The 144,179-nt window shown below is 36.8% G+C and overlaps 8 protein-coding genes across 18 annotated transcripts; 2 read left to right on the top strand and 6 right to left on the bottom strand.

The window, feature by feature from the left end:
* Positions 1-28,152: 28,152 nt before the first annotated feature.
* Positions 28,153-32,852, bottom strand: LOC142629473 (transcription factor bHLH49). Of its 9 annotated transcripts, XM_075803476.1 has the most exons (10): positions 32,386-32,650; positions 31,951-32,051; positions 30,717-31,841; positions 30,381-30,611; positions 30,226-30,291; positions 30,052-30,120; positions 29,598-29,669; positions 29,311-29,508; positions 28,990-29,077; positions 28,153-28,897 (listed from the first exon to the last, which is right to left on the bottom strand). In XM_075803476.1, the coding sequence occupies exons 3-10, from the start codon at positions 31,641-31,643 to the stop codon at positions 28,860-28,862; spliced, it is 1,689 nt and encodes a 562-aa protein (XP_075659591.1). In that variant the 5' UTR covers positions 31,644-31,841; positions 31,951-32,051; positions 32,386-32,650; the 3' UTR covers positions 28,153-28,859. The 9 variants fall into 9 exon arrangements, with proteins under 9 accessions (XP_075659591.1, XP_075659583.1, XP_075659587.1 ...); XM_075803468.1 differs by adding an exon at positions 32,695-32,852 and having other exon boundaries at positions 30,717-32,525; XM_075803472.1 differs by having other exon boundaries at positions 30,717-31,872; positions 31,951-32,650.
* Positions 32,853-57,009: 24,157 nt separating this feature from the next.
* LOC142630022 (WPP domain-interacting tail-anchored protein 2) lies at positions 57,010-62,851 on the top strand. Of its 3 annotated transcripts, none has more exons than XM_075804076.1 (5): positions 57,010-57,303; positions 58,440-59,001; positions 59,120-60,255; positions 60,724-60,906; positions 62,418-62,851. In XM_075804076.1, the coding sequence occupies exons 2-5, from the start codon at positions 58,467-58,469 to the stop codon at positions 62,658-62,660; spliced, it is 2,097 nt and encodes a 698-aa protein (XP_075660191.1). In that variant the 5' UTR covers positions 57,010-57,303; positions 58,440-58,466; the 3' UTR covers positions 62,661-62,851. The 3 variants fall into 3 exon arrangements, with proteins under 3 accessions (XP_075660191.1, XP_075660192.1, XP_075660193.1); XM_075804077.1 differs by having other exon boundaries at positions 60,724-60,910; XM_075804078.1 differs by lacking the exon at positions 57,010-57,303 and having other exon boundaries at positions 58,568-58,778; positions 58,856-59,001.
* Positions 62,852-77,545: 14,694 nt separating this feature from the next.
* Positions 77,546-79,947, bottom strand: LOC142629717 (uncharacterized). Its single transcript, XM_075803757.1, has 5 exons — positions 79,780-79,947; positions 78,965-79,543; positions 78,391-78,499; positions 77,902-78,242; positions 77,546-77,813 (listed from the first exon to the last, which is right to left on the bottom strand). Exons 2-4 carry the CDS (start codon positions 79,204-79,206, stop codon positions 77,973-77,975), a joined length of 621 nt encoding a protein of 206 aa, XP_075659872.1. The 5' UTR covers positions 79,207-79,543; positions 79,780-79,947; the 3' UTR covers positions 77,546-77,813; positions 77,902-77,972.
* A 9,477-nt stretch (positions 79,948-89,424) lies between these two features.
* Positions 89,425-94,583, bottom strand: LOC142629853 (putative U-box domain-containing protein 42). The gene is made up of 4 exons (XM_075803898.1): positions 94,425-94,583; positions 92,268-93,434; positions 91,427-91,736; positions 89,425-91,130 (listed from the first exon to the last, which is right to left on the bottom strand). The coding sequence occupies exons 1-4, from the start codon at positions 94,428-94,430 to the stop codon at positions 89,536-89,538; spliced, it is 3,078 nt and encodes a 1,025-aa protein (XP_075660013.1). The 5' UTR covers positions 94,431-94,583; the 3' UTR covers positions 89,425-89,535.
* A 1,524-nt stretch (positions 94,584-96,107) lies between these two features.
* Positions 96,108-100,321, top strand: LOC142629854 (amino acid transporter AVT6A-like). Its single transcript, XM_075803899.1, has 5 exons — positions 96,108-96,575; positions 97,018-97,170; positions 97,801-98,004; positions 98,860-99,325; positions 99,909-100,321. The coding sequence occupies exons 1-5, from the start codon at positions 96,134-96,136 to the stop codon at positions 100,042-100,044; spliced, it is 1,401 nt and encodes a 466-aa protein (XP_075660014.1). The 5' UTR covers positions 96,108-96,133; the 3' UTR covers positions 100,045-100,321.
* Positions 100,322-101,400: 1,079 nt separating this feature from the next.
* Positions 101,401-113,240, bottom strand: LOC142629852 (DNA-directed RNA polymerase 1B, mitochondrial-like). Its single transcript, XM_075803897.1, has 19 exons — positions 112,084-113,240; positions 111,439-111,708; positions 111,216-111,355; positions 111,058-111,124; positions 110,822-110,880; positions 110,448-110,565; positions 110,133-110,246; positions 109,816-109,947; positions 109,311-109,727; positions 108,556-108,606; positions 108,048-108,118; positions 107,340-107,424; positions 105,717-105,869; positions 105,522-105,596; positions 104,191-104,280; positions 104,015-104,062; positions 102,583-102,697; positions 102,382-102,485; positions 101,401-102,237 (listed from the first exon to the last, which is right to left on the bottom strand). Exons 1-19 carry the CDS (start codon positions 112,921-112,923, stop codon positions 102,127-102,129), a joined length of 3,060 nt encoding a protein of 1,019 aa, XP_075660012.1. The 5' UTR covers positions 112,924-113,240; the 3' UTR covers positions 101,401-102,126.
* Positions 113,241-115,970: 2,730 nt separating this feature from the next.
* Positions 115,971-123,528, bottom strand: LOC142629716 (heat shock protein 90-5, chloroplastic). The gene is made up of 19 exons (XM_075803756.1): positions 123,058-123,528; positions 122,530-122,603; positions 122,188-122,313; positions 122,012-122,105; positions 121,815-121,898; positions 121,543-121,686; positions 121,138-121,254; positions 120,711-120,758; positions 120,549-120,629; positions 120,283-120,387; positions 120,054-120,194; positions 119,143-119,235; positions 118,030-118,107; positions 117,687-117,941; positions 117,296-117,398; positions 117,003-117,177; positions 116,748-116,853; positions 116,558-116,647; positions 115,971-116,461 (listed from the first exon to the last, which is right to left on the bottom strand). Exons 1-19 carry the CDS (start codon positions 123,343-123,345, stop codon positions 116,255-116,257), a joined length of 2,409 nt encoding a protein of 802 aa, XP_075659871.1. The 5' UTR covers positions 123,346-123,528; the 3' UTR covers positions 115,971-116,254.
* A 720-nt stretch (positions 123,529-124,248) lies between these two features.
* LOC142629405 (uncharacterized) lies at positions 124,249-127,968 on the bottom strand. Its single transcript, XM_075803383.1, has 6 exons — positions 127,475-127,968; positions 127,283-127,319; positions 126,255-126,491; positions 126,108-126,155; positions 124,873-125,315; positions 124,249-124,597 (listed from the first exon to the last, which is right to left on the bottom strand). The coding sequence occupies exons 1-6, from the start codon at positions 127,786-127,788 to the stop codon at positions 124,525-124,527; spliced, it is 1,152 nt and encodes a 383-aa protein (XP_075659498.1). The 5' UTR covers positions 127,789-127,968; the 3' UTR covers positions 124,249-124,524.
* Between the last annotated feature and the right edge of the window lie 16,211 nt (positions 127,969-144,179).

Genomic DNA, 144,179 nt, shown 5'->3' with positions numbered 1-144,179 from the left:
TTTTTGAGATACTACATGTTCCTAGGTTTGATCATCTGGACTACTCTTGTTACTTTCGTCTCCATTCTGTCTCTTGAGATGAGATGGCCTCTTTATTTTGTGAGAAAGTCGTGGTATGGGGAGAAACTCTAAATTTCTCCACAACCGAGTTTGCTAAGGGTTCAAGAATCCTAAATATGGTGATGACCTTTGTTCTCACACCACAGTCACACTATAATATTATCATTGAGCCATATGCTTGTTTTCTTCTCTCTCTCCTAGAAGATCTTTCTATAGATTTTCCTTCACATATGATAGATATCTATCGAGACACTGCTACACGTGATAAGCTCATCTTTCCTTCAGCTATCACACACATCCTCTCACACGTGCACGTCACCATTCCTTTCAGTACTCCTTTCTATGCTGTGGATGCCATCAATAAGGAATCTATTCAGAGGAGTGATGCACAACTAGCTACCAAGCGCCTCATGTGGAGTCTACTTCGACTGATATTGTCCCTACTTCTCGACCATCTTCCTCATTTGCTTCTTCTTCTTCTTCTTTTGGAGCAAAGGTCTCTCTCACTACCATCATGGATCAATTTCATCTCATGTATGCTGATTGTGGTAGTCATCTTGACCATATTTCTAATGAGATGTGTCGAATGAACACCAAGATTGTTTGCATCACTCACTACCAATCTCGCCTTGGTGGTTTTGCTCCCCCTCCCACACCCGAGCCTATTGAGGAGTCTTCATCGAATTGTGCAGATGATGATGATGATAATGATGCTTCTAGCTTTGTGACTGATGATAAGATGGCTGCCTCTTAGTGATTCACCCTTTGTCACTCGTGACAAAAAGGGGGAATAGTTTTGTATATAAGAGTAGTCATGTCGTTAGGAGGAGAGCTAACATAGAGATAGACTAGTTAGAGGGAGAGCTCTTTAAGTGATGTAGTGAGGTTTTGATGTATCTTTCTCATTACATGTGATGGTGGTCTAAATTAAGTTCAATTTTTCCATGGTAATCGTCCATGACCAATGCACTTCCAGAACAATTCACAAGAAAGGGAGCCCAACAAAAGCATCACGGATATGAATAGGATCCATCCATGAGTATCTTGATCATCCAAAGCAGTCCAGTCATCCATGTCATACGGGAGCATGGACGAGCAAATAGCACTTAACAAATTTTGAAGGATTTTTCTACAAATACCAAGCAATCAGACCACGATCAATCATTTTAGGAGGATTCCCTGAAATCCTCTCCATTTTCTCCATTAACTACATACATCTCCCATGATGATAGTGGATTCAAACAAGTAGACCCACTAAGAACTCTCTATAAAAAGGATCTAACCCCATCAGCCCAAGGTACGTTCTACTATTCACTGATTCATTATCCTTGTGTTCTAGAGAGAAAACCAACTTAACCGTCGGAGGGTCCTTGGTCAGTTCACCCTGGTCACCCTTGATATTCTTTCTTTCTCTTCAGATCATCAAACTGTCATCATAGCCCAGAGCATTCAGCCTACTGATTCTCGTGCATCGTCAGTTGGCGCCATTTGAGGAAAAGGTAGGCAAAGTTTCTAAGTGTTGACCGCCTTCCAAGACAAAAAGGTTGTGTGGTTCGAACTAGGTCAATGGCCATAAGTCCAGAACACCAGGAGAGTGGAAATGCCTTTAGTCATCCAAATTGTGCACCAACACCACCACTACTGTCCATCCAGCAACAGCTGCAGTTCATGATAGCTGAAATGGCAGACTTGATGTAACAAAACCAGAAGCTAACTAGAGAAGTCAATAGACAACGTCAACAGTGACGCGCCAAGGAACACGGAAAAAATTCAGAGAATGGAGGAGCGGAGAACGGTGTTGATGCAAGAGATCAATCCAGAGGTATTGTCACTTGGAGGGTGCCCACTTGGAGAGAGAAATGGGCTAGATGAAGAAAGCCATGGAAGAGATGAAGGACTCCATGAGAAAAGCGAACCATGTGGATGATCTTATCCATAGAACTGACTCTCCCTTCATTGCTTCCATCACGAGTCATCCTCTACCCTCCAAGTTCAAAATTCCTACCTTGGACTTATATGATGGAAAGTGAGATCCTTGTGATCACATTGCCACATTCAAGATGACTATGTATCTCCAAGGCGGTCCAGATGAAATCATGTATAGAGCCTTCCCTACCATGTTGAAAGGCCCAGCTAGGGTGCAGTTTGGTAAGCTACCACCAAACACCATAACTTCATTCCAGGAGTTAAGTAAATTGTTTGTCAACAACTTCATTGGTGGGCAAAGGCATAAGCGTTACTCGTCCAACTTACTGAACATAGAGCAAGGAGAAAACGAGAGGCTTCGAACTTTCATCGGTCGTTTTAACAAAGAAGCCCTATTGGTATACGAGATAGACGTCAAAATTCTCTTAACAGCCTTCTACAATGTTGTTACTTCGGATTTGTTCATCCATAAGTTATATGACCAAGAGCCACAAACGATGGCCGAGCTAATACAATCAACCCAAAATTTCATGAATCCTGAGGATGCAATTATTGCCAATAAAGAGAAGAATGTTGAACGAGTGGAAGCTGGTTATGTACACCATCCAGAGTAAGGTCCTCCTCCAAAGAAGGCCAAGATGGGAGAAAAAAGAGATCGAGATGGCAAGAGGGTAGGATTGTCCTTAAGACAATATTCCAACTACACTCCCTTGAATGCTCCACTTGACCAAGTGTTGATACAAATCAAGGATAACCCATCCAAAGAAGATGAAAGAAGATCCTAGCAAACGGAACAAAAACAAGTACTGTCGTTTCCACTAAGACCACGAGCATGACACAGACGAGTGTTATGACTTGAAACTGATAAGGAAAAAATGGATTAACCCCTTTGGCAAATTAATTAATTAATTAATTAAGTCAATTTAATATGCAATAGCGTGGTAGCATAAACAAATCACCAACTAAACTAAATGTAGCAAAAATTAAATTTGACACAGGTGATTTGTTTACGAATGGGAAAACCCACAAAGGCAAAACCCCACCCGGGTGAATTTAAGGTCACCACTCCCGAGAATCCACTATTATCAATAATAAGTGGTTACAAGTAAAATGAATCTCAGTACCTAATACCAACCTATAGTTGAACCTGTTGGAAAATCTGGTTTTGCATCTCATACAAAACACACAGCGGAAGCAACAAACACGAATATACTTCATTCATGAGAGATAACATGTAACCTTGAATTCTAGAACAAAGAATAGAAAGCGTACCTTGATGTAGTGAAATTCAAAACCAAGACTTGAGAATACATTTAATCTTTATCTCAATTCCACATAGTGCCCAAGAAGTGTGGTTTCTTAATCAGTCTTTTTGTACGTTGATTCTCAAAGAAAAATCCTTTTTTCTTCTCCTTGTAGAGAAAAACTATTTTCTTTCTTTTCATCATACGTACATTCAAACTACCTTGGTAGTTACTTTATTTAATAACTCTTATTAAATAAAATCTGATTATCTAATTTGGTTAGCCTTTTGGGCCTACCTAATTGGGCTTTAGTTTGCGGCTTGAGATGGGACCAAAGGGAACAAATAAGACCCTAGCTCTAATGGGCCTTGGGCTTTTCTGTCAACTCTTGACAAGTCCAAAGTTACCATTAATTATATTTAATATCACTATATAAATATAATTGCACTCTAGGCCTTATTAATAAATTATGTCTCAAGACTCTAATAATATCATTTGATCCCTCCATGAAATATCCATAGTGAACAAAGTCATAATAAACTGTCACTTTGTAAACAACTATTTTATCATTGGGTACCCGGTTTTATCTTTTAGTTATTCACATTTATTGAAATTCAATTTTAATAAATATAAGCTTTAGTAACTCCTTACTAAAGTGGGGGCCCTGAATAACCAGTTCTTATTAAACTTATCTCGAGGGGATATTTCTGTTAGGATTAGTGCCCTTAAATCCTATTGTATGATGTTATGTATTTTATTATATATGACTTAATGTTGTGTTTAATAAAGTTGTTCTATTATTATTATTATCTAAAAATAATGGTAACATGAATATTGGGACATTATCATATAGTCCATGAGATGCATTGTGTGTGATTTATGTGATTTAGTCACAGAAGATGTAAATCACAAGTTCCTTGTAAACTCAAAATGTAGTTTGTGTCGGTGATGAAAATTGGGCATTTCATCTGAGAAGACTTAACATATCAACTAAGATGATTTGTCTTGATCATGGAAATGAAAATTTCTAGTTGGTATGTTGATATGTTTTAAGAGTTAAAACATATTGAACTGGACCGTGTGAGATTTATTGTTCTTCCAACGACTGTCATATGAATAATAAACTCACGACTTATATTTGCATAAACTCTTAATCTTGAGAAAATAATAGACTTGATCATGAGGTGTAGGTTGCTTTGATATATCAGGAGTGAGATCTAGATTAACGGTTAAAATCTCAGTATATTGGGCAACCACATTTAGTGTTGATAGAACATATATTCTTAAGATGGAATTCATAGTCTCTTAACGGAGATACAAAATATTCCCTTGAGATAAGTTTAATGAGTCTGTTATTCAGAATGTTAGGCCTAACTACTTTAGTAAATAGTTACTAGAGTATATATTTATGAAATTGGATTTCATAAATATATGATGAATAACTTAAAGGATTAAACCGGATACTCAAGGATAAAATGTAGTAATTTACAAAGTGACAGTCTACATTCATGACTTTGTGTTACTACGGATATTTTATGAAGGAGTTGCATGTACAATAAAGTCTTGGGATATAATTTATAGATAAGGCCTAGAGTACAACTATATTTATATAGTGGTATTAAATATAGTTAATGGTAACTTTGAACTTGTAAAGAGTTGATAGAAAAGTCCAAGGCCCATTGGAGCTAGTGTCTTATTGGTCCCTTTTGGTCCCACTCCAAGCCACACACTTAAGCCCAATTGGAAAGGCCCAAAAGGCCAGCCCAATTAGATAATCGGTTACACACAAAAGGAGAAACATACAGAATTTTCTGTAGAGATTTTTGTAAAAACTATTGTGAAGTGTTGCATGTAAGTGTTAAACACTTTGACATTCTCCCTTTGGAACTAATTGAGAGACCACACATCTTGGGCGTTAGTGGAATTGGAGTGAAGATTGAAAGTGTTCCCAAGTGATTTTGATCTTCCGTTTTGAAATTCACCGCTCCAAGGTACACTCTCTTGTTCTCAAATTCTGAAGCTTACATAGTGCATGTTAACTCTTATGAATGAAGTAGATCCGTTATTTTTCCGCTGCGCACTTGCATATTTCCTTCAAATGGTATCAGAGCGGTCTTCATTTCGTATCTGTTCAACATGTTTATAGTTTTGGAATTATAGAAAATAGTTTCATGTTGTTAGAAATTTGTTTTCTGCATAGTTCTTGAAATTATTGTTTGATAAAAACTGATTTTGATGTGATGATGTTGTTTAATTTTTAGTTTAAGTATGTTAAACTGAACTTTAAGGCTATAGCATCAATGTAATTCAGTTTTGATATCAATTTCTGTTCATTATGATCGTATGCTGGTTGTTTTGTACATGAAAACGTAGAAAAAATTGTCTTAGAAAAATTCTGGAAAATTCAAAATTCGCAACGCTCGATCGATCGAAGATCTGTCGAGAATCTATCAAGCTAACAGAAGATCTCTCGATTGATCGAGGATCTGTCGAGAATCAATCGAGCTTCGTAGAACTTATTCTCGATCGAGCCAGAATCTGTCGAGGATTGATCGAGGACTGTGGATTTAGAATTTTTCTAAGTGTTTTTACATATATAAAGAGCAAGGCAATGTGTAATTTGTTTATGCATGTTTTAAATTTAAAAACCTTTATTTTAAAACATCTAGTGGGAGAGAGATACAAGGGTTGGATCTCACGGCCTCCATTATCGGTTCATAGAAGTGTGGGATAAGTACCTCGTCTTGGCGTATATGCCTCGCAATCCCAAAGGAGGGTGTTTATTTCATAGTACTACGAGATTGAACTTACCTGTTTAAAGTAGTGTGGACAAGCACCTCGTCTTGGAGTATATGCCTCGCGATCCCAAAGGATGGTGTTTTGGTTTCATGGTACTACAAGTTTAAACACTATAAAGGGAGATGAAATGTGCCTACACATGATTCTAGATAATGGTGTACACTAGACTAAGTGTAATGTTAACCTCCTAAAGGAGCTATGTCATTATTACTTAGAGGCTAAAGGTAATACAACATATTGCTAGTGTTTGATAAGAGTTATCATGATAGCACTAATAATGAGAATAGTTCTCAACCAATTAATAAGTTTATAATAAACTTGCTACCAAGGAATTATAGACATGGATTGGGTTGTCGTTGCATATATTATTTTATGGTTTTATTAAGGTTCCATATTATATGCTTATATGCTAAATTGATAATGTCCAGTTTACTTATTGTATTCATGTTTATTTTTTAGATTTGAACTTGCATCATTTAGTCCACTTGTTTCTATTCTTAATCAAAACAAACTGACTGGATCCAACTATGTTGACTAGAAAAGAAATTTGGATATTGTTTTAACTGCTGAAGAGCATAAGTATGTGCTTACTCAACCATGTCCTAGCTTTCCTTCATATGCTCCTTCTGTGGAAAAAAAACGATATGATCGTTGGCAGAAATCTAATGAAATGGTCAAGTGCTATATCCTAGCATCTATCTCAAATGTTCTACAGCATCAAATGCAGGATGTAGAACTAGGTTCGAACATTATGCATAGTCTGAAGGAGATGTTTGGTGAGCAAGACCGTTCAGCAAGGCAAGAAACCATGAGGCAAATTTATAATACAAAAATGGCTGAAGGTAGTTCAGTGAGAGAGCATTGTCTTATAATGATCTCTAATCTAAATACTTTAGAGGTTTTAGGTGCCGACATTGATGGAGAATCCCATGTGGATATGATACTCCAGTCATTACCGGAATCATTCAAAGAATTCAGACTCAATTACAATATGAACAAAAAGATTTATTCTTAGTCTGAATTAATGAATGAGTTAGTGGCGGCGGAAGGCATCCTTGGTACTTCTAGTGTAGAAGCCAATGTGGGTGAAGCTTCTACTTCTCAACCTAAGTCAAAAGGCAAGGGTAAGAAGAAGAAGAAGAAGGACTTCACTAAGCAAGGGGGAAAACAAATTGCCTTAGGGATTGCCGATAAAGGAAAGAAGCTCAAAGGAAAGTGTTTCTATTGTGGTGAGAGAGGACATTAGAAGAGGAATTGTCCAAGTTTTAAAGCTGCCAAGAACAAGGTATGAAAAGTTCTTTTCTTCTTGAAATATGTTTGGTACAAAATCCCACGGATTCTTAGTGTGTGGATTCAAGTTGTACTAATCATATCTGCAATTCTTCGCAGGGGTTCCAGGAGACCAGAAAGCTGAATGAAGGAGAATTGTTTCTTACCTCAGCGGATGGGAGTAGAGTTCCAGTTGTATCTGTTGGAGTGCTTAATTTGTCTTTCAGTTCTAGGGTTTTAATATTGGAAGACTGTCTGTATGTACCTAATATTCATAGGAATTTAATTTCTGCAACTTATTTAGGTAAACATGGGTATTGTATTATCCTGAAAGACAATGTTGAAATTGTTGGAAAATTTAGGCCCCGGTTGATAGAATTAACAAGTTTTAAACCCAAGTTGTTAATTAGATTTATTGTGCATAAAACTTGTTAAAACAAATAAACATCAATATCATGTCAAAACTAAGTGCAGCGAAAAAATAAATAAGACAAGATATGATGATCCAGGAAAACCAATGAAACCAACCAGTTTCACAGTAAAAAACCTGGGGGAAAATCTTCCCGAAAAGCAATTCACTATAGTAAAGAGAAGTTTCAGATCTAGTACAAAACCTTTGTCCCTAGACTCTACAATCCCCGTAGATGAACTCACAGCAGAAACCTTCTACTGCTTCAGAACCTTTGAATTCTTTAATATATGAACGCCACCCTTTGATGCACGAATCCCAATACGTGACTAACCAATTGTGCGGATCCCAGTACGCGACTTCAATCACCAACTAGAGAAGAAGATGTTGGTTGCAAAGTTCTTCACTTCATCAACAATGACGATCAAGAAGCACTTGGTTACAAAACCCTAAGGCGCAAAGACGCAGTAGCTTCTTTTTGAAAGAATAAGACTTCGGTCACCTTTTGCATATGTTCTCTTTGTATTCTCTTATGTGACAACCTCTAAAATATGCCTTATATATGTCTTGGGTTGTGAGAAAAGAAACCCTACACAAATACAAAAGCCTGGCCCAAAAATCAGATAGCATCTGTCAAGCCTCATTAAACCTCGATAGATAGCCTCGATAGATAGCATTTGTCGAGTCTCATTAAACCTCGATAGATAGCATCTGTCGAGCAGCTGTCCACTAGGTGTCCAACAGCTATCCGCAGGTGTCCAGCAGGTGTCCAACTTTAGTAAACACATTTTCTTCACTTGTTTCTTGGTCCAATCTTCATGGTTTTAATACTAGACTTGAACAACATGTTCTTTGAAGTATTAAACACATCTTAGATCAATCCAAATACAAGTAAAGTGAGTTTTGTCAAAGGATTAGCCAACTACATAAAATATGTCCTTAACAATCTCCCCCTTTGGCAATCCGTGACAAAACCACAACAAACAAATGAACATATGAGAGAAGTTATAAATCACTTAACTCATACTCACTTGTTAAATACAATAAAATCTATCCTAACATAAACTCTTGAAAAACTTTGTAAGAAGAGAGTTTATGGCATGGAAGACTTTGACAACCTGTATTTCTGAAACACTTTAAACAAAACACATCAAAGTATCTTTGTGTGAAGCAGAAATAGTAGATTGCATATAAAATAAAGAAGGAAAAACAACACATGTAAAGATAGGTGAAGAAAACATTCATCATCACATATATATCAAAGATAAGCACAATGTATGTAAACATGATCACAAGACCTAAGGTACAAGAACAAGAAGCTAAAAGTAGCTCCTACAACAACAAGGAGGTAAACACTCCCCCTAACAAAATGAAACACATCTCTCCCTTACAAAGGAATGTATTTCTCCCCCTAACTTGTAGAATCTTAAATAAAGGAACCACAAATTCTCCAATTTCTCCCCCTTTTTATTACGATTGACAATGGGTACAAGAAGCTATAAAACTTCACTCGAGAAAAATAAAGATGATCAAAAATAATCAAGGGAAAGAATCCATAAAAATGCATGAATGTAATAAAACAAGATGTTATGGATGACAAGATGAAAGAAACATGCAAAACATGTGAAAAATGAGGAGATAGAAACTTTCTCGATCGATCCACCTAGCAATTAAGAGGTGTCGAGATTGCGATAAGAGGCAACAAAAGAACTCGACAGATAAGCCAGGTATCGAGGAGGTGTCGAGATGGCTTAAAAACAGTTTTTCAAGAAGAGAAAAAACATAGATATGAATGCAATCAAACATGCAACTCAACCAATGACCCAACCAACATTTTAACCTCTCAAAACATCTCTCAACCAACAAAGAGTTAAGCATATGAGATCCCAAAAACACACACACACACACACACACACACACTAAACAAGTGTAACCAATTTTATATTTCAAAAACAAGTTAAGACAGTTTAGTGAGCATACATCAACGCATGTAAACCTTGTGATGGCCAAATCACATTGTACCTGCACATGTATCAAGAGTAGCAAAGAATATTGCGTGTTGTATGTGAAAACATCGTAAGATTGTATAAGTGTCTCTATGTTATGATGATTTGAGATATGAGAAAATTACTTAAACTTACACACAATCAAACTGTTTGATGGAGACTATCACCTTTAAGGTACATCCTATAACTCCCACATCTCCTAGAAGACACGCTTGCAATCATATTTAAAGCATTTTTTTATCTTTTTGCTTTTATTTTCTTTGCATATTTTCTTTTTATTAAGCAAACCACGTATGGGTATATAAAAGAGAGAGAAGAAATACCCAGTTATGTTAAGCTTTTGACATTGCACTTTTGCTATGCCGAAGCATACAGATGTCATTGACATTGCACTTTTGCTATGCCGAAGCATACAAATGTCATATCATGATTGGCGAGTAACAGTGGTGAGATGGTTATTTATGCCTTTCTCTTAGGATTTTCTAGTTCAACCCGTCAAAAAGAGTGATACGAGCGTTAAGTTCAAGAGATCACTTAACCTTACTCATCACAAACAAAGAGCTACAAAGCTCACTTAGTTATGCATAGAGATGCTCATCTAAGCTACAAGAGATATAAAATTTAGAAAACTCTGTTTCAAAGGCCATTTTATGGTTCACAAGAACCGATGTACACAAACACACACTGTTTTTGTATTTTTCTGATTTTTCTCAGTTTATTTTTATTTTGAAAAAAAAACAAACTACAAACTAAACAATCAAACAAAAATAGATAAACAATCATGAAAGCATGAGAGAAAGATGCAAATGCATGAAGGCATGATAGAAGAATGCAAATGCATAAAAGCATGATTCCAAAAGCAGAAAAGAAATCAAGCAAAGAGAGTCCTACTTTAGATAGAAATAATTAAAGCAGGTGACACATAGAAAAGACAATTAAGTCTTAGGCTCCTTTCTCACCCACACAGCACGAGTCTTTGGTCGTGAAGATGAAAAGGCACGTGTCCTAGTATGACTATTAAAGGACATAGAAGAATTAAAGTTCTCCTCAAATTGAGTTAAAAAGCTCAAAAATTTTAATAACTCTCTAAAAGTTTCCATGACAGCAGGGGTCAAGGATCACACTTAAGAAATTAATCCAATCAGAGTGTACCCGTTTTGATAACACTTGTTAGGAAATTTAGACCCCGGTTGATAGAATTAACAAGTTTTAAACCTAAGTTGTTAATTAGATTTATTATGCATAAAACTTGTTAAAACAAATAAACATCAATATCATGTCAAAACTAAGTGCAGCGGAAAAATAAATAAGACAAGATATGATGACCTAGGAAAACCAATGAAACCAACCAGTTTCACAGTAAAAAACCTGGGGGGAAACCTTCCCAAAAAGCAATTCACTATAGTCAAGAGAAGTTTCAGATCTAGTACAAAACATTTGTCCCTAGACTCTACAATCCTCGTAGATGAACTCATAGCAGAAACCTTCTACTACTTCAGAACCTCTGAACTCTTCAATATATGAACGCCACCCTTTGATGCACGAATCCCAATACGTGACTAACCAATTGCGTGGATCCCAGTACGCGACTTCAATCACCAACTAGAGAAGAAGATGTTGGTTGCAAAGTTCTTCACTTCATCAACAATGACGATCAAGAAGCACTTGGTTACAAAACCCTAAGGCGCAAAGATGCAGTAGCTTCTTTTTTAGAGAATAAGATTTCGGTCATCTTTTGCATATGTTCTCCTTGTATTCTCTTACGTGACGGCCTCTAAAATATGCCTTATATATGTCTAGGGTTGTGAGAAAAGAAACCCTACACAAATACAAAAGCTTGGTCCAAAAATTAGATAGCATCTGTCGAGCCTCATTAAACCTCGATAGATAGCATCTGTCGAGCAGCTGTCAAGCAGCTGTCCACCAGGTGTCCAACAGCTATCCGCAGGTATCTAGCTTTAGTAAACATATTTTCTTCACTTGTTTCTTGGTCCAATCTTCATGGTTTTAATGCTAGACTTGACCAACATGTTCTTTAAAGTATTAAACACATCCTAGATCAATCCAAATACAGGTAAAGTGCGTTTTGTCAAAGGATTATCCAACTACATAAAATATGTCCTTAACAGTAATGAAGAAAGATAAAATGTTTATCTGTTCTAGCAATATTGTAAATGGTCTTTATATTTTAACTCCTGACAAGCATGAATTATACAATTCTAAATTAGATAGTAGCTCTCATATAAAATCATTAAAGAGAAAGTTTCCTTCTACTAGTGATGCATATCTTTGGCACTTGCATTTGGGTTATATTAATTCAAATAGGATTCAAAGACTAATCAAAGATGGACTTTTACAGCCTATGGACTTTGATGAATTTATCAGTTTGTGAATCTTGTTTGGAAGGTAAAATGATGAAACGACCTTTTAATGCAAAAAGTAGAAGAGCCCAAGAGATGCTTGAATTAGTTCATACAGATGTATGTGGTCCTATGTCAACCCAAGCAAAAAGAGGTTATGAGTATTTCATCACTTTCACGGATGATTACTCAAGATATGGTTATGTGTACCTAATGAGACGGAAGTTCGAAGCCTTTGAAAAGTTCAAAGAGTTTAGGGCTAAAGTTGAGAATCAATTAGGCAAACGCATAAAGGCCATTCGATCTGATCGAGGTGGCGAATACCGTCTTGGGGATTTCAAGGATTACCTAATTCAAAATGGGATTGTATCTCAATTGACTGCACTTGGAACTCCTCAACAAAATGGTGTAGCGGAAAAAAGGAATAGGACTCTTTTGGAAATGGTTAGGTCCATGATGACTTATTCAACTTTACCAATTTCCTTTTGGGGATATGCACTAAAAACGGCCATGCATATTTTGAATTTAGTTCCATAAAAATCTGTTCCTAACACACCCAAGGAATTATGGAGTGGGCGCAAGCCTAGTATAAAGTATCTCCATATTTGGGGATGTCCAGCACATGTGTTGAAAGGGAAGTCTGATAAGTTGGAATCTAAAACGGAAGTGTGCTTGTTTTTAGGGTATTAAAAGGAAACCAAGGGTTATTTATTCTATAATCATAAGGATAACAAAGTGTTTGTTAGCACTCATGCCAAATTTTTGGAAGATGATTATTGAATAATTTTAATCCTAGGAGTAAAGTTGTTTTTGGTGAAATAGATGAACCTATAGTTAAACAACCAATGGATGAAACTAGGGATGATGTGGATGTATTGGATACACCACAAGATACTATTCATGAGATGTCTAGTACACAGGTGCCTCGTCGTAGTGGGAGAATTGTTCGGCCTCTTGTGAGATTCATAGGTTTGGGAGAAACTTATGAAGCTATCTCAGAAGAGGCTGAATTGCATCCCTACACTTATGATGAAGCAATAAATGATATAGATGCACATCATTGGGTCCAAGCTATGAAATCTGAATTAGATTCGATGTATTCCAATCAAGTTTAGGATCTTGTAGAGGCGCCTAATGGCATTAAACCCGTTGGTTGCAAATGGGTTTACAAGAGGAAGAGAGGGATAGATGAGAAGGTTGAAACCTTTAAAGCAAGACTAGTGGCGAAAGGGTATACACAAAAAGAAGGCACTGACTATGATGAAACCTTTTCGTCAGTAGCCATACTTAAATCTATCAGAATTCTCTTATTCATTGCTGCTCATTATGATTATGAGATTTGGCAAATGGATGTCAAGATTGCATTTCTTAATGGTAATCTTGAAGAAGAAATCTACATGTTGCAACCGGAAGGTTTCATAGCAAAGAACCAAAAGCATATGGTATGTAAGTTGAAAAGGTCCATTTATGGACTTAAGCAAGCATCTAGGTCATGGACATCAGATTTGATCAAGCAATCAAATCATTTAGTTTTGAACAAAATCTTGATGAACCATGTGTATACAAAAGACATCAAGACAAAGTAATAATGTTTCTAGTGCTTTATGTAGATGACATTCTACTCATTGGAAATGATGTAGGGGTAATGTCATCGGTTAAAGTTTGGTTGTCAAGCCAATTTGATATGAAGGACTTGGGCGAAGCTAACTATATTCTAGGAATCAAGCTTTGGGAAGATCGAAAGAATAGGATGTTAGGTTTGTCACAAGCTGGATATATAGAAAAGGTTCTAGAATGGTTTAGCGTGTAAAACTCCAAGAAAGGATTACTTCCTTTTAGACATGGAGTTCCTCTGTCTGATGACCAAAGGCCTAAGACTCAAGAGGAAGAACACATGATGAAACAAGTTCCCTATGCTTCTGCTGTGGGAAGTCTTATGTATGCCATGCTTTGTACTAGACCGGATATTTGTTATTCAGTTGGCATGGTCAGTCGATATCAATCAAATCTAGGACCTAAACATTAGCAAGCTGTAAAGCATATTCTCAAGTATCTAAGGAGAATGAGGGATTATATGCTTGTTTACCGTTATGAGGATTTGATTCCCATTGGCTATACAAATTCGGATTTTCAGTCAGATCTAGATTTCAGAAAATTCACGTCGGGATGTGTTTTCACCTTGGGAGGTGGAGCCATTAGTTGGAGGAGTGTTAAGCAATCTTGTATTGCTGACTCCACCATGGACGCTGAGTATGTTGCTGCTTGTGAAGCAATAAAAGAGGCTGTTTGGCTCAAGAAATTCCTTTCTGATCTTGGTGTTGTGAGAATTGAGCAAGTTCCCATTACATGGTTCTGCAACAATAGTGGAGCGGTTGCACAATCCAAGGATCCAAGGAATCGCAAGAAAGGAAAGCACATAGAGAGAAAGTATCATATCATTCAAGACATTGTTGCTCGTGGAGATGTGGTTGTAGCAAAGATTGATGGTGCAAAGAATCTAGCGAATCCCTTTACCAAAGCCTTGCCCCAAAGGACTTTCGAGTCTCATTTGGAGGAGATGGGAGTTACTTTGTGCACAATAGTCTTTAAGGCAAGTGGGAGATTGTTAGGATTAGTGCCCTTAAATCCTATTGTATGATGTTATGTATTTTATTATGTATGACATTATGTATGACTTAATAAAGTTGCTTTATTATTATTATCTAAAAATAATGGTAACATAAATATTGAGACATTATCATATAGTCCATGAGATGCATTGTATGTGATTTATGTGATTTAGTCACAGAAGATGTAAATCACAAGTTCCTTGTAAACTTAAAATGTAGTTCGTGTCGGTGATGAAAATTGGGCATTTCATCTGCGAAGACTATAGCATATCAACTAAGATGATTTGTCTTGATCATGGAAATGGAGATTTCTAGTTGGTATATTGATATGTCTTAAGAGTTAAAACATATTGAATTGGACCGTGTGAGATTTATTGTTCTTCCAACGACTGTCATATGAATAATAAACTCACGACTTATATTTGCATAAACTCTTAATCCTGAGAGAATAATTGACTTGATCATGAGGTGTAGGTTGCTTTGATATATCAGGAGTGAGATCTAGATTAATGGTCAAAATCTCAGTATGTTGGGCAACCACATTTAGTGTTGATAGAACATATATTCTCAAGATGGAATTCATAGTCTCTTAACGGAGATACAAAATATTCCCTTGAGATAAGTTTAATGGGTTTGTTATTCAGAATGTTAGGCCTAACTACTTTACTAAATAGTTACTAAAATATATATTTATGAAATTGGATTTCATAAATATATGATAAATAACTTAAAGGATTAAACCGGGTACTCAAGGATAAGATGTAATAATTTACAAAGTAGTAGTCTACATTCATGATTTTGTGTTACTACGAATATTTTATGAAGGAGTTGCATGTACAATAAAGTCTTGGGATATAATTTATAGATAAGGCCTAGAGTGCAACTATATTTATATAGTAGTATTAAATATAGTTAATGGTAACTTTGAACTTGTCAAGAGTTGACAGAAAAGCCTAAGGCCCATTGGAGCTAGTGTCTTATTGGTCCCTTTTGGTCCCACTCCAAGCCACACACTTAAGCCTAATTGGAAAGGCCCAAAAGGCCAACCCAATTAGATAATCGGTTACACACAGAAGGAGAAACATACAGAATTTTCTGTAGAGATTTTTGTAAGAACTATTGTGAAGTGTTGCATGTAAGTGTTAGACACTTTGACATTCTCCCTTTGGAACTAATTGAGAGACCACACATCTTGGGCGTTAGTGGAATTGGAGTGAATATTGAAAGTGTTCCCAAGTGATTTTGATCTTCGGTTTTGAAATTCACCGCTCCAAGGTACATTCTCTTGTTCTCAAATTCTGAAGCTTACATAGTGCATGTTAACTTTTATGAATAAAATAGATTCGTTATTTTTCCGCTGCGCACTTGCATATTTCCTTCAATTTTATGTCTCTACTGAAAGAGATTATAGATTCTATCTTGAGAATATGTGTTTCCTCAACACTACGTGTGGTTACCTAACATACTGAGGTTTTGACCGTGAATATTAGATCTCACTTATAATATATCAAAGTAACCTACATTTCATGATCGGGTTCACTATCCTCTCAGGATTGAGAGTCTATGAAATTAGAAGTCGTGAGATTAATTATTCAGGTGACAGTTGTTGATTGAATAATTAATTTCACAGCGATCCAGTTCAATATATCTTAACTCTTGAGACACATCAACACATCAACTAGAAGTTTTCACTTCCATGATCAAGACAAATCATCTTAGTTGATGTGTTATAGTCTTCACAGATGAAACTACGAACTACATTTTGAGTTTACAAGGAACTTGTGATTTACATCTTCTCTACCTAAATCACATACAATGCATCTCATGGACTATAACAATGTCTCATTAGTTCATTAAATAGTCTCATATAATTAAACAATTTAATTATTTATGACTTGCCAATAAATTGGATTTTAAGGCATAACCCCAACAATCTCCCACTTGCCCTCAAAGAAAATTTATCATATATCCGACACTTATTTCCTTTTAGAGTAATTCATAGTTACTCTAAGGCACGGTTTGGAAACAAGTTTCAGCTAGATTTATTGCATAAATTATCTTTTCTACTACTATAAATCACGTACTCATATTTCTCTAATGAGACAATACTTACGCTTAATATGTATCTTCATCACCTAGGATGAACACATATCTTGAAGTCCAACTTCATGAATCACAATCAAACAATAAGTCAGTATTTGTACAACCAGTAACCATCTAATCCTCACTTTGATGGACAAGCATATAATCCCTCATTCTCCTAAAATATTTGAATATATGCTTTACTCCAACTAAATTAAGTGATCTTAGATTCAATTGATATTTGCTTACCATACCCACCGCAAAATAGATATTTAGCCTAGTATATAGCATAGCATAAAGACTTCCTATTGATATGGAATAAGGAACCGTCTTAATATGCTCTTCCTTTTATATGTATTAGGACTATAGTCCTTTATAAAGGAAATTCAAACTTAAAAGGAAAGAATCCTTTTTTTTTTTTGAAGTATTACATGCTATACTTGGCTAGAATCTAATCTATTTAAGCAGTTTGAGATAGACCCAACATCCTAATTTATGAATTTAAAAAAGTTTAATTCTTAGGATGTGACCAGTCTTTCCCAAGTACTTTATATCAAACTGGACTAGACAGCAAAAAAATATCCATTGATGACAATAACTCTACATCATTCTAAATGATTAGAATGTCATCAACATACATTAAGAAATTTATTGTTCTATATAACTTTTACACACACAAGGCCTTTAAATACTTGATCAAAATCAAACAATTTGATTGCTTGATCAAAGATGATATTTTATGAATTAGATGCTTGCTTTAGTCCATAAATGGACTAAAAGCAACTTGCATACTAAACACTACTGATTCTTTGCTATGATCAAGTCTAGTTACATCATATAGATGTCTTCCTCAAGATCGCAACTAAAAGAAGCTTTCTTGATATCCATTGCCATATTTCATCCAAATAAAATATAATGAATAAGATAATCTAGATAGAGTCAAACTTGACTATTGGTAAAAAAAAAAAAAAAATTCATAGTCGAACCACTTCTTTCTAAATAAATCTTTTCGCCACTAGTCTTGACTTTGAAGGTTTGCACCTTCAAATCTATAAATCTCATTTTCTTGTAGACCCATTTGAAAACAATAGGCTTAATGCAACTAGGAGTCCCTACAAGTTCTAGACTTTAAATAGAATCCAATTCTATTCACATAACCACAACAAAACAAATAAATCATGAGAGAAGTTTTAAATCACTAAACTCGTAATCACTTATTGAATTACAAAACAAATCTAACCCTAACACAAACTCTTGAAAAACTTTGCAAGAAGAGAGTTCATGGCATTGTAGACTTTCACAACTTGTCTTTCTGAAATACTTAAACAAAACTCATTAAGGTATCTTGTGTGAAATAGAAATAGAGATTGCATACAAAAAGAAACGTGTGTATAAAGAGGGAAAAGAAACATTACATGTAGAGATAGATGAATAAACATACATCATCATCATATATATCTAAAAAATAAAGTACAATGTATGTAAAAAAAAGGGTCACAAAACTAGTATACATAAGGCTAATGTAACTGAAAAGAAAGAAAAGAAAATACATAAGAACCTCACTACATCCCTCAAAAAGTATACACACTCCCCCTAAAAAAAGGTCTTATACTAACTCTACCCCTAAGTACAAAATTACTCTTATCCAAAACTACTCCCCCTTCTTGTCACAAATGACAAAGGGCAAGTCACCGAGAGGTCATCATCTCGTCATCGCCGGAAGAGCTAGCATCCTCATCCTCATCATCACCAGTACCATCATCCTCATCAGCCGAAGCCTCTAGAGAAGGAGATGGAAAGGGAGATAAACCACCAAAGCAAGCCTATCAACGGGCGATACAACCTACTCGGGTGTCCAGCTAACACATCTCATCGGTGAGATAGTCAAGCTGATCACCAAAGTTAGCCTCCATCCGCTGAAACAGCGCCATGATAGCCTCCAGTGTCACACCAGCTACCGAAAAAGAAGGAGAAAAGGTGGAAGGGGCCAAAGAAGAGGGTGTTGCAGGAGCGGCATGATCGGTCATCTCTGTCCGTGGCCACTTCGGTCGAAGCTAGGCCTCGCTTCGCCGAATAGAACCGGCGCTGATGGCACCCATAGTGGTGAAGTAAGGAGAGTCAGGAATGGGGATGGAGAAATGGCGAAGGATCCGTATGATAGCTAAAGGAAAGATAAGCTTATCACGGGTCTCCATATCCAAATACACATCTAAAATAGATGTGATGAAGTGAGAAGGGAAGTATATATAGAGAGGTCCTCAAGAATAGACAAAAGAAAACGAGCATGTGGGTCAGTGATAGAGTTATAGTAAGACAAGGGATTAAGAGTAAATGTCATCACCATGTTAAGGAATCTTAGGCTTTTGGCAAAGCCTGAGCATGGGATGTTTAGCTTACCACCCCATGTGGAAGGTGTCTCACAAAGTGAGACAAAAGCTCATCTCTAGACACAGTCCGAAGACGCTCACAACTGGGGTAGTCAAGATGCGCTACTCACGGAACATGTAGTACCTCGGATATAAGATCTGGGGTAACTAAGATACGTGCACCTCTGATGTTGTAGCAAATTAAGGTACAGGACCTTAGGAAAAGATTCTTCCAAGGTGTAGAATGAGCTTCGCAACATGAGGAAGGAGATGGACGAGTTAAAAAGTGCCATGAAGGACAAAGGCGGGGAGAATTTGGATGGGATGATTTGAAGGACGGACTCACCATTCACCACTGAAGTACTGAACAGTCCCCTCCCACCGAAATTCTGTCTCCCACAGTTGGAATCATACGACGGTTCCATGGATCCCTTGGATCACATTGAATCATTCAAGACATTGATGCTGTTGCATCCCAACGACACTGAAAGAAGCAGCCAGAGTATGGTTCAACAAGATACCCCTAGGAACTATTGCAAATTTTGAACAACTCAGCAAGGGTTTTGTTCGTCATTTCATTGGGGGCAAAGACATAAGAAGCCAACCAGTCATCTTCTCAACATTCAACAGGTAGAAAGAGAATCGCTTAGGCAGTATGTGACCCGATTCAATAAGGAGCTACTATAGGTAGATGAAGCTGAAGATCAAGTCATCCTAACAACATTCCAAGTATGGTTGCTACCCGAAGATTTTTTCTTCTCAATAACCAAAATCCCATAAAAAATAGTCGCTGAATTGCTCCGAAGAGCTCAAAAGTACATGAATGCAAAAGATGTGGTGCTTGCAAAAGAAATGAAAGGAAAAAGGAATAGAGACGAAGGAACAAGCAGCAATCACGATAAGAAGAAAGAGACATGAAGTGTTGGGCAGACCACAGGGAAAAAGAAGGAACTTTCAGATAGGAAGCCAAAGTACACTAACTTCACTTCTCTAAAAATGCCAATTGATCAAGTCCTAATGTAGAAAAAGGATGATCCCTCCCTGCAATGGCCGAATCCAATTAGTACTCCAGCAGAAAGAAGAAATAAGAACAAGTACTGTAGGATCCACCAGGATCACAGGCATCGCACCAATGAGTGTAGACATTTGAAAGACCAGGTGGAAACTTTAATCTGGGGAGAACCACACACATGAATAATCAATGAACCAGAGCCCATCCCCAAATCGTCAGAAACACCACAGGAAGTTGAGATCGTCCCCAGAGATTTGACAAAAGTATTGAAGATAGGATCAACACTCCCAACTTTAGAGAAAGAGAAGATGGTTTCCTTCTTGAGGGAAAACCAAGATGTTTTCGCCTGGAAACATGAGGATATGCCTAGAATTGATAGGAAGATCATACAGCATCGTCTCAACATCAACCTAGAATGCAAACCTGTACAACATAAGCAGAGAATATTTGCACCAGAGTGTAACAAAGCAGTAACTAAAGAAGTAGAGAAGCTGCTAGAAGCTGGTTTCATTAGGGAAGTATTCTACCTAGATTGGCTAGAAAACATGGTAATGGTAAAAAAAAGCAATGGCAAATGGAGGATGTACATTGATTTCACAGACCTGAACAAAGCCAGCCCAAAGGATAGCTTCCCCTTGCCAAGGATTGATCAATTGGTAAACTCAACTGCTAAACACAAGCTCTTAAGTTTCATGGACACATTTTCTGGATATAACCAAATCCTTATGGACAAAGAAGATCAAGAGAAGACCTCGTTCGTCACAAACCAAGGGTTGTACTGCTACAAAGCTATGCCCTACAAAATGAAACCATCTCCTCGTTCGTCACACTACATAAGTTCAATATGAAACTAAACCCTACAAAATGTGTTTTTGTTGTTGCTTTAGGAAAATTCTTAGGATTCATGGTGTCCTAATGAGGCATAGAGGCAAACCCAGACAAAGTAAAGGCAATAATCGAGGTCAGATCACCAAAAACAGTAAAGGAGGTTCAAAGCTTGACAGGAAAGGTCGCAGCACTAAACAGATTCATCTCTAGGGTAATGGACAAGTGCATGTCATTCTTCAAGGTCTTGAAAAAGGCCTTTCAGTGGACTAACGAGTGTGAAGAAGCCCTTGCAAAATTAAAAGAATACTTGATGAAGCCACCATTGCTAAGTCCCTCAGTGTTGGGGGAAAAGATGTATCTCTACTTAGCAGTGTCTAACACCACGGTAAGTTCGGCATTGATTAGAGAAGAAGAGAATGTCCAGAAGCCAGTATACTATACCAGCCAGGCATTCCAGGGAGCAGAAGCAAATTACCCAAGGATGGAAAAGATAGCTTTCGCATTGTTGGTCGCTTCCAGGAAACTCCATCCTTACTTCCAAGCGCACTCCATCGTCGTAATGACAAACCAACCTATAAGAAAGACGATGAACAAGATAGATGCAACAAGACAACTCATTCAATGGGCAATTGAACTAGGCCAATTCGACATCGAATATCGGCCTTGAGCAGTAATCAAAGCCCAAGTACTAGCAGACTTCATCGCAGAATTCACTTACTTCTACAAGGAAGAAGAACTCCCACATGGAAACATGGACAGTCCAAACAGATGGGTCTACCACAAAGAAAGTATAAGGGGCAGAAGTAGTGCTCATATCTCCAGAAAAAGAAATACTAAAATATGCAGTTAGACTGCAATTCTTAGCAACGAATAACGAGGCAGAGTATGAAGCATTGCTAACAGGACTAAATCTAGCAAAAGCTCTCGGAGCAAAGAATCTTATCGTCCAAGCTGATTCTCAGCTAATAATTGGACAAGTGAAGGGAGATTATAAAGCCAAAGAAGAGAGGATACTGAAGTACCTGAAGGTCATCCAACAACTCTCACAGCACTTTGACAGCCTAGACTTTATGCAAATCCCTCAGGCCAAAAGTGCAGAAGCTAACTTCCTAGCAAGATTAGCCTCGAACTATGTGTAGAGATAAGTGGGCAACCAAGTACAGAAGGTGAGTAGGTTCTGAAGATAAAAGAACAAGACGAGTGGATGACTCCCATCGTCCTTTATTTGAAAGAATGATGGCTCCCAGAAGATAAAACGAAAGCAAAGAAGATACAAATCAAACAGCTCGCTTCGTCATTATTGACGATGTACTGTACAGACGAGGTTATTCACTCCCATACTTAAAATGTGCCAACTCAGAAGAAGCAGATTATGTGCTCCGTGAGACACACGAGGGAGTTTGTGGAAATCATTTTGGAGCAAGGTCTTTAATAGGAAAGGCACTCAGAGTAGGATATTACTGGCCGACTTTACAGAAGGACGCACACGACCTCGTCAAAGCATGCGATAAGTGTCAACGCATCGCAAATGTCCAAACGAGACCAGGAAAGACGATGACACCCATATCCTCACCATGGCCCTTCGTATAATGGCGGATTGACATTATAGGTCCATTCCCTTTAGGGAAGAAGCAACACAAATTTTTGATCTTCACAATTGATTACTTCACAAAATGGGTAGAAGCAGAACCAGTAACAACGATAATAGAGGCTAAAATCACCAGCTTTGTATGGAAGAACATCATCTGCAGGTTTGGAGTCCCACGCGTCATAATATCGAACAATGGAAAGCAATTCGACAATCCCAAGTTTTGAAAATTTTGCCAAGACTTAAGGACTACCAAATGTGATATCAAAACTCGGCTTAAGGAGGCAAAGGGAGCATGGCCTGAACAACTACCAAATGTCCTTTAGGCATATAGGATGACCACAAGAGTTCCAACAAGAGAAACGCCATTCAAACTGACATTTGGCATTGAGGCCATCATACTAGTGGAAGTGGGACGGACGAGCCTCTGAGTCAAAACTTATGAAGGTTAGAAGAACCAACAGGAGCTTAACAGCAAGTTAGATCTAATTGATGAAGTCAGAGAGGAAGCCATGAAGCAAATGGCCAAACACAAGGAAGCAATGGCCAGATTCTACAACAGAAAAGTCAAGGTAAGAAAGTTCAACACAGGAGATCTCATCCTCAGGAAGATATCACAGGCAACAAAGGACTTGTCCCAAGGAAAACTAGGACCAGCCTTGGAAGGCCCCTACGAAGTAATCCATCACTCTAGAGAAGGCACCTACTATCTAAAGTCTTTAGATAGCCAGGAACTACCTCAACCATGGAACATAGAACATTTGAAGAAGTACTACCAGTAAGGAATCTTTTACATTTAATGTTGCCCAATCTTCATCTCAGCATGTACGACAGTTATTACTTTCATCATTCATAGATCAATAATACATGAAAGCATTATCCATGCGTATTTATCAATGATTATCCATGAGTTATTTATCAACAAAAACATGTGCAACACTCAGAGTTATTCTTGGGAGACGTCACAAGGATCTCCTTCGTGAAAATTTCAAATCAAAAGCACAGCCAACATCGTCATAGCCATCCAAGTTGTTAATACATAACTACCAAAGTCGATTAAATCAAAAGTTGTTTAAACACAACTATTATGAATGAACAAAAAATGGTTAACCTAAAGACGCTCCAATTGCATGACTTTAAGTCATGCATACAATGCAACATCTTCATTCAATCATGACTCAATAAAAAAGTTGTTCAAACACAGCTAGACATAAAAAAGTTGTTCAAACACAACTAACATTGTCATTCAAACATGACTCGATAAAAAAGCTGTTCAAACACAGCTAGACATAAAAAAGTTGTTCAAACACAACTAACATCATCATTCAAACATGTCTTAATAAAAAAGCTATTCAAACATAGCTAAACATAAAAAAGTTGTTCAAACACAACTAACATCGTCATTCAAAGATGAATCAATAAAAAAGTTGTTCAAACACAACTAAACATAAAAAAGTTGTTCAAACACAACTAACATCACCATTCAAACATGACTCGATAAAAAAGCTGTTCAAACACAGCTAGACATAAAAAAGTTGTTCAAACACAACTAATATTGTCATTCAAACATGACTCAATAAAAAAAGTTGTTCAAACACAACTTAGCATAAAAAAAGTTGTTCAAACACAACTAACATCGCCATGACTCAATAAAAAAGCTGTTCAAACACAAGCTAAACCTAAAAAATAGTTGTTCAAACGCAACTAACATCGTCATGACTCAATAAAAAAGTTGTTCAAACACAGCTAAACATAAAAAAGTTGTTTAAACACAACTAATATCGTCATAACTCAGTTGTCCAAACACAGCTGAACACAAAAAATTCGGTACCATCGTCATTCAAACATGACTCAATGAAAGGTTGTCCAAACACAACCGAGCATGAAAAAGTTGTTTAACATAACTAAAGCATGAAGGTATCCAAAAAACGTTCGTCATCTAAACACAGCAAAGATTTACTTATAAAAAAATTACATGTTAGCAATTCATAAAAGAGTTGTCATTGTTAGAAAGAAAATGTATGCCCAAAACACACGGGCCCAAAGAAATTGTTCAGAATATTTGCTCGAAACTACGAGCCCATAAAAGACATTGTTTTTGTCTTACAAAAAAAAATATAGAAAGAAGAAAATAAGTCACTATTCATTAGGAGCTGGATCTGCAGGAGTTATGGTCATGGCCTCTTCCGTCACCTCAACTATGGTCGTGATCTCTTCCATCACATTCTCAACTGTAGCCTCAGAAGGACGATCAGCCAGTAGTTCCTTCTCAACCTCACCCATGACAATGCCAAAAAGGTCCAAATCTGGGTGATGCTTTGCCATCCATTTTCTAAAGAGCTCAAAGCCCTCCACGTAATACTCACACAGCTCATTTGAGTAAAAGTTAGAGTCCTTGAACTCCTGCACCACTGCAACCCCAGCTTTTTGCAACTTGAACTGAAGATCACCTATCTATTTGTCCTTTAGCTTGCAAAAGTCCTTCTCCACTTGAAGACTCTTCTCCAAAGCTGCCACACATTCTTTGTCATTTTTAGCTTCGACAGTAAGGATGACAACCTTGTTCTTGAACGTCTCATTCTCAGCAAAGAAGGATTTGATCATAGGCTCAGCCGTGGCCACCCTCTTCTCCAAATCCAGAAGCTTCCCAGAGATGAACAAGGACTCCCCCAAAGCCTACATATGAAAAAAAAATATCCCTTAGCAAAAGCAGGAAAAAAAAAAGAAAAGCAACCTACATTATCAAAATATACCTGCACAAGCTTCTGGATATAAGACAACATCACTTCACTAGATAACTTCACCATTAAAGGACTTAGGTCGTCCACAGAAAGCGCCTCGTGAGCCTTTAGGGTAGCAGCATCGGCATCATCCCAGAAAGTTGGGAGAAAAGACTTGCCAGCAACCTTCTTCTTCTTGGTTTCCTCCTCTGCGGAAGCAATTGCCTCTAGAGACGTGGTAAGGGAGGTAGGACACTTAGCAGGTGAATGGGCAAAGGGAGGAGTCACTACAGAGTTGTCTTTAGACACATCGCCTACCTTCAAACGTTTCCTTGATAGGAGGCCACTGACGAGGCCACCTTTTGCCTTCTTTTCTTGAGCTTCAGCTAGCTTTTGTTTACTAAATCCGGTCGTCATTCCTGAAAGGAAGGAGAAACTATAAATAAATAAAAAGATGGAATACTCACTCTTTTTCACAACTTCGAGGTTTTTTCAAACCTTACTAGACAGTTCTAGACCCAGAAAATGAAGGAATAGCGATTGGGGAGGGATGAGCTCGTCAAAATCTTTGACGGTCTCCAAGTATTCTTTCACCTTCTTAACATGACCGTGATATTTTTCTTCAGATGAGGATGTTGAGGAACTACAAAAAGCAAGTATATCACATATCATCGTCACTCACAAAGAATAAATAAATAACAGAAAGAACAGACAAGAAGGACGCACCAAACACAGGAGTTCCCTAACTACGAAAAAACTTAAGGGCTTCGTTTAGGCCCTCACCAGGGACGAGCTCCCAACCACTGCCCGAAATAAAGAAGAAGTTTGGTTTCCAAATTCTGAGGGACAACAAAGAGTCGAGTATTAACCTAGAAGCCCTATCCCACGGCTTAAATTCATAGTAGCAAGGGTCTTTGGACTTTCTCAAACAATCTTAAATTCATAGTAGCTAGGGTCTTTGGACTTTCTCAAATGATAAACGTGGAGAAATTCGTTTTTCTTGATGACGTCTCCGTCATTGGCAGACATCCACACCACTATAAAAGAAATGACGATCTGCCAAGAATTAGGCACTAACTGTGTCAGGGCAAGGTGCAGATATGCAAAAAGTTCCCTAATAAAGTGGTGAATGGGAAGATGACCGCTAGCAAAATCTGCTTCGTAGAAACAAACTTTATCAATATATGAGTGACAGGCCCTATCCTCGTCACTCGAAATCCTAATTCTAACCGAATCAAGAAATTGAAACCTATCCCTGATTTGCTTCTCATCTTTCCCTGAGAGAGCACATGGGATGTTCCAAGCTTTATAGGGAGTTGAAGGGGAAGTAACCTCGAGAACCTCACGATCATCAAACGAATATAAACCTGTTTCCAACTCACTAGACCTAACCTCCCCAAACATTTTCAGAAACCTAGCCACTCTAGCATAACGAGAAACCAAGGGAAATAAAGAAGAAAGGACAAACCTATATGGACAATCCTCCCCTACGAAGAGACTAACCCCCTTGAGATGCTCTCCCTCCACAATCTCAAGCAAACAACCTAAGCGAGCAAAAAGAAAGGATACTGAGGGACAATCGACCCTAACAAAGGAGTAATCTACCATGGAAGAGCAAAAAAAGAGAGAGGAGCACGAAGAACTTACCAGGAAACGCAGAACTGAAAAAGAAAGCTTGAAGAAGAGAAAAAACCCTAAAACGCCAACTGAACAAGGAAAGATTACGAAGAAAAGGAAATAGGAGGGAAAAATCCGAGATAAATGGCCAAAACGTGCGCAGAAAAATAGAGAAAAGTCTGCACGTCAGACACATCTCGATCATACACGTGGAACTCAACATGTCAAACATCAACTCGTCATAAATGCGTCGTACACGGAATACGAAGCGTCAGACAGCTATGTTTACATCTTGTCTAACAAACAAAAATTCAAACAAGGGGGCAACTGATGAGTTAGAAATTTATGATCGTCATTAAACTAAGATCGTCATTAACTAAGAGAAGAGGTTACGCATTTATTACGCTCATTGATGACAAAGCGTAACAAACGGAGAGAGCTATAAACTTCAAACAAAGGTTTTTTAATGCACTAGCCGTTGAGCATAAATACAACAATTCATTACACATCAATGAGGCATGCAACTATAAAAAGAGAAGGCAACAGAAGTTAAAGGGACACACAAAATACTCTACAAAAATCTCTCTCTAGTCAATTCTCTTTAAAACCTTTTTCCCTTACTGACTTAAGCATCGGAGGCGGTTTGGCTAACGCCACATTGGCATGTTTCTCTACCACCCTGTTCGTTTTGCAGGTTTTTCTCTAACAGAAACAACCCCAATCACACCTTCATCCTTCCGCTACGACGAGGAGCTCAACTGATGATTTTTTGCATCATCAAGGCTGATGAATCATTTTTTTTTTTTTTATAACTCTATTTTGGATTAATACATTTTGGGATTGTATTTTTTAATACCCAACACAAGTAGTCTCTCTCCCTCTTATAATTTTAATTTAATTTTTGTTTAAGTTAATACTTATTATTTTAGAAGTGGAAATTTGAATTTATATAAAAACACAATAGTAGCTACGCATTTAAATGCGTCTATTAAGTATTTGAGTAATATTAAAATTAATTTTGTTATGAGAATTAATTATCATGATAACTCCTTTAAGATAATGAGAAATTTGAATAATTTTTTTTGAAATTTAAAAAGTTTAGTTCTAGATAAAAAAATTAAAATTAAATTAGAAAAACATAGCACACTATAACATAATTTCAAAGAATATGGACCAACTCTTAAAGGAAAAATATCAATCAAACACTACACCAAAAATAATAAAATGATATAATGGTAGAGATAGAAAGATGAAAAATTATTTTAGAAAAAATAAATTATCTTCAACAAATTTTTAAAAACAAATTATACATTACATTAAGTGGAAATTCATCAAGTATAACTCCCACGAGTTCAATTATGATTCAAGTTCAATTTCAGTTGTTTGAAGAGGCTTTTAAATTTACTCACTTAAATGGTATGTTTTTACTCCAATATTACCAGAGCCAGTGAAAGAATGGAATAATGAAAAAGGAATAATATTACATTTGTCAGCTTATGATTAAACAAAAGGCTCCTAACTCAACTTGAGAGAGCATCACCATCGTTTCCCTACCAATCTTCTCGTTAAATTCACCCAGCTTATTTCACACGCAGACAAGTAGCGTCCGAACTTCAATCTGTGCTTCTTGATTCACAAACATCCTCACTCGTTGTGAATATAGCATTTTAACTTCTGGATTATATGCAATGTTTGAACAAAAGAAACAATAGTGACTGCTGTTGCCGCACCATATTTCTGAGAATCCTCCAAGTTAGAGAACCATTCCCTACTTTTGGGTCATGTGACTGTAAGCTTTTACACCGGCTAGTAGCATCTCATTTAACACAGAGCTTGTAGTAAATACGGCATTGATAAATCTTTCTAAGTGAAAGAGATAACCTTGTGAGCTTTGTTATTTCCTTAAGATTGCATTGCAGGCATATACCACGCATATTACTATGGCATAAAATCCAAAATAATTATCAAAGTTCAACTTTCATATGGCCAGGTGGCAGAGACCCTGCACATACAGAAGCGAACTCAGTAATAACCTCAGGAACATTTGGGTGTATAACATGGGAGAGCATTTGTGCAAAAATCAGCTAATCATACCATCTACATCTTGGCTATTGGGGGTAGCACTGGTTCCATAGCTCATCTGGACAACATTGTGGAGCTCATCCTCCCAGACATTGGGTAGCTGCAAAGTCATATATATCAAAAGAACGGTTAATCATAGTTATATACGTGTCAAGAAATTAGACAGATTGCAATTGAATCTCAATATAACATAAAGATGCCCAAGTTAGGGTTCCACCATTACCTTTATGTAAGATATAATACAAGAAAAATTTTTATACAAACTAAATAAGAACATTTTAGAATCAAAGCTAGTGGTGAGAAACTATAGATCTAGCTATGGATTAAAGATACCCGTGTAGGTTCCTTGAACCCTCCAGTCATGGGTGTCAACTGGGAATTAATGGTTCTTCGATGCAAATCAGACGAACTTCCCAGGCCAGAAAGACCTGCTCGAATGAGTCCTTGTTGAGAGGAATGCAGTGGAGGATAAGCCATGGGCATATCTGGTGAAAATCCCAACGTAGATGGACCTGCTCGTGATTGAAGGATCTGCATAAATTGTAGAATACGTTTAGGAAATATAAAAAGGCACTTGTAATGATTTTGCATCTTAGCAAAATATTTGGCACGTTATTTACATCTTTTGACAGGAGCCCTTCAACATTAAAATCTAGCCGTGGATTCACAGTGGCAAGTTTCATTGACAAAAACTGCAAAAAAAAGTTACTTAGTGTTAAACTATAAGAACCATGAAATCATTGAAACAAACATGTTTCCAATATACAGGTGAAGCAATAATTTAGTTAAAAGGCAAGAGATAGGTAAATTAGTGTAAAGTTCATCAACTTTCGTCAACTCAAAAGTGATATCTTATAACAATGACCATATAAGCGGCTGCAATGCTTGCTTAATCATTCAAGATCTGTGTCAGGATGGACAAGTCACACAATATTAGGTAGCTCATGCATCTATACTTGAAATTTAGAACATCTGATGAAATTAAAAGTTGACGCTGCACAGAAACTCAGGACACATGAAAGGGCAATAACAATGGATAAACTCAAGCTAAGGAAAATTTTGCTACTCCCATACCTCAACCTGTCGTTGCAGTGATTGTACGTAATTAATGATTTCGTCCAGCATCACTGCTTTACCAGTGACCTGCAGATACAAACCTGATTCTCATAATTTGAAGAGCATAGACTCAATTCTGGTGCGAATTTGAAATAATCACGTTCTCAAAACTATTAATTTCAACAAACCAACCTTGCTGCAACCAGGTACAAGATCTTGAAGAAACTTCATCCTTTCACTGATCTTTTCTCTTCTTACCTATAATCAGAATCATGTAATTTTAACCCAGGTGCTAACGCAAAATATGTGGCTTTTTTTAAAAGAGAAAAAAATTAATCCAATGTTACCCTTTCTGCAAGACTATGGCTATTTGTGGCCTGGCCCCTTCGAGCTCTGATATGAATATATTCTTCTTTTGGTGGATCTGAAGCTTGAGAACCCTGTTTACCATGTTTCCCAGAGCTCTTATTAGTAGTTGAAGTTGGCTTTTGGTCTCCGTTCTGTTGAATTTCAGTGTCATCCTTTGCAGATTCACCAGGCTGTTGTGGACCTACTTTGGCTAGATCCAATTCAGTATCCTAGCACAAGATTTTAACATGACTGTGAGGAAAAAAAACCAAACAATAACAACAAGAAGGCAGTCATTACAGATTAAAGAAGAAAAATTGAGAACCATGGTTTACCTGCTCACTCCTTTTCCTTTTCTTTGATTCAAGTCCCCCAGCAAAACGTTCCCCACCTGTAGTACCTTCCAACACAGATGGCTCGTCTTGACCACCTGCAGTGCTAAACTCAGCTTCATCAGAATCATTACCAGGTCCAGACCCACCGACACCAATGCCTTGTTTAGCTTCATCATGAGATCTAACATTCTTTAGTGGGCTCCCTCCACCTCCAGTAGCCCCATGATCATGCTCATGCTCACCAACAGACATAGAAACATCTTTGAAAGCCTCATCCACATTCATCACCTCATTCTTTTGAGAGTGAGACTGTCCATTGCCACCAAAAACCTCTTGCATCATTCCCCCACCCCTAAAATAATTAGTACCCCCCATAGATTCCAAAGGGTTAACCATATCACTAAAATTCCCACCATTGACATTGAAGCATGAAAACCTAGCAGCTCGCTCAATGAAGGCAGAATCTGCTGGGAACTGAGATAAGCTCTGTGGGAGCATTCCATTTCCAGGTAAGAAAATTCCCCCTCCCCCTTTCAAGTTCAACACTGAACTTGTTGGATTCCAACCCATGTCAAATGTTTTATGATCAATCCTTGGTAAAGTGACCACAGCTGCAGGAGTACCTTTTCTAATTCCTAATGTGTCTGAATTGCCTGCACTGTTCTGGACATTATTAATGTCAGAAAATAATCCCCCCAAGTTTTGTGGATTTGCGGTTTGGCTTTGGTCCCAAAGGGTTGGCCCGAATGAATCCACCACCATTGAAGTAGATCCTTTGCTAACTGCCATTGGATTTCCAGTGGGAACCAAACCACCAAATCGCCAGTCAACACTAGGACTAGGACTAGGTGCAGCAAAATTCATAGGATCCTCCTCATTCCTACTTTCTAGCTCAAATTTATCCTTGTCACCACCCACCATATCCATCTGATCACCTTCACAAAGAGAATACCAGAAGCAGCCAGAGTGCTAATTACTAAATAAATTACCTTTTTCTCTTTACAACTATTCTCAAACAACCGGCAATCAATCCTCAGAAAATCAAACAAAAACGTAAAATTTTGTCCACCCTCAACAAAAATCTGGTTGCCCAATCCTAGATACGAACACCCAAAGATCAAATACCTAAATAAACGGGAGGAAAAACAGAACAAAACTAAATTCAAATCAAATCGAGACAAGTTCAACCACACAAATTAACAGGCTTCAATTCAACCATGTAATTGATACTTACAAGTTACAACAACATAGGAACCTTCACATTGGCCGTAAGATCTTCCGAATAAGCTCAATGACTCCCACCAAAAGAGGACCATATCATGTAAGTCTGTAAAACTGACTACACGGAACGCAGCTTAGAAGAAGTAAACAAGAAAGACCCACATCAACTAGTACTGAGCTCAAACACTGAAACCACAGCTTTAAAAGCTACTATTTCCAAAGCCACCACTGAACTTGGAAGTACCAAAAATACTCGAAAGAAGCCCAACCAAGACAGAGAAACTAAAAAAGACAGTTCAAAGGAGAGCTGAGAAAAGGTCTGTGGAAGCAGTCAATTATACAAAGAACATTGATTTCAGTATAATAAATACACATTAAAACCCTAGTCAGACCAGCTCTGTGAGAGAGAGAGAGAGGAGAGAGCTAAAAAGTGGCTAGAGAAAGATACCCATTTGAGATTCTGAGCTACTTTTGGTACTCTGCCCTCCATTCAACCTTTTCACTCCCAACTTTTATTGAATTTGGGCTTTTGTTTGTTCAAACCCTTCCTGTCCTTTTGGCTCAGAAACCCTGCTGTACACTGTCACGCTACAGAGAGAGAGAGAAAATAAAAATAAAAATAAAAAAGCAGTCTTGAGATAAAGACTGGAAGAGGCGGTCCAAAGAGAAATTAAGGCGATGAGTAGCGTAATGTAGTGTAGTATTTTGAAAGAGAAAAGAGTAATGGCAAAGGTCCTGCATTTATACCCACGCTTACATAAAAATGAGAGCTCTTGATGATTAACCACCGCCACTGCTACTGTAAATATATTAATTAAAACACACCTCCCCAAGCTCTTCTCCCAAGCTTTTTTGCTTAATATAATAAACACTTTCTTCGCCATTTCTATTGTTTGTTGTTGCAGAGTATTTGATGTATTTATTAGTATATTACTTTAGTTTACTTTTAATCTTTGAACTTTATTTTGATAATAATTATACCAGTTTGAGCCAGCAACTGACATTGCCAACTATCTCATCGGGGATTTTCCTTTATCTTACTGTATCGCTCTTTAATACACCTTGGGAGAAGAGCTTAGATCTTTAATATGGTTTGTTTGGTCAAGAAACCAATGCCAAAATCTAACTCATATTCACACACTATATACTAGTAGATTCGCTTCTCATTAATAAAGAAAGTATTTTGTGTAATGCACTGTGTATTATGCATTTTTTATGTGAGGGGGAGATACTAAGTTTTTTTTTTTTTTTTTTTTTTATCACATATCTTATTTAATTTTTAAGTTTTTGTGCCAAGTGAATTATTGACGGTAAAAATTGAAAAATTCAAAATCTAAATTGGATTTCAATTGAAATCTAATGTTATGTATGTGTCCATCTAATTTTTTTGATATTTGTGGCAAGTGCATTATTAAATGCAAAAATTGAAGAGTCTGACTTCAATTAAATTCTAAATCATATATATATATATATATATATATATATATATATATATATAGAAAAAGCATTACATATTTTAGAAATAAAAGTTGTAAGCTAATTTTATTTATAACTAGCATGTAACCATGCTTAGGCACAAAATTGATAAATTGTAGTAGTACTATTGATGCTAACTTGGGTTATAAAACATATAGGATATTAGTTCAACCAGGATATTCAGAAAATACTATAATAGTTTTTTCTTACAATTTTCATAGTATTGGTTTCGCCAAATTTTTCATTACACTACTATTATGTATATAATTTTGAAAATCTCTATTGGATACTACATATACAATATCTATTCAAAATCACCGTCCGTGAGATTCTACTAAATACAACACAAAATAAAAGAATAAATTGGTCCAATAGTATCTCCTAAATTAAGTGCATGAGATCGTTCAGCTCAATTAGAATTTGTTACATTCAAGATCCTGACATAAAAAAATATCTTAATAAAAAAAGAGTCGGGTTAATCATACATTAACAAATCCGTTTTTGAAAAAATTTATCAAGAATTGAAAAGGCTATCAAAACTTTTTCAATTCCCGATAAAATTTTCTCTAAGCATAGGTTATATATATATATATATATATATATATATATATATATATATATATATATATATATATATATATATATATATAATTAGGTTTTTTTTTAAGGTTTATTTATATTGAACTTCTTATTTTTTACATTGAATTAACTCACTTGGTACAAAAATTTAAAAACTTAGATTAGATGGGACACATGGCGCAAAATTAAACTTTAATTGAATTTCAATTTAAAATCTAATTGGACTTTCTCTTACCTTTCCCTATACATATATAGAGTTGAACCTCTTTAAAAACATCACAATTTAAACCATGTAATCATGATTGTTTTTAATTATACCTGTGCATATGCACAGGGTTACACACTAGTTAAATTAAAACACAATTACATTTGTAGGTTCCAATTATCTTAAGTAGCATGTAACCCCATGCATATGCACGGATACAGTTAAAGATTTACAATAAGATTCATAATATAATTCCTATAGATATAATTTAAATACTATTGATAGTCATTTTTATATTTTATTAACTCTTTAAAAAAAATTGTAAGGATATTGTGGGGATCCGAAGACTGAAGATAGGAAGCACCGCTGTAGCCTTCATTTATTCCTCATAAGGGAGCATTCATGACCTGAGGAGTGACGTGGTCCGAGGAAAGAGTGGGAAGTAACAGAGCGTCTTTGGGGGGATTTAAGAGGTGAAAGTGGGCACCTTATGGAATAAACAAGATATTTGTGGGAGGTTTCTTGTAAGGTCTCACCTACTCCTCCTCATTAAATGGCTGGCAACAACTTTATTAGCTACATTAATGAGGAAGTAACCTGAAAGTAGATCCACAGCTCATCAGTTCCTTCCACCACCTTCACCAGAAGTCTAATGGGACAAGTGTCCTAAGGAGATTTGGGGGGATTGAAGATGCAGGGTTAGGATACAAGAGGCCATAGAGTATATAAAGGAAAGGGACTCTCAGATAAAGGGGATCCTGAAAAAAGAATCAAGAGAAAGAGATAAAAGCTAGAATAGTAACTGAGAGAAAGAGAGTGAACAATGTATGTAATAACCAAGAACATTGTCCTTGGGCAAGATTGTAAAGATATATTTATACAATTAAATCTTAGACTTCTTATTCATCCTACTCTATCTATGTCCTTGGGCAAAGCCCAAACTTGTTCATCACACTCTCTTTACAAATATCTATTAATTTGGGTCAGGTTTGGGAACATTAATCTCACTATTCTAAGTGGACTTGGGTAACCAAGGAAACGTGCTCTTACAATTGGTGCCGTCTGTGTGAAACAAGGTTTTGTTGTGGCTTTGTTCTGGTAAGTCATGGCCAACCCGAAGCAAAACAGGGAAGAATCTGTGGCTTCACAGAGGGCGAATCCATTTGTTAACTTGGAACAAAGAAGAGATAGGCATTATACACCAAGTGTTATGGTAAAGTCATACCATATGGAGCGCACGGAGAGGAGTCATTCAAGGTCAGGGAGCCAAGTTTCGGACGATCAAGAGACGTGAAAGTTGCAGTGTGAGATAGATCACCTGCGTAGGAAGCTACGGCGAAGAGAGCGTGACAGAAAGAGCAGCTTTTCACCCTCATCAAGTGATGGATTGGGGGGGAGTAGGGATTGCTCGTATCACCATAGGTCAAGAACTCCATCTAGCGAGTCCTTCTCAGCCTCCTCACGCCGGCATAAACTGAAAAAGGACAAGTATAAGCACGGGCAAGGGTCATCTCACCATAGCATGGGGAATGATGCAATGAACAAAGCCCTCCAACAAATCTCTAAGTCACCCTTTGTTAGGGGGATCAACAAGGCCAAGCTCCCCCATTGATTTTCACAGCCAACTTTTACCATTTACAATGGAAGGTCTGACCCTGTGGAGCATGTGAGTCATTTCAATCAGAAGATAGCCGTTCATTCTAGCAATGAAGCCCTCATGTGCAAGGTTTTCCCCTCCAGCCTCGGGCCTATCACTATGTGGTGGTTTAATACCCTAGAAGAAGGGTCAATAAGGTCCTTCGAAGAGCTGATAAGGGCATTTGGTGCTAGATTTGTAACATGCAGTAGAGTTCCCAAGCCCTTAGACTCTCTCTTGTCCATGGCAATGAAGGAAGGTGAGACTCTCAAGACTTATTCAGACAGGTATTGGGAAACGTACAATGAAATAGATGGAAATTTCGAAGACGTAGCAATGAGAACTTTCAAGGTAGGACTCCCAATAGAGCATGAGTTGAGGAAGTCACTAACCATGAAGTTTGCCCTCAGTATGCGCCAGCTTATGGATCGCATTGATAAGTATAAACGAGTGGAGGAAGATTAGACCCAGGGAAAGGGCAAAGCTAAGTTGTTCCCAGTGAAAAAGGATCATCGGGGAGCAAGATATCATAATAACCATCCTAGAAGGGACTTCCCCAATCAGATATCATCAATGGGGGCTCAATTGGTCAACTTATTGTTTAAAGAGCTAGTCTATCAGATACTGGAGAAGATAAACATAAATCATATTTCAAGTGGCCTAATAAGATGGAGGGGATTCGTCTAAGAGGAACCAAAGCCTTTATTGCCATTATCATCAGGAAAAAGGGCACACGGCGGAGGATTGCAAGACTTTGCAAGACTACCTGGGTCTACTGGTGAAGGCAGGGAAGCTAAGTCAGTTCTTGCACCAGCCAACAGGTCAAATTGAGCATTCGGGAGCAGGGTACCAGAAGGGTGTATCTCCTCGGCCAACTTTAGGCACAATTAATGTGATTTTCGCTAAGCCTAGGGGCAATGCTGGGACTTGTTTTGGGGTCATGTCTGTGGTTTTAGGCCTCGATTAAAGTGATAAGGGCTAGGCTCTCAAAAAGGCCAAGGTGGTAGCCACCCCTACTTTGGATTTTTCAGAGGAGGATAAGGAGGGAACATTCTAGCCACACAATAATGTTTTGGTAGTTACCATTAGGATTGGTGGGTATGATGTAAAAAGGATACTGGTAGACCAGGAAAGTGGAGCGGAGATTATGCACCCTGACTTGTATAAAGGGTTAGACCTAAGGCTCAAGGACCTAGAAAAATATGACTTGCCGTTGGTGGGCTTTAATAGGAGGATGGTAGTCCCTCGTGGGGTGATAAGGTTACCTATGCGGGCTAGAGACGAGGAGGTGCAGGTCAGTTTCATTGTAGTTAAGGCCTATTCTCCTTACACAGCTATTTTAGCTAGACCATGGCTTCATGCTATAGGTGTGGTGTCCTTAACTCTGCATTTGAAAGTTAAGTATCCTACACAAGGAAGAGTAGGGGAACTAGTTGGTAGCTAGACAATGTTTAGGCAATGTTTGGTGGCAGCCATTACATAGCATCCTGTGGATCCTATTATGGTGGAAGATGAACGAATCCCATAACAACTAGAAGGTCCCAAAGTAGGACTTGGGACCAAGTCACATGGAGTATTTTTTGAGGAACTTGAAAGGGTTGTGGTTGGACGGGATGAAGAAAAATGCTTTTAGATAGGGTCTCAATTGTCGTCCTTGGAAAAGGCAGCATTGGTGAGATTTTTGGAAGATAATATTGATGTGTTTGCATGGAGTACTTATGACGTACTCAGGATAGATCCTGAGTTTATATGTCACTGGTTAAACGTGAGTCTAGAGGCGATCCCATGAAACCAACCTCCTTAGCATTCATCAAATGAGCATGCTGAGGCAATAATGGCAGAAGTGAACAAACTTAAACAAGCAGGGGCAATCAAAGAAATCTTTTACCCCGAATGTTGGCAAATACCGTGGTGGTAAAGAAGAAGAGCAGGAGGTGGCGTGTGTGTGTAGACTTCACGGATTTGAATAAAGTTTGTCCGAAAGACCCCTTACCCATTCCTTGAATTGATAAACTGCTGGATGCCATGGTTGGACATCCTCAGATGACTTTCTTGGATGCCTTCCAAGGGTATCATCAGATACCTTTAGCATTATTTGATCAGGAAAAAACTGTTTTTCACGCTCCCACTGGAAATTACCACTATCATGTGATACCCTTTAATCTTAAGAATGTTGGATCTACATATCAAAGAATGGTGACACAGATGCTTACATCCCAAATGGAAAGGAACATGGAGGCATACATTGATGATATGGTGATAAAGACCAAGCAAGTTATAGAGCATTTAGCAAATTTGGGGGAGGTGTTCTCGATGTTGAGGGAATATGGGCTGCGCTTTAATGCATCTAAGTGTTCTTTTGGGGTCAGTTTGAGAAAGTTTCTAGGCTATATGACAACACACTAAGGAATTGAAGTCAATCTCAATCAGATTAAGGCCATTAATAGCTTGCATCATCCTTGGAACCCTAAGGAGGTACAAAGTTAACAGTAATGGTAGCAGCTCTCAATAGGTTTATCTATCGGTCAATAGATAGGTGTTGTCCATTTTTCCAACTTCGCCACAAGTGGAGGACTTTCAATGGACTGAGGAGTGTGTGTTGGCCTTTGAGGAGCTCAAACAGTATTTGCCACGCCCTTGAGTCCTTTTTAGGCCTGAGAAAGAGAAAGTATTATATGCATACTTGGCAGTCACGGATAATCTTGTTAGTTTAGTTCTGGTCAGGAACGAGAGTGGGGCATAAAGACCTGTATATTATGTTAGCAAGTCCTTGCAAGAAGCTGAGACACACTATTTACCCCTCAAAAAGGCGGTGTTAGCCATTGTACATGCCACGAGGAAGCTTCCACATTATTTTTAGGCGCATGCCGTGGTGGTCCTCACCTAACTTCCCTTGCAAGCACTCTTATGAAAATCAGACTACACAGGCAGAATTGCTAAATGGGGAACCATGTTGGATGCCTATGATGTCAGATATATGCCTCGTACTGCCATAAAATGACAAGTCTTAGCAGATTTGGTGGCAGAGTTTACTGAGAGTGTGGCAAGTGAAGGAATAGTAATAGTTGATGTTATGCCAGCCTCGGCCTCTATTGGTCCCACTTGGGAAGTGCACATTGATGGAGCAGCTAACCAAAAAGGAGCAGGGGTAGGGATTGTGTTGGTAACCCCTGAGAAGCTAGTAATGGAAAAGTCACTGCGTTTGGGTTTTCTAGCTACGAACAACGAAGCTGAGTATGAGGCTTTGTTGGCTGGAATGGCAATGGTTGATCAATTGAAAGGAGAAGTTGTAGAGTTATATTCAAATTCGCGGCTAGTGGTAGGCCAGGTCAATGGGGAGTTTGAGGCTTGGGACGAATGAATGCAGGGATATCTTGCTAAAGTTAGAAGAGCTCCGGTTCATTTCAGGGGCAATAGCAAGATTTTAGGGGGCTATTGTGGGGGCCCGATGACCGAAGATGGGAAGCACCATTGTAGCCTTCATTTGTTCCTCATGAGGGAACATCCATGGCCCAGGGAATGAGGTGGTCCGAGGAAAGAATGGGAAGTAACAGAGCGTCTTCAGGGGATTTAAGAGGTGAAGGTGGGCACCTTAGGGGATAAGCAAGATATTTGTGGGAGGTTTCTTGTAAGGTCTCGCCTACTCCTCCTCATTAAATGGCTAGCAGCAGTTTTATCAGCTGCATTAATGAGGAAGTGACTTGAACAATAGATCCACAGCTCATCAGTTCCTTCCACCACCTTCACTAGAAGTCTAATGGGGCAAGTGTCCTAAAGAGATTTGGGGGGATTGAAGATGAAAGGTTAGGATACAAGAGGCCATGGAGTATATAAAGGAAAGGGACTCTCAAATAAAGGGGATCTTGAAAAAAGAATCAACAGAAAGAGATAAAAGCTAGAACAGTAACTAAGAGAAAGAGAGTGAACAGTGTATGTAATAACCAAGAACATTGTCATCGGGCAAGCTTGTAAAGATCTATTTATACATTTAAATCTTAGACTTCTGATTCATTCTACTCTATCTGTGTCCTCAGGCGAAGCCCAAACTTGTTCATCCCACTCTCTTTACAAATATCTATTGATTTGGGCCGGGTTTAGGAACATCAATTTGACTATTCTAAGTGAGCTTGGGTAACTAAGGAAACGTGCTCTTACAAATATTATTAGGTATAAAATGTAAATTGTCCATGTTTTTTTTATAATTATTTTGAAGCACTTTTTTTTTTTTTTTTACAATTCATTTATTCTAGACTCTTTGGTTTTTGTACTTAATAACTCACTTGGATGAATATTAATGATATGGTCCTACATTTGATTCTAAAATTAAGAAATAAAAGTCTTTAAGAATAAATAATTTAGGACACATGGTGCAAAATTGGAACTCTAATTTGAAATTCTAATTTGAGTTTCTCTCAACTTCATCTATTTTTATATATATAGATTGGTAAAACCTTTTATCGTAATTTTCATGGAGCAAACATTTATAGATCGAACTACTATTGTATCTATCCAACAAAAAAAAAAAAAAAAAACACAATTACGTTTGAGTGCTAGAAGTTTCGTTCTTCTAATAAGTACTAGTAAAAGAATTGCCAAGAAGTATTGGGTGAGAGAGGCAACAAGGACCTCTCCTTCCCTCATTTTCTTCCATCGAGAAGAAAGAGAACGATTGTATGAATAAGTGCGTGGTGAATGTGTGAACCGTATGAATGCAATATGTTTGGGGTTTTTAGTGGTTCACTTAATTACAGGAGTCGCTACCAAACCTGATCAACCTAACCCACAACCCAATTAACTTGACCCTTTCAAAACCCATTTAGGATGACTTGTTTCTGACTACCCAAACCTAATATGACCTATACCTTGACTAACTAGACCTAACACGTTTTCTAGGTCTTTCATCTAATTTTATAATTAATTTTTAAGTTTGTCTGAATTTAATTTTTCTAGAGAGTTCTTAGCAATTTTCTAATATTTAAGATAATCCCTAGGGAATTTACCCTATACAATTACAAGGCCATCTTCACCATTAAAGTCTTCAAAAGTCAAATCTTTAGGGTCTTGTGAATAAAAACTCAAATATTTATCCAAGACAACAAGGATCAAAGATCATACTTAAGCAATTAATCTATTCGTAATTTATTTAGACCCCTAGGTTGATTATACAGTGAAATAAATCAACTTAAATTAAATAATTATGATAAATCGATTAGTATAGGTTAATTACCACAGATTAACAATCACTACATGTTAAGAAATAGCAATAAAGTATATAACATAAGCATATGGTGACAAATTGGAAAATCAATAGAGCAACACCCTAAGAGTCCATTTGGTTGGAATAGTGAAAAGTAGGAGGATAGAAAATGAAGAACAGATAGAAAACTGGAAAGATAGAAGAAATTTAATCTCTGAGGTATCTTTGTAGACTCAGATCTTTCTCACCTATATTTCAATTTCATTTTTCTAGTTTACTTTTTAGCTCTAATCAAAATTTTATGGGTCTTAGTTTGATCATACTAATTCTCAATTTATTTTTTCTGTTGACTATCTCAGATTGTTCTTATCATTTTTGTGTAGTGCAGCTAGTTTTATCAATTGGGTTGTCCTTCATTTTTGTTATTAGATTAAGAATTTTGGGTAAAAAAAAATATCTGGGTTTGAGTCAAAATAAGGTTTTTTTTTTTTTGGTTGCAATTTGGGGATTGAGTTTTCAACCCGTGAATTCAAGTCTAGGGTTCAGAGTTTTATTTTATGGAATTTGTATGCCAAGAGGGTACTGAGAATTCTAAAAAGCTAGTATCTTGTGTAGAACACATTGAACCTAATGAATTCAATTCCAAACTCAAAGTCAAAGAAACTGCATTGTCAAATCTCACATTTGATTCCAAACCCGAAAACGAAAGGATTATAAAACCAAAACCCGTGTCGAAATTTCATTCTAGAAAGGCAATTGTAAGCTCTAACAAGTTAAAATAGCCTTTGTCTTCTTTCTCTTTTCTTTTCACACAACTCCTTTCTCACACTTCGACTGGTACACACTCTTCACCACCACCTCCACCATCATTTTTCCGGCAAGGTTTACTGGAAAACTTCATAGGAAAAAGCTAAGGCTCACTCATCTCTATTAGGTAAAATTTATAATTTTTTTGGTGGGTTTATATGCTTTTTCTTGAGCTTCTTTAATCTAAGCTTTGATAATGATACCCATGTGATTTATGGGCTTTGGAAGTAATATTCATGTGTTTATATGTATGGGTTTTGTGTTGGTGGAATTATTTGATGAGTGGGTTTATAGTTTTTACAATGATGGTTATTTAAATGACGAAAATTTGGGGGTTTTGATTTTTTGATGTCAAATAGATGGTGAATATAATTTTTATTGATTATTTGGAGCTAGTTAAAGATTCTAATGGTCGTCTTGGAGAATATTATGATTTTGGTGTTATAGGTCTCTTGATGATATTATATAAATCTTGTGGGAACTACTCATAAAGTGTTGAGGTTTTGATGTTAAAGATAACACCTTGAATGATTTATGAGTATAATGGGAGTATATACCTTGTAAATTAATTTTTGAGAAATTTTGGAAGTGAAATACATTATTTGTGATAGGAGGTTAAATAGTGGGCTTGCCTAGTTAAATGCTTAGTTAGAAATCTCTATTTCATAGCTAAATGCAATGTCAAGCTTTATGCTTATTGTAATAGGTTTGCTTGGTATTGTTTAGATTCTAGCTAATCTTATTTGGAGCTTGGATAATTAGGCTTTTGCAAGTTGCGGGGTAAGTAGCTTTTTTTATAAGATTTTTGAAAAATAACCATGTTGCATAAACATTGTTTTTGGGTCAAACACATTTTGAAAAATTTATTGTGGAACTATGTTTTTCTAAAAAGTGTTGTCTTGTGATCCTACTATATATGATTATAATTGGAAGTGCATCATATTTCTTATTGCATATGGGGAAATGCATGATTTGTTAGCATGGAAAAGACTAGCATTTCTGATTAAATTCTTGAGAATGGATTTATTGCATTATTTGCAAAATATAAAGATGCTTTATCTTAACCTGTGTTATTTGGGAAGTTAATACAAAATCTTTTTTTGCAAGAAATGAGTTGAAGACTTTAAGAATCTTGTGAATATCTTGTGTATTCAAATATTTTATGAAACAGCTTGGAAGTGAATTGCGTATTTTGAATTAAATGTAATTTGTGAGTTCTTTATATTTTACCCATGTGCTGTGATATGTGATTACCCAGTAATTACCTAGCTAGATACTATAGTTTGTGTGACATTGGTATCTTAGCACCTGTCTTTATGATGATTATTGATTTTGTCTTTGTGATAGCATATTTAGTTCTGGCTATGTGTTGGCAAAGAGTTTCGTCTTTGTGACGACAAAATAGTGTTGTCTTTGTGATGGCATTGTCATGTGGCCTTGGGTTTGGAATTGTATTGTTATTGCTCACAAAATATAGTATGCAGTTTCAAGCGAGCATTTTAAGAAGCTTTGTTCCTTATCATTTTAATCATTCTTGTCAAATTATTTTTGGAAATGATTTTATAGAATTTATTTGGAAATTCCCAAATTATAACATACTTTGTAAGCTATTCATCATCATGAAAATTGCATTTCCCCTACCCCCATTAATTATGCTACTTACTGGGCTCTGTCTCATCTCATTCTTTTACAAACTTTTTTAGAGTAAACAACAATCATTTTGAGACAGGTTTTTGTGGCTAGGAGTAGTTAGACTAACTACTAATGGAGTCTAAACTTTTGTGATGGTGATATATAGATGACGTACATCCTAGAATGCTCAACTCATTCTTTTGTATCCAATAGTAGTGGTGATGACTTTATTCCCATTGATGGGACAAGTTGATGATATGTAACTATATTTATTCAGACCTCCATTTTTTTGTGGCCAATGGTCCTTATAATTATTGTATAGAGTTTTGACTTACTTTGGGAGCATCTTTAATGAAATTATTATGAAAACTCTTGATGTTGGTATTTTGTATGGATTATTTGGATTGATTTTTCAAAAAGGAAAAATATACATGTACCCTATTTTTAATGCTTTGGACCCCTTTTGGATTTGGGGCGTGACATTTGGGGCCTTAAAAATGAAAATAAAAGGCCCTAGAAGTGAGGCTACATACACAGCCTTGAAGCCATTTATGCAAACTCACCAAGAATGTTAATTCCTGATAGCATTGAGGGCCTGACTTTAAACAACTATAACTCACTCGTTGTAAATCCAAATTGGACAAAATTTGTTTTCTAATTGAAGCCCAAGATGTATATTTTCCAATTAAAAAAGCCTAATTAAATATTCTTGTGGTTAAAATTTTATGGTTAAAACAGTGAGCAAATGTCATTTGTTTAGCATTATTTTCAAAGTGATTTGAAGCATTTTTGAGTTGTGATTACCTCCAAACTATTGAGAACACTTCAATCACCCTTAGTTGACATATATCAAACTCATCATTGGGGCCGGGGACTAAAGGTTATTAACAGATACAAAATTAAGTGTCTATAACTACAAAAATACTTGTACAACACTACCTCTTATATAAAAGCACCCCTTGTATAGTTTATTGTGTCAAATGCAATAGAATTATTTCATAATTCTAACAGGCTTTTTCTAATAGATTCTATTTTTGATATATTTTGTAAGTAATTATTTGGGAAAGAGACTTAAAAATAAGTAAAGTAATAAAGCCCTTAATTTTTTTTTTTTAAGTTGTACACTCCATTCAGGTTTTTTTTGGTGGGGGGGGGGGGCATTTGGGATGTTTAGGTATTGAATATAAACATTTTGTTCCATTTTTTGTCTTCTATTTTTTTTCCCTTATAAAATAATCAAAGTTTAAAATGCAAAAAGAAAATAAAATACATGATGGAGTGTAAAGTAAAATATAAAAACTGGAAAATGTTAGATTTTTACAACATTTTTTCCAATGATTGCATAACAATTTTAAATGGCAAGTTGTTAGCGATAGGTAAAAAATAATATTATTGATGGGCTCAGATTGGAACCAATAATAATTTGTTACCTAGAATTTGGTATAAATTATTATGAACGTAACATTTCTCTAGTAGTGTGGGGGGTAAAAGGACCCAAGTGGGCATATGGGCCTTTGGACTGTAGCATGGAGGGCCGACCTACTCCAGAATTAAACTCTACGAATTGGCCCATATGCCGAGGATCCGAGGGTACAGCCGAGAACGAGCTTCTCCGCGGACAAATCCAAGAGAACTCAAAACTTCATTATGAAGGTCAAGGTATAACTCTGGAAAGACTAATGGTTAAAAGGGGATACCCTGAACCTTCTAGATGCACCAGTGTTAAAGAAAATATCAAGTGCAAAAGCTGCCACCTCCGCATTAAAGGCTCTGCACCTACCTCCCTGGCCGCATTAATGGGGAAGTGACCCCTGAACAGTAGGGCTGAAACTTCTAGTCACTGTCCAAAAAGTATCAGGGAAGGAAGTATTTAAGGGAGGGTGGAGGCCAGAGAAAAAAGGGGGGGGGGAATCGGCAACAAAGAAAGAAACTAAGAATTGTAACTTTTAAGGAAGAAATAGCAATAATACAGAAGTGGTCCTCGGCTAACGTCCGAGGAGGCCTATTTTCAGTTATCTTTTGTTATCTACATGTGTTTGTAACTCTTAGCCCGTTATTAAGTTCTCAGCACTTCTAATCTAGGTTTCAAACCCACGCTCTACAAATTTTATTGTCTAAGGCTCATTAGGCATGAGCCCGTAGTTGTCTTTGGGTCCAGATACAATTGTGCACTTACAATTGGCGCCGTCTGTGGGAAATCTAGTTTGGAAGGAGTTGGGATACTATGGTAGGCCTGGGTTCTCACCATGCAGAGTCACAGGGATCACAACCGGAGGATCTTTTCGAGCGTCTTGAGCGTCGAAGGGATCGTGAGGGAAGTGTCCATACAGAATACCCCGGGGCTAGCCATACTCATGGTGGGGGTAGCACCACCCATGAGGATGGTGCTAAAGCCATGCAGAAGGAGATTAATCGTTTGAAGAGAAATTCACTGTCCTCATCTGATCCTTCCTCAGAGGAGGTAGGGGGAGGTAGCTACAGCTCAAGGTCATGCTCACCCCCCAGTGCAATGTCCTCTGGTGAGGAGGACGACCAGCCAGCTCGCAGACGCAAGAAGCTTCCTTCTAGGGGCTTAGGGAACGATGCTATGAGTCGGGCGTTGCACCAACTCTCCAAATCTCCGTTTTCACGGAGGATTGAGAAGGGGAGGCTTCCCAGGAGGTTTACTCAACCCACCTTTACCATCTACAATGGCCGGACTGATCCGGTGGAGCACGTGAGTCATTTTAACCAGAGGATGGCGGTGCACTCTCACAACGAGACCCTGATGTGCAAAGTTTTCCCCTCTAGCTTGGGGCCTGTTGCTATGAGGTGGTTCAACGGCCTTAAATCGGGGTCTATAGGTTCGTTTGGGGAGCTTACTAGAGCATTCGCTTCGCGGTTCCTTACATGTAGCAGAGTACCTTAGCCATTGGACTCGCTGTTATCCATGACCATGAGGGAAAGGGAGACGTTGAAAGCATACTCCGACAGTTATTGGGAGATGTTTAATGAAATAGATGGCGACTTTGATGAGGTATCTCTTAATACCTTTAAGGTAGGTCTTCCTACTGATCACGACCTGAGAAAGTCTTTGACTAAAAAGCCCGTCCGCAGCGTACGTCGCCTCATGGACCGTATTGACGAGTACAAGAGGGTGGAGGAAGACCAACAGCAAGGAAAGGGTAAGGAGAAGGTTATCTCGTAGGAGAGAATGGATTTCAGGTCGGACAGGTATCACAATAACAAGCCGAGGAGAGATTACGTTGGGCAGCCCGGCTCGGCAGCACCTCAGGCCGTGAACACTGTGTTCCGAGAACCAGTACATCAGTTGATGGAAAAAGTTCGTAAGGAGCCCTTCTTTAGGTGGCCTAGCAAGATGGCAGGAGATCCCACAAAGAGGAATCAGAACCTCTTCTGCCAATACTATCAGGATGTGGGCCACACTACCGAGAATTGTCGGACCCTTTGGAACCACTTGGAGCAGCTTGTCAGTGAAGGAAAATTGAAGCAGCACTTGTGCCAACCTAGCGGGCAAGGTAGTCAATCTGGCTCAAACAATCAGATGAATAATTCATCTCGGCCGGCGTTAGGAACAATTAATGTTATTTTTGCTGCACCTGGCAGGACCGGCTCGGGTCCCACCAGGGTGATGGCAGTTTCACATCCTCAGGCCGAGGAGTCGGGCTGCAGGCCGAAGAGGTTGAAGCTAAATTTGCCCGTCTTGGGATTTTCCGAGGAGGATAAGGTAGGGACTATCCAACCCCATGACGATGCTCTCGTAGTTACGCTTAGGATAGGGAACTATGATGTGAAGAGGGTGATGATAGATCAGGGCAGCGGTGCAGATATCATGTACCCTGATCTATTTAAGGGGTTAAGATTGAAGCTGGAAGATCTTACTCCTTATGACTCGCCACTTATAAGCTTCGAAGGGAGAGCCGTTGCGCCGAAGAGACAGATCCGTTTACCCGTTCAATCCGGCTCAGAAACGGTTGAGGTGGATTTCATTGTGGTTGACGCGTACTCTCCATATACAGCCATCCTCGCCAGGCCATGGCTGCACGCTCTTGAAGCTGTCTCCTCTACCTTGCATGTTAAGGTTAAGTTCCCCTCGGGGGAATGTGTTGAAGAGGTCCTCGGCAGCCAATCGGTGGCCAGGCAATGCATATCGGCTGCAGTGCTGCACCAGACGGAAGCCGAGTCTTTGGCTCTGATCACCAAAGACTTATAGCAGTTAACAGCTCCTGATGCACCTGGAATGGTGACAGGAGAGGAGGCTCATTGTGAGGAGTTAGAGAAGTTCCTGATAGCCGATGATCCAAAGAGGTTCTTCCAACTAGGCATACGTTTGCCACACCAGGAGAAGATGGAGTTGTTGGAATTTCTGAAGGACAATATTGATGTTTTTGCATGGGACCCTTATGAGGCTCCAAGCGTAGATCCGAGCTTCATTTGCCATCGTTTAAATGTTAACCCTGCCATTGTTCCGAGAAGGCAGCCACCTCGGCGTTCTTCCAAAGAGCATGCCGAGGCTGTAAAGGAAAAGAGCATGCCGAGGGCTGGGGCTATTAAAGAAATTTTCTACCCCGAATGGTTGGCGCATACGGTTGTGGTTAAAAAGAAGAATGGAACGTGGAGAGTATGTGTGGACTTCACAGATTTGAACAAGGCCTGCCCCAAGGATTCGTTCCCAATGCCGCGTATTGATCAACTGGTGGATGCCACTGTCGGACATCCTCGAATGAGTTTTTTGGACGCCTTCCAGGGTTACCATCATATTCCACTAGCATTGGAGGATCAGGAGAAAACTGCTTTCATTACTCCAACAAGGAACTACCACTATAAGGTCATGCCATTCGGGTTGAAGAATGCTGGGGCTACCTACTAGAGAATGATGACTAGAATGTTTGAACAGCAACTAGGAAAGACCATTGAGGTGTATGTAGATGATATGGTGGTGAAGAGTAAAACAATACCTTCACACGTCAAAGATCTAGCCGACACCTTCCAGGTGCTAAGAAAGTACAAGCTGCGCCTTAATGCCTCAAAGTGCTCTTTTGGCGTGGGGTCCGAAAATTTTTTGGGATACATGATTACTCACAGAGGCATAGAGGTGAACCCAGCGCAGGTCAAGGCTATTCAGGATTTGCAGCCGCCTCGGAACCCAAAAGAGATCCAGAAATTGACCGGAATGATTGCCGCATTGAATAGGTTTATCTCTCGGTCAGCTGACCGATGCCGTCCTTTCTTCCAATTGTTGAATAAATGGAAAGGGTTTCAATGGACCGAGGATTGCGTGTTAGCTTTTCAGCAACTTAAGCAATATCTTTCTCGGCCACCCATCTTGTCTCGCCCCAAGGCGGACGAGGTCTTGTTTGCTTATCTAGCAGTGGCCGTCCACGCGGTCAGCCTGTTCCTTATAAGGAATGAAAGCGGGGTGCAAAGACCGGTCTACTACGTTAGTAAGTCTTTAAATGAGGTCGAGGTGCGCTATCTGCTCTTGGAGAAAGCGCTTCTGGCCATAGTTCACGCCACGCGCAAGCTTCCTCATTATTTCCAGTCTCACACCGTAGTGGTTCTGACCCAATTGCCTCTCAAGGCGGTGTTACGCAGCGCCGATTACTCTGGTAGGGTGGCAAAGTGGGGAACCATTTTAGGGGTTTTTGACGTTAAATACAAGCCTCGCACCTCAGTGAAGGGCCAGGTCCTCGTTGACTTGGTAGCAGAGTTTACTGAACCATTGCTAGAAGAAACTCTAAAAGAAGCACACATGGATGGAAAATCAGTTGGTGTGATCACGGTCGCAGTGCCTTCAACTTGGAAAGTGTATGTGGATGGGGCTGCTAATCAGAGAGGGTTTGGTGTTGGACTTGTTCTAATGTCCCCTAAGGGAATTGTCTTCAAAAAATCTTTGAGATTGGCATTCTCTGCTACTAACAATGAGGCTAAGTATGAAGCAGTCTTGGTGGGCATGCAGATGGTACGTAGGATGGGTGGAAAGGAAATCCATGTGTTCTCGGACTTTCAGTTAGTGGTCGGCCAAGTCATGGGGACCATGGAGGCTAGAGACCCCATAATGCAAGAATATTTGGCCCAGGTCAAGCGTCAGCAAGCTGAATTTGACTCCTTCGTCTTAGCTCATATTTCTAGGAGTGGAAACACCCATGCAGATTCTTTGGCTACGTTGGCGACGTCCTCGGCTCAGGACTTGCCCAGGGTTATCCTCGTGGAGAATTTGTTGGAACCAACTCTTACCGTTGTCAGCACAGTTCACATTCATCTGATAAGGCCTGGACCTAGTTGGATCGACCCGGTTATATCTTTTCTTAAGAATGATACCCTTCCTGAGGACAAATCTGAAGCAGAAAAGATACGTCAAAAGGCGCCACGTTTCTGGTTGTCCGAGGACCAGAAGCTGTACAAACGATCCTTCTCAGGACCGTACTTGTTGTGTGTGCACCCTGAATCAACGGAAGCACTACTGGAGGAACTGCATGAGGGGATTTGTGGAAGCCACACTGGGGGAAGGTCCTTAGCCCATAGAGCTCTGACTCAGGGTTATTGGTGGCCCAATATGCAGAGAGAGGCTCAGGACTATGCCAGAAAATGTGATCAATGCCAGAGGTTCGCCCCTAATATTCATCAACCTGGAGGGGTTCTTAACCCTCTCTCCAGTCCTTGGCCTTTTACCCAATGGGGATTGGACATAGTGGGGCCATTTCCGAGAGCTGCAGGAAACAAAAGATGGCTTCTCGTGGGGACAGACTATTTCACTAAATGGGTTAAGGCCGAACCCTTAGCAAATATCAGAGACGTTGACTCCAAGAAGTTTTTCTAGAAAAACATCGTCACTAGATTCGGTATACCACACACACTCATCTCAGACAATGGTGTTCAGTTCGACAGTAAGGCTTTTAGGAAGTATTGTGGTGATATGGGCATCATAAATAGATACTCCACCCCAGCTTATCCTCAGGGAAATGGACAAGCCGAGGCCGTTAACAAGGTCATAGTCAGTGGGCTCAAGAAAAGGTTGGACGATGCAAAAGGCAGATGGGTAGAAGAGCTCCCACATGTTCTGTGGACATATCGGACCACACCGCGCAGGTCCACGGGAGAAACGCCATTCTCTATGACTTATGGAGCCGAGGCGGTTATACCACTGGAATCTGGTTTTTCCACCCTAAAGACGAGTTCTTTTAGCCCGGAGAATAACAATGGACTCCTTGAGAAAGGTCTTGATTTACTTGAGGAACGACGCGAGGCAGCTATGGTCCAAATGGCCTATTATCAACAGAAGCTAAAACGGGGATATGATGCTCACGTGAAGCTAAGGCCGCTCGCACTTGGTGATCTTGTACTGAGAAAAGTTGTGGGCACTTCTAAGAACCCAGCTTGGGGTAAGTTAGGTCCCAACTAGGAAGGCCCCTATCGCATTGTTTCAGTAGCAGGCATAGGGTCATATCGGCTAGCTGACTTAGATGAGAGAATTGTACCACGCCCATGGAATGTAAATAACCTTAGAAAGTATTATTATTAATAAAATGTGTTTTTGTTAGTTAACATTTCAAAGTTATAAGTACCTCTTACGTTTGAAGCTACTATTCTTAAGAATCAAACAGAAACTTGGTTTAAGTGTAGTCCTCGGACCACAAACCTTGTGGAAATTGATGTCTTGTCATTTGTTAAACAGAACCTTAGTTATGCCGGGTCCTCAGACTTCCTACTTTGGGGAAATTAACATTTGAAGTTACTATTCTTAAGAATCAAACAAAAACTTGGTTAAGTGTAGTCCTCGGACCACAAACCTTGTGGAAATTGATGTCTTGTCATTTGTTAAACAGAACCTTAGTTATGACGGGTCCTCGGACCTCCTACTTTGGGGAAATTAACATTTGAAGTTACTATTCTTAAGAATCAAACAGAAACTTGGTTAAGTGTAGTCATCGGACCATAAACCTTGTGGAAATTGATGTCTTGTCATTTGTTAAACAGAACCTTAGTTATGCCGGGTCCTCGGACCTCCTACTTTGGGGAAATTAACATTTGAAGTTACTATTCTTAAGAATCAAACAGAAACTTGGTTAAGTGTAGTCCTCGGACCACAAACCTTGTGGAAATTGATGTCTTGTCATTTGTTAAACAGAAACTTAGTTATGTCGGGTCCTCGGACCTCCTACTTTGGGGAAATTAACATTTGAAGTTACTATTCTTAAGAATCAAATAGAAACTTGGTTAAGTATAGTCCTCGAACCACAAACCTTGTCACTGTTCTTATTCTTATCACCCGTTTTGTGGAAATTGTTATCTCACCATTCATTAATTTGGATCTCAAGTTCTTCATTTTTAAGTGTTAAACAAATTTTTGTAAGGAATGGTCTTCAGGCCTTACATCCTACTGAAAGCAATATGTCAGATTACAAAGGTTTAACTGTCATGTGAGTTGTCTAACTGTGACATTATTTGATGTCTAAATTAAGTTATGTGGCTGTTTTGAAGTCATAGTGGTTTGCATGGTGGAGTTATACTTATTCATTCTGTTTTCCCTTTAACTATTTGTTATTGAAAACTTTCATGACAAGCACCAAAAGAAGAAAGTAAAACAAAGACAACATGAACGAAAGTTGAATAAAAATTTTCTTCATTAATTATATACAAAGAAGAGGAGTACAGAAAGTTCCTATACTAGGCCCTAAACTAGGGAAGGGGGGTCTTGAAGGGAGCTGCTGCCAGCCTCAGTATTCTTCAATTCCAGCTCAAAGGTGGACAAGGCTTGTTTCCCTTTGTCTATTGAAGGAATGGGGGGCTCCACGCTTTGGATCTGCTCCTTCTCGACACCACCGCACTCGTCCTTCTCTTTATGGGAACCTTTAGGTTCTGTAGGAGCAGGAACGAGCTCTTGCACCACAGGAGGAAGGGCAGGAGAGGCAGCAACAGGAGGGTCTTCAATTTTCTGTATGTCTAGGGGAAGCCAGATGTTCTCGGGCTTCCTCAGCTCGGAAGCTTGAGGAACCCCTGCTGCATTCATGGCCTCTCCCCAGACCTGCTGACAGTACTCTCGGCACAAGGCCGCAAAAGCCTCTGTCAGCTCTTCTTGCGTTCTAGTTACCCCCTCCTGATAACTAGCCTTCTTTGCGGCCTCCAGGGTATGCTTGTGGGCGCGAGCCTCCTCCTTTACCCGCGTAAGCTCCTTTTCCAAGTCAGAGCGTGCCTGGTGGACTTGGGCGAGCTCGTCATCCTTTTGACGGAGAAGCTTACGCTACCCCTCCACTTGGGTTTCCATCGTCTTCAAGCTGGCCTTGTCACCATCTCTTTCTCTTTTCAAGTCGGCCAGCTGAGACGTGATTTTTCCATTCTCTGCTAGGGCCTGGCTTAGAGACCTTTCTGCCTCTTGCCTTAGCTCCTGCTCCATCCCAGCGCGCTTCCGAGAGTCATCCACGAACTTCTCGGCCGCGAAAACCTCTTGGATGAACTGTAAAAATGTTAGGAGGTTAAATGTAGCGAAGTGTTTACAAATAAATATAGAATATAAGTGTAAGATGGAACTTACCAGAGCTAAGCCCCTTTTTAACGAGAGGAACAGCTGCGGCTGGCCCATCTTCTCCAAGGACTCCATGTCCTTGGGCAGCAGAAGAGGATGCTCCAACACCTCGGCTAGGTGGTGGGCGTGGCCTTGTTGGACTGCCCTAATGCTGGAGTGGCAGGGAATAGGGGCGCCGTCCAGCCTCAAGTTAGGAGACCAGGTGGCTGGTGCTCGGCGCACCTCGGCCACGTCCCTAATCTCCCCACTTTCAACTGAGCGGGCGCGCCCTTTGCCCTTGTCCAGCTTCTACTGCTGGGCCGGCGGTGGCTGCTGTTTCAGCTTCTTTGGCTTCTCGCCACCAGCCCCCTCGGCATCCACTTTTCTTTTCTTCTTAGAATCGTCAGCGGGAGGTTTTGGCTCGGCTGGAGGAGGGGGTGGTGGCAAGGCAAGGGGAGCTTGTGACCCTCTTGCTCCCTTCTTTGCCACTCGGGCGCCTCTATCGGTCATAAGGTCCTTTAGCTTGTCCATCTCTTCTTCAATGGAACTGTCGTCTGGACGCGCTATCACTAGACCCGCGATCCCAGAGGCCTCAGCTTCTTCTTCTTCCTCGTCGGAAAGGATAACAAACGGGTTTCCGCGAGGTCGTGGGGAGTCCTCAAGTCGAAACTGGTCTATCTCCTCGTCCAATGTGTTCGAAGAAGACATTCACTCCTCTGGGACAGCAATTGCCTGAGAGTGCACGGCGAGTGGGATGGCCGCAATGGGCTGTGTGTACAATACGGTGTGAGGGGCGTCAGGGATGTCGTGATCGGCCAAAAAGTGAAGTCTGGCTACGTTGATTCTCCTACGCCTTCGGTCACCCGCGATTATTGCGTTCTCGATCTCCTAGAAGTCTGAGGAGATGGGATCGTACCCCAGAATCAAGTGGGCCGCCCTAAGTTGCAAGTCTCTGCTGACAAACACCTCAGAACATAGCACTCTGTTCAAATCTGCAACGTTGCAGTGGCTCAAGCGTGGGCGTACGTTTTGCTTATCTACAAAGAAAAACATCCAGATAAACAAACACGGTCAGATGCGTAGAACATATAATAAATTAAAGGTAAATGCCCAAGTAAATGCGAATGCACATTCCTAGATGATTTAGAGAGTTATGGGATGGGAAGTTAAATCCTAAAGGTGTCGCACCTGGATCTCCCCACTCAACTAGGCAGTGGGGGCCGTCGTGCCAGTTGCCAGAGACGATGAGGTAGTCATCCTTCATGCCTTTATTGGACTTGGGCAAACAGGAGATCAACCTAACTACGCTGGAGCGGGATTTGATGTAGTAACCTACTCCAGTGAGTTTGTGGCATTCGTACATAAAGACGACATCATGCCAGGTGAGGTTCAGACCCATTTGCTCGTTTAGAGCGTCGACGCTACCCAAAACTCTAAAAACGTTTGGGGCGCACTGATCGGGACACAACCGGTGGTTGCGGAGGTACTCCCTGGTTACAGGCTTCATTGGGAGGGTCATCCCACCTTCTACGAAGGCTACCATTGGGATGATAACCTTTCCAGCCTTCCTAGAACTGGCCACGGCTTCCGCTGGGCAATATTCTAAACCTACGTCGCTGGGAATACGATACTTGGCTCTAAAGCCTTCCATCCCAGCGGCGGTATCAACTAAACATTTAAACTTTCCCATCAGAAAGGAACGAAACACTAAGTTCTAAGAGGGAGAACTGTTATAAGGGGAGTCGAGGACTAGGTCCGAGGAGAAAGGATTAAGAGAAAAGAAATGAGAACTTACAAATTTCAAGTTGTGCAAATTTCCACGGATTTCTGCAGACAAAAGGTGATTGCTGATGTTTTGATGGGATTAGCCTCTGGAGAAATAAATGAAGGCGCAGGTTCCCGAAGCGTCACGACGTGCGGGAAGCGGCCTCGAAATTGTATTTGTCCCGCCCAAATTTTCATGGAGTAACAAGGACCGTTGGATGCTCATCTCACCGTTGAACGTGGGGGACAAGGTATAACTTACAGTAATAAATGCGCGCATTTTTGAAAATAAAACTACCAAGTGGCATCCTTTGGAACGCGAAACGGTCTTCACACGTGTAGTTATTTACAGAACGTGTGTGGAGAGTTTTCGTTGGATCAAAACCCTATTTTTCTCCTCGGATGATGAAAAATAGAGTTTTGAGGGGCTATTGTGGGGGGTAAAAGGACCCAAGTGGGCATATGGGCCTTTGGACTGTAGCATGGAGGGCCGACCTACTCCAGAATTAAACTTTATGAATTGGCCCATACGCCGAGGATCCGAGGGTACAGCTGAGAACGAGCTTCTCCGCGGACAAATCCAAGAGAACTCAAAACTTCATTATGAAGGTCAAGGTATAACTCTGGAAAGACTAATGGTTAAAAGGGGACACCCTGAACCTTCTAGATGCACCAGTGTTAAAGAAAATATCAAGTGCAAAGGCTGCCACCTCCGCATTAAAGGCTCTGCACCTACCTCCCTGGCCGCATTAATGGGGAAGTGACCCCTGAACAGTAGGGCTGAAACTTCTAGTCACTGTCCAAAAAGTATCAGGGAAGGAAGTATTTAAGGGGGGTGGAGGCCAGAGAAAAAAGGGGGGGGGGGAATCGGCAACAAAGAAAGAAACTAAGAATTATAACTTTTAAGGAAGAAATAGCAATAATACAGAAGTGGTCCTCGGCTAACGTCCGAGGAGGCCTATTTTCAGTTATCTTTTGTTATCTACATGTGTTTGTAACTCTTAACCCGTTATTAAGTTCTCAGCACTTCTAATCTAGGTTTCAAACCCACACTCTACAAATTTTATTGTCTAAGGCTCATTGGGCCTGAGCCCGTAGTTGTCTTTGGGTCCAGGTGCAATTGTGCACTTACAAGTAGGTAATGCATTAATTATTTATTAGACAAAAGTACAAAAGGCTTATAAATGAGAGTAAAGTAGAAAGTTTGACATGCACACAAATTAGGAGTTACTACTCTCTAAGGATTTGTTTGGGAGTTCATAAGAGAATGGAATGGAATGATCATAAGGGAATAGAATGTATTTAAGTAAGAGAAAGGGATGGAAAAGAATGGATGGAATGGAATTAAGTAACCTTGATTGGATGTTTTATAATTAAGGAGTGGAAATGAATGGAATGTAAGTAATTTTGTTTGGGAGTAACATGGAGGGAATAGAATGGAATCATTTTATGATAATATTACTATTAGACCCCTATTTTAAAATAAATGATTAAATATATAGGGGTATTTTGGGAGTTTTAGTAAAAAAAAATCATTAAATCTAATTCTATTCCCTCTTATTCCTCCCAATTTTAGGAGAAATGAAAATTTAAGGTTTTAAGGGAATAGAGAGGAATGAGTGTTTCCTCCTACCCATTTCATTCCCTCCCACTTAAACTCCCACCAAGCAAGGGAATGAACTTTCTATTCCCTCCATTAAAACTCTCAAACAAGGAAATAGAATAATATTCTAAAATTATTCACATTCCTTTTCATTCCATTCCATTCCCTCCTCCCAAACGAGGCCTAAGAGATTTTGATCTCTTATTAACTACTAGCCTTTGAGCATGCGTGCTCTTCTATTTTTTTGGATAAAGATTAATAATTTACATTTATTATAATTTAGAAATTTTTATTTTTATTCTTCAAACAAATAAAAATGATAAACTTTAGAGATAAATAGTAATTGTAATTTTTTTTTTGAACTTGAAGGGAACAAAATTCTAAATTTTAGAATTTCTCTTTTTGAATTCAAAATAAAATTTGTTATTTGACATTTATAACCTTATTTTTAAATAAAATTACTCTTCATTAATGAAGGTATTTTTAAACCATATAAAAACCTAACCGAACAAGAAAGGGAAACAAGATGGCAAGTTTCCATTCCGAGGAGAAGAGAAGAGATGGTAGGTTTACTCAGCTTGTACTATTTAATGTTAAAACCTCAATAATTGAAGTGGAGTGGCTAACGTGCGCTGGCATTAAACGGTAGCGAGCGAAAATACTACTGAACTGACGGTTGACTAATGATAAAAATCTGTACCCACCCACCGGCACGCGTTAGCGTTAGCGTAAGCGTTAAGACAGAGTCTTCCAAGTTCCAACTCCAAGCTCCATCCGTATTACACAACAGATTTGTCCTTTTGGATTAACGGTAATTTGGAAATGAGTGGCGTTGGTTAAGAATTTCCCTTTTCTATTCCTCTCTCTCTCTCAACTCTCAACAATCATTGACCCTGCTTGCCTTTGCCTGTGGAGCTGGAGGCTGGAGCTAACAACATCCACCAAACATTTTTCCGAATCCGCAGGTACTTTCTTCTTAACCCCATCGATTATGTTTTCCCCGGACATTCATCATAGTAATTGCATTTCCGCCACTTTTGTTTCCTGTGTTTGTTTAGAGCGTTCTACCTTCAAAAGGGTTTTGAATTCTCATTTACAATTGGGACTACTTATTAGTTTGGAAACTTCGATGTAATTTCTGAAAAATAATACATCATGGATTAGTGGCTTTTTTTTCCCAATTGGGTGCCTTGCTAATCCCTTATATTTTATATTTTTAGTTAAAAGGCATATAATTAGAAACTAATGTATTAAGCTGGAGTTTTCTTTTTGCTTTTTTCTTTTTTTGGGTGAATTCAGCTACTAGTTTCTAGTCAGTTTTGTTTGATGAACTTTATTATGAAAGTCAGAATCTTACTCAGTTTTCAGATTTTATGGTTGGAGAGGGATACTTAATTATCATAATTGAAATTCTTTATAATGTGAATGGTAAACTAATGATCACATTTTTTTCTAAATGATTTGAGACATTAGGTGACATTTTCACGATTTGGGTTCTCTATTAGAATTTAGAAGTTCTGCCGTGAGAGAAATAGGATTATTGCCTGTTGGATCTAAGAATTCACTGCATAGAATATTAATGTATTGGAATTTACAACGATAGAAGAGTTCCTGATTTTAAAGAAAAAAAAAAATGATATTGCAAATTATGTTTATATGACTACGACATTACTGTTATAAATTTTGGTTCTCAACTATAGAACTTCACTTGTAGTCTAGTGGTTTTCGAAAGAGGTCAATTTTCTACCACGCTCTATTATTGCATATTACTGGTCTTGGCTATTAACTAGTTAGTAATCACAGGGCCATTGGTGACTAAGGTTGAATTCCATTTTGTGTTTGGTCCGCAATGAACTAATGCTAGACGGTAAATTGCTCATTTCTAGTTTTTATTAGTTCCCTACAGTCTGCTATGTTGTGTGCAGTACCAAAAGGAAGTAGCATACTAACATCCCCCCCCCCCCCCCCCCCAACACACACAAACCCACCGGAAGAAGAAAAAACAAAGAAAAAAAAAGAAGAAGAAGAGTTACTGGGGTTAATTTTGTTGGGCCTTTTTTTTCCCTCACTTTTCCTTCCTCTTTGTTTCTTACTTTAACAGGTTTGAACCAAGAACTAAACGGTGGAAATGGACAGTCAAGCTGTTGGTGACATCTATGCTGGGGCTTTGGAGTCTGAAAAACTTTATGTACATTTAGGAATCTCATCTAATGAAAATGGTGTACAAGAGATAGAGAGGTCCAAGAAAATTCTAACAAATGTAGACTTGGACTTGGCATATTCTTCTGAGAAGTTGGTAAATTTACACATAATTTTGATGTACCTATTGGCTCACGAAAATGATCTTCAAGCTATGGCTCTAGAGAAGAACTACGTCTCGACAGACTCTATTGAGAAGGCATTGATGTTTGATCTCTTGTCAGGCATTTTAGATTCTGAGGTAAGAGAGCTGGGTGGTTTCATGGATAATCTTCAAGCAGACATTGTTGATGCCCATAATAATATATCATCATGCAGACATTTGAGAGAATTTTCTACCAAGATGGAGGAAAAATTGCATGATTCCAAAGAATCTTTAAAGCATTCTCAACGGCAGATTTTGGAGGTGAAGGTGCAGTTAGCCAAGTTTCAGGGAACTGTCTTTGCTTTCAAATCTGATAATGGTATGTTAACATTCTTGTCTAGTTAGATGGTTGCCTCAGATAATGAAGATGCACTTTTCTTTTCTTTTCTTTTTTTCCTATAAAATTTCTTACCTTTCTGAAACATGCATTTTCACAGGTGATATTGACAAGGCATTGGAATTATCAGAAAATGGTCAACTGTCAAACCTAAATGCAAAATCAAACATGCAGATGGCCAAACAACAAAGACATTTGCTGCGGATGCTGGAAAAGTCACTTGCGAGGGAGATAGATCTTGAGAAGAAATTAGTAGAAGCAAGACAAAATGAGGAAGAACTAAAATTAAAGTTACACCATACAGAAAAAGTAGCATTTCACATGGAAGAAGCAGCAGAAGTTGTTTGGGGAAGGTTTTTAGAGGCAGAAAATGCTTCTGTGGCACTCATGGGCATTTCAAAGGAGTTGGTTGGTCAACTCCAGCTAGTTAAATTTAATATGAATGGTGCAATTCAACGGGAAACTCAGGTGAAAGCTAAACTTGAAGATTGCATTGAACAGCTGAAAGAAAAAGATATTGCTTTAGAGAAGCTTGAGAGCAGCAATGCAGAATATATTGCCCAAAGTGCAGAAGTATTCACTTGGAGAGAAAAAGTGGTTTTTCTTGGGGAAAAACTGAAAGAATCTCAGTTCCAGCTGAATAATGCAAATGCTTGCAATGAAGCAAGTCAAGAGCAACTTAGTGAAATGGAGAATATAATTGAGTCATTAAAAGAAAGCATATATAAAGCAGAAAGTAGGGCTGAAAGTGCAGAAGCTAAGGCTACTCAGCTAACAGAGACAAACATGGAGCTCACTGATGAACTGAATTTTCATAAAGGAAGTACAAGTGACACAGAAAAAAAGATAGGTTTACTTGAGAAGCGGTCAAGGGAATTAGAGATCCAATTACAGCATGCAAAAGCTTCCTCTGAAGCAAGTCAAGAGCAGCAGAACATGCTATATTCTGCAATTTGGGATATGGAGACTTTGATTGAAGATCTAAAATCCAAGGTTTCAAAGGCTGAAAGTAAGATTGAGACTGCAGAGGAGCAATGTTCTCTACTATCCAAAAGTAACTTAGACCTTAGTAACGAACTAAGTTTCCTGAGAGGTAGAATAGAATTCTTGGAGACGTCTCTCGATCAAGCTAACAGTACAAAATTAGAAAGTGCAAAAGAAATTAATGTCAGGACCAAGTTTATTAAGGATATGGCAATGCAACTAGCCACTGAAAGGGAGCGCATCCAGAAGCAGGTACAACATTCTTGTATAATCATTTCATTAATTTTCTTTCTGCCGTCAGTACTTAAAAGTTGAAGTGACTACATTTGCTGAAGGTGTTTTTGCATTTCCAATGGACATTGAATTGTTCCATTATGTTCTGTCTGTAACTGAAAAGGGATGCTAAAGAAAATGGCAGCCTTCATCATAAATAATGGTAGAAAAACCTAATGGCCATGTGTCATGGGATGAGAAACCTTATCAATGTGATTGTTCAAATTTGTTCCTATAAATCCATTTTAAATGATGAATCTGTAGCTTCTGATAATGTAAAGAATAGGATTTGGTTCCACTTGTTGTGAGAAACCCATGGGGCTCCTGAATGGTTTTTTATAGTTTTATTAGTTCTTTTTATTCTTTCTTATAAATAAATTTTAATAGTTATAGCAAACTTACTGAACATTCATCTCAATGTTTGCAATTGCAATATGTTCTGTGCAGCTAAATAATTTAACAAAGGAGAACACAATTCTAGTTGAGAAGTTACGTATTGCTAAGATTATGTACAACAACATAGATGGTGACAACAACGAGATTCTATTTTCCAAGAATGATGCTATCAGTGCTACCTGTGCAAAAACATATGAGGAAGCAGTCACAGGGTCATTGGATAAAAGTTTCCAGGCAGGTATTCCTTGGATATTTTTTAATTTGTATGATAAGTGGCTTTGTATGTCTTTAGATTGAAAGGAAAGTAGGGATTGCAATGTTCTTTCATAGTTAATAGATTAAAACTGGCCATGGGCCAGGATAGACAGCCACGGGGTTAGGCCAGAGACAGAAAATAGGCCTGGATTTAGGTGCGCACTGGACTAGATAGCACTTACTTCACATAATATGTGAAAGCTTGTAATTTTTATGATGTATTGCTCTGTATAAATTAATTAATGCTTGATTGTTATTGTCTTGCAAAAATGTGTTTCACTTTGCTTGTTTGATGTACTTATGTCTCCGTCATTGGGAAGACTGAACTCTGCATAATTGGGACATGACCATATACATTATACCAAGGTTGTTGAAATTATTTTTCACTAATTGTTCCTTTGAGGAACCTCACATCATTTATATTTAAGTATTCTTGTTTGCTCATTGGCAAGCATATTGTTTTACTCAAGAACGGTTAACATTTTTTTTCTTAGTCGATTATTTAAAAAAGGTTCCTGGGGGAGCATGGTGAGAGTAAATTGTAACCAAAAGACCTTTCCCAGCAAAGCCAAACAAACATTTTTGGTCAGTGCTGGTTTGGAATGATGTCTGAATCTGTGTGTGTGTGTGTGTGTGTGTACACAGTTCAAGATTGATGATGTGCCCGGTTTTGTCAGAACATAGCCCAATATAATTTCAGGGCATATTGAAAAACTTCAGAGTATTGTCTCTTACTTCTTTGTTATTGCTAGCTAAAAATCAGTGCTTGTATAGTTCAGCCTTCCACTTTACTCCTGTTTGGTCTTGTTATTCAATTGCTTCTCTGCTGTTTAACACTTTATTGTTCAACTTCAAATGGGTCATCCGTTGCTGGCTTCTTTGACTTAGAGACCATATTTTCGAGTAGAGAAGCATTAATATGATAATGTGTATGAAACACTAGAAAGAGATGCTACTCCTGGAGTCAACCAAAGAAAGCAAAACAAATGATTCCTAAAACCTAGTTTTGCTCCTCAGTATGATTCTTCTGCTTCTTTTTATTTTTATTTTTCCTCTTTTCTTCCTTCTGTCACTTTAGTAGTGAAAAATTGAATAAATCATTCTGAAAATGTATATAAAACTGTTGACAAAATTAATCCTCTTACCTTGCCGCTGTTCGTTACTTAGATTGATGGGTCCTTTGTAGCTTTGTGCACTACCTGATTGCAACAATGATGCACCTTGAGGTCAAGTGAAAAATTCGGTTGATTGGTTAACTATTAAAGATTTTATTTCATCAATAACTTATCCACAATTAAATGTTTAACCTTGCTTATAACTTCTATATATTTTTAAGATACATACAGATATTAAACATTCTAATTCTGGACTTGTTATATAGTTTAGATGGAAAGTTTGTGACTTGACATTTATTGTACCTTTATGATTTATTTAGTAACTGCAGATTGATGTTCTAAAAGATCTCCCCCTTGTTATTTTTCTTAAATCAGTTGGATAAACCATCAGAAAAAGCACCTATCTGTGAGACCAAAATGAGGTCATCCGTTTCTGAAAACAGTGCTGATGTCAAGGTTTCAAAGTCCAAGGCTCTGAAAAAGGTAGAGACCAGGCACTCTAGCCGAATTTGTATATTTATGGCAATATTTGTCTTAATACTTTCGGTGTCTGCAATATATTTGTTTAAAAAGAATTTCCAATTTGGTTTTGATGGCCAACTTTCCTCATGGCCTTAACACCAGAAGTTATTGTATTCCAAGTGCACATATTGTATCCTATGATTTTTTTTGTGTTTTTGTTCTCCCACTTTAGATTGTTTGGTGTAATTGTACTCAGTTTCTTGGTTTCTGTATACTATACCATTTGTAATTTTATACTATGTCTAGAGTGTGCCAAAGCAGCATATGATAGATTGATCAACAGAAAATTGCTGAATACATTTTTTGCAAATGTTCTTCCGAAGAGAATTTTTATGCAAAATAGTAAATACTAAAACTGTTATCAATTTGATTTAAAAAGTCTCATAAATTGATCAAGAACTTTGTAATTCTTTGACGTAGCTCGTTCTTCTTTATTGGGAGAACTAGGATTTGAATCTCCCTCTCCCATTGTCTCACATTATTTAAAAGTTATTGCGACTTTTATGTGCAGTTTGTGATAAATACATTAAAAAAAAGAAAAAAGAAAAAGAAAAAGAAATTGACATGATAATGAATGCATCACAGCAAAATAATAAATATATTTTGCAATTTTTTTTTTAAATACATAAGTTTTTAAATTATTTATATATATATATAAGAGATTTTTAACCTATGGCTTTTAAATCTTATATAGTGATCTATACAATATATATAATAATGGAGACGTTGCATTTTATTTTGCTATACTCTTATTGCGTCACATCACTAGCAATCTCAATCTGTCTTCTTAAATTTTTGGCTATTCCATTTCCCAGTTTACTATTGCACTTCATCCAACCTTTTCTTCTTATTAGTTATATATTTATTTTTATTTTTAATTTTAAACTCTTCTCCTCCCCTATAATTTCACACATGCCCCAATCCTTCTAATTCCATCTTAGCCTAATGTTGCAGTTCATTCTATCCCCTCCCCCCCCCCCCCCCCCCCCCCCCCCCTTAGTTCTAATTCTTCCCCTTCCATCTTATTTTCCATATAACCTATCATTACTCCCCTTTAGCTTTCTCTCCCATACATTCCATGTTCTGCCCACCCAAAAAATAAAAGGTGATTACTCTCTCTATTTCTATTATTATATTTTTCTTTTGGTTGTTTTTTATTTTTATTTTTTATCATCTATTCGGTGGATTTCTATTTTTTTTTTCTAGCAACTCCTTTTCAAGTTGATGCATTTACTGCTTTTTGTCAAATCTATTTTGGATTTTTTTTTTTTTTTGTTGGTGTTTTAACTCCCTATCATAGGTCCTGTCTCTTGTCACTTAGGTTTAATTTTAGTTTAGATTGATCATTAGTTGTTTTGAAAGTGGGTATTTGAGTCGCACACCATACTTTGCTTTGTGTTTTTTTTTTGAGAATCTACTTTGCTTTGTATTTCGATGTACATATCAATTGTTTAAGTAATTGCTTTTAGGTGGAGTTTAATAAAACATTTATAAGTTTCGTCCCGATATATTATTTATTTATTTTCCTTATCTATACTATTATTCAAGAGATTTACTCTGTTTAGATTCCTCATTTTTTTAGTTCAAAAATGCCTCTACACCCTTATGTTTAAGTAGAGACAAACTAAATGACAATTCGGTAAAAATGCAACTCTAACTCCTACTAAAACATTGTCTAAAAAATAAGATAATTCTTCTGTAGATTTTCAAATTTCTTTATCCACTTATAAATTTAATTCTCAAAATAAAAATTATATATATATATATATAAAATAAAAACACAAATTTCTTTTTTTTGCTACAAATTAGGACCACTAAAAAAAAGTCTTATTGCACACGCGAAGCACGTGTGATGAGACTAGTCTATATAATAGAAGTTTATGCACGAGTTAAAGGGAGGTGCCATGCCACTCAAATCATTGAAGTTACAATACAAACGCCTATTTTTATGTCATGACCTTATTTCTATATGTCTACAGAAATGTGTATGAACATATTTAAATGCAAGTATGAGGTCAAGATTTGCATTTTTATTGTTTCGCCGTCATTTGGACTTCTTAAATCTTAGAGTATCCACATCAGTCTAGTTAAAATCATCTAAAACACAAAAAACTACCAATTTTACACATTTTGAGCCAAAAAATGCACACATCAGTGGGTGTAAAAACATACAAAATTGTGCAAATCCATCCCCGAGCTACAGTAACCGTGTATATTAACACGGTTACTGTAGCTCGTTTATCCCTTTTTTTATTAATTTCCATTGGCTCCTTTTTTTCTCTCTCCTATCCGTGCTCAACAACCCAGTTAACTGCTCATCTTCGTTTTCCTCAAATGCACACAAACACACCCACACACAAACACACAGACATCATCACAGCGATACACTTCTCAAAAAAAAAAAAAAAAGAGATACACACACAGATAGTGGATCGGAGCTCGAATCGGAGCTCGTGGCTGGTGGATCGTGGATCGGACCTTGTGGATCGGAGCTCTGAGCAGGTGGATTGTGGATCGGAACTCCAAGCTCGGATCGGAGTTGGTGGATCGGAGCGGATCGGAGCTCGGAGCTTGGATCGAAGCTGGTGGATCGGCGCGGATCGGAGCTGGTGGATCGGCGCGGATGGGAGCTCGTGGATCGGAGCGGATCCGAGCTCGGAGCTGGTGAATCATGGATCAGAACTCGGATCTGAGCAGATCGGAGCTCAGATCCGAGTGGATCGAAGTGTTAATCGAGAGAGAGAGAGAGATTCTGAAACGGGATGATCTGAAACAAGTAGAGAGAGAGAGATGATCTGAAACGGGTAGAGAGAGAGAGAGAGTTGATCTGAAAAGGGTAGAGAGAGAGAGTTGATCTGAAACGGGATGGTAGAGAGAGAGAGATGATCTGAAACGAGTAGAGAGAGAGAAAAAAATCTGAAATGAAAAAGGAGAGAAAGAGAGAGCGAGAGAGAAAAGAATGAGAAATGAGAAAGAAGAGAGAGAGAGAAAAAAATCAGAAATGAGAAAGAATCAGAAATGAGAAAGAAGAGAGAAAGAGAAAAAAATCAGAAATGAGAAAGGAGAGAGAGAGCGTGCGCGTTTTGTCAAGGTGTTTAGGAAAATAAATAAAAAATTGTGAGAGTATTGATTATTTAATTAAAAGATGGGTAGAATAGAGGAACTGATGTAGGTATTTTGTAAAAGTGAATGTGTAAAATATAAAAAGTAGGTTTTTAGTGTAAAAATGGATGTGTAAAATAGAGGGACTGATGTGGATGCTCTTATGCCGTATTAAGTTTGGCTTATTAGTCAAACATATTTAACTACATAAAATATAATATCACAAAACGTACACACAAGACTTCAAGTTAGAAAATATGAGATTATGCCAAGTGACGCATTCTATGTAAAAATAATTGAAATATTCATAAGTACTGTAAGTGCACAATTGCACCTGGACCCAAGAACAGTTATGGGCTCAGGCCCAATGAGCCTTAAACAATATGAATTTATAGAGTGTGGGTTTGAAACCCAGGTTAGAAGTGTATGAGGATGAAATGACAAACTAAAGATTGCAAGTACTTGGAAACAAAAAGGAGTAATGTAAATAGGCCTCCTCGGACGTAAGCCGAGAGCTGTTCTTATATTATATCTCTCTCTTTGTCCTTTTTCTTTTTAGGTTACAAAAAGTTCCGTCCCGTTTCTGTCCTTGGTCCCTCCTTAAATACTCCTCTTTTTAATACTTTATCCACGTGTTGCCCCCAATTCCTCCCTTAGCCTAGATATTTCTTTTCTTAGTGCCTCTGAACAGTAACTAGAAGTTTCCCTTCCACTGTTTAAGTGTCACTTCCTCATTAATGCGGCCAGGGTGGTAGGTGCAGGGTCTTTAATGTGGAGGTAGCAGCCTTTACCTTTGATATTCTTCCAACATCGGCGCTTCTAGGACATTCAAGGGTTCTCTCCCTTTAACCATTGGTCTTAACCGTGTCATTCCCTAACCTTTACCATGAAGTCTCAGGTTCTTTGATGTCAGTCCGAGGGGAAAACCATCCTCGGCTGGATCCTCGGATCCTCGGCGTATAGGCCGACCCATAGCACCAACAATCTCTAACCCCAGGGTCAGGTCGGCCTTCCTTAACAAGGCCCAAAAGGCCCACGTTCCCACCAGGATCCTTTTGCCCCACACAAGTACCACATTTGAGATAAGTACAAATTAAACATTTAATTTTTATTTCATTTGGTTCAATGTTTCAAGACTTATATAATTAAAAAATAAATCTATTTTGTATCATTTGATTCAATATTTCAAGACTTTTCATCTCTCACACATACACACAAAACTCTTTATTTTTTAATTCATCATCTCTTCACATATTTCAATTCTATGCCAAAAATAAAAATTTGAAATATTCTCAAGTGCCACATTTGAGATAAGAACGAATTAAATATTGACTTTTTGTTTTTTTTTTTATTTAGTAAATAGTAATATTTATTAAAATACACACGAAAATAGTAATATTAGTGTTTTAAACCGAGATTATAATACATTGTTGTTGAGGACATATTTTATATAATTGGCTAATCATTTGACAAAATGCACTTTACTTGCAATTGGGTAAATCTAAGATGGGTTTAGTACTTCAAGAAACAAGAGTTCAAGTCAAGTGTTAAAGTCATGAAGATCTGACCAAGAAACAAGTGAAGAAAGAGCTATTCACTAAAGCTCTACAGAAGTCTCGACAGAATCCTTTCTATCGAGATTTAATGTTGAAGCTCGACACAAGCTGTTTTTGTCGAGACTTATGGAATCAGAATTTCTAGATCTAATTTTCGGCCCAAGCTGATGTGTATGTGTTGGGTTTCTTTTCTCACAACCCTAGATATATATAAGGCTTATTTTAAAGGTCATCATATATGCATTGAGTAACCTAGTGTCTTATCCTCTCTGAAAGAAGCCACTGTATTTTTACGCCAAAGGTTTTTGTAACCAAGTAGCTTCCTGATCTTCATTGTACATGAAGTGAAGAACTTTGCAGCCGACAACCTTTTTCAAGTTCCTGGAGTTAGTCACATATTAAGATCCGTGCATCATTGGTTAATCACGTACTGGGATTCGTGCATTAAACGGAAATAGTGTCACTACAAGATGAAGTCCAATTGGGTATTGGAGTGAAGATTCAACTATAGGTTGGTAATTTGGGATAGGCCAAGGGTAGTTGGTAAGATTCCTTTTACTTGTAATTGTTTGATTATTGATTAGTGAATTTTTGGGAGTGGTGACCTTAAAATCACCCGGTGGAGTTTTTGAGTTGGTGGTTTTTATCATTCGTAAACAAATCACTGTGTCAAATTTAATTTTTGCTGCATTTAGTTTAGTTAGCGATTTGTTTGTGCTACCACGCCATTGCATGTAATTGAACCTAATTAATTAACTTGGATAATTAATTAATTTGCAAGGGGTCAACACATTTTTGCCCCATCAAGTGGTATCAGAGCAGGCACACTCTGATTAGGTTTTAATCATTGCTGTGAGATCCATTGACCCCTATTGTCGTGGCATTAATCAGTAAGAAAAAATCTTATGTTTCAAAAAAATCTTGCTTTTCTAACCTTTTTCTGCTTAAGTGTTTCAGAAAATGCAAGTCTAAAAGTTATTTGAAAGCTCTTTTATTAAATATTGGAGAGGATCTTAATGTAACCCAGAAAAGACTATATTGTGTCAAATTGCACATGTGTAGAGGTGTTCATCTAAGAAAGGTGAAAACCAAAGGTCTTACAAGAAGATGGCAGTTGAAGGAGAAAACCATTCCAAGTGATCTCTCAAATAATCAAGATGTATGCTTTATGTTGAAATCGACACTCAAAGTAATGGACACTTGTTTATGGTATCTTGACAGTGGATGCTCAAGGCATATGATTGGAGACCGATCTCTCTTTAAGGTTTTTGATTCTAAGAAGGGTAGTAATGTTACTTCTGGTGATGGCAGTAAATCACAAATAAAAGGAAAATGAATTATCTCCTTACTTGGACTGCCTAACATTACTAATGTATTGTATGTAGAAGTTCTGAGAGTAAATTTGCTAAGCATAAGTCACATCTGTGATCAAGACTTCATGGTACTATTCTCCAAAGGGAAGTGCATAGTACTAAATGAATCCAGAAAGTATTTCATAAGTGGGGTTCGCACTTCGGACAACTGCTACAGTTTGGTACCTGATGTAGATATTGTGTGCAACAGTATTCAGCTACCTAATGAAGAATTGTGGCACCCAAGGATGGGACATGCTAGTTACAAACATCTGTCAATTGTGTCCAAGCATGAATCAGTTCTAGGAATACCGAAGCTTAGCAGAGTAAACAATGTTGTGTGGTCCATGTCAACTTGGGAAACAGACCAAAGCCAAACATCCTAGTACTCAAACTTCAACCACATCTAGACTTCTAGAACTTCTACACATTGATCTCATGGGTCCGACTAGGACAGAATCTCTTGGAGCAAAGAGATACATCATGGTTGTTGTAGATAACTTCAATAGATTCACTTGGGTAGTTCTTCTCAAATCTAAGTCTGATGCTTCTGAGCACATTGAAGCACTGTGTACGAGATTGTGTCCAAGCATGTGTCACTAGTTACAAGCATCTGTCAATAGTGTCCAAGCATGAATCAGTTCTAGGAATGCCGAAGCTCAGCAGAGTAAGTAATGTTGTGTGTGGTCCATGTCAACTTGGGAAATAGACCAAAGCCAAACATCCTAGTACTTAGACTTCAGCCACATCTAGACCTCGAGAACTTCTACACATTGATCTCATGGGTTCGACTAGGACAAAGTCTCTTGGAGGAAAGAGATACATCATGGCTGTTGTAGATAACTTCACTAGATTCACTTGGGTAGTTCTTCTTAAATCCAAGTCTGATGCTCCTGAGCACATTGAAGTACTGTGTACGAGATTGCAAAATGAGAAAGGTATGAAGATTGATCGAATTCGCAGTGGCCACGGTAAAGAATTCGAAAACTCTTACATGGAGACATTTTGCACTAAGGTCGGTTATCTCAAGAATTTTCCGCTCCCATTACTCCTCAACAAAACGGTGTGGTAGAAAGGAAAAACCGAGTTATTTAAGAGATGGCTAGAACCATGCTGCACAACAAGGATGTTGCCAGAAATCTATGGGGTGAAGCAGTCAACACAGCATGTCATACAATTAATAGGGTATACTTCAGACCTGTCACAAAGAAGACTCCCTATGAGATGTGGAAATGAAGAAAGCCAAATGTGAAGTATTTCAGGATATTTGGAAGTACATGTTTCATTCTCAAAGATAGAGAGAATGTGAGAAAGTTTGACTCCCGAAGTGATGAAGGGATATTTTTGGGATACTCCTCTACAAGAAAAGCCTATAGGGTTTTCAACAAAAGAACTATGAAGGTTATGGAAACAATCAATGTTGTTATTGATGAAGCATCTTAATCGGATCTATCTAGAAGTGTTGATGAGATACCTAAGATGACTCTTACCTCGGATCCACAAGTCAATCATAAAGAGCTAGCTGAGGAACCTTTATTCCCTAGTGCACCAAGTACTCCAAGTCTTGCAGAAGTCTCAGATACTTCAAACTCCCTAACTACTGCGGAAGCCACTGTGGAGAACACCTTATCTCTAGAGCTAGAATCTGCTGATGGTAAAGGACCATCTTCCAGAATCAAATTAAACCATCCTCCAGAAGTCATTGTTGGAAACATGAATGAATTGACACTAAGAAAGCGTACAGTTGATAAGTGTGTTGCTAACTTTGTATCTTATTCTTGCTACTTGTCGCAGGTTGAGCCCACAAAGGTAGAGGAGGCCTTCCAAGATGAGAGCTGGGCAGAAGCCATGCATAATGAATTGCTTCAATTTCAAAGAAACGATGTCTGGGCCTTGGTACCTAGACTAGAAAGAGAGCACATTATAGGCACAAAGTGGATATTTTGCAACAAGACAGATGAGAAAGGAAATGTGATCTGCAACAAAGCACAATTGGTGGTGCAAGGATATTCCCAAGTGGAAGGAGTGGATTTTGGTGAGTCTTTTGCTCCAATAGCTTGAATGGAATCCATTCGAGTTCTTCTAGCCCTAGCTTGTCACCTGAAATTCAAGCTATACCAAATGGATGTGAAGACTGCTTTTCTGAACGGATTCCTGAAAGAAGATGTCTATGTTGCTCAGCCTAAAGGTTTCATTGATCCACACTATCCAGATCATGTGTTATACCTTAAGAAGGCTTTATATGGACTGAAGCAAGCACCCAAAGCTTGGTATGACCAGCTTACACTATACTTGATTTCACATGGATTCACAAGGGGACAAGCTGATCAAACGCTCTTCATCAAAAGGGAGGATGAAGAATTGATAACAGCACAAGTCTACATTAATGATATCATCTTTGGTTCCACAAAGGATGATCTTGTTCACACCTTCTCAAAGCTGATGCAAGCTGAATTCGAGATGAGCATGATTGGAGAATTGACTCACTTTCTTAGGCTGTAGATTCGACAACAAGAATCAGGTATATTCATCTCTTAATCTAAATATTCCAAAAATTTTGTGAAAAAGTTTGGTTTAGAATCAGCTAGTTCTGTTAGAACTCCTATGAGCCCAAATGTTAAACTTACTATAGACTTGTTAGGAAAAAGTGTTGATCCTTCTCTCTATAGAAGCATGATAGGTAGTTTTTGTACCTTACTGCTAGTAGACTTGACATAAGTTATAGTGTAGGAGTGTGTGCTAGATATCAGGTTAATCCCAAAGAGTCTCATATGATTGTTTTAAAAAGAATCATAAAATATGTTTAGTCCACCGCTAATTTCGGGGTGTGGTACAACAAGGACACAAATGATGTCTTAGCTGGATATTCTGATGCCGACTGGGCTAGGAATACCGATGATAGAAAGAGAATATCAGGGGATTTTTTCTATGTAGGTAATAATCTCATCTCCTAGATGAGTAAGAAGTAGAATTCCATCTCTTTATCTACTGCTGAGGTTGAATATATTGATACTAGTAGCTGCTGCACCCAACTTCAATCCATCGAGCTACGATTTTTATTTAAAGGTGAGGCACGATTTAGATTTCATTTTTTCTCTCTTTCTCGATAGAAATCTCTCTCTCTTGACCCAAACTCTTCACTCTCACTCAAGTCTTCACACTCAAGTGATTTTCGGCCTAGGCTTGCTCCAAACACTTGGTAAGTGTTTTAACCCTCTTTCTTTTCATGCATTTAGACCTAGGTTTTGAGGTTTTTCAAAAATTTTGGGGTTTTTGAGTTTCTCCTGATATTTTTGGGTTGGGTGTTATGATGTTGTTGCTATATGATCATGCATTGCATTCCATTAGCATTATAATAATGTTTCATGCATTTGTTAGATGTGTGCTTGATTATTGATGTGAATGCTGTTAGGTTTGGATTGGTTTTTACCCATGATACTCTTATATTTTCATGTCACATGTTCATGCACTTTTCATGCATACATACTTCTTTTTTTCTCTTTTTATGGTCTGAGATTGTGTTTCTATTCTGTCTTCTCCCTCTCTCTCTCTCTCGAATAGAACCTCTCTCTGGCAAACAAAGAAAATCCATTTCGGCTCAGAACCCTCTTCAAGGTTCTGGGTCATCCTCTTTGTCTCTTCCTTCTGTACCATCTCACATTTAGTTTCATGATGAGAAGGCTAAGACGGGCTTCTTTGAGAACTTCCAGGACCATGGTGTTCATTCAGAACGCCAGGTCGTTCTATTGGATTTCTCCGACACTATGCTACTCGATGTCATTCGGACTCGGGGATGGGAATCTCTATGTGAGTAACCCGTGTGTTGTCCTATCGTGTTTATATAGGAGTTCTACTCCAACATACATGGCATTGAGACCTTTATGCCTCAGTTTGCTACGCGGTTCCGAGGTACACGTATAGTAGTTACCCCAAATCTTGTTACCAAGGTACTACGAGGCCCTAGGGTAACGCATCCTGACTACCCTGGTTGTGATCGTCTCCGGACCGTGTCTAGAGACGAATTCATCTCCTAGGGTAAGCTAAACACTTCATGCCAGGGTTTTGCAAAAGGCCCAAGATTCTTTAACATGGTGATGACATTCACTCTCACACCATTGTCTCACTATAACTTCATCACTGAGCTGCGTGCTCGTTTTCTTCTTTCTTTGATGAAGGATCTTACCAGTGATTTTCCCTTTCATTTCATCACATCTATTATCGATGTCTATTAGAATACCGTTACTTGTGATAAGCTCATCTTTCCTTCGGCTATCACGTGAACCCTTCAGCACTTCTCCATTCTCATTCCTCTCTCTCCTCTCTTCACTGTCATGGGTGCCATCAACACTAGTTCTGTCTGGTGGAGTGAGGCTCAGCTTCAGTCGAAGCGGCCACGCATTGAGATGACCGATCCTGCAGCCTTTACAGCTCCACCATCTTTGGCTCCGTCTTCTTCAGCCCCTTCTACCTCCACGACTGGTGGTGTTTCCCTCGAGGCCATCATGAAGCAGCTCCAAAGGGTGCAGGCTGACTTTGGTGGTCGTTTAGACTATCTCACTGATGAGATGTGTCAGATGAACACCCAAGTAGGTCACATTGCTAGCAGGCAAGCTCGCATGGCTGGTTTTGCTCCCTCTCCTTCTCCAGAGCATCCCACAACTTCTCCTTCTGAGGAGGATGATGAGGATAGTGCTAGCTCTTCTGGTGATGACGAGATGACAACCTCTCAGTGACTTGCCCTTTGTCATTTGTGACAAAAAGGGGAAGTAGTTTTGGTTTTGAGAGTAGTCTTGTACTTAGGGGGAGAGTTAGTATAAGACATTTTTTTTGTTAGGGGGAGTGTGTGTATCTTTTTGAAGAATGTAGTGAGGACTTTATGTATTTTCTTCTTTTATTACTTTAGTCTCCTGTACCTTGGTTTTGTGACCATTATATTTACATACATTGTACTTTTTTCATATATGATGATGATGTATGTTTCTCTTCACCTACCCCTACGTGTTGTTTCTTTTCTATCTTTATACGCATGTTTCTTTATGTACGCAATCTTTATTTCTGTTTCACACATGATACCTTGATAAGTTTTGTTTAAGTGTTTCAGAAAAATAAGTTGTGAAAGTCTATCTTGCCATGAAATCTCTTCTTACAAAGTTTTTCAAGAGTTTGTAGTAGGGATAGATTTATTTTGTAATACAACAAGTGGTTATGAGTTAAGTGATTTAAGACTTCTCTCATGATTATTTGTTTTGTTGTGATTTTGTCACGGATTGCTAAAGGGAAAGATTGTTAAGGACATATTTTATGTAATTGGTTAATCCTTTGACAAAATGCACTTTACTTGTAATTGGGTAGACCTAGGATAAGTTTAGTACTTCAAGAAATAAGAGGCCAAGTCAAGTGTTAAAGCCATGAAGATCTGACCAAGAAACAAGTGAAGAAAGAGCTGTTCACTAAAGCTCGACAGAGGTCTCGACAAATCCTTTCTATCGAGATTTAATGTTGAAGCTCAACAGAAGCTCCATACAAGCTGTTTTTGTTGAGACTTACGAAATCAAAATTTTCAAATCTAATTTTCGACCCAAGCTGATGTGTATGTGTGGAATTTCTTTTCTCACAACCCTAAACATATATAAGGCTTATTTTAAAAGTCGTCACATATGCATTGAGTAACCTAGTGCCTTATTCTCTCTGAAAGAGGTTATTGCGTTTTTACGCCAAAAGTTTTTGTAACCAAGTAGCTTCGTGATCTTCATTGTGCATGAAGTGAAAAACTTTGCAGCCAACAACCTTCTTCAAGTTGCTGAAGTTAATCACATACTGGAATTCGTGCATTAAACAGAAAGAGTGTCACTACAAGATCAAGTCCAATTGGGTATTAGAGTGAAGATTCAACTGTAGGTTGGTAATTTGGGATAGGCCAAGAGTAGTTGGTAAGATTCCTCTTACTTTTAATCGCTTGATTTTTGATTAGTGAATTCTTGAGAATAGTGACCTTAAAATCACCCAGTGGAGTTTTTTCCTTAGTGGTTTTCCCCATTTGTAAACAAATCACTGTGTCAAATTTAATTTCCGCTGCATTTAGTTTAGTTGGTGATTTGTTTGTGCTACCACGTTATTGCATGTAATTGAACTTAATTAATTAACTTGGGTAATTGCTTAATTTACAAGGGGTTAATACATTTTTGCCCCATCAATTACATAATCGGGAGTACAACTATAAAAAGGTCTAATTTTTGTAGTTGTAGACACTAGACGCACACAGCCAATATGGGATAAACATCCCATTTTTTTTTTTTTAGTAAACGGTATGGTAATACTTATTAGAAAACTCTTTGGTTCAATGTTTCAAGACTTTCCTAATTAAAAAATAAATATTCTTTTTATCCTTTGGTTCAATATTTCAAGTATTTTCATCTCTCATACATACACACAAAACTCTTCTTTGTTTTTAAATTCACCATTTTCACCTCTTGCACTTCTACCCCTTTATACATATATACCCACAGCCTTTGATGTCATCCTACATCAAATACACATAAACCAAAAATGATATTATTTACCTTCAATCTTTCGATAATACCTACCTAGATCTAGCATTGTTATTTCATCAAATCCTAAACCATATGAGTTGGCTACAACCAATAAATGGAGGCTTATATTTTATATTGAGTGATAATGGCAATTACAATTAATTTTGATGTTAAAGTCAGAAGTTTGTGGATTTGTGGGTTTTGGAAATGATATGATTGACTATGGGTTTTTGGGATGTATATTTTGTTTTAGAATTGAGGAGAAAGAAAAAAAACACATTCAATATCAACTTTTATTTTATAATATTCCTCCAAAGTTTTTTTTTTCTCATTACTTCAATTGAATAATTATAATGGATATGTGTGTGTAATTTATAATTGTTGTTTTTTATGACGAACTCATTTCTAATAAAGTTCTACAACAATTATTTTATAATACACTAGTCTCTAAGCATGCGCATTGCGCATACTTAGAGACGATTCTATTTTTTTGGATAAGGTTAATAATTTGCATCTATTATAATTTAGAAATGTATATTTTTTATTTTTCAAATAAATAAAAAAAAATAAAATTTAGAAATAAGCAGTAACTGTAGTTTCTTTTTTGAACATGAAGGAAAAAAAATCTTATATGTTAGGAATTCTCTTTTTGAATTTAAAATAAAATTTGTTATTTGACATTTATGACCATATTTCTAAATGAAGTTGCTCTTCATTAATGAGGGTATTTTTTTAAACCACATAAAAGTCTAGTTAAAAGAGGGGAATCCTCTTTATGGTCACCCAAATCTGATCAAACCATAGTATTTTGTGTCACAATTTATTTATATGTGGATTAAGACTCAATCCTACGAATTAGGCCCCAAACTTCACTTGGTTCCTTTCAATTCTCCTATGTTTCCCTATGTTTCTCATCTCTCTTGCTCTGTCACTCCCTAGTTTTTCGAACCCCTTAGCCTTCACCTTCTTCCCCTTCTTATAGTCTCTCATTAGTAGGGTTATAATCATTATCTCCTCACTTCACACATATTCCTACGTTCATCAGAATTCCAAGAGATCCTCATAACTTTAGAGGATTCCCTTGGAACTTGTTCCAAACGCCAAATAGTGTTCGGAGGTGGTTTCCCAATGACACTATCAATCCTCGACTACCGATCTCACTAGGTTCGTGTGTCACCCCGACTACCTTCATTATTGGTCAGCATATTACTGACCACTTATGAATCTCTTAAGTTGTCGTCTCCTCGGCCACAGTCCCAATATCAGAGTTGGGCCCATTGTGGTAAGGCTGAAGGCTAGCTCTCTCCCTGTGTACCAAGTTTAATTCATTTGATGGCCTTGGGCTTTATGTTGAGTCTTGATCAAGTGGGAGACATGTTAACCCGGGCCCAACTCATCCACACTCTTATATATAGTAAGTATAAAAATATATAACATTCTCAAAAACTATCTTACATAAAATATTATAACATTATCCTTGCATAGTACAGGTAATTTACTAGTTTAACTTAAAAATTATTAGATGCACTATAAGAAAATAAATACTTTAAACCAAAAATTACAAATTAAATATAAAAATTCATAAATAACAAAAGTTTAATGATAAATTCAGTCCTACATCAAATGTTCTTCTCATTAATATCCTGTAGATGTAGACTGTGGGGAGTGAAATGACCCCGGTGGGTATATGGGCCTTTGGACCATGCTAAGGAGGGCCAACCTGCTCCTGGGTTAAGATTTTGTTAGTACTACGGGTCGGCCCATACGCCGAGGATCCGAGGATTCTTCCGAGGGGTGATTTTCTCCTCGGACGAATATGGGAGAACCAGGGACTTCATTATAAAGGTTGAGGGACGACTCGGTGAAGACCAATGGTTAAAAGGGGTGAATCCTTGAATATCCTAGAAGCACCGATATTTGAGAACTACCAAAGATAAAGGCTGCCACTTCCGCATTAAAGACTCTACACCTACCTCCCTGGCCGCATTAATGGGGAAGTGACCCCTGAACAGTGGAAAGGAAACTTCTGGTCACTATCCAGAGGCACTAAGGAGAAAATATCTAGGGGGAAGGGGGTGAGAACAACACGTGGACAAAGTATCAGAAAGAGAAGTATTTAAAGGAGAACTTAGAACAATGAGGGGGATCTTCTTTTTGTAACAAAAAAATAGAAAGAAAAGAGAAATAATAGAAAAGGAGTTCTCGGCTTACGCCCGAGGAGATTTATATACAATAATTGTTTGTTGTTAATAAATGTTTTTAGCTTGGGAATTGTTATCAAATCCCCAGTACTTCTAACCTGGGTTTCAAGCCCACACTCTAAAAATTTATATTGTTGAAGGCTCATTGGGCCTGAACCCGTGATTGTCTTTGGGTCCAGGTGCAATTGTGCACTTACATAGACAATTTGCCAAACCGCATAAAATCTTGTATTACGTGAGTTATTTTTAGCTTTACTGTTAATCCTAGAAGAGCTACTACATAACAAATTTCCATTACTGCATTAGCGAAATTGAAGTAAAAACCTACTACATCAGGCAATACAAACAAATCTCTTGCAAGAACAATCATTCATAGGAAGTAGTTTGTTTGTTTATGTAGGAAATACAAGGAACAGAGAGTCGTTGATGCGGTAAAAGAAAGACGAAACTTTTCATTCATATTCCCTAGATGTTTTTTGATGGACTCCCCTTAATCTTGTGGCTGGTTCTGCATAAGTTTAACGTTAATGAATAGCTGATTAATGATATGGAAAGCAGTCATCTTATCATAAGACAAGAGAAGAGAATTAATGTACCAGCTAGTTGCTGCAACTGAGTGCAGATCTCAATGACTTCAACTATAGGTGCCCAATCACCGAAGTTTCTCTCAATAAACTGGTAAGCAATGCCACTCTTTCCAGTTTCCACTGCCAAGTATAAAGAGTCCACCTTTGACTTCTCCTTCTCCTCTGAAGTTTTGCTCTATTATTCCCATTGCTTTTGCACGCTTGTAATTTGCAATTGCTCGCGGGTTGAAAACAAATCCTGATAAGAATTTCTCCTTGAGAAGTTTCCCGCCACCAAGAACTTGGAAGAATTCCATACCCCGATCAAACAGTACGGCTCCACCCCAATATCTTGGCCAAAAGTCCTTTACCTGCACAAAACCAACATATATAATTAGTTAATTACATCAAATAAAGAGAAGTTGCAGATTGGAAGAGCTACAAGTGTTTACTGAATATATATATATATATATATATATATATATATATATATATATATATATATATATATATATGTACCTCCGAATCTATTTGCTCATGAAGAACCGCAAATAGTTGAACTCCTAGTGCATCAAATATCGGTTTTTTGGCATATAGCTGGTGAGCTTCAGCTCTGCACATGATGCACCTGTTTTCAAGTGTAAGAGGAGTTACTTGATTTGAGAAACAAATACCATACAACCTTTATCAGCATATTAATATGACGAGTCCTCAATTTCTACAGTTCCATTTTACTGCTTCCTCACGTAACTCTTACTAATATATTTAGTATTTACTGTAACAAAATTGTCTAAACATAATATTCATAAATATAATGAGACCACCCACTTGGTTGATCCCACAGTAGCAAAATTTTCATGTGTTAATGTGTGTGTGTGTGTGTGAATATGGGAATTTACCCGGTGGGAAATATTGTTTACACTCAGATCTTGGATACTTTGCATACACAACCTCCATAATTTCACAAGATACTTTGCATGCACATCTTCTTTTTTTTTTTTTTGTTAATGTTCACATTTAAAAGGCAAAATTGGTGGTGTACAGACGACGTACATTAACAAGTGTCTAAGAAGAAATGAAAAATTGTCCTTACCCAGGACGTCGGATGCAAAGAAGCACAGCGGGTTTATCTCGCCACAGTTCTGAAGCTTTCATAGGCGGCGTTTTTGTTTTCACCAAAAGCTCCATCCCCAGCTTATACTCTGGAGTTAACTTTTGAATGGAGATACTTTCAATTGCGGAGTAAGGAGCGACTGTGTGAACTATAGGAGGAGGTTTTACACAACCGCACACTCTAGGCTCAGCTGGTTCTGCACCAACAATTCCTTTGAACATGTACCCATCTTTAATCTTTCAATAGGCCCGGGGATTTTTTTATACTACTTTGCACATTTCTAGAGTCCAATGTCTTGTACACACGGCTGTTATTTCTAGAAGGCATACTGATTTTATTTGGAGGAGGGAAAGCATGTGGTTTGGGAAGCAAATCTGCACATGAACTGGTTCTATCCATGAAGCGGGCTATGTGGCCTCTCTTCATACCAAACTGAGAAGAAAGTTCCTCGTGGCCCAAGTTAAGCAGCTCACTCAGCCATCTCCCATCTGACTCTATCTCATCTCCATATTGTATTAAACCACGGTCATGCAGGTATGACCTGATTTCCAATGCATCCTGAAGTGAAAACAATGATGTATCAATATGCCTCAGTAAATATTATTGATAACAATGATTCTAAAAATATATGTTGAGAAGTATAATCAAATCCAATTACATGACAAACATTATAGTTTCGTTTCATATTCAGAAATTTAAGAGAATGATTTTTGGAAACTTAAACTTGTGATAGAATTGATATTCGTGTCAATATATATATGATGAAAAAGCTGATTCTGCACGTGTTAACCCACCTTTTGCTGTTGTGTCATGTTTAATTCATTCATGTCTTCTGAATTTATAATCTTCAAGGTTGGCACATCATCCCAGCCTTCTTCTACAAGCTTTGGCAGCAGTCCCTTCAGAACTCCATTTCCCACATACTCATCCATTACTCTTCCGAGGCAGAGAATGGTCCAAATGAATTTACTCTAACTAGTCAGGATATACAAATGACCTTTACAATAGACCTTGAACAAATTGAATCAAAGTTAGCTCTCCTCTAATCACTTAAGACGTATAATCTACCTTTAACTCATTAAATTAATGATATTTTAAAATAATATACCTCTAACTTTAGCGATGTCAACGATGTAACAGTTACATTAAACTTTTCTGTTTGTTTCCTGTATGGAAAGGATCAACCATTCCACCCAACATAAGTTTGATTGTGATTATCAAATTCAAAAAGATGTTATTTTCCTTATAATATAATTGACTAGATATCAAATACAAAGGGGGAAATTTCTTTTGCTTATAATACGGTGTGCTGGATTCCATAGATATGAATCATACCATTCTGTGAGCATAGCAATTTTGTGTACTTCGTTGATCTGTTCATTAGATACTTTTTTTTTTTTTTGGCCTTCACACACTCTGAAAAAGCTGGATTCTTATGGTCTTATGGCTTGTTTGACATACTCTTATATTCTCCTGAGTAGCTAAATTGTTAGAATTAAACAATATGCTTTTGTGGTAGTATGAAATTCCAAACAATGTAAAAGAAAGAATGATAGGATATATTCTTTGATGGACTTTTTCTTTCTTTAAACTAAACGCAAACAGGAGTCTTCAGTCAGTAATCTCATGCTCTTGACCAGCCCAGGTTAATGTTTGCCAATTTGAGGTCGGTCTTAGTATTGTGGCATTGCCGACTCAAAACGGCATATTATATTACTAGTTGCTCGGAAGAATGCCAACATCTGTGGCCAGCTTGCCAAGGCAATTGCCTATTGGGTATGTCGCAAACTCTGATACTCATAGCAGGTCAAACTCCCTTCTGCCTTCTTTTGCCGTCTCTCCATTTCATCTGGGTCGGTCAGTTGTTGCATTTTATAGTAATACTTTCCTTGAATATAAATAAATCCATTTCTTCTATGGTTCCAGAGAAAGTTGTTCGGATGTTCTAAAACAAATCACTGAACCCACTTCAACTTAACAAATTTAATTGAGCTTTGGGCTTGGCTCTTAGAGTTGTTGAAAACCTATAATCAAACTAATTATTGTCTCAGCTACGAATAGAGAAAAAAAAAAATGGTGGTCACCAATAAGGCTGTGAACTGTGCATTCAATCCAGTAAATTTGACCCAACCCAACCGAACTTAGTACCTTGGATTTTGTGGGTTAATGGGTTGAGTTGGTGATATGAGAATTCAAGAAGAGAAATTGGCTTGCGAGCAAGGCAATGCAAGCACAAGATAAGCAACCCAATTCTTGTGATACTTAGAATTACCATAACACTTTTGTTAGTATATAGCTTAATCTAGCCTAGCCCATCGGGCTTAACCCAGCATACTATACTTGTAGTATACCCATATTACTTGTACTTCACACATACTTAGCCTATATAAGGCTCTATTGTACAATGTCATATACACAGAATATACATCAATATATAGACTATTCAGTCTTTCTCTCTCTCACTTTATATTTTTAATATGGTATCAAAGTCATTACTCTGACCTAGTGGTGTTCTCCAACGTCCTTCCACTTCCCTCGTCTTCACCGTTAGCCACTGTCAGAAGCGAGTCTCCACCGTCAAACCCAACCACTACACTCATAGATGCAGTCTATTCATCAATTCAATCATCAAACTACAGCTACGACGTGATAGATCAAACTATCACGATCAAAACCCAGCTAGGATCAACCCAATCGGAGCTCAAACACACCCCTATGTGCCACCCCAAGTTTCTATTTGTCGAACACGCACTACACGTGCCTCACGCACCACCCAGCTAACACGCGCCAGAGAAGCCGCTGCCTTGCTCTGACATTTTCCCATGCACCCATGCGCTCAAATCAGTTTTCCACATCAGCCCTAGTGATGTTAGCACATGTCATCATCGTGACATCAGCCCTAGTGACACCAGCATAGTGATGTCATCAAACGTTGACCATTGACTTTGACCACAACCGTTGACCGCCACTGTTGACTAAAGTCAAAAATTTTCAACAGTGCCTATCTTGCTCAGTTTTGGCGTAGATTTAGATTTTGGGTTTGTTGAGGTCTTTAAAAAAATCATAATAAAAGGCCCAAAGAAATGGCACATTGGGCCAATCCGTGGGAAATAAAAAAATTTTGAAAAAAAAAAAGGATTGGGGCTACAAAAGAAAGAATGATAATGGACCTAAGGCCCAGGCTCCGTGAAAAGGCAAGGAGTCGATAAAGAAAAAGGAGAAAGAAAATAATTCAGCCCGCCAGAATCGAAAAAAAAAAAAAAAAAGTTCAGAAGAAAAGGGGCTGGGCCGGGATACCGGGGACTACCTGGGACCTCTGGGCATGCAGCACAGCCAAGATAGGATTAAGACAGCTCAAAGGAGAAGGGCACCAGGAATGAAAGACAGAAGGGTCCTTCTCGAGCGTTCAGCGATGCAGCACAAAGCCAAAGGGCGTAGAGAGCAATGACTTAAGAGCAAGAGGCTGGCACCTCAGGGAACCCAGAGTAAAAGAAGGAAATAGCCAGGGGAACCTTCAATTTGGCAGAGGAAACTTGGCTTCCTGGAAAAAAATGACAAAAGGAGAGGGGCGGCCAAAAGGGGGTAAGTCTGAACAGAGAAGACAGGGAAAAGTTGGAGGGAGCAAAGTTAAAGGTTAGCTCCCCAAAAGGCACCTTAAAATGGAAGGTTAGCAAGTCACTTTTGAAGAAAAAAACATCAAAGGAAGAGAATTATGAGAAATAAGGAAAGAATCAGTCGTCAGAAGGACTGGGACAAACAGAGGCTTTCGTACTTAGGGAGCTAAGGGGGAAGAACCAACGGTACCCCAGAACCCTAAAGTGATACTATAAAAGGAAGAAGCAGCCAACGTTGAAGGGAATTCAGCAAGAAGTAAATCAGATAGAATCATTAAGAAAAGGCTGTGTAAAACTCAAAAAAATAGGAAAATATCTCCTGGTATTCCAGATACAGCCACTACAGCACATGTTCGGATTCAAAAGGATTCAAACTTTGCAAGTCTTAGAGGCTCAGAAAGTCACCTAAGCCTGTAATTTTTGAGGTTATTTGAACCTTGTATTACGTCTTAGTGGGCTCATTGTAATCCACAATTAAGAAAACTAATGAAATATTTCTTACTGACCTGAGGATCCCGAAATTTTTTTTTTTTTCCTTTATTACTTTTGTCTGCCTTTGATGTTTTCTTATTGATCAATACATATATTCTCGCTTGCTAGTGTATGTGTATTGCAGGGTTCTTGCCCTGTGCGCCACTTGGTCTGTAAACGGCTCATTTAGCTGCAGAAGACCAAGTCCAGTCCCTTCAAACTACAACTAGAGAGTCTAGGGTCCTTGTTTAAGCCTGGGCCTAGATACTGTCAAAAAACTAACTCTCACAGGGTTTTATTTCTTCGTTTGAGGTCTCTAAATCCCTCTTTTTGGTCACTTTCTTCGTTATGGCTCAACAAAACGAACAAGACATTATACGTCCTATCACAATTATCTTGGATGGTCTTACTAGCTATCATTCATGGTCTCAGAATATGACTATCTTTCTCAAGGGTGGAAAACTATGGAGGTATGTAACTGGTTCGATTCCCAAACCAGTACCAGTAACTAAGTTCAAATCCACAACTAATGTCGATGTCTCCAAGACTACTGTTATGGAGGATGATTATGAAGCACGCCTAGAGGAATGGGAGAGTATTCAAAGTAAGATCTTATCTTGGTTTATCAATACCTCTATACCTTCCATCCATAGTCTTCTTCCTTGTCTTGGTATTGCTAAGGTTACTTGGATATTTCTATCCAATCGCTACAATTGCACTAATGATTCAAGCCTAGAGATCCACATTGAATCAAAGTTTTATCAAATGCACCAAGAGACAGGTTTATTTCTGATTATTATTCTTAGACTTTTTCTATGTGGGAACAACTCTCTGTCGCAAATCCTTTACTACTGTATCCTAAGAACATTAAGCTCTTTGCCAAATATCGGGACCACCATCAATTTATGCATTTCATGATGAGTTTACATGAGGATTTTAAGCCTACTAGGGCTTCTCTATTTAGCCAATCTCCTACTCCTCTTGATGCTACAATCAAGGAGTTCATCTCCGAGAAGAATTGTCAGTCTACTTATCACATGTCATCCTCTGACCATGTGTTGAATACACCCTTTCCTCTCTAGGGCCGGCCTTAGGCCTAGGCCATTTAGGCCACCGCCTAGAACCCCCTACTAGAGAAAAGCCCCAAATTTTAGGTAAAAATATAAATTTTTTTTTTTTAAAATTGAGATATAGGAAAAAAAATTTATTTTTATATTTTTCATCTACTTTAAGAAGTTCTAAAGAATTGAGTAATGCTATAAATATTACAACTTTAAATATATAGGGCTTACAAATATGTGTCACTAATCACAATATATAATTCAAATAGGAAAATGCTAGAAACACTATAAATTTTACTTAAAACCTCTACAAATTAATGTGACAATAAATATATGATTTGTGAGCGTCAACAACCTATTAAATACACTTTAAAATTATTTTTTGTGATTGGTGATAAATCTTTATAAGCCTTATGTTGTAAAATGCATAATATCTCTAACATCATTCATTCAAATACTTGTTTATTATCTTGTTGAAGTGTTACTAATCACATTCATTGCTACATTGTTTGTAAGTTTTTTGTAATAAAAATTGTTATAGTTTTAGCATTTCTTCAAAAAAAAAAAAATTACAAAATAAAAAGAATGGATTTTTGTTATAAAAAAAAAAAAAATGAGCTCTAAGCGTTAAATATTAATTAAGTAATAACAAAAAAATGCCTCATTTAAATATATCGTCTTAGGTCTCAAAGTTTGTTGGGCTGCCCATGCTCCTCTCCCACAGCCTCCCATTGTTGCATTCACTGCTCCTCCACAAATAACCTCTAAGTGTCCCACCTTTCAGTCTTCCAAAAGTACTCGCTGCAAATTTTGCTGTGCCAAAGGCCATGATATTTCTGTTTGTCGCAAACTGCAGAAATTTATGCAATGGCAGAACAAAGCTGATCTTCCTTGGGCAACTGCTATGTGTCCCTCATATCTATCGATTCCTACAGGTCCATCTTTGGCTTCCTCACATGCTACAACTAATAGTGAGGTAGTAGTTCAACAGTTTATCCCAAACTTCTGCTGCCCTTTCTGTCACCTCAGGTAAACATTCTTGATTTTTTGATACTGCATGTTGTAACCCTATGACCCTTGATGAATCACAATTCTCTAATAAGGCACCCTTAGCACATCCCATTTCTATTTACACTGCTAATGGAACTCCTATGCTTGTCAGTCATAAAGGGACAATCTTTTCTCCTAGTTTATCCCTTAGTGACACTTTTCATATTCCAAAGTTTTCTCTCTATTTACTTTTTGTTGGTCAACTTTGTGAATTAGGAGTATATATTCTGTTTATTAATCATGGTGTAGATGCACAAGATCTCTAGACGAGTCAAGTGCATGGTATAGGCCGTAAAGTTGGACATATGTTTGAGGTTCACGACTTGAAAATTCCTTCACAAGTTATTTCTGCTGCTACTACTACTGCCACCCTATGGCATGCTTGTCTTGGTCATACATCATTATCTCGTCTTCATTTGTTACTTTCTCAAGGTCATTTGGGTTCAGTTCAGTTTCCAAAATTGATTGTACTTCCTGTCATTTTGGCAAACAAACAAAATTGCCCTTTTAATTTTTGTGACTCTTTTTCTTCTACACCTTTTGATCTTATACATTCTGATATTTGGGGTCTTGCATCGGTTTCCACTAAAGGGGGATCTAAATATTTTGTCATTTTTGTGGATGATTTTTCTCAATATACCTAGATTTATCTACTTCACCATAGGTCTGAACTTCTGTCCATTTATCAGACATTTCATAAAATAATTGACATACAGTTCAATCACACCGTTAAGATCTTTCAGTTAGATAATGCATAAAAATATAATGATAAATTTTCCCTATCCTTTTTAGATAGCAATGGTACCTTTTCTCACCAGTCTTGTCCTTACATCTCTCAACAAAATGGTCATGCAAAACGAAAATATCGACACATTCTTGATGTTGTACGCGCCTTTCTCATCTCTACCTCTATTCTTGAGTGCTCTTGGGGTAAGGCAACACTCACTGCTATTTACACCATTAATCGTATTCCTTCACTGACCACACACAACAAATCACCATTTAAGCTCCTCTATGGTCAAACCCTTGACTATTCCTCTCTTCGAGTTTTTGGTTGTACTTGTTTTGTCTCTCTTCCTCCTCATGAACGGACAAAGCTTCAGTGCTCATTTCTGTTACTTCTTTGGCTATGGTGCATCACAAAAGGGATTTCATTGCTATAATCCCATAACTCATCGCCTTCGTGTTTCCCGTCATATTGAGTTTTGGGAACATCGTCCTTTCACGAGTCTTCAGCAGTTTCCTATGTCATTTTCCTAAAAGTCTCCCATTTTTACTAATCTTTTCCTCCCTCTTTATCCTAAAATTGTGGAGGATTCTTCAACATCAACTGCCTCTCCAGATGAATCATCTCTGATGAAAGCTCGGATTTGTGCAAAAACACAAGAGCTTGTTCAAACCCATAATAAAAAATTACCGCTAGATAGCTTTTACTCTAACGTATATTAAGTGTGGAACAAAAGTAAATAAGCGCAAAGAACCATTATCACTACCCTAAGCCATATTCATTCATTATCAACAATAAAAGGAAAGCTTAAAGAGTATGGAAGAAAGATGCAAACACAAGATAACACCGAGACGTGTTATCGAAGAGAAAACCAAAGAACTCGATGAAAAACCTTTCAGCAATCCTCCAAGTCGAAATCAATCCACTAGAGAATAAAGATAAAGTACATGAAAAACAAAAGATGCTACAAACCTAGTCTACCCCATGTACTTGAGCCCTCCAAGCTCCTGCTACCAACTGACTTCTCAGAACCTTATCTTCTCTAACTTTTCGAATCCCGCAATTCAGCCCGATTGCATCTGCCAATAAATGGCTCTTTCCAATGCTTCCCAATAGCACCAAAATCTCACTTTACACTGGGTGTGGTAAGTGTTTGGACTAGCAACCTCTCAAGGATGTAGAGATGGAGAGGCAGGAGTTGAGAAAAACCACAAGGAAATGTGTAGATGATTGTGGATATGACAATCTCTAACTCTCAAGTGTATTTTCTAGGGTTTTTTCTCTAAAAAACACTCATTACAATTTGTGATTAATGAGGGTATATATAGTGTGGGTAAAGATATGGTAAAGCAAAGCATAACTTTTTGCCAAACAGAAAATTTCACGAGTCCTTTATGGGTCGGTCTTACCCGCGAGACACTCGCAAAAAATACAGTCTGGCACGACTCTTCATCTTTCAGTCATGTGCTTTACACGTGGCTCTTTTCACGAGTAAACTTCTCCCGAGACAATCGCGAACTAGTCGTGAAATCTACTTGTTCATCCTTTGAAACTTGAGTCTTCACCAATTTCTCACACTCATCCCTTACAATTAATCCCACATACATACATGGAAAATGATTGAAGACATTACAATCAAATTTGGTACGAAATTAAAGTCAACACAACATAGTTGGAAATCACAACTTTACATCTGCTTTTGTCCCCGGCACATGACCCTCCTGTCTTGGATCCTGTGGCACCACTGTCTCCTGAGCCTCCTGTTGGTCCTAACCTTCGTCGCTCTACTCTGGTAAGTGTTGCTCCTCCTTATCTCACTTATTATTATTGCTCTTTTGCTCTTACCACCCTCTATAAGCCTCACACCTATCATGAGACCCATACTGAGCCTCTTTAGCAGCAAACTATGTCCAAAGAACTAGATGCTCTTCACAAAAATCACACTTAGGATATGGTTGATTTACCTTCTGGTCAGTCTGTAGTAAGTTGTAAGTAGGTTTACAAGATCAAAACCAGTGTTAATGGATCTGTTAAACAATACAAAACTCTCCTAGTTGCTAAGGGCTTTACTCAAGAATATGGCATTGACTATAAGAAAACATTTGCTCATGTTGCTCTCCTTACATTTGTCAAATGTCTCATTGTTGTGACCTCTGTTCGCCATTAACCTCTTTATCAGATGGATGTGAAGAATGTTTTCCTTAATGGAGACCTCCAAGAAGAAGTGTACATGCAACCACCCCCTAGCTATACTCACTCAGGCCGCCAAGTTTGTCGCCTTCACCGTGCTCTTTATGGCCTCAAGCAGGCTGCTCAGTCTTGGTTTGAAAATTTTAGCTTAGTTGTTGCTCAGCAGGGTTGCACTTTGAGTCCTTATGACACTACTCTTTTCGTCTGAAGATCCTCTACTGGTATCACTCTTATTCTTCTTTATGTTGATGACATGATTATTAGTGGAGATGACTCTACAGGTATCCACTCTCTTCAACACGTCCTTAATCAGCATTTTGAGATAAAAGATCTGGGCACTCTAAGTTATTTTCTAAGGCTTGAGGTTACCTCATCCTCTAATGGATACCATCTTTCCCAAGCTAAATATGCTTCTAATCTTCTCTCCAAAGTAAGTGTCACAGACAACAAGACTGTATCTACTCCCTTGGAATTTAATGCCAAGCTCACACCCTTGGATGGTGAACCTATATCAGATGCTACTCAATATCGTCAGTTGGTTAGTAGCATGATCTATCTCACTATCACTCACTTAGATGTTTCACATGTCGTGAGTGTGGTTAGTAAGTTCATGGATGCTCCTTGTTCTGTCCACTATGCTACCATTCTTCGAATTCTCCAATACATCAAGGGCACACTTTATCATGGTCTTCACTACTCCTCTTAGTCTTCTCTCAAGCTTCATACTTATTCAGATGCAGATTGAGCAAGTGATCCAACTGATCGATGCTCCATCACAGGTTTTTGTTTCTTGTTAAGTACTTCTCTTATCTCGTGGCGTAGCAAGAAGCAGGACATGGTTTCCTATTCCAGTACCGAGGCTGAGTATCATGCCCTTGTCGACACCACTTGCGAGCTTGTTTGGCTTCGATGGCTCTTGGCTGACATGGATGCTCCATAGCCTACTACCACTCCTCTTTATTGTGATAATCGTAGTGCTATCTACATTGCTCATAACAATGTCTTCCATGAACGCACCAAGCACATTGAAATCGACTACCACGTCACTCGCCAGCATCTCAAGAAAGACAATCTCCAGTTGTTCTTCATCTTCTCTATCAACCAACCTGCTGATATCTTTACCAAAACTCAACCACTCGGTCGTCTTCGAGATCTTATATCTAAACTCTAGTTGGCTTCCTCCTTGTCACCTCAAGTTTGAGGGGAATGTTAGTATATAAGTTAGTCTAACCTAGGGCTTAGCCCAATATACTGTACTTGTAATATACCCATATTATTTGTATATAAGACTCTCTATTATACAATGTCATATACACAAAATATACATCAATATACAAACTATTCGGTCTTTCTCTTTCTGGCTTTATATTCTTAACAACTTTGTCAATAGCAGCATTACAATAAGACCATAAAAAAGAGAAAGGGAAAGGAACGATTTTACATGGTATAGTTGGAAGTAGAGGAATTTGGCATATTATTCAAATGCCTCAAAATCTTCTCAGCCATCTCCCTCGTATTGCCATCCCCATGATGGAAAGCATTCACCAATGTTGCAGGCAACAACCTATCCTGTGATATATCCGAAGCAGACTTGTCCCCACCTTTCATCAAGAACTTGTCAATCACCCAAAGTGACTTTTGCCACAGACCCTCTTGCTGGTGCTCTTTCACCAACTTTAGAACACGTTGTACAGCATTTACTTCACTCAACATGCTCACACTCTTATCCACATCAACTTTTTCATCAAGCAATGTAATTATAGCTGACAATGCAGCTTCAACTACTTCAACATTCTCGTGGTCCAAACAAGCCAACAGCCTCTCAACTGCCTTTGCATCAACTAAACAGAATGTGTTTTGTGAAGAACAAGCCCCTCTGTGAACTGGGCAACCCGGTCGTTTCCTCCTCTTCGATGAACCAAAAGATAGCAACTTGGGTAAGTAGAACAACTTCATAAACTTGGTTCTCTTAATTTGAGGTTCTTTTGACAGATTTATCGATTGTGATGAGAGATTTTCCAACCCAATTGCTGATAACCTCTGAACTTCATCACTAGCTGTTTTTGTGAGCAGCTCTGTGAACACTGATGTGAAATTGTAGTTTCTTGCTAGAAACAATATCTGAGGTTCATATAGTGTTGTTGTGAATCTGACTAGAGTGCCCACTAAGCCTTCTAAATAAGCACTTGCATACCTGCTTGATCTTGTTCCACTTCTTTGGATTTGATTGATTGTTTTTAGGATTGCAGGGACTGCATTCTTGCTCAGAATGGCTAGGTTTAGCGTTAGGTTTTGGTGGGGGAGTTTTGCCACATATTTTGCTGAAACTGCATGTCTCTCTGTGATTTGGTTTATTTCAGAAGGACTCTGGATTAGGCTCTCAGGTTGGCCTCCTGTTTTGCAGAGCCTTTCAGCTAGTGTGTGGCCCATGTAGGGTGAAAGTGTACACAGCAGCTTAATTGCTGTTATGGCAAGATTATCATGTGGATTATTGATGAGTTCAGTCAGGGTGTGGCTTGCCTCAGTCGTTTTGACCACTGAGACAATGGTGGTTATTGATTTTTGGGTCTTTGTCAGGCATAAGATAATTCTGATAAGATTGATGTTGAGTTTATCAGGGGTTGAGTTCTTCAGCATGTCGAAGATGTTGTAGACCACATAGTCAGAAGTTATAGTGTGGCCATGATTATTCACTTGGAGCTTCTCAAGCTCAATCTCAGACTCGAATATATTTGCTAGTATTGCTGCTGCTTCTATTTTTGAGTTCATAGGCTCATCATAGATCCTCCTACTGAACATCTCTTCAACCATGATTTTTACTACTCCAGCTTCTACAAGTATTTTTGCATTTGGCTGGTAGGATGAGATTTGAGCCAGAGCTTTAAATGCCGCCATTCTGCTCAGACTGTTTCCACTCTGAACCATTTCTACGAGATGGGGGGAAGCCCTCACAGCCACAAAGGTTTTGCTGTCATGTCCAAGAACAATTTCCCCAAGGTAACTTGCCATTTCCATCTTCATTTCTTCACAACCTGTTTATTGGATTCATTTTTTGTCAGCATTACTTTTGGTTAGAGCATATGGCTTTCTGCAAACTATGCCATTAGTATATGATCTCTTTGGAGATATACAAATGGTTCATAACAAAAGTCCAAATACATTTTCAGTTTCTTCAATTTCTGTATAGTTTAGCTGCTACTCTTTTTCTGTAACTATGTTTCCTTTAAATATAGCTTTGAATGTCTTATTTGTTCTGTTTCAAAACAAAATTTATCTTTAATTACTTGGAGGTGGCTTGGAAAGACTGAGAAGAAGTTTTGAGCATTACCTTCAGTAAGATGATCTAAAAGGGGTTCCAAGTGTCCACATTCTGCCATGTGCTTAATGTTATTTGGCACCCTCTCTAGGTTCCTCAAGGTTCCATCTGCTTTTTCTGAAGCAAATGCATCAATTGAATGTTTGTATTTAATATTGATCAGCATTAGAATTCCTCCAGGAACTGACCCAATTTTCTCACACAAAGATAGGGATTTTGAAAGCTCAAGCAAGAACTGCAGGGATGCATGCCTTATTGGTTGGTGACTACTTGACAGCATATCAATTATTGTGGAAATATTCATTGTTTTAGCGATCATTTCCTGCAAAATTAACCACCAAAGATTACATATATCTAAGAATAAGATATGGTTTTCACTTTTGGTGAAGTCATTAAGTGCAAATACTCACAGTAGATAGATATAAACAAGACACCAATAATAGAAAGCCAAATGCACATCTAGAATCCTTGAAAAATAAGTGCTTGTTCAAATAGGCTTCAAGTTCATGAATGGAAGTTGCAGATAAAGATTGATCTGCTTGGTTCAATCTCATGTCTAGATAATTGCAGCTGAGGTTACCCGCCACACTAATAGGGTAGCAAAGTATACTTCCAAAAATTCGTTGGATATCTATAACTGACCACAATGGCAGACCACAATGGCAGGCCTTGTTTGGTCATACAACTGCTTGAGACTAAGTTTTGTCTCCTGTAAAGTCACCAGTTCTGTGTTCATAATTTTGACATACAGAAACATACCTAAGACTATAGGTTAAGTTCCTGTTCATCATACTGTTTTTCATTATTGATATAATATTAAATTTGAAATCAGGGCAAAGTGAAGAGCTAAAACCTTATTTTCATCATCATCCTCTGACAATAGTTGTAATACTTCTATTGCTGCACATCTGACATCTCTGTCTTTGTACTCCAGAAACTTAATGAGAGATGGCATTAATCCAACACTGCGAACCTGTACCTTATTGTATCTTCTCCTCTGGCAGATAGTTTGCAAATCTTCTATTGCTTCCAGTACCATATTCTTTGAACTGGCTAAAGACAAAGCTGTCCGTGCAACCTTGATCCTGGATGCTTCATTCCTTTCCAGCCATTCCTCTATTGTGGACTTCAGAGCTTTGTTTGTGTTGAAAGCCCTACTCACTAGCTTCTGCCCTGTGACTGGACAGAAAATGTCCTCTGATTTTTCAAACGTCTCAAACCATTTAGTAATTTCATTCCTTTCATAGGTTACTCCGGTTTCTATGGTGACTGGATTGTCCATGATCTTCTTTCCTAGTGGGCAAAAGAAAGTTTCATAAAGAGGCTCATTGTACTGAGTCGCCTGTGGCAATGTAGTAAAGGATCTGTTCATGTTTCCAGGTTTTCTAGTGATGTCAGAACTTGTGCTCCTTAATTTCTCAATTTTTTGAGGCATATTCAAGAACTGATGATCGTTTATAGAAACATCAACATTCAAGGGATAGAGATCTGTCTCCTGTGGTGCTGGTTCCTCCTTCAGTTGCTTCTCCAAAGACAATGTCCTTGTATCATGCTGCTTGGTCTTAACTGCAAGAGTTTGGCCAATTCCAAATTGAGCATTCTGCATCTCATTTGATAATGACCCGATAGCAACTTTAACATATTCTTGGTCTCCAAATGTGGAAGATGGTATCAAGCTCAGGGATTCTCCTGTGTGATTTATCACCCCCTCAAGCTGTGCTATAATGCTTCCTAGTTCATTATCTGAAATTGCATCAATGACTTCTTGGCATCTCTTCACAAGATCCCTGGCCAAGTCAACGTTTAGGGATAGTGCTTGTAGAATCTCTATTGCATTTTCTGGTGAATTCTCTGCTGTGAGCAACTCCATTATGGCCAGAGAAGCCCTGTAAAGGTAGCACCCAAATTCAATGAAGTTTTCATGTTCTTTCTCTATGCATACAACCGCTGTCATAATCTCTGAAATGGATGCCAACAAGGATTCTGCAAGATTTACAATTGGCGTTGCATCTTCCTTCAGCTGTATAAATGAATGACAAATTATTAAACATTCACTGTACTCATCAGTCTACAGGTTAAGGAACCTATTTTTACAAAGGCAGTGATAAGATTTCCCAATTCTGTCTTCACTCAATTCAAACAAGGTCAGGTATAGGTTCCCCACTAATGGTACATTGTGCTAAAAGCATATTTGTAACTTGCGTTCTTCAGAAATTAAAAAAATAATTAATCTAATACAGATCAAGATCAGAACTTCATGTAAAAAAGTCCAAAAAATCACACGCAAACTGGCATGACACAAAATATTTAAACGGATGTATAAGTTCCATAAGTTATAGCTATTAGTATTTCAGATATGTTGGATTTTATCTTTAATGATTTTTTCTGAATTTCACAAGTTGACAAACTTAAAGACAAGAATACTATAATTACTATATGTCTATCCTTGTAGGGCAGTAATGTGCTTTCAAATTTATTTTCAGTGATTGGCAATGCGACTTGCTTGCAGCCTCTTGGTTATTCACTGTAAGTACATTAACTTCTGAAAATCTACAAAGATCATGTGATTAGTGCAGTGTAGTAAATACACTATTCACAGTTCAAATTATATGAAACTGAGAATCATGAAAATTTGGGAATTCTCCCCACCAAGGAGATATATGAGATATGAAGGTTAGTCACTCTTATTACTGCACTAAAACACCTGTAGATATTATATGAGCTGTGCTTTAGCTACTCAGAGTAGTTCAAATTGAATTCTCTCATAAGACTCAGCTTAATCATGCTAATGTCACTTTTAAAAAAAATGCATACAGAAACTATGTTGCCTATAGAATTCATCTAGATAACATCAACAATAAGCTTATCAGAACTTCAACCCTATAAATTAATTCATACATTCTACAATCTTTATCTCTACGAAAGGCTTATCAACATTGAGAGCATCAGTGAGGTTTCATACTGAGGTTCACATAAAAGGAAAAGGAAATAAATTCTGAAAAGCTCCTACCGACATCCAACTGTAGCTGCTCTCACAAGACCTTCTGGTTTATGAGCACCCAATCTTGCAAAACCTGGACTGGTAACTTTCATTAGGAGGAGAAGACAATTAAAAGAAAGGGGTTAGTATGACATTGGAAAGTCACTGATCAATGATCATTGATTTTTATTTTTGTCTTCTTTAATAAAATCCCAGTGGAGGTGTTAATTTGATGGGGTGCTATACTTTAGACTTGGTCAGCTAACTATCACGTTTGGTTGGTTTCAGGTTTCTTTCTTAAAGTTCACTTTCACGCTAGTCTTGGTCACTGGCGGATTTGGTCTGTTTTCCAACTCCAATTTTGTTGCTTTCTAAAATAATTATATTATTCAAGCTGACTAATCAATTTCCATTGGAGATAGTCTAGACTGCTATGTTTTTGAAAGTCATGGCAAACAATCTACACTTAGAACCATGTCAGTCCCTTGCAAACAATTAGCAGCATTCCGATTAATAATAAGTCTCAGTTGATTGAATTTCTGAAGTTATGATACCCATTTAACAGTGTTGATTTCTGAATTCCTGTCTGACTATTAGATCAAGTTATTGATTGAATTAGAGTAACAAGAGTCAAACATTAGGCAGGTGTAGATATTGCCTAAAAGATGACTGGGCTTTTTTTTCTTATTCAGTGAACGGTAATTTATATTATCTAATCGGGGCTTTGCTGCAACTTGCAATGCATAATTTAGGGTAATAGTGCTGTCATATATTACATCAAACACGTAAGTTGAAGCAGGTGGAAAAATAAAAATTATTATTCTTCTATTTACTTTTTCAACACCGATAGTGATTTTAGGATGCTCTTAATCGGACAAAAGACTTCACTTGAGGCATAGCTGAAGGCCCAACCAATGGGGGATTATAAAAGAGAATGAAAAACAAAAGGACCAGCCCTGCCCAGATCCATCGGCCCTTTATACATTAAAGCTTTTTTCGTTTTTACTTTGTGGATAAGGCTTTCACTTTTGACTAGTCCATATATATGGGTGATGGATGATCAAATGTCAGCCCATTATTCTTAATAATAACAAATCTAATGGAAAGAAATGGAGTAATCAAATTAATATTCAAAATAATTTCTAGCTAGGCCTGTGAATCAGACTTAGCCAAATATATTTTTTTAAATCATGATTGTATGTGACTACATCGGTCTAACCCACCAAAGAAACTAAACATAACATGTTTTATTTTTATTTTTTTGAGAAAAAAACTAAACATAACATGTGAATCATACATTTCCAACTTGTTTGTTTTTTATTTTATAATTCGATAGCATAAGAAGAAGGATTTGAATCCTTGACACCTTTAACCTTTATGTTAGTTGTAAGTTGAAACCAAACACCCTCTCAAAAATAAATAAAGAACAAACCTAACCAGTAACCACCTTTTCTTGTCAATAAATTATGGCCAAAACGACAAATGACAATCTGTCGGTTGTGAATTTCACTACACACGTGATTCATATGCAAATTATAATCTAACTCTTGCTAGTTGCTGCTAGCTGCTACACTCTCTTGGATTGGATAAGAATTGAGCATTAAGAACGCTGGCATGATTAGCATTTCTCATACTCATAGTAAGTTGAATAAAGGAGTGGGGACACCTTTCATTACGTGTCCCCACTCCTTTATTCATATCTTATCATATCCCCCACACACAACAAAAGCTCCACTCTTATGGAGGCAAAAGTAGTTACTTCACCAAAAAGAAAAACCATGACCAATGACAACAAGGAAACCAAGAATTCAAGAAAACCCATCAATGAGGAATCACCCTTGTTGCCAAAGAACCATGCAACCGAGGAGTTCAATGCCAAGAGAGCATCATTTACTGCCTCAGTGTTTAATATATCCACTTCTATTATTGGAGCTGGAATTATGGCACTTCCTGCCACCATGAAGGTGCTGGGTCTTGGGCTTGGAATTGGTATGATAGTGTTTGTGGCTATACTGACAGAGGGTTCGTTGGAAATGCTGCTGAGATTCAGTAGGGTGGGAAACTCTCAGTCTTATGGGGAAGTCATGAGCGATGCTTTTGGCCGCTCTGGGAGGTTGCTGCTTCAGATTTGTATCTTGGTTAACAATGTTGGGACACTCATTGTTTACATGATCATCATTGGTAATATTTTATTTCTAATTTTTTTAGACCATAAGAGAAATTTATTCTGCTTTTACCCTTTTTTAACTCTCAACATATAGTCTGGGCTTTATTCAAGAAGATCAAGAATCAGTAAACTTTAAAAGTTTCCATTTTGATAACATATAAAGGTAAAGAAGATGTGTTTACAGATAGTAGGATTATTGGCATTTCTGAGAGTCAGCTGGTGCACCCTGTTATGCTTTAAGAAGCTGATTTGGCAGAAGCAGCAATAACTATTTCTGATTCTTTATTTCTCATGAAATTGTTAAGATTGATGAATTCTGCTGCTTCTCATAAAAGTAAAAATTGGGGGGGGGGGGGGGGGGAATAATTCTCTGTTTACCTATCGAAATAGCTTGATTTCTTTATAATTCGGTGATTGATTATAATATTAGTGGGTTTTTTTTGCTATTTCAATCAGGTGATGTTCTCTCTGGGACATCTTCTAGTGGAATTCACCATACTGGTGTATTGGAAGGGTGGTTTGGTGAGCACTGGTGGAATGGGCGTACCTTTGTTCTTCTTGTTACAACTATTTCTATATTTGCTCCATTGGCATGCTTTAAGCGGATGGGTAAATGTCTACTCCACTAATCTTGTAAGAATTAACAAATACCAGTTTAAATCCCAAGTGTAAGACTACATGATAGTTTCTCCATCTCACTTGGCACTTTCAGATCGATGGTGTATGATTTGTAATCTTCAATGTCAAACAAATTACTACACAATAATTGCAATACCAATTTTTTATTGTCTGAGTATTTCATAAGGCATGTTTATCTATTGGAGTTGCCACACCAGCTTTTTTTAAGTTCTCATATCAGTGTTTAAAGCACATGATTGATATAACATATTAGACTAATTTGCTTTTGCACTTTCTGTTATATTCGTAAGTCTAAGCATTATGTTTCTTCCTACACTACTTGCATTTGATGTGATCACTTGTTTCTGAACACTAAAAGATTGAGCAAGACATCAATGCAAATCCTGTTCCTTCTCACAATAAATGTAGGAGTCTGGAAGTTCCATGTCTTTTTATGCAAGTAATACCTGACACGAATACACAATACACATTCCTCAAAAAATCCACATCATCTTCATCTCTGCCACCAGTAATCTAATGGAACAATAGCTCCAGCATTTTTATAATATCTACATTTTTGACATGTTTGTGATGAATGATTCAAGCTTTTCATGCTTGCAGATTCACTGAGATACTCATCTGCTTTAGCAGTTGCACTGGCTGTTGTATTTCTGGTTATAACTGCAGGAATCACAATTATCAAATTTTTTAATGGAAGTATTGCGGTGCCCAGGTTGCTGCCTAACGTTACTGATATGACATCTATTTGGAATCTGTTCACAGTTGTCCCAGTTCTTGTGACAGCATTCATATGCCACTTTAATGGTATGTTTGCTGATCATATCATAAATGGAAAGTCTACAATATAAACATCTGCTCTACACATCTGCATGCATAGTGAATGAAGGCATATTTTTTTAGATCAATTTTTGGTTTTGGCTCTCTGTGAAAACTGGTGAAGGAAGTATTCATCTTGGAATAGAACCTTAATCTTCCTGCTAGGAGAATAACAGAATTGTGGTTTTTTTGGATGCCCTATGGTAGAGGGATTTTACTCAAATCTTGTCATTTCATCAACAAATAGGAAGGCTCCAGACTCTTCCTTGCCTACTTTATTCATTTATTGATAATTTGTTAATTTGATGATTTTTCTGTAACTTGAATACGGTGTTGAAAACTTTCTTTGATGTGCTAGATTTTCACCATTAAAGGCAGGTTCTTACGAGGAATTAGAAATATTATAATTTCTGCTCTATGGATTCCTTTCTGTGTTATTGATTTCCAAACCACCCCCCCCCCCCCCCCCCCAATATTAGGATTGGACTTGTCAATCAATTTATAACCTTTCAAACACAACCAATATCTATTTGAACCACTTTTGCTTGTAGTAGTACATCTTGGATCTGCCAATTATGTTATTGCCGAAGTCCTACTCATGGGGCCTGGTCAAATTGGGAGAAGCTGTAGGCATTCCTCCTCCCCCCCACCCCCAACCCCAAATTAAGATGTAGCCAGAAAACTAGATGTTCAATTTTTGTAAGCCAGCATATTGTGTTAGTCACTTATCATCCTTGCCCAATTGACTGAGTCCTCTGTTACAATGATTATTCTTTTCTTCTTTTTTTTGCCAAGGAAAAATGGATAACATTTGTGAGAGATTTCATTTTCTGGATTATGCAGTACATACAATAGACAATGAGCTTGAAGACTCTTCCCTGATACGACCAGTTGTGCAGACATCATTGGCTCTGTGCTCTATTGTCTACGTTCTAACAAGCTTCTTTGGTTTCCTCCTATTTGGTGACTCAACTCTTGATGATGTGCTGGCCAACTTCAACACCGACCTTGGCATTCCATATGGCTCTCTGCTCAATGATATCGTTCGCATCAGCTATGCTCTCCACCTTATGCTTGTTTTCCCAATTCTCTTCTATCCACTGCGCCTCAATTTGGATGGCCTTCTCTTTCCTTCAGCTAGGCCTCTGGTTTTAGATAACCTGAGGTTTGGATTGATCAGCATTGGGCTCCTTTTGCTTGTTTTCTTGGGTGCCAATTTTATACCCAACATATGGGATGTTTTCCAGTTCAGTGGAGCAACAGCTACAGTTTGCATAGGATTTATCTTTCCTGCAGCCATTGCTTTAAGGTAAGTCTTTATAAGAAGTACTTGTTATCATTTTCAACTATAGTAAAGGTATGTCTACATGAGTTAGTAAATTATTCTAAAATACACTAATGATTGAAACATATGGATGGAAGGGAAATCGCAAAGCTGTTTAGGTGACAAGATCATATATTTTACTAATATACAACATTTCTTTTGCTGTCTCTGTACATGTCAATGTCCACTTGATGTTTGGGCTCTTATCCCTAATGAAAGGAATCCAAATGTTCCTGACCACTTGTGACAAGTTAACATAGTCCCCTTTTTAGCACACATGCCTTCTGCTATCAAGGTTTTTCCAATTGATTTTGGTGCTTTGACATTTAGCAACGTTGAGTTTGCAGGAAAATTAAGAACCTACTTACTTAAGATGGCTAGTGGTCAAATATGTTTAGGTTAGCTGTGAAATACATGAACTCTGATTGATGAATTATGGTTGGGTTTTTATCAACATGGTTCGCAGGCTGTAAGCTGATATTATACATGACTTTGCTTCAAATGGCTTAGAGCTATTTAAGTTTTTCTCATCCACTTCCTTTGTCATTCTATTTTTATGCTGCTTCAGGGATCGTCATGGCATAGCAACAAAGAAGGACAAGATACTATCTGTTTTCATGATTGCTCTTGCTGTGTTTTCAAATATGGTGGCAATATATAGTGATGCCTATGCCCTGTACAAAGAGAATCACCCACATGTATGATTTCACTTGGTTTTCACTTTTAGTAATATAATGGACCCATACTGCACTGCACAACCATATGGATCCAGAAAACATCACAAAGTCAGTATGCAAAAATCAATTGTTTTCTGAGTGTAACGTTGTCCCTAAATACTCAAGTGACTGCCACTTATGTTGAATTCGTCGGCATGGACAATGCTATACCTTAATACATCTTCCATCTGTACATCTTCAATATGTCGTTCATACTGGAAATTCTCTAATTTTGCAATTAAAAACCGGTCTGAAATTGCACGCACATTCAATTTGATCCGTTATTGTACTCTTCGTTTTTGCTTTAGATTTATTTATTTATTTATTTTTGTGTGGGAGTGGGGGAACAGAGACAGGGCTAGCTTAGGATAGTTTTTATCTTTAATTTTCTAGGAAAAATTAACTTATAGCTTTATACAATGTCCCCCTCACAGTGTGTAGGTTCCGCAAGTGTGTGTGGAGAGGGAGCCGGTATATGGTGTACCCGGCATATATGCCGGGTCACTCACACAGTGGCGGGTCCCACACACTGTGGGGCCCGCCCCTGTGTGAGACACCCGGCATATATGCCGGGTACAGCATATAATTTTCGGTGGAGAGGGGGTCGCATAAAATCGTCTTAGGGTGAAATATTGCCTATATCGCTCAAGAAAAATCTAGAACCACATAATTTTTCACAATTTCTTACCATAACTGTGACATAATAGAGTGTAATTTGTAAAGAAAAAATGGTGGATTCATGTGTGTAATAATTAACTACTCACAGTCTGGCACATTAAAATTGTGACAAATAAGTTGTGAAATAATTCGTAGCCGTAGAACTACCCATATGACACCCCCCCCCCCCCCCCCCAAATGACGGCCTTTGTGCTCAAATACGTTCCATTTTCTTGAGAAAAAAAAAAAAAAAAAAAAAAAAAAGTTTTTCCCATGAGAGATACGTGGTGTGAATTCCACTAAAAATATTTAATCTTTTTAATACTACTAATTCTAGTTCCAACTCAACCACTTTCCCTCAGTTTTGTGATGAAGAACTGCACCCCATGTTCCCTCCACTACCATCCAGACAATTTTGACATAGCCAATCATTAGTTGGAAGGCACAGACAGATGCCTATCCACTTGGATGAACCACTTGGATGAACGCTTATGCATAGATCATATTCATATACATTGCTGACAATCAGAATGGATATTCTAATAAATCAGACCTCAATTCTTGTCATTGGTTTAGCCCTTTTCTTTGTAATATTATGAGGGGAGACCAGGCCATTGTTTAAAAAACTTAAAAGAGGATGCATCAATTGATGGGGGATATGTAGTTATGTACTGCAAGCATATTAAGCAACTCAAAATGTATTATTTTCTCTCTTTATTTCTTTAGAATCAATTGGAAAATGTTGCTTTGAATCAGAGAAAGAATCAAAAGGGAGGACAATAACTAGCATCAGAATACATTCTACACATGAAATGGTAAACTATACTCACAAAGAAAGACACTGCCAACAACCCAATAGACTAGTTGAGCAAAATTATCAGAAGCCCACTGAGACTTGTTGCACTCATTGTTTCTGAAGATATAGAACCTTGATATGGTATCCAGGACTATCATCCTTTGCTAATTTGTTTTAATCCCCTAAAGTGTTGAAGCTCTAACTTCCTCTGTTTTATACCAAGCCCTACTCATCAAAAAAATGTTGGAGCTGTTCCTGTTCTTTCCAAAAATACTGCACATTACATCCATCTCATTTTCTCAGTTCCTTTTGAAGTAGCAGATGGAGAAGATAGGACCGAATCCCTTGTTTGGGATATTTCCTGCTAATGGCTGAACGCATTCTGTTTTGACAATATGTACAAGAATTCCTGCAGGAAACTGATTGCGGGTAGCCGAACCTTGAGTTTCTTCTCAACTTTATTTCTATAATGGCCTATAGGACCTTGCCTTGACAATCTCATGCCTGATGAATGGAAGAGCTAAGCTGTAATCACCTTCCATTGAATGACAGATAATGACAGAGATACAGAGTCCAAGTTAAGAAGGGGCACTACTGAAGTAAGCATTTGGCTCAGACTAGTTGAAGAAATAAGGAGATTCTAGCACATCTCTAAGATCAAAGTCTCCCCGCTCTGGTAAGGGAGGAAAGTTCAACTTAGGGAAAGACTTCTGGAAGCTCTCCAACAACTGTATAAAGTAAAACAAAAGCAATCATCAAACATTATCATACCTCAGTGAGTGTAATATAACAAACCACCAATCACAAGTAAATAACAAAATGGGAGGTCTTCCATCATAGTTGAAGAACTTTTATAAGTAAAGATACTTTACATTCTCTAGTATTGGGGCCCCGTATAGTTCAACAAACTTTTCTCTGAGTATTTTGTTCATTTCATCAACATCAGATGCATGGGTCCAATATGAATCGTGGACTCCTGTAATTAAACATTGGTATCATATGGTGAAATTTCAAACATGTTAATGCACATATGTTTGTGATATATATAAAGTGGGAAGAGATTCAGCACAAACCTGCAAAGTTCAGGCCTGCCTTTTTGCAGGCAACAGCAGTCATCATCATGTGTGAACCATCAAGGGAGTGCACAAAATTTGGGGGAAAAGCTGTCCTCTGCCGCTTAACCATGACCTATGAAAGTGCGACCAAAAAAAAAAAATAGTTATCAAAGGATTGGTTCTTACATCCTTTAAACTCGAGTATGAGATAACTTTAAAATCATATATGGGATAAATATCAGTAACTGGCTGTAACCAGTTGACTTCATGTGGATCCCACAGGATTTCAGCTCAAATCTGAGTACTAATTTGATTCAGATCTAAGTCCTCTCTCTCTCTCTCTCTCTCTCTCTCTCTCTCTCTCTCTCTCTATATATATATATATATATATATATATATATATGAGATGGGTTCAAGTTACACTTGAAGTTACACATTTTTTAGACCATGAACTTCTAATAGATCTAATGGTCAAAATAACACCATTGGCCATGTCAGCATTGAACATTTAATGCTTGCTAAATCAACTAATCTATTTAATACTTTTTTTTCCTCTCTCTCTCCTTAATAATTACAGCTCTCAAAAAGTTGAGGGAGAGGGTGGTATCGCTGGGACTGGGTAGAGGAATGAGAGTTCGTAGCGAATTATGTCAGTAAGAGTAGTTACCTAAGGGAAATGAAAGGTGGCTTTTTAACTAAAAATTGGATGTAGATTTGAACCATCAGATTTTTTTTTTAAATATGAAAAAAAAAAGGATTTGAATAATCTGTTGGATATACTCCAATAATCATATTGGCTTTCTTCTATTTGATTGAGTGCTCTCTTGTTTATTTCTCTTTATTGTAACTTCATGCGAATGATGTTGGCGTCAGGAAGAGATTTTCTGTTTTACAGGGCTTGGCCTTGTTGGTAAGTTGGTTATAGGAAAGTATGTTGATAGGGTAAAACTTTTACATTCAATAATGATTTGCTATTAAGTTCATTAGGATGAGGTCTCTTCTGTGCATCCATGGCAGAGAAATATCTCCCTCTGCTTTGAGAGTTGTAATTGATAAGGCTAGAGAGAAAAATAAGTGATTGAATTGAATAGATTAGTTGATTTGGCAAGCAATAAATATTCAATGCTAACATGGCCAGTAGTGTTATTTTAACCATTAGATCTATTAGAAATCTATGGTCTAACAAAGGTATAACTTGAACTCATCTCTCTCTCTCTCTCTCTCTCTCTCTCTCTCTCTCTCTCTATATATATATATATATATATTAAGTTCAGACTCTCTATTTGATATTTTAGCTTAGATTTAAATCCAAATCAGGACAGAAATGGATTGATTTTATAACTGGATTTCTATCCATTGACTGCCCTAATTTATCAGACAAGAATTTGGCATAAATTCAACACTTCTCTTTAGGGAAAAAAGATATGAGAAAAAGATTGAAGAAAGCTACCTTGTCAGTTTCTCGTCGTAGTGTCAACACCTGAAGAGAGGTCTTAATCTGCATTAAATTGAACACAGCCTTAATGACACACTAAATTTTAATGTTGTATTTGTTTTAAATTGTCCTAACATTAAAAATAAGTGCATCAGCCAATTTGAAGTTCCATAATTTTATAAGAACATTACAAGGTGCCTTCCCAATTGCCGGTAAGGTTGTACCACAGGAAGTCCAAGAGGGGTGGTCCATCGCACAGGTTGATTCTCCGAAGCTATCACCTGTTATACATTAAATTTAGGTATCAGTTGTACAAAATAGTGAACAATACTACATTTCTACAAAAGCATAAGCAATAACGACTAAGCACAAAACCTGAAAAAGAAACATATACTTTAACATTGCCAACATCATGTTGAGAGACAGCTGCCAGAGAGTAAGCAGCTCAACAGCAATGAGTACAAATATTACACTGCTTCCTGACCACAAGATTACAATAATGCAACAAAATTCTAGCACCAGAAACTCTATACCATACCATACATGGATATGTGCAAAAGGCAACAAGAAAACCATATTTGGGATTCTTATTGCACTTAATCGTTACCCGTAATGCCCGATGAAGAATCAAACCAAAGGAAAAGCCACCAACGAAGAATAAAAAGAGGAATGAGGGGCCCAAATTGAATAAATTTTTCCATTTATAAAGTTAAGAATAAAAAGAGGAATGAGGGGGAGTCTAGGCCTACATCTGAGGGAAAGCGTTAAAATAATGGTTAAATCATTAAATTCACCATTCCCTAGTAGCTTAACCTTTTGAGACAATAGGTATATTATCAATATTAGTAGAAACTAATCAGGTCTATCAAAGTTCCCAAACTTGTTACCCTCTTAACAGGATTTGGCACATGGACATTTAGTAGACTAGGATTTGAGACACTTTAACAAATGTACATGATGCTCTGTCTTTGACCAAGAAACTTGAAAGGTCCAAGCCAATTCCATACATGAAAAAATTGTCATATATATAAGAGAACAACGATAACAACTACAGAGTCCTAGTCCCAATATTTTGGACCGGCTATGGATCCTCAACAAAGTAATCATAGTCAACCACATGAATTCTATAAGCCATTCTATTTTATCCAAAGTCATATTTTCTATTATCTCCTTATTGAAGATTTTTTTTTACTAATACTAATGTTAGTTAAGGTCTTTCTCTACCTTTTTTCATTCCCTTGACTTGAATCAATTCACTCTTTCTCAATGGTGTATTAATTGCTCTCCTCTACACACGATCAAAAAATGTCAAGTGACTCTCCCACTTCTTTTTATCAACAGTGGTCACCCCTATCTTTAAGAACATTTCTTCATTTCAAATCTTAACTTAATATTCCCATTTTAGTTACTCTCTTTTATGAACATGTTACTTCTTAGAGCATGATCAGCAAATTGTTGGTATCCCAAAAAGAAAAAGAACTTGCTTGATACACAAATTGATCACCAAACAAATGAGACACACCTTTGCACAATCGCCAAGCCAGCTCATGATGCTTCTTGCAGCTTCAAACATCTCTCCTAAGGCAGTCAAGGTGGTCTGCTCATGCAGTGAAATATTCAGTACAAAGTTATATATGCAGACTCAAAGACACAATGCACACGAGAGTGCATGCATTACACAAACACAGAGACACACAGTTCAGTATTATTCTCACACCTTCGCAGCATAGCAAGATGCAGCAAACAGCTCTGAATCATCTGCAATGGCACAACGTTCCTTTAATCTCTTCTTGATCTGATCACGGGCACCGATATAAGTGACACCATACACTGATGTCATTACTGTTTGCTTCACCAATTTTCGGTCCACCTATTGGATACCCAGTAATGAAAAAATTTATCAGCATTATAATATGAGCAATCAGCACAAGCAGTGCCAAATAAAATTCAAAAACTCCGAGCCACCTATTCACATAAAATATAATAGTGTTAGCTAAGCCAATACAGTCAGTCTTCTACGCCAAATACATAATCTTGAACAAGAATTTACATGGATTAGGATCCTCTAAATTTATTAGAGCAATTCTATCGTGGAGCAACGAAAATCCTGTCCATTCATTTTGAAATATTTGGATAGGATTTTACCACATCATCAATATTAAAACAAGGAAAAGGTTTGGCTTCAAATATGTTTGGAGCCTCGGGCTCCAACCACCTATAGGAAAATGACAGATGTCCCGTCAGTGTTAGTAAAAGCGTTAAGCACACTTAAGTGCATAGGCCTTTTGGAGCCTAAGCACAAAGCACAAGCACATGCCTGATTAAAGTAAAGACAGTTTTCAAATGTAATATCTCATAACTTCTAATAGAAATATTCTTAACATGTAATAAAAAATAATAATAATAACTCAAAATTTGTAGATTTTACCTGTAAGTGCAATTGTAAAATGTTTGTAAGTTCAAATTTTACCTAAGTTATTTCAATTCTTAAAATTTTTATATAGTAAATTGAAAAAAATTATCAATGGTTAATATCATAATAATCTAGTCATATAAAGTTTAGACATAATATTTTGTATAATTCTCTTGTGCTTTATAACAGTACATAACCATAATAGGTATGGTCAAATGATGTATATGGTTCAATCAACATATATCTTAAAGTCAAAGACCAAAAGGCACAAGAATTGTAAATTAACATTGTTTGTAACTTATAAATTGTAAAAAATAATACAATGTTTGTGTAATACAACACCCTAAGGATAGTGGTTGTGTAGTAAATTATTGGTCCATGTCATTTCTTTCAAGATCAAACAATTAATTTTGATGATCCACACTTTTTTTAGCAATAAAATTAAAAATAAAAATAAAAATAAAAAAGGCATACTTTGTGCTTTTTCAAAAAGCACCAAAAAGCATGCCTAAAGCATTTTTCTTTAAGTGAGCTTTTTTTTGCTAGCGCAACATTGAGAGCTTGGAGCTTTGAGCTTAAGCATGCCTAAAGCACACTTTTAACAACACTTGTCATGTGCATTGAACATGACTCACACAGTTGGTTGGGTTAAGTGAGTCATGTGCATTGCACATTGCAAGGATTAATATCATCTTCCTACCAGTTCTTATTGGAGCCAACTTTTAAACAAATGTTGACAATAACTAATTTGGTATCTATTTAAAGTATTGATGATGTGACAAAATTCAATCCATTCATTTCAAAATGATGAAAACATAGGATCTTAATCCATTTTAGGAACTTCATGGTGGAGTTACCGTAAAAGATCTTAAGGATCCTAATCCATTTTACAAAAATAAAAATACAATGACAAATAATGATGAGAACCTGATTGATTAAAAGCCTCGCATGCAATGCATTTGGATTACTTGCAGGATCTTTCTCTGCATCTCTCCTCATGATATCAAGTACTCTGCAACCATAACAACAAAGTTCAATCAGATTTTTTATGACAAGACGACAGTAGGTTAAACAATGAGGGTACTGGGTACATTTCCCCTTATAAATCCCTATATGCAAGGCAAGTGGTTACAGGTAAGGATGGTATAATTTCATTTTTCCCCTCACTTTCCTAATCCCCAATTAAATTGTATCCCTTACTGTGGGCTACAACCTTGCCTGGCATCATCTAGCATATTTGTCCTCCCCCTTTCTCCTCCCCCCCCCCCCCCTTTAAAATTTTACCGAGAAGAAAGTAAAAACACTTCTAGAACCCATCCTATCTATGCAAGAATAATTTGATATCCAACAGAGCTATCCAACCTGAACAAGTCAACAAAGGACTTATCTAAAACAGATACTGAAGAAATAAAAGTCATCAAAATTGATTTCATTGCACTGCCTTGAAAAAATAAGATTCACAGGAGATTTTCTTTTATTTTACGCTACTAGGGAAGAATTTTTATTTTTGTGTGTAAGGGGCTTCCTTCCACTTTTCATTTTGATTTGGTTTTTCATTTACAGATTTCTTTTCAATCCATCAGAAAAATTTGTCCCCTGCTAATATATTCTCACACACACAGATAGAGTGCTAACCTGGCAGCAATTCCTGAGTAAACATCTGCAGGTTTATCTCCCGCAACAAGATTTACCGCAGCCGCTCCCAACTATGAAATTAAAGCAATTTAATCAACAAATAAAAAAAAAATTGCAGAGAAGTGTAAGGAGTATAACACACATGTTAGACAAGAAGGATGGAAATTAATTTGGCAAGAGTTAAGCAGTCTGAGAATTTTGAATTCCCCTAGAGGTAGTTTGATAACCACGAGAAGATATATCATATATGCATATAGCAGAACCAAGTCTTCCTCATGTAACCTCTCTCTCTCTCTCTCTCTCTCTCTCAATATGTAATTTATTTGTTGCAAGTTTTAAAGCATCAAATTTATGTCCAAAAAGAATTTTAGCTTAATATGAAAGGTTCATTAATGAATATATGTCCTAAAAGCACACTTAGATCATACATCCGTATAAGAGAGCTTCATTGTGCATCTTATATGTACTGCATCTTTCTTCTATTAAAGCAATTAGAGAAGTTTGTTACCTTGTCCCTTCCAAGGGCAGCATAATGTTGTAAGCCATTACACGAACCATCCTTGCAGAAGAATCAAGAGAGAAAAAAACAATAAGGAAAATACTAGAGTTGGGACAAAAAACCAAAGCATGGGTTTAGCAGAATGTGTGAGCGCATGTGTAAAGGATTCAAATATAAACCCATTATTAAGAGATTACCCAAAAAAAAAAAAACTCTCTCGCAAATGTAAACTGTACTATAAGCATGTGTGCCTCCAACAATGGATTAATGTGCCAGTTGCCTATAAGGGGCAAAGCCTCCACATTATAGACCTTAAGGCCTGCTCAAGTCTTTATAATTATTAGAAATTTTCCAGTCAATCTGAACAGCAGATTGATAAAGTAAATTATAAAAAGAAAATTCAGCTTCAAGAAACTAAACATTCACTTCTACCAAATGAAACACATGCAGAAGCAAACCTCATTCACACAGGCAGACAGTAGTGTGCACATAGAGAAGCACAAAAATTTATGCATGCAATAATATCCTGACTTTAGTTCCAATTGATACAATTGCATCCAAATTTAACTTTCTTCCTTCTCCTCTTTTGGGGGATTAAACACTTTGTTTCATCTCATTATAGATTAAAAAGTTTCCAGAGAAGTATGTTGATTTTGATTTTTTCTTGAAGTGAAACAGAGTATCAAGTACATACTAGGCTATTATTTACTCAATAAAAATATTCCCAGAATAACATTTGTGACCACACGTAAGGAAAAAAGTACCTGGTGGACAGGCATGTGAGATATAGTAGTTTCTGGGGAGGGGTTTCTCAACGCTTCTGAGAGATTAATACAAGCTGCCAAGCATTGAAATGGATCCTCTGCACCCAACCACCACCGCTTACCTTCAAGGGGCCTGTCTGCAGAATCGAAGATATCATCCAAATGGTTTTCAGCAAATGCTATTCGGCCCTCATAAGATAACTTATCCACACCACCAGCATACAAATTTGCCAAATGTATCTTCAGCCACCTTAATCCTGCCTTTCCAAGAGGACGCCCCTCCGCAAACTCTAGGATGCCTCGGCACAGATCAGATCCAAGATGATTTAAATATGGGTGCATGGGGTATGCACGACCTCGGAAATCAAGGTTGTGAGGGTAGTAGAAGCCTTCCTCATCCTTCATCTTCCGAGCAACCTGCTTCCCAATTAAAAGAATTAATACACAATCTGATTGGGAGCTCCAACAGCTCTAAGTAGATTCAACTAATCAAGGTAGCTCTTACAGCAAGTTTAAGTTCTATATCGCACCGCTGTGAATGCCTCTCGCTATTCTCCTTTTTTGCAGCTTTAACTTTCCACTTCCATTTCCGAATTTCTGTTTCATCTTCTGTGTCTGGTTCCTCTGGCAGAGGGACCTATTTCAGAAAAGTGAAGATGAAAGGTTAATAACCAGAAGCACAATGCTGTAATGGATAATTATTTTCAGTGACAAGGAAGAAAATAGCAATTTAGTATTTTGTTGAACAGTATGAGCTTCTTTGATTCAGAAGAGTGGAAAAATAATCCACCAATGAAAAAGGAAAAATAAATTGTTACCCACATCTTCACGGTCGATCAAGTCAGCAAGACCACCTCCACTAGCCCATATTCTGTCTATCACACTAAGTACCCTTTTGTTTACCCTCCATTTGGTATTTCCAAGTGTATCTAGAGCCTACTTCATAAAACAATCACAGCATTAGTGCAACAACTGACAAGCAAAATTAAGAAAGCCTCACATAGAGCAAATATGTATGATCATAGGATGAACTTTCAAGGCCTTTCATAGGTGGGGAATAAGATACAGAACTAATGACCACACTAAGGAAGAAATTCAGATCAGGCTCTAAAGAGACAAAACCCAGGGCTCTCAAACCTCAAAAACAGGTTCTAGTTGGTTTCTAGGAGTCCTCTTAACTGCTTCACGTTGTTGTCTTGCTCCATGAATTCGCATGACATACGATGGTAAAAACAAGTATGCTCCTTTATCATACCTGCCAAAAAATTGCAAATTTTTAACTAAAAACCAAAAGATAGACCCAGCATGCAATGCTCAAAGTACAAATTTAGCTAGCTTTCATTGAGCATTTAAGTAGCATAACAAGCAATTTAAGCAGAAGATATTAGAAATTTTTAATTCTATATTGGTATGATCCAGTAGCCTATATTCTCTAATTAAAAATATCATTTTCCTTAGAACAACCCAGAATGAAACAAACAGAGATTTTGGTAGAAAGTTGGATGCCATACCCTGTCCAATTTGTAGGAGGCACTAACATAGGCATATAAGGAATGACCATGTGCCTAGCCTGTTTAGACAAACAGAAAGTAGAACTGTTGTTATTCATCTTGGATAAATAAGCGTGCAAAAAATTACATCCTTGCACTTTCCATAGTGTCAAAAAAGAAAACTTTTATTAGTTAAAAGTACCAACAAAACAACCATTCAATGAAGTGCCATGCAAAGAAGGTAGTGGTGTACTTACAGTTCTCTCCAGCCCTTTGCGAACTAGAGGGTCACATTCGATAACACCATATCTCCTGCTGCATTTCCTATAGACAACAAAGGTAAAGAACACAATTATATATAGCGATGAGAGAGAGGAACAAAAACTGAATTCAATGGAGATGGAATTCTCCTCACTGTGACTGTGCTTCTTTTGTCACAGTTTTCAAGGTGTGTACAAATGCAGGTCGAATGTCTGGTGGACCATCTCCAAATTGATCGATTGGAGGTTGTATATAAGCCGTTTCCATTAACAATTGAATCAAGCGGCAGCCGACCTGGAAATTACAAGAACCAAGGTATAACAACAATAACAACAACAAAGACCATTCCCATAATAACAAGTACAGACATCACAGACCTTAACTTGAGCCTCCTGACCCCAAGGTTTTGAATCATCCTGTTCCTTCACTATTTCCCTTACTTGAACCACCTTTTTCTTTTTCAACAGGTTACGAACTTTTTTCCGTAGTTTCTCTTTTTCATTTTTCAATTTTTCCTGTTCAATATTCATGGGATCACATTCACCTTCAGATTTCTTATCTGTTGTGTTCTTATCAGATTCACCTTCCACTCTCTTATCCGTTGCCCTCTTCTTCTTTGTCTTGTCTAAAAATCTGTGTATCCTAGCCTGATGTACATAAGCAATCATTACATAATAGCTTTCAGCAAGAGAAAACCAGGAAAATTACTCTGATTGGGGAAAATTGTAAATTTATGATATTTCTTGACATTTAAGAAACCCACCATCACTAAACATTAGAATTCAACCGCTGAAGGGCATTTTTGAGTTAGTGGACCATTAACAGAGTGAAGTTGATAGTTTAAGTTGTAGCCACAGTTTGTAAATTGTAGGATGGAAAACACAGAAGTATTGTTAAAAGACAAATTATTTGGTATCAAAAAGTCATATTTCTGTCAAATTCATCACAAAATATGAACACTGAAGCTGTTGGGCGCAGATTAAAAGAAGTATGAGAAATGAAAAAGTGAAAAACAGACCCACCTCATTTTCGATTGCTTCACCTATCTGGAGGGCAGCTTGCACTACCCTGCTACTGCCAACACCACCAGTATTAGTCATCAACAATCCCATCAACTTATGCATTGTGATAACAGCCATCATATCGGGTGTTAATTGATCAAAAAAGGGAGAATGAGAGGGCTTAGTCTTCTTTTCCTTTCTAGATTCTTGATCAGCAGCAATAGCATCCCTTAAGGGTTCAAACCAACCAAGAAATAAGGACTTCATGTAAGGCAAATTGGGAGCAAGCTTCTGCTCACACATATCAGTAAGGAGCTCCTGGTACTCCTTGGCAGCATCTTCCCAGGCCTTGGTCTCTAACTTGATTTGCCGATTTCGAAGCACATTATACTTGGCTATCCCCATACCAGCCACCATTTTCTTGGGCTTGGGATTGGGATTGGGATTGGGCTGTTGCCACTGAGAGTCCACAGCCAGTTGATCTTGTCTATGTCTATGTCTGATCATCAAGTCTTGGACTTCATCGGAGCCAGAACCAGAGAATTCCTCCTCGGAGGTAATAGCAATAGCCTCAGCAGCAGTGGCGTAATAATTATAGTTCCCAGAAGAAGAAGAAGCGGCAAAAGGGTTTGAGGAATTTGGGAAGCTGGGTCTTCCTAATCCGAATCCATTGTTTTGGGAAGACAATAATAACAAGGGAATGGATATTGGAGAAAAACCCAGCGAAGAATTTGAGCGTGTTGGAATAATCTTGTGGGCAGAAAGGAAGTCATGAGAAAATTTCATCGAAAGTGGAGAGTCGGAGGAAGAAAACTTAATAATGTTTTTGGAAGAAGCATGTTTGGCGAAATTCCTCCACATGTTAGATTAATTGATGAGAAAGAGAACCGCCAGGAGAAGACGAAAATTGAAATGAGCATATGAATATGAATAAGAATAAGAAGTAGAAGAAGTAGTTTTAGTTGTAGTAGTAAAACGGAGAAGCGAGAGACAGAGAGAGAATGAGATCTGGGAGGGCAAGAGGAAGACACAAAGGGAGCGGAAGAGGAAGACACAAAGGGAGCTTATACAGTCTAAAACAGTAAAACTACCTCAATTCTCGAACAGCCGCCTCTCAACTTAAAACCCTCCTTAAACCTACGTTTCTTCTTAGGGCGCTTCGGGCAGGGGGCTTTACTGTAATGTTCGTTTTCTTTTTTCTCCCTTTTGAAACCTGTGTTTTTTATTTTAAACATTTAGTTCTATTTATTAATAAAAATAGTGTTGGTTTATTAGTTGATTTTCTGCTACGTTAAATTGTATTTTGCTATTTTTATATTAGTAATATATTAAACTATAAAATGTAAAAATCACATAAAAATATATGAATTCAAATATTTTTAGCAAATTCTATGAGCTATATAAACACACACATTTTTTGTTGGATTTCTCCCACGGTCGTTTCACTCTTATCTCACTAACATTGAAACCACCCCATTACCTCGACCGGGCCAGCTCAACAATTTTGAGGGCCTTAGGTGAAAATTTTAAGTAAGTTCTTTTTTAAGCTTTAAAGTCTAAACTTAGACAAATAAAAATTAATTTATAACATATTTTAATAAATTAGTATCACTATAATACAAATGAGTTGATATAATATACATAAAAAAATACATCAAATTATTAATTGGTGTGATAATTTATAATAATTGATAAAGTAAGAGTTTGCATTTTTTTTTTTTTTTAAATGTGATAACTTAGGGTCCGTTTGGTTGGAGGAGTGGAAAAGTGGGAGGATAGAAAAGATTTTATTTTCTCTCCTATTTGTTTGGTTGGGGTGAAAAAGTGGAGAGATGAAAAAAATGGATTTGAATAAATTTACTCATATGCCATTTGTAAGTGCACAATTGCACCTGGACCCAAAGACAATTACAGGCTCAGGCCCAATGAGCCTTAAACAATAAAATTTGTAGAGTGTGAGCTTGAAATCTAAGTTAGAGGTAATGAGAACTTGATAACAGGCTAAAAGTTACAAACACTTGTAAATAACAAATGATAATTGCAAATAGACCTACTCGGACATAAGCCGAGGACTACTCCTGTATTATTTCTCTTTCTCTCTTAAAAGTTACAATTCTTAATTTCTTTCTTTGTTACCGACCGACCCTTCTTTCTTTGGCATTCATCCCCCTTAAATACTTCTTTTTCTGATGCTTTATCCACGTGTTGCTCCAACCCCCTCCTCCCTAGATATTTCTTTTCTTAGTGCCTTTGAATAGTGACCAGAAGTTTCAGTTCTACTGTTCAGGGGTCACTTCCCCATTAAGGTGGCCAGGGAGGTAGGTGCAGTGTCTTTAATGTGGTGGTAGCAGCCTTTTCTTTTGGTATTTTTCTAACACCGGTGTACCTCGAAGATTCAGGGTTTCCCCCTTTAACCATTAGTCTTTCCAGAGTTGTGTCTTGACCTTCATAATGAAGCTCTGAGTTCTCTTGGATCTGTCCGAGGAAAAGCTCGTCCTCGGCTGTATCCTCGGACCCTCTGCATATGGGCCAATTCGCAGAGTTAACAAATTCTTAACTCTAGAGCAGGTCGGCCCTCTATGCTATAGTCCAAAGGCCCATATGCCCACTTGGGTCCTTTTACTCCCCACACCCTTATTAAATAATGATACCCAATTAAAACAAAAAGTGACAAATAACCACAAAAAAAAATCACCCAAATTTATTAAAAAAATAAAAATCATGTAAAAAAAAATCACAACTAGCTAAAAAAAAAAAAAAAAAAACCTATCACGCCCAGGCTTAGAAAATTAAAAGAAGAAAAAAAGAATAGGAAAAAAAAGAAAGAAAAGGCAACTGCCACATAGAAGAAAAAAAAAACACATAAGCCAAACGTTGTTGAGAAGAAAAAAAAAATAAAGGCAATTTGAAGAAATGTGTATGCACTGGACATTTTTGTCAATCAAGAAAATATTTATCTTCACTCAGTTTTCTCTCCATTTTGGAGAGAAAATGTTTTGGTGGGGCAGGGGAGAAAATGTCTGGGTCCCACCATTTATTTTCCTTCCTCTCTACCCAACCAAACACATTCCAAAAAAGTTTTCTCTCTTATTTTCTCTCCAAAGTTTTTCATCCTCCCTATTTCACCTCCAACCAAACACACCCTTATTAATTAGTGTGTGGTCATGAGGTGTGTGGGACCAGCTGTGAATTCAAAAGTGTGAACTATGAGCTTAGCTTATGGCCATGTGATATGTTGTGGCTTGTGAACAAGACTATGCAATGCTTTGTGTACTATGCAATCTTGTCCTGTCAAGCTGTGTGCACTATCACTATGTAATATTTTATATTTTAGGATACAATGTAATATTTTTAATTCATTTTATTAACCAATAAAAGTACGTATAATTTTTTTGTAATTAAAATATATAGATAAATATTATATATATAATTTTTTTTAATAAATGAGCCTTCTTTTATTTGGAGATCTTAGGCGATTGCATCTATGCTTTAGCCACCCTGTACCTCAAACTCAACCTTTCCTTACAAACAACACCACCCCCGCCCCCCCAAAAAAAAAAAAATATTTTCCTTACCCCCTGCTGCCATTCCTTTTTCAGCTAAATGAGATCAATGGTACTATTAATCACTCTATCTGCAGTTTTTAATGCCACCTGCGTGCTCGAATGGTATAGAAATGAACTTCCGCTTCCCTAACTGACCCTCATTTTCTTCTTTTCTCAAGTGTGTGCCCACACCATTCTAGCAAAACCAATACAATCTCACTTGTTTCAAACTTCATGTTTTTTGTTTTGCCTAAATAGCGTAGAGTTGAGTGGGTCCGAGTTATGCATTTTTGCCATACATGTTAAAAAAAAAAAAAAAAAAAATCAATCATAGAGAAAATGCAATTTGTGCTCATGCCAGCCTGATAAAAATAGTGGACCTTCTTTATCTCTTTCCAGAACCACATTAGAGAAATTCATTTGTCAAATTAACACCAATGATCAATCGCAGCAAAACTTAATATTTTTCTCTTCCCACCCACAGTCAATCATCATACTCTCTTCCCCCCACCCCCCTTTTTTCTCCCAAGTTATCTTTTCTTTTCTTTTCCTTTCTCTTCTTATTTTCTTTTCCCCTCCATATGCATTATTTCCTTTAACAATAATGAAATAATGCCAAAACTTGTGTTTTCCAAAAGACATTTAATTTAATCACTCCAAGGATCACTCTCTGCCCTTACTTCAGATGGTTCAACCACTTGTGTCTCTGAGGCTTCAACAACTGCTGCAGCAGATTCTTCAGCACCATCTTCTGGTGTGTCTGCCTCTTCCTCTTCTGATCTGCCCCATCTTCCTCCAAGGGCCATTTCCATCATCTCATAGATCTTATTTCCCAACTCAGCCGGACTGTCAGGCTGCATCATTAAAAGGAGAAATTCAAATAACATTAAGCCGCTTAAACTTATGCATACTAATTATCTAACAAGAGAAAATCTAGGGTTGGCTCTTACTGAGAATCCACTGGAGATCAGTGCTGTATCATACAAGAGTTCAACAGCTCTCTTGGCATCAGTGCTGTCAGGTTCATTCTTGCATGCAGCCTGCAAGTAGAATAACAAATATTACATAACTGTTAGTCAACATCAGGACCAGTTATTTCAAAATTAAGTCTACAATCAGCATTGAGTTAAATAGTTTTACATTGAGGTCTTTGACGATGGGGTGATCTGGATTAATCTCCAATATTCTCCTTCCCCTCATGAACTCCAAGCTTGAAGTATCTCCAAGAGCCTGCGCCTTCATCAATCTACAAAAGTTTACAAAAGAAAATCATTTAAACCTTCATTGAGTAAGTATGACCACCAACTTTTATTTTAAAAATCAATAGCATATGTCTTTATTTTCATAACATTTGTCTGGAGCACATCTCGCAAAAATTGAAAGCCCACAACTGACCTTTCCATATTAGCAGACCAACCAAACTTGCCAGAAACCAGCACACAGGGAGATGAGCTTAGACGCTTTGAGACTTGGACTTTTGCTATCTTATCACCAAGTTGTTGCTTTATCCAATCACAGAGAAGATTGTACTCTTGCTTTGTTTCCCTTTCTTTCACCTCATCCTCATCACCTGGTATAAAACAGTCATGAGAATGATTCAAAACAAAAATCCCAAGAGAAGCTACAACAACAAACATTTTCAAATAAGTGCCATCAATAATCACACAGAAAAAGAAGAAAGTACTAACCAAGCTCTAAGTCTTCCTTGCTAATATCAACAAATTTCTTTTCTTTGTAAGTCTGCAGGTTCTGGATGGCGACTTCATCTATAGGTTCAACTAAGTACAGAACCTAAAATATATAACCCACAGCAGCAATCCAGAAAGGATGTAAATAGTAAATAAATTTTCCCATAAAAAAAGGAAAAGAAACATCTTTCAATAGGAATAAATTGTCCAGCATAACAGCAACCAACGGTATCTAGAATGACAGGAAATAAACCATGCTTAACATTTTTATTTAACTATGGAAAAAAAAAAACTTCTTTGATCATTTTTCTTACAACCATGCAACCCAAAATTCTTTCAGTATGCAGTGAGCTTAATATAGTCCCACCAAAATACTGTATAGAATGCATACCTCAATGTCCTTTTGCAACAACTTCTCCAAGAAAGGAGCGGTCTTGGCACTTTTCAAGCTGTCTGTTGCCAAGTAATATATAGCCTTTTGGTTTTCACCCATGTTTTCAACATAATCATCTAAGCTTTTCAGCTCCTCCTCACTTTTTGAAGTGTAGAACCGTAACAATGGAGTTATGCGCTTGTGATTTCCAGAGTCCTCAATGCATCCTAATTTTATTAACCTGCCGAAGTTCTCCCAAAATTTCTTGTAATCCTGGAATCAGAATATTAATTTTCAGCGTCCATTAAGAAGCCTCAGTTGAAACACTAAAAGGGAAAGGCTAGATTTTATCAATACAGACCTCTTTATTTTCACTTTCAGAGATATCTTGAATCATGTCAAATGTTTTCCTGACAAGTCTCTTCCTCATTATTCTTACCTGAAAATATCATGTATATAGAGATAAGAAAAGCATGCAATAATATACCTTTATGTGGCGTTTAGTACAGGGGAATCCATATTACTCCTGGCATCCAGATCCATAGGAATGTGATTCTTAAGAATCACATTCCTAGAAATGTAACTATTCCTATGTTTGGTTTCATTGGAAATCTATTAAGATTCCTAAGAATGTGAGATGATAATATTTGATTTATTCTAAGAAATCTTAAATGAATTATTTATTTTTCTCATTCTATCATTGGATTTGAATGTGAACTACCAAGTCCTTTAAAAAAAATCTTCCTCAAAATAAATAATGAAAAACCAAATATAAACTATTAATTATGACAAATTCATTAAAATTTAGTCTAACATTTCAAAATAACAAGTACAATACAAAAATAACTACTTAAATTCTCAAATGCTTTTATTCTTAATAATAATTTTTAAAAGAGTTTAATCCATAACAAAACAAATTGACAACTTTTTTTTTTTTACACGTGAAACCTAAATAAAATTTTGTTAAAGAATATATCAACAAAATTGTCTATCATGTTTATATTATTTTGGCAAGAAAAGATATAGACAAGGGAAAAGATATTGATGATTTGTTTTATATTTTATCTTAATTGCTTAAATGATAAGGAAAAATGGTTAAAATTGTCAATTTATAAAAAATATAATTTCCTTTAAGCTTGGGAATCTGGATTCTCACCTGTTTTAAAGGGAATTCACATTCCTACTAAGAGGGGTTTAAGAGGGGAATCTAGATTCCCCTGACATTTGATTTCCTATCATGATTTGTAACCAAACATAAGAATCTTTAAACATTCCTGAGAATCCTAAAACATTACCTCGTACCAAACGCCACATTAAACCGATTTATAAACCGATAATAGAGATATTATAAACCCTTGATAACTGAGAAAATAAATTGTAAAGTAGTTATATCATAAACTGCCTGTACATGTCTGCAAATTTTTTTTTTCTTTTTTGGTATGTACTACAGAAATGTTGACAAACTTGGTCTTACAATTCGGCTTTCTTGAAGTATTTCTCGAGAAACATTAAGCGGAAGGTCATCTGAATCCACCACACCCTTCACAAAGCTCAAGTAGCGCGGGAACTGCAAATCAAACACCCAATTCTAATTCAGTGCTATGAGAAACAAAATAATAATAATAATAATAATAATAATAATAATAATAATAATAATGTGAGCAAGCATCAATATGCAACACTTAGTATTATTAGACATACGAAATTAATTTTTCTAGACACAGAAGGGCAGGTGACAACTTGTATCTTTATTCTTAGAGAATCTCAGAAGCTTGAGAATGTAAAAACTACAGATTCAACCCCATATGGGTACAAGAGTTCATATTTCTGTATTTTTTAAAACCACATCAATCCTTATAATTAAAAGGGCAAAAGGCTTTTCCAAAAGATTTGTAGGAAATTTTTCCTACTAAAAAAGTGGCATGACAAACACTTGAGGGAATGAGAACTTTTGAAGCAGTGCCCAATACTCAATATAGAACTAGAAATAAGAAACTTAAAAGAAAAATTAGGTGCGTTCACTATTCTCTCAAGTATATGCAATTCCCCCCATCCCATACAAACCAGGTAATTATCAAGAAAAATCCCTTGGAGGTGGCCCCAAGACGTTGGCAAGAGATTTCAAACCCAAGATCTCATGGATATTGTGGGTACTCAGGATTTTCACCTCGGACCAAGGGCTGGCCTTGTAATCTTGTAGGCTTGACACCTTTGTGTCCCACATCGAAGAGATCTTCCCCCAACCCCTTGGGGTTAAGATACAGACATAATAGTTACCACCAATATCCTCAACATAATGAATAAGTGATAAAAGACATCATTAATATAAAACTCACACCACAGAGCGTAATTTCATAGAATCTCAAGTTAATATGTAAAACTTACCAGCTCACCATCAAAATCATCTGAGATGAACACACGCTTCACATACATACGTATATTCTTCGTTTTTGGATTAACTACATCCTCATTGTTAAGGGGGCCCATCCCAGGAATATAGAGGACACTTCTAAACTCTACCTCACCCTGCACAGTTTTCAGAGTAAAGTAATTCCTAACTGCAGATGTGGCTACCAAAAAAACACCAAAAAAAAAAAAAAAAAACCCTACGTACCTCAGTGGTGAAGTGGGTGTATGCAACTGGATCCAAGAATTCATTGAAAGTCTTCTTGTAGAATTCATAGTACTCATCCTTCTGGATTTCCTTTGGATTCCGCATCTACAGCAGGGCAGACAAGGTAAGCTAAAATAGAATATGTGCATAAAAACAAAATCCAACTAAGAGATTATGCAAAACGCATGCCATTAAGTGATATCTCTATAAAAGAAAATTACTACAATATATCGTGACCTTTGAAAGCAGATACAGCTTAAACTCACCCAAATTGGCTTTGTCTCATTCGCTATTTCCCAGTCCCAATACTTCTCAGTTTTTGTAGTCTTCTTCGTTTTCTTTTCACCCTAGTCAAAAGTAAACTAACACACTCAAAACCATACTGAGAAAAGTGCAATGCCCACAATTGGGAATGCCAAGTCAACTACCTCTGGCTTCGATTCTTCTCCTTCTTCTGATTTTTCCTCCTCTTCCACCTGCACAAGTTTAAATTAGTAAATACTGGATAACAAATCAACAAGAGGCTTGCTTTATTGTATTCAGAACCTAGGTTCTAAAACTATCGGTGGTGAAGACATAAGTTAAGATTACATCAGGAGATTAAGATAGTGAGACACTCTAATAACTGAGTTAGATAAAATGACCCAGAATGAAGATCTCACCAATACTCCTAAAATTATGGGTAACACCCTTGTTTGTCACTACTATTTCTTAAGTTGCTAACATAGTAAAATTAGAATTAGTTTGGGGGTTGGGGGGGGGGGGGGGTTGTTTAAAAAACAATTAGCTAAGATATGAAATTTTCAATCTCGAAAATAACCTTCCTGATACAGAGGATAATTTAAGGCATCTCACCTCAACAGTCCTTGATTTTTCTTGCCATGTATAAATGGGGAAGGAAACAAACTGAGAGTAATTCTTTACCAAACCCTGAATCCTAGCTGGGTCTGCGAATTCATACTTGTCATCATCCTGCAAGAAAAACAACAGAATAGGATGTTTTTAGACTTTTAGTCCTATATCCATAACAAGATAAGCTGCTAGTCTTCCAGCAACAGCCAAGATACCCTCCTCAATTCACTCCATAAAATCATGAATCATATGGAATAATAACAACACAATCATTATGATAAAGACCAGAGAAGAAGCAACATCTTAAGAAGCTCCACTCAATTATTTTGTTTTCCATTGAAACAAGTAGAGTGTAACAGGAACATGCACAATCTATCTCATTAAAAGAATAAAAGAAGAGTGGCATACCCTTAAATAGAGTGTGATCTGTGTTCCACGACGTAGGAGCTTTTCAGGGTCAGTTTCTTCCTTAATCATATATGAGCTACTGTCAGCAACAGATTCCCAAACATATTGCTTATCTGATCTAGGGCTCTTTGTAGATACGACAACCTAATTAATGGTGTATGATGTACACAAATTAAGCACAATTAGTGGCCACCCAGGAAAAGCAATCACATTAGAAGTTTCAAAAGGAATTTAAAATTGCAAAAAGACTTGAGTTTAATTATAAAAGTTACCTTCTTAGCAACAAGAAAGGCAGAATAGAACCCCACACCAAATTGACCAATCAGACCATTGTCTGCTCCAAGATCCTTATTTTCCTAACAAATTTTAAGGCTGGAAGTGTAAGCTTCAAAGCAGCATAGAACTTGAAAATAGTCACACAGGAAGAACTAAAATAATGCACCCTATGGATAAAAGAGTTTAAAAGTACCTTCAGAGCCTTTAAGAACTTTGAAGTACCACTCTGAGCAATAGTTCCAAGACAGTCAATGAGCTCTTCTTTGGTCATTCCAATACCAGTATCTCTGCAAATTCATAAGATCCCATCTCAAAAACACCACTCAATTATCCAGGAAAAGAATGAGCTAAAATTTAGCATCACCATACGTTATAGTGATAGTCCCATTGTCTTGATCAGGTTTGATACGTATCTCTAGATCACCAGCATCTCCAAGCAGCGAGGGTTCAGTCACGCTTAAGAATCTTAACTTGTCTAAAGCATCACTTGCATTACTGCAAAAGAAAGAACAGAATTAAGAGAACATATAGATCAAAACACAATCTCAGAATTAATCATGCACACGCAATCATACATTTTATGAAGATGAGAAACACAAAAATGGAGCTTTTTTTATTGCAAGATGTCGCTCATATAAATCCCAAGTATTAAGTTCTACAAAAGAAAGATATTAGTGTATATTGTACAAGCACAAGCAGGCATTTGCTCACCTCACAAGCTCTCGAAGGAACACCTCTTTGTGGCTGTATAAACTATGAACTATCAAATCTAGGAGGCGACTGACCTGCAATTTGTTATAATGTATCAAATTTCAACTAAAAACTCATAACAAACTGGACCCTCTAAAGCCCGTCAAAACCAAAGACGAATATGCAAACAAAACTTTCAACCATTTAAAAGTTCAAAGGAGTTCTCATCAAAGTTTTCATCTTGTATTTCGTTAGTGAAAAAAAAATAACCCAAATTAGGTGAGCAGACTACTGCCCAAAGCATGATAATGAAAAGGGGAAAAAATCAAATTTTGATGTTCATTTTTTTTATTAAAAGAAGGATAAGAAGAAACAGAATTTGGTTTGAGTGCAAAAGATCAATTAAATTGGTAATAAGTAGTAATTGGATAGAGTTGTAGTAGTAAGAATAAAAGACTCTACTTTTGAAACTTTGATTGATATCCCTATACTAGAAAGAAGCAAAGAGGGTATAAGAAATTGAAAGGGGAAAATGGAAAAGAGACGGACCTCAGCTTGGTACTCAAATTTCTCACCAGAAGTGTCGTCGGCGGCCTCTTTCTCGGCCACAGCGGCAGCCTCGCACCGCAGCTCAAATCGGTGGTTTCTTCTCTCATACTTCCACTTCAACCCAGAAGAAGAAGAAGGAAAGCGCTTTCTGAGATCATTTTGTGGCACAAAGGCAGTTGTGAGATTTAAAACCCTGTTCTTATTGCTGTTTCTCAGTAAAAATGAGGAGGATGAGGGAAGCGAAGCTAGAGAAGCTGTAGCTAGGCTTCTACTCAGCACTGGAGCCATTGAAATGAAAACCCCCTTTCTTCTAAATTCTAATTTAACCTAGAGAAACAACCACAAACTTTCTCAAAACCCTCACACTTGAGACTTGAAGAAAAAGTGTGGCTTTCTTCTTCTTATATTATATGCTGTGCTTGCTTGCTAGGGGTTTAAGACGAGAATAGAGGGTTCTAGTCTTCTAGGCATAAATTGAACACAGCCTGAGGATATTATTGGTATTTCATACTGGCCGCAATACTGTAGAGGGAGCTATTTTGTGTGCAATTTTGTATGGCCAACATGCAGCCATTTCAGCATCCACAATATCCACTCTTTTTTTTTTTTTTTTTTATTAGATAAAAAATAAAACTCGTTTAACTTCGAAAATTTAAAAAGATACCTTCAAACTTATTTTATATTTTTTTATTGAATGTAAATTTTAATAATCTTAAATATATATAAAAATATGTTTTTTATATTTTCACTGTAACTCACAAGTTTAAATATACAATCTCAATATAATGTTTTTCATTAGATTAAGGTAGTGTACCGTTTTAGTAATAAAAAAAAAAAAACACATTTGTGGTTTCAAAACCTGTTTTAACGTTTTTGGTAATATTTATAAATGGTGTCTTCTGGGTCTTGTAGCATAATTTTTATGTTTTTCCACGTTAGAATAAGCGAGTAGCAAAAACAAAAGTTTTTTTTTTTTCAAAAGGCACAATTTCAAAATTTTGAACCAAACTCACAATGAAACCATAGAGCCTTTCTTATTCACTACATCACAGAAAAAACCTTCAAGGCAGTTGTTGAAGTCATGAATGCGATTTATGGGAGAATTTCATAATAGAAGAGTTCATAGTGACTTGGAGCAAATTGTCAGGTCAAATCTATTTGTATCCACTGTATAGACATTAGGCATATGGGTATGTCTCAAATTGAAAGTCAAATTTGCCAAAATGTTATAATTCCAAATGAATTTAAGAAATCTGAAACAGATGTACAAATTTTACTTTGTGCCAAAACAACTTGCCCTCGTGAACCACCAACACTAGGAAGTTGGAATGTTCCTCATGGACCTCACCTTTTCCTGTAATACTACTCAGTTAAATCTTTCCAAGTTCCAATCAATCAACCAAACATGGAAGTCCAACAGAAATGTACAACCCAATCACAAGCACTGAATCTTTTAACCATTTAACCTCAGGCCTCCAAAGCTGTCTGCTTCAAACAATCCACATTACATAATCCAACTGATCTCACCATGTCTCCCAAGCTGCCATGATTGGTTCCAACAGTTAGTCACATTGACATATTTGCTTAGAGAGCTTAAGGCATCAGCGCAGTGATAAATAAGGTAATGAAAAAAGTAGAGAAAATGAATCAAATTCTTAAATGATAAGGTATCTCATGCATCAGATATGTGCATTCTCTCTCTCTCACACACAATATGTGGATCCCATAAGACTATGGGGTCTATACAATGTGAGAAGAATGATGCATATATCTAATGCAGGAGATAAATGTTGCTTCTTAAATAGTTCAACTAACCGGTCGAAGCTATTCCTTGCTCTCTCTGACTGATCTGTGCTGTTCCTTGCCTTTCCAGACCGATCCATGCTCCTTCTTGACTTCTCCCTCTTGTCAGTGCTGGTTCTTGATTTTTCCCTATGGTCTGCGCTCAGCCTAGATTTTTCTCTCTGCCCAGTACTTGGCCTAGACTTCTCTCTAAGCTCTGTGCTTGCTCTGGACTTCTGGTCTGTGGTACTCAGTGACTGCTCTGATAATTGTTCTGTACTTTGTTCAGAAACAAACTGAGGACGAGGTAGTTTTTCTATGGCTGATACGAACTTCCTGAGATGCTTTAAGTACTCTGGATAGAGTTCCAAGTTGCAGTGGTTTCCTCCTTTGACCCACAAAGGTTCATACTTCTCTTTACAAAGCTCCCAGAGCTGCTTACCATGGGAGAAATCCACTACTTCATCTTCTGTTCCCTGCCATTATCAATTAGAGTGTCACCCAGAGCACTGACTAGAATCCCTTTAACTAAATTAGTTTCTTATAAGGTCAAAATTTTTGGGGAAGAAAATGGGGTTCTGGAATTTTATGGCTGTAATACAAGTCCTACATGTTTGGGGATAAAGCCATTAGGGGTGTCAAGTTTATCAAGAATGCGTCTTACTAACCAGTATGAAGTGGCTGGATTGCTAGCCATTCTCACATTGTCATGTAAATTTATAGATCCTAAAATTTTCTGAAATTGTACTTATTACATGCCACATTATAGAACCACATTCATAAAGGTTTGCATCTGGAAAACACAGATTAATAGGTTCTCATATTATCACGTCAATTTGTAGGATATGAAATATTTAAAATTATATTCATTAAATTCCACATACAGAATCACTTTCATAAAATATCTAGTATGGAAAGAAACAGATTAATAAGAATTTATAAGTCTATACACCCCTGTACCATTGACCATGCAGGTTGGTCCATAGCCAAATCTGCAATCACTGAAGACCGTTGGGGAAAAACACCAAAATTTATGGCCTTATGCTGGTAGACCTCATGCATACATATCAGGATTTCTTAAGTATTTTTATTGGCGAAACCTATATAAATTTCCATTTATGAGAGGGCAATAACCTTTACATATATTGATTTGACCCAACTAAAAGGTAACCCTTGTGCTGTCAGGCCATGAAAGCAGTGAACATGCTCAATATACCTTTACTATGAGATTGAATTGGCATGGAATATCAAACAAAAGCCACACTCACATGAATTACCAGAACGGGGCAATTGACTAGTGGAATCTTATCAATGTTCTGCAACAGAAACAAAAGGTACCTTTTAATAAAGGACATAATTATATCTCATGTAAAACAACAAAGCTATAGTTTGAAAATATAAAGTTGGGGCAAAACCTTATATATGTCAAACCAGAATGTTCGCTTCACTGGGTACATGACCCGAAGGCCAGACAAGATGGGACTGTGAAGAATTACAGCTTTCAATCGTGGCAAATGGATAGCTAGTTCCAGGGCAGGTCCACTTCCAACTGACTGCCCATACAATATAATGTCTTCCTCCTTCACTCCATACGTCTCTTCAAGGCATTTATAAGCAGCATCTATGTCCGCATATGTGTCCTGCTCACTTGGCTTATTGGTACAGATACACAAGATAATTAGGTAGTCTGCTTCTTTAGTCACATTCAAATCTAATTAAGAAGATTGGTGACCAAGTTTTAGGACAGTGGTTTGTAGGATGAATACTTATCATAAACTCATATATCATATTCTATATTGGTTAAGAAACTGAGTGAAAATGTCTCCAAAGCAAATGCTAGACAAGCTAGACTTTGTGAAAAAACTTAGACTAAATAATGCGACTGTCATTTATGATTCCACTATTTCAATTCAAATCTAATTGAGCGCCAACATCACCCCGATGTTCTACATGATTCTGAAAGTGACAAGTGCTAATGAAATTCAAATATACTTAAAAACCTTGCTCACTTTTCATCCAATTTATTAAACTGATCAGAAAGTAACAAACAATTGGGAAGAACCGATGACTTTAAGCTTGTGATTGTGGGAAAAAAATGCTATATGCGTAAATTTGCTTTCATTCCTTTTAAAATCAGGCTAAAGGTGAGATTTGTATACATCCACGCGGAAGATTTTGTATATTATTTAAAGGAAATTGCAATTTTCACAGTTTTTGTACACGTTTTATTTCATCTCTCTCATCCGTACAGTCAATTTAAAGTTAATAATTGGTATGACACCTATATGTAATGTAAATTAATGGTAAAAATGAAAGATGTCAAGAGCATTGTAACTCATTCTTCTTGGATAAAATCCTCACCCCACTTGTAAGAAAAAAAAGAGGGGGGATAAAAATGAAAGATGCACACAAGAAATGTGTAAAAAACTGTGCAAATAAATACCTTTCCAGATGACTGTCCATATCCAGAATAGTCGTATCTGCAACGCACAAAAAAACATACTGATCCTTTGAATGACTAGAGATTACATTCACAAAAAAATGATGGAAAAAAAATTTCTATATTACAATAAGATGGATATTTTTTTGGCTTAGAAAAATGAAAAAAGAGAATATATATATAGAACAAACTGACCCCATAACGTGAACTCCAAGGTGAAGGCTAAGCTCAGTGAAAATGTGAAACATTTGGCCAAGATCAGCAGCATTGCCGTGAGAGTAGAGCAGGGTAATAGACGCAGATGGGTTTTTGACGTACATAGCAACAATCTCATTCCCTTTCTTGGTGCTTATCTTCAACACGTCCACGTCCACGTCCTCTCTCTGATAATTAAGAACATCGGACATTCTCATTTTCCCAGTGGATGCATCAACATAGATGTCGTAAGATGGCGGGTCAGGTGGAAAAAATGCGAACTTAGCTGCCATTGAAGATGTTGCAGACCCCATTTTGATCCCAAAATTAAAACAAAAACTGTATGGTTATGTATCTGATATATTAACTGGTTTGGATGAGGACATTGGTGAGAACTGCATGATAAAGTTTTGGCCTCTCTGCTGGACTTTGAACTTGATTTATTTGCTTGTAGAGACTTAGAGAGAGTGTGTAAGAGGGCAGAGGAGAGAAGTGGAAGAATGACTGTAGGAGAATTCAAGAATATGTAGCCCTGTCTAGTGGGTTATGTTTGGCTCTAGAGAAAATCTTTGGAGCTTTGGTTTATGGGTGTGTGGGTCTGTGTAGAGAGAGAAAGAAAGAGAGAGAGAGAGAGAGAGTGACAACATAGAAAGGACAAAGACACGGGAAAGAATTTTTGTCGGATTTTACGCTAAGAGTGATTTCCGGGACCTATATATACATGTATAGATGGTTATAAGTTACGAATCTACGATCGAGTGTACGAGTACGAACTACCAACCCATTTATTATGGAGTATGACCTCTAGAAATTTCTCTCAAAGAATTTAGTTTTCTGTCCTAGATTTTCTTTTATAAATCCATTTTGTTAAATTTAGAAATTAGAAAATAATAATAATAATAATAATTTTATCAATTAAATTAATTAAAACTCACAATACAAAATGAAATCTCACGAGATTTTTATTTTTATTTTTTGAGTCAATGAGGAATAAAAATAAGAGTTTGCAAAGTTGACAGGAAAAATTAATTCAATTAGATATAATTATGATTTTAATATTTTACTTTCTCTAAATAAAATCTTGTTAATGTTATGGCAAGATGAAAGACATAATTGAAAAAGCGACGAGAGTTTTATTAGATCATAGGAACTAAATTGACTAAAATCCCATTTAGGAACTCATAACACGTAAAATTTGAAAGTGCTGACTCATAAAGACTATAATTCTTTCATTACTCAAGATTAACGGGTGCACATAAAACAATTGTTAATAAATTATTTTCAAAAAGTTTTGACCCAATTTTTATTAGAAATTAAAAAAACTATTAAAACATTAATTGATTTTTTCTTTTCTCATAACAATTTTCCTAAAATGATACACAAACAAATTACTTTAAGACATTTGTTAACATTTTCTAATAAAAAAAATAAAACAAAGATTTTGACTCTGGCAAGCTAGAGCGGGAATGTAACATGAGTATGTGTTCCTCTCATAATTATTCTAGAATCCAATTAGAGTAATTAATGCTAAAAGTCGTTTTCATGACTCTTCTGCTTAATAATATACTAGTATATAGACTAAGCAATTGAGCGAATAAAAGAATAAGAGGATAATAGCAAAAAAAGTGAAGAAATGATGAATGGTGGGGGCTGAGGATTAAAGAAGATAAAAGGAAAATGAATTGGTGGGTCTGAGTTCTAAGAGGAGAGGGAACACCCCATGATTGCATATTATTAGTACATCTAAATCTTGAATGACTTGTTATCTTCATTTTCACTATGGTTAAGCTCAAGCTTCACTTAACCCTGTCTATATGCTAAAAGGAAAAGCCACATAAAATCATTTTCTTTTTTGGCTATGTGTTACAGCCTACACGCTCCTTCTTGCCACATACCAAAAGAGGTTTTTTTATTATTATTTTTTTTTTAAAGTAGTTTTAGAGAAACAACGAAAGCTTGATCAATTGCCATATCCCCCCAAACTGGAATTCATTTTTTACAATTACGGTTTTTTAATTTACCAGCAATTTTCTTCTCTGGAAAAGAAAATATTGGCAACTGAATATTGTCTTGACTATCAAATTTGGGTAGCTTTAGACTTAATTTTTATACCCATGATAAGGATAGTGAGTGCTATTTGGTATAAGACCATCCTTGGACTTTCGTTAATGTCCCTGGCCCCATTGCCTCTTATGTTTGGGACAGTGGTGAGCATGCAATTGCATCAAATCATAGCCATCAAGAAGCCCCAGGACAGGCGGCAAGGCTATTGCTCCGATTATACTTATTCCTTTAAATTATCAAAATGCACAATTGACCCCAATTCTAAAAATACATATTACACTTAGGGTTTGTTTGATTGAGATGATAGAAAATTAGAAGCGGGTGAAAAAGTGAGAAGATCGATAGAAAAGATTTTATTTTCTCTCATTTGTGTTTGGTTGAGAGGATAGAAAAGTGAAAGGATAAAAATTTTAATTTATATAAATTGACTCATATGCCCTTCTTAAAAATAATTATCTAGTTAAAAACAAATAAACACACCAAGTTTATTAAAAAAAATAATGAAAAAAAAAACTCAACTAACCAAAAAAAAAAAAAAAACAATCATGCGCGCCCAGTCAAAAAACTAAAAAGCCAAATAACCAAAAAAACAAAATTATGCCCAGGTTAGAAGGAAAAAAAAAACGAATTGGAGATTAAAAAAAAAAAAAAAGCAGCAATGCAGTTAGAAACAAAGACAGCCACGTCTAGTTAAAAAAAATTAAAAAAAAAAAAAAGAAAAAAGAATAGGAAACAAAGGGTAGCAGTACGTATACAATGGGTTAGAAAAAAAAAAAAAAAATTTAAAAGGAAACAAAGGGCAGCAGCAGTGCAGCACGTACACAACGGGCTTTGAGGTTGGTATTTTTGTCCCTAACTTCTTACACAATTTTCTCTCTTATTTTTTCTCCAATTTAGGGAGATTGTGCTTTGGTGGGCTAAGGGAAAAAACTCTTAGGTCCCACAAAAAGTTCCTCCCTCTCCCCCTTCCAACCAAACACTTCTCTCAAATATATATTTTTTTTTCATCCTCCCTATTTCACCTCCAACTAAACACACCGTTAATCCCTTGTTGTATGTTTTGTTGTTAACTCTAACAAAATTTAATATTGAGAGGCTAATTTATTCTCTTAGTCGTCTGTTTAGGGAGAGGGATAAATTGTTATTTTAATACTAAATTTCATTTTGGTGGCACTTAATATAACTTTAGATTTATAATATTTAATATGGATTATGAAATTGATCAATTTCAAATGGAAAGAATTTCAATACAATAATCATACATATAGAGAACATTGTGTAAAGAGGTAACTATCTAAACAACTTAAAAGAAAAAATTAATCAATCTATACACATACATACATACATACATACATACATACATATATATATATAAGCAAAGTTAAGAGAATATTCAATTAGATTTTAAATTGGAATTCAATTAGAATCTAATTTTGCGCCACATTTCCTATCTAATCTAAGTTTTTAATTTATGCCAAATAAGTTAATTCATTGTTAAAATTGGATTTCAATTAGAACTTAATTTTGCGCCTACGTGTTTCATCTAATCTAATTTTTTTAAATTTTTTATGTTAAATGAGTTAATTTCGTATAAAAAATGAGAAACCAAAATTTTTAAAAAAAAACATAAAATATCTAATAATATATCTAACTCTATATATAAAATTAGAGGAAGAGAGAGTTTAAATCATTTTATATTTATGAGCCTTTTTTTTTGTATAACTAAAAACAATTCAAATTTATAAGTTATTTATATAATATACCATGACTATGTATGCTCCATTACTAACTAGGTAGTGTATTTTTTTTTTTCTAAACCAAATTTTAGAGAAAATTCAATTATAATCAAAATTGGATTTTGCTTTTTTTAGATTTATATACAAATTAAATTGTTTAGATTTTTGCTGTTATTTTTTCTATGAACTAATGAGCATATTTTTTTTATATTGTTTCCATTCAGATATTTTGTATGCGAATATATTGAACATAACAAAATGTAATTGAATTAAACGATCCATGCATCTATCCCAATTCAATTTAGTAGATACTATTTGACAAATTTCTTATTTTATTTTGTGTTGTATTTAGTAGATTTTCACAAACAATAATTGTGAATCAATATTGTATATGTAGTATCCAATAGTGATTTTCAAAATTATATACATAATAGAAATGTAATAAGAAACTTGGTGTAACCAATACCATGAAAATTGTAAGGAAAAACTATATTACACCTCCAAAAGTCTTGGTTGAACTATGTCTTGTATGTTTATAACCCAAACTAACATCAATAGCACCATTATAATTCATCATTCCCGCGCATAAGCATTAATTAGATTTTAATTAGATTCTTAATTTTGCGCCACGTGTCTCATTAAATTTTTACTTTTGTGCCAAGTGAATTATTGAGTTTAAAAATCAAAAGAGTCCAAATCCAATTAGATTCTAAATTAGATTTTAATTGAAGTCCAATTTTTTATCATGTGTTTATCTAAGTTTTTAATTTTTGTGACAAGTGAATTATTGGATATAAAAACCGAAAATTCTAAAACCAATTAAATTCTAAATCATATATATATTTTAAAAATGTATGGTTTAAAAAATGTGTAAGCTAATAACATGTATAATTTAAACCTCTTCTAAAAAAAAACATAATTTAAACCGAATAATTGTGATTATTTTTAATTGCATCCGTGCATATGCACGAGACTACACACTAGTTCCAATTGAATATGATAAGCCACTCTTGAATGAACTTTTATTCCACACTTCCACTAAAAAAAAGGAGAGATTTGACTTAAGCATTTCAATTGCTAGACACCATTCTAAATTCTCACCCTTTTTTCTTTTTGTAGATTTTTCTCGGACTTGATAGGGATGGAGCTAGGTCTTTAACTTTTGTTGCGGGAAGGGGGGGGGGGAGTATAAATCAAGAAAAGGTGCAAAAAAGTATTTTTCAATAAATTTTAAAAAATCATTTATTGTTTTCTCAATAAAAAAAAAAAAAAACAGTTGTTGAAAATGAATTCAAAATTTTTTTTAATTCTTAAAAAATTATGATTGATTATATACTTTGAAGAAATTTTCTTTTTAATGTACAAAATCAAATAGCCGTTTTTTTTCCTTTTTACAAAACCTAATTTTGACAATTATTATGACTGAAATTGCTCATCTTGTAGTTATAGTAGAAACTATAATCACTTTATAAACAAGTTGGTTGATTTTTGATCTTCTAATTCTTAACAATGTATTGTTCGGCACCAAGAATAAAAAGGAAGAAAAATTTGTACTTCAAATCTACTATTACCCCATAAAAATTTTGAAGGAGAGAGAGAGAGAGAGAGAGAGAGAGAGAGAGAGAGAGAGAGAGAGAGAGAGAGAGAGAAGAAGAAGAAGAAGAAGAAGAAGACATTCGGACACTTTTACATGCATATATAAGATCAAGAAACTAAATTAGAATAAAAATAAAGAGTTAATTTTACTTTATTGGATATAAAAACCGAAAATTCTAAAACCAATTAAATTATAAATTATATATATATATATTTTTTAAAAATGTATGGTTTAAAAAATGTATAAGCTAATAACATGTATAACTTAAACCTCTTTTAAATAAACATAATTTGAACCGAATAATTGTAATTATTTTTAATTGCATCCGTGCTTATGCACGAGACTACACACTAGTTCCAATTGAATATGATAAGCCACTCTTGAATGAACTTTTATTCCACACTTCCACTAAAAAAAAGGAGAGATAGATTTGACTTAAGCATTTCAATTGCTAGACACCATTCTAAATTCTCACCCTTTTTTCTTTTTGTAGATTTTTCTCGGACTTGATAGGGATGGAGCTAGGTCTTTAACTTTTGTTTGGGGGGGGGGGGGGGAGTATAAATCAAGAAAAGGTGCAAAAAATTATTTTTCAATAAATTTTAAAAAATCATTTATTGTTTTCTCAATCAAAAAAAAAAACAGTTGTTGAAAATGAATTCAAATTTTTTTTTTTAAATTCTTAAAAAATTATGATGGATTATATACTTTGAAGAAATTTTCTTTTTAATGTACAAAATCAAATAGCCTTTTTTTTTTTTTTTCCTTTTTACAAAACCTAATTTTGACAATTATTATGACTGAAATTGCTCATCTTGTAGTTATAGTAGAAACTATAATCACTTTATAAACAAGTTGGTTGATTGTTGATCTTCTAATTTTTAACAATGTATTGTTCGGCACCAAGAATAAAAAGGAAGAAAATTTTGTACTTCAAATCTACTATTACCCCCATAAATATTTTGAGAGAGAGAGAGAGAAGAAGAAGAAGAAGAAGAAGAAGAAGAAGAAGAAGACATTCGGACACTTTTACATGCATATATAAGATCAAGAAACTAAATTAGAATAAAAATAAAGAGTTAATTTTACTTTAAGACCCTTGGTCTATTATTTCTTAATTTGTCCTTCATTTTCTACTTATTATTATTGGTCTATTGTTTACTGAATAATTTTAGCCAAAAAAATAAAAAATACATCAAGACTTTGAAACTACAAGATCTATCTAATGGAGTAATAAGCAAGCATGCAAGATGTAGAAATGAAAGTTCCTACCTAAATGTTTACTTTATATGTCATTACGTATGTCTTGCTGTGATTGTTACTTCACTACACATGGCTAAGAGTCATGCCTGAAGGGCAGGTGGCTGTCCACTTGAGTAGAGGATATAGTATTGGTGTTGTATAATAATTTTGATTACTTAAGGGTAGACATGGCAAATGGACGGGTTGGGTCAATCGGGTTACGGGTCAAAATGAGTTATTTTAAGCAGGTTAAAAAGGGTTTGGGTCAATCGGCTTGCAGGTCAGATGGGGTGGGGTTGACTCATATTTTCACATGATTTTTTTTTATAAAGAAAACAACATGTATTTGCCATTTGGAAAGTCATGTAACAAATTACTTGATGTAAAATGTATTACTTTGAATTCACCACTTATATCAAGAATGAACTCTGTTAAACTTATTAACACTTATTCAATAATTGTAAAATTATATAAATCCCAACATTACTAACTAAAACAAAATAACACAAAGATAAGTAAAACAAATACACAAGTTTTATTTCTACACAATATCAATATCGCAAAATATAAAACAAAATTACAAATGACTTTTTAGATAACTCACTTGCCAAAGAATAAAAACATATAAAATCTTTCAATCTTAAAAATTAATTTTAAAATCTATTATCAATTTTGGTTGACACTCTATTTCAATTTGAGAATATACATTAAAGTTTGATTGTTTACTTATTTATACATGATTTTTTTTTATGAATATGATATTATTGTTAAGCAACACACACTCTAGAAAATATCATAATTTATTTTGAAAAGCCATTTATTTTGGACATAAATTATTAAAAAATAGGTTTAAGCATTTATAATTTATGCTAATTTGATCCTTTAACTTCACTATTTTCAAATGGAAAATTGGAAAATAATGCCAAATTTCAAACAATTTCATTAGTTAGCAACATTTCCAAACTATTTAAGAAACTAACATCTCAAGTGTAAGGGAATCGATTTTGGTGCAGTAAATCGAGCTTAAGGGACTTGATTTCAATGTGGAACTCAAGTAACAACAAATGAGAAGAAACACCTACGCGAGCAACAAATCAAAAAACCCAAGTCAAAAACACCTACACGAACAACCACGAAGAAGAACCCCCACGAACCCAGATCTCCCTAACCCAAGAGTGATGGAGCCAGTGGCAACGAAGCTCCAAGCGAAGGTTTTTCTTCCTTGAGTAAAGAATTTGATAAATTTTCGTTGTTTGATGATATTTTTCTTCTCTGGGTTTGTTGTTTGATGATGTTTTTCTTCTCTGGGTTTGTTGTTTGATGATGTTTTTCTTCTCTGGGTTTGTTGATGAATTTTCGTTGTTTGATGATGTTTTTTCTTCTCTGGATTTCGATTTGATGATGTTATTTCTTTGCGTTTCTTCTCTGGAATTTGCTTTAAGGAAATCGATCCTTAGAGGGTCGATTTCAAACATAGAAATCGAGTCTCTAAAACTCAATTTACTATAGTGAAATCGATTCTATTAGACTCAAGTTGTTAGTTTCCTAAATAGTTTAGAAACGTTACTAACCAACAAAATTGTTTAAAATTTGGCGTTATGTTCCAATTTTTCCCATATTTTCACACTTATGAATGTTTCTCACACATGCTTATAATTTTAAATCTATGTTTTTAACTCTATGCAATCAGATTATCTTGGATTGTACTTTGCTATTTGATATCTAAAAATCTTTACTCATTACAGAATGCTCAACCATTTATCTTTCAATTCATTTGTATACAATTATGTAAATGTCTAAATTGTTTCCTTATAGCTCACAACAAACAATTAAACTAATATTGTCTTAATTTTATTTTTTTCCAAAAAAAACGTTTTAAAAAATGATTCGGGTCATGGGTCAGGTTGACTCGCAAAAACACAGGTCAATTCACGGGTCAATCCGTTTTTGCTTCTGGTCAAGAAAATCAGGTTTGAATCAGGTATTTTTTGGGGCGGGTCAAATCGGTCAGAAAATTCTGACCCATTTTGCCATGTCGGCTTAAGGGGGGAGCTTGTTGGGCTAGGGGGGGCCATGCCCCCTAACCCCCACAGCCATAACATGGCTCCATCCATGGAGTTTGGATTAGTGATCAACTAAACCAAGGCCTATTATTGCTAAACACTTAAATTGGATTATCCATTTTTTCCTTCCATTAAAGTTATCATTTTTTATGTGTGCAGGGTCGGCTCAATAACTCTAGGGACCTTAGGCGAAAATTTTAAGTAGGGTCTTTTTATATTTAAATATTAATCAAATAGTAAATACATATATATATATATATTGAATTTTTTTTTATTTAAAATTTACTTTTATTGCTTTTGAGATGCAGAATTGGTATTATAATTTATAATAATAGATAAAGTGACAAACCATGTTCAGATAAAAAAAAAAAGTGAGAAACCAGGTTGTCCTTTAAGTTGTAACTGTGGGCTGCAATGCACAGTAGCGCACTGTGCAACCTATGTTGCTGTGCGCCTGTGCAGTGCAGTCTAGCCTGTACTCCTATCATCCTATGGCAAAAAATTTTGCATTTGAGGATACAATGGGATCTTTTTAATGCATTTTATTGATCAATAAAAGTGTTTTAATTTTTTTTAATTAACATATATAGATAAATATATTATATATATAATTTTTTTTTTTACAAGTGGGGGTCTTCTTTTATTTGGGGGCCTTACCTATTGAGTCGGCCATGTATGTGTGCCAAGAGTTGTGTAACTTAATGGCATTGCTTATACCTCTCCATAGATAGAATTTGGACTCAAATCACCCCCACTTATTGTAAGGGGAAAATGTTATCCTATTCTAGCTTCTTTAGATAGTTATGGAGAGAGAGAGAGAGAGAGAGAGAGAGAGAGAGAGAGAGAGAGAGAGAGAGAGAGAGAGAGAGAGAGAGAGAGAGAGAGAGAGAGAGAGAGAGAGAGAGAGAGAGAGAGAGAGATTACGACAATCTAAAACTAATATCAATAAGAGTAAGGGACAGAAGCATTTGTAGACGGAAGCTATGCATGTGCGTGTGTGTAAAAAATTTTAAATATAAGGGCCAAAATGGATATTTATTTCTAATTTGAAAACTATGTAGCAAAATGCCTATATTTTGAAACTATTTAAATGAAATTTGACGTTGCTAATGTTGAGTTCAACTAAAAAATATACATAGAACTCGATTTTGAGGATATCAAGTTTTACATAGAACTCGATTTTGTTAAAATGAAGTTCCAAAATGGGGCATTTTGCTAAATAGTTTCAAAACATGAGCATTTTGCTACATAGTTTTTAAATTAGGAGAAATACCCATTTTTCCCTAATAAACTTATATATATATCCCTCCCTCCAAATTAAAACTAAGAGTTCCATATATATATATATATATATATATATATATATATATATATATATATATATATATATATATCCCTCCCTCCAAATTAAAACTAAGAGTTCCAAATAAAACGCTAACCTAAATTAATCTAAAAAAATAAAATAATGACTTAACTTATATGTATGTTTTCCATTGCAGTTTCTATGATTTGATGGATCCAAAATTAAAAGTTTGGATCTTTGGCTTTTAAGTGATAATATGATCGATCAGCTATTTGCATTAAAAGATTGTTTGAGTGATTTTTATTTTTTGTTTATGTGTAGCTTTGTTTGTTTATTTTAATTGTTTACTTAATAACAAAAAATTAAATCCTTAAAGAAATTAACAACACTAATTGGTTTTTTTAGTAGAAAAATTATTGGCCATGTAATGTAAAATATGATTTTTTTTTTGTTTTTTTGTTTTTTTGTAGTTAAAGCTGTAAGTGCACAATTGTACCCGGACCCAATGACAAACGTGGGCTCAAGCCCAATGAGCCTTAAACAATGAAAGTTGTAGAGTGTGGATTTGAAATCTAGGTTAGGGATGTTGGAAGCTTAATTAGCAAGTTAGAGTGTTATAATTTGTGCAAATGATAAACAAATATGACAAGGGAACCTCCTCGACGGAAGCCGAGGACAATTTGTATATTACTTCTCCTTTTATGCCAAAGATTACAGTTCTTAGTTCTTTTTTTTTTAGCCCCCCTTTCTTCTTTCCTCTCGTGTCTTCTTAAATACTTCTTCTTCTTCCCTATTTCGTCCACGTGTCACACAAATCTTATCCTTCGATCTCCCTCTTCCACCACCTTCTTGAAGTCTTTAAATAATAGCAAGAAGATTTGAATTCTACTGTTTAGAGGTCATTTCTCCATTAATGCGGCCAGGGAGATAGGTGCAGGGTCTTTAATGTGGACGTAGCAGCCTTTTTCTAAGATATTTCTCTCACACTGCTGCGTCTAAAGGGTACTTGAATCCCCCTCTTACCCGATAGTTTTTCCAGAAATCAGCCTTTAACCTTCTTGGCAAGTCCCAGGGTCATCGCCGGGCTTGTCCGAGGAGACATTCCTCCGTGGAGACATTTCTCCTCGGAAAACTCCTCGAACCTTCGCAGTGCAGGCTAACTTATGGGCCTAAAGGCCTTTAATTAAAAACAAACTGGTACCCGTCAATAAAGCCCAAGACCCAAATGTTTGTTCGGGAACTTTTACCCTCCACAAAAGCTATTTCCATCATAGAAGGGTTATAATTCTATTTACTTTTCTAGTTTTGCTACAATTATGAAAAAAGCATTTTTAATTATGAATATTTTCAAAATTAGTACTTTTATTTACTTCGCAACAGATAAAAGATGATTTTTAATGGATTATTTGATTTTGTAAATTGAAATGAAAATTTTCTCAAAATTTAGTACATAATCAAACATTAATGATAATGAGTTTTAAAAAGTTCCAAATTAGTAAGTTTATATGTAATAAAAAAAAAATCATTTTATCTTTTATGTTGCTTACATTTTTGTTAATATTTAATATTTAAGGACACAATTTACATCTAAACTCAAAAATATATTGAGATAGGCCCAAAAAACTCAATACAATGAATTTGTAGAGAGTGGGCTTGAAATTTAGGTTCTAGTGATTTTTAATAACAAAAATGACAGGCTAGATTGCAACATCATACACTCGGGATAGTTTATACACCAGAAATTGTCATCGGATTCAAGCCGAGGAGACTGGATCTTATACTTCACTTTCTCAAAGACAGATTACAGCTATTGATTTTAATGTCTACAGTGGGCTCTCTCTTCTCCCTCCGATCCCATTTTCTCAATGTCCCCTCCTTCTTTTATATCATCCTTCTTCTTCTCTCCATCCTCTACGTATGGATCAGATTACTAGTTTAGATACTTGTCTCATCAGCCCATCCTTGAAGTCTTTGGAGGCAACTATAAGGCTGAATCCTTATACTCAAGCATCACTTCCTTATTAATGCGGCCAGAGAAATAGGTAACAGTTTTATCTTAGATATTTCATAGCCATTCTTCTTATCTCGTGCATCCACCATGCCTACCCTTACTTATAAGATCTCCTAGAATATCGCATTTGGACGTTGGGCAACCCTTTCCTACCTCGGCTTTACCTAACCGAGGACATACTCCTCCTCCGACCACCTTCTTGGACAACACTGATCAGACCTCACCTCTCTATCCATCAGCATTGCCTCTTGGGCTGATATTCCCACATCCTCGGATTGGGGCTCTAGCCCCACACATACTCTTGGGCCCATTGACCCCACATAATATATTTTATATTTTTTCATGATTAATTTAGTTTTGGATTTTAGAATTTTTTTTTCTTTTCAAATTGTCAATTTTTTTTTTATAATATTAGATAGAAATTCTAATATATCTAAATGTCAATTTTTTTTTTTATAATATTAGATTGAAATTCTAACATTTAGCCAATCTAAATGTATATCTTTTTTTTAGTTTTAGAGGTTGGATCTTGATACGATAACAATTGTCTTCCACCCAAAGCAACAAGTTGTGGGTTCGAACCAGGAATTAATCTCTTAAAAAGAAAAAGAATTGATGGTAAGAGTGCCTAACAATCATCTCTCCCAAACACTACAAAATTGGGAGTTTTGGAGACTTAATACAACCTTTATGCCACCCCTCAAAAAGAAAAGGAAAAGGAAACAATCCAAACCTCATACATTCTTGATCAAGTTCTATAATTTTTTTAACTTTCACAAAAGGGTATGTTAGTTATTAAGAGCCCGTTTGATAGTAGTGTTTTAAGTATTGTTATTTAGATTTTAATGTTGTGAGAATACGTGTTTGAGTGCTATAGATATACATGTTAAAAGTGTTATATAACTGTTGTTTAAAAGCCACTGCCAAACAGACCCTAAATATCTAAGTCACTCATATTACTTGGAATTGGAAGCTCTTTCCCAGAAGACATGAGGAATTCCAGATAGCAAAATTTGACTTTCATCGATGAACATGTTGACCATATTGCTGTTTTTATAAAAGGCAAGGTAAAGTAATTCTAAAATATTTTATATTGAGTTGATTTGAAAGTGGGAAATTGAGTTTATATCATAACATACTTTGCTTAGTTGTTTAGTTGTGTGTAAATGTGTCTACCAATCGATTATAAAAAAATAAAAATAAAAAGTGTCTACCAATTGTTTAATAATTGATTTATTATTACAAATACTACGATTCCAATATTCAGGTCATTCTCTTGTAATATTCTTATTACTTCCCAGGTTAATTACACTTTAACTACAATTATATTGAGTTCAAAATCGATTAGTCAACCTATGATTTAGAAAGGTTCATTTTAGCCCGTCAAGGTTTTCATAAACCTAAAGTAGTATTATAATTGCAATGAGGTTGCTATTTTGTTATTTAGACTTACTTTAATTTTCAAAGAATTAATGTTATTCAGAGGTGGAGATTTTGTAACAATTTTATACTTCTTTTTAATTAAAAGTTTGAGTAAATTATAATTTTTTAAATTATAAATTGTCAAATCAACTTCAATCCAACTACAAGTAACGTGCAATTTTCAATTTTAATTGTTTTAATTTTAATTTTGTTTTATAATTATCAAGAGTTTTTGTAGTTCAATTAATTGGCACATTTTGAAGTTTCCAATCCAAGTGTTCAAATATCTATCTTTCCCAACTATCAACCCAATTATAAAAATAAAAAGGTGTTTTCTGTAACTATTTGGTAGCTAGGTTAATTATAGCAGAGCCAAGTTAATAGCTAAAGCCCATATTCGTGCTTGTTCCCTGAAAATAAGGACAGAGAGTAATCAGTATTGTGATCCTCACTCATCCCATATTCACTTCCCAATACTATGTTGCTCTATGACTGTGACCCTCTTAAAGATTTCCCTTTCCCTTGCGCATGAAGAATCGTAAAAGACGCAGCACAATGTTGAGAAAGTTGATCATGAATATATAGGCTTCAAAATTAAACAATTTGTCTAAGTGAACCGAACCAGCGTATTGACTCATGGGGTATTGTAATGATCATTCATGAGCATGAAATGAACGAGGAGACACTTCGAAGAATTAATGTGCTCATTTATTTTCTCCTAAAGCTTATCACACTTGGAGTAGTATATAAAGAAGAAGCCTCATAGATTAGTAACATTCAAGTACGGAGAGAGAGCTTATACCAATCCAACGAAGGACTTCATAACTGGTATATTTGCTTTGACCTTTTTGCGTTCTGTATTTGTTTACTTCTCTATTTTTGTTTATAGGTTTTTTTTTTTTTTTTTACCAAATAAAACTAATTTTGTATTTATGTGGTTGATATGTACGGGAGGCCATGGAAGAACATGCTTGTGAATATAGTATATAGGCTTATTTTCATTCAATATAACAATATCGCACAATTTCCGACCATGAAAGATACTTTCTAAAGTACGTAAGATAATTTAGGCACCCCCCATAGTAAGACACACAAACACAGTCCTCTAGGACACCCACTGAAATGAAGTCGGAATGAACGCTTTCGGTCCGCTGATTCCTATGTTCTATAGTTTCCATAACAACTCTGTGGTCCAATCCATAATGGTTTATATAGTAATTCCAGGCAATTTAGTTGGTATGTCTCAATTGCCCGTTTTCCACAGACTAGATACGGAACTGCATGTGCTTGTTGTGTAGAAACTAAAGGAATAAAGAAAAGGAACGTTAGCCATCTCTGTATGAAACCGATCAGAGCAAGTTATGAGAGCGTGTTGTTCAACTTATTTCCATTATATATAGTCACAGGTTTCACATATAACTACCTGTCAACGAAGATTACTAAGCCTAAAACAATGAAGCTAGCTAGCTAATGAGGAGTAAAAAATGAATAGAAAAGCATGCATGGGGGCTTGTAGCTAGCCTTGGAATTTGACAACCTCGGTGTTCCAAGCAATCCTTTTCTCGTTGATTGCATGGCGGCAGACAGGCGCAAAACACACTCATCTTCTATTCCACGATACCGAATGTAGCACATCAATAAGATTTTTTCTCTCTCTAGGACCATTGATCATGCGAAATATCTGTATATCATATTATTGTTTTCATTTAAATTACATTGAGATTCTCGACTTCGGCAATCCAACTGACACATCGTGCTTTTATATTAGTGTGATTGTACCTATTTGTAATCAATAACCAATCATTTTTAAAATATATATACATGGAAAAGCAGGTGGATGTTGGAACAATAGTCCTAGCTAGCTTTGACTTAGGTGTTAAATCCTATATTTGACTAGGGAACTAAGTGCCTGTAATTCTCTATAAAGCTCAAATCCTACTTCAGTTAATCCTCTCTGCTACATTTTGAAACTAGGAAACATACATATACAAAGAAGAAAATTAAGAGAGAGACAGATGACGCCTGCAAAGTTCGGATGCCTTTTGTTTGTACTTCTCAGTACTGCATTGCTCTCCTTGGCACATTCAACCATAGGTATTTAGTTTGACTTCTTTCTTTTTCATATTTATATGTATTTTTGTGTATACAATGAAATGTTTAGCAGCTTTATCTAAGTGTAAATTTTTATTTTTTTTCTTTCTTCAAAGATGATAATGCAGCCACGGAACTTAATGCTGGTACAAGTTCAAAGGTAATTAGATATTTTGATCGATATAATGTTTTGCATATTATTAGTCTCTAGTTTCATTCTTTGCTTAAATTTGGTTAAAGGTTTCATGTATTTATCAGGTTCTTCTCGGTGAGGAAAAGGCTGCAACTGCTTCCACCAATATTTTAGGGATCAAGGGAAGGAAAATGGCGATTGGCAATGTCATGAAGCCGGAAAAGAAAAATAAGCATGGTGCAGTTGGTGGGACCTCAATGTTTTCAAGCTCAAACCAAGTTGCTGGGAAATGTGAGAGTGAAGAGAACAATGGCTTAAATTTTGAATGTAAGAAAAGCTTCAGTCATTTTTCTGAAGGGGTTGATGAGGCAGGTGTTGTAGCTTTCAATGCTGATTACCATGCTCCAAGGCACCACCCACCTAAGAATAACTAATGAAAAATCAGTTAGCAGAGAAAAAAAAACATGACAAATGAAAAATTAGTAATTATTATTAATGAATAAAGTGTTTCATTTGGTATTTTCTCTTCTCTATTGTTCTTTTATAAGTTCTTCTAGTTAATTTTAAGTACTTGTATGTATTAAGTGTTGCGAATAGTTCTCACAGAGGAATTTTGTGATGATAATAGAGGTTGATTTGACTGAACCTATTAGACTATTTAGTCTCAATTATATCACCAAAAGTTTTTTTTCCTTGTTTCAAATTTCTTTGTATGCGACATTTCTTAATTGTATATCCACAATGGCAATTTGAGGGTAGATAGTAAACGTTTTGGTTTTAGGTTGATTCTTACTTGTAGTGGCGGATTTCGAATTTTCCTTTAATGGTTAGAAGTTGAACTGGAAAAGTTAAAACTTATTTTGAAAATATTTTATGCCCCAAAATGAAGTATTATGAAATACACAAGTACGATATCTAAGAAATGCATTATCCAAAATAAATAATTAAACCTCGGAAGAATCAATTTTAATTCTCTATATCAAATTATTAATTGCAATTTGACTAAAAAATAATAAGTGGAAAGCCCTAGTGTACCATAATTG

This window comes from Castanea sativa, chromosome 3 (genome assembly GCF_040712315.1).
Source record: "Castanea sativa cultivar Marrone di Chiusa Pesio chromosome 3, ASM4071231v1".
NCBI classification, from domain to species: domain Eukaryota; kingdom Viridiplantae; phylum Streptophyta; class Magnoliopsida; order Fagales; family Fagaceae; genus Castanea; species Castanea sativa.
The sequence above is the reverse complement of the archived record's forward strand: the minus strand, read 5'-3'. Positions and strand labels throughout refer to the sequence as shown.

Bases quoted from the DNA above. Each gene is read 5' to 3' on its own strand.
- LOC142629717 (XM_075803757.1), bottom strand. From the start codon at position 79,206: ATGTTCAAAGGAATTGTTGGTGCAGAACCAGCTGAGCCTAGAGTGTGC. The intron at 78,500-78,964 runs GTAAGGACAATT...ACTTGAAAACAG, and splicing joins CTTTGCATCCGACGTCCTGG to GTGCATCATGTGCAGAGCTG. The intron at 78,243-78,390 runs GTACATATATAT...GGTTTTGTGCAG, and splicing joins ATGAGCAAATAGATTCGGAG to GTAAAGGACTTTTGGCCAAG.
- LOC142629854 (XM_075803899.1), top strand. From the start codon at position 96,134: ATGGAGGCAAAAGTAGTTACTTCACCAAAAAGAAAAACCATGACCAAT. The intron at 97,171-97,800 runs GTAAATGTCTAC...TCATGCTTGCAG, and splicing joins GGCATGCTTTAAGCGGATGG to ATTCACTGAGATACTCATCT. The intron at 98,005-98,859 runs GTATGTTTGCTG...TGGATTATGCAG, and splicing joins ATTCATATGCCACTTTAATG to TACATACAATAGACAATGAG.
- LOC142629852 (XM_075803897.1), bottom strand. From the start codon at position 112,923: ATGTGGAGGAATTTCGCCAAACATGCTTCTTCCAAAAACATTATTAAG. The intron at 111,356-111,438 runs GTCTGTGATGTC...TGTAATTTCCAG, and splicing joins GTCAGGAGGCTCAAGTTAAG to GTCGGCTGCCGCTTGATTCA. The intron at 104,281-105,521 runs GTGTGTCTCATT...AATGTATAACAG, and splicing joins GGCTTGGCGATTGTGCAAAG to GTGATAGCTTCGGAGAATCA.
- LOC142629405 (XM_075803383.1), bottom strand. From the start codon at position 127,788: ATGGGGTCTGCAACATCTTCAATGGCAGCTAAGTTCGCATTTTTTCCA. The intron at 126,492-127,282 runs GTATTTATTTGC...TGTACCAATAAG, and splicing joins ATGGACAGTCATCTGGAAAG to CCAAGTGAGCAGGACACATA. The intron at 126,156-126,254 runs GTTTTGCCCCAA...TTTCTGTTGCAG, and splicing joins TCTGGTTTGACATATATAAG to AACATTGATAAGATTCCACT.
- LOC142629716 (XM_075803756.1), bottom strand. From the start codon at position 123,345: ATGGCTCCAGTGCTGAGTAGAAGCCTAGCTACAGCTTCTCTAGCTTCG. The intron at 121,899-122,011 runs GTACTTTTAAAC...AAAATTTGTTAG, and splicing joins AGTTCTTAAAGGCTCTGAAG to GAAAATAAGGATCTTGGAGC. The intron at 118,108-119,142 runs GTAAGACCAAGT...TGATATTTTCAG, and splicing joins TACTTCAAGAAAGCCGAATT to GTAAGAATAATGAGGAAGAG.
- LOC142629853 (XM_075803898.1), bottom strand. The intron at 91,737-92,267 runs GTTTTAGCTCTT...TTAATTTTGCAG, and splicing joins AGGATGATGATGAAAATAAG to GAAATGATCGCTAAAACAAT. The intron at 91,131-91,426 runs GTAATGCTCAAA...TCCAATAAACAG, and splicing joins TTTAGATCATCTTACTGAAG to GTTGTGAAGAAATGAAGATG.
- LOC142630022 (XM_075804076.1), top strand. From the start codon at position 58,467: ATGGACAGTCAAGCTGTTGGTGACATCTATGCTGGGGCTTTGGAGTCT. The intron at 59,002-59,119 runs GTATGTTAACAT...GCATTTTCACAG, and splicing joins TGCTTTCAAATCTGATAATG to GTGATATTGACAAGGCATTG. The intron at 60,256-60,723 runs GTACAACATTCT...TGTTCTGTGCAG, and splicing joins GGGAGCGCATCCAGAAGCAG to CTAAATAATTTAACAAAGGA.
- LOC142629473 (XM_075803468.1), bottom strand. From the start codon at position 31,643: ATGGATATGGTGGGTGGTGACAAGGATAAATTTGAGCTAGAAAGTAGG. The intron at 30,612-30,716 runs GTAAACCATGGT...ATCTTGTGCTAG, and splicing joins AAAGGAAAAGGAGTGAGCAG to GATACTGAATTGGATCTAGC. The intron at 29,078-29,310 runs GTATCTTTAATC...ATGACTTTGCAG, and splicing joins GGTTCAAGGAACCTACACGG to CTACCCAATGTCTGGGAGGA.